We start from the raw sequence: 144,179 nt of genomic DNA, 5'->3' as shown, positions 1-144,179 counted from the left end.
GAATGATATGCTGAAAATAAACATTTTATTGCCCATTTAGAAAAGGAATTAAATCATTTGCATCATTTAATGTTTATCTAAGATTCTTTAAGTGGTTAAATGAAAAATCTGCAAAATGTGTAAATATTTTATCTGATCTTAATCGTCAAAATAGTCGATAGGTCACTAAAATCACTAAAATAATTATTAGTTGCAGCCATGTATACATTAACATATGAAAATAATATCTGAAAGTGCTGTAAACACGAATGTTTAACCTCTTTTCAAAATCCTCTCCACTGCACTGGGACAACATAAATGTGGGTTTTTGTTGATTTTTGGTTTCAGCTCTTACTGTAGAAACGGACATATTTGGAAGAGCAACAAATATCTGCTTCTATAATGCCATGCTCTCCAGTTTTTCCAGTTTTGAGGAGTGGCTCAGAAAAACATTACTGAGTCACGTCATAATTATAACCTGGGAAAACAGGAAGTGGATTGCTAATAAGCATGGGTCAGTATGAGTTTCTCTCTGTGTGATGTTGAGTAAAAACACCACAGAAATATCACAATGTAACAATTGATCCTACTCTGTTTGAAAGAGTTGAACATACTATTATGTGCATTATAATGTTATTTATTTTATCTGTGCCATTTCTAATCAGATGCAACTATTCATTACCTATTTTGTATTTTTCTATTACAGATGTGCACAGTAATGGAAAACTTAATATGTTCAATTATAACAGATTTTTTAAAGAAAGTTTTCCAGTAAACTTTATTTTTGCGTTTTTTACACAAAGAAATACTGAAATAATGTCTCCTTTTAACCTCTCATTGAGAAATGTTACTTTTTAAATGCTAGTTTTTATATGTGCATGTATAATAAAAAGGTACATGTACATACGTTGATAATGTGCTTTGCACATTTAAGGATTTATCCAATATGTCGGTAGCAAAATAAAGTAGCAACAATTTTATCATAAAATACTGACCATGTTTGATGCTTTAAAGAAATGTAAAAGTTATGTTTTCAGTAAAATCTGATCATCTCACAGCTGCAGAGCTGAAGCATTAAATTATCTGGAGCATAAAAGACTTTTCTTACATAATGACTTTACCTTGTCACATCCCCAGTGAAGTGTTGGGCTGTCTGGTTCAAAGAGCATAAGAAAGGAAAAACTCCTAATTGGGAAGCGTTAGCTGGCATGAACCAGCCTAATTTTCAGCTGTGACAATTACAGCCATGGCTTTTGATTAGGCCTGTGTGGTGTTCTTTGTCAGTCTTCAATACACTTTGTATCTTCTTCCCGTCACTGCTCTCTCCTTCGCTGCTCCCAGAGTCAGAATTCCCTTCGCTATCAGGTCTAATCAAAGGACTCCATTGAAATGAAGAGAACAAAAGAGGATGGAGGTGATCTCTCCAGTCTTTGGTCGCTCCGTGGCATTATGACAAGCCTTCTAAGAAGCGCCTCGCAGGGTCTCTCAGAAGCTTGAGTGCATTGAGCTTTTGACAAGGGGTTAAAACTTTATTAAAAAGATGTGGCTAGCAGAAAAGTAATTCAGCAGCCTGCTTGGGGACATGCATGCAGAAGAAGAAGTTGATATTTAATAAACCAGACACACAAAGTGAGGCATTTCTCTTCCTACCAACGACATCTGCAGAGCAAAGATGACTTTTAATGTGAAAGTTAGAAGTAGGGATGCACCGATCCACTTTTTTTCACTTCAGATACCGATATCTGAGGTTTAATATCAGCCGATACTGATCCGATACAGAAAAGCACTGCCGAATTCACTTAAAACGCTTTTTTTAAGACACAGACTGAATTACAAAATTATTTGATAACTCTGCACACTAAAATAAATCAATCGCTTTGCAAGCTTGGCCAAACATCTAGAAACAACTTCAATTTGTTCAGTCAGCGCAAATAAAAAATAAATAATAAAGAAACAGAAACTGACAAAAACAGGTTGGCTGCCTTGGTCAAACTTGTAAAAATAAACTGCAACAAACCTCTTAAAATGGTTGATAAAATGCAATTATGAATTATAAATACAATGCAAAATAAATAATAAATCATAACGTCGCCCACAGCACAAAGCATAGAGTTAGACTGAATAGATCTGCCCTTGCGGATCGGGGACATCGTCACCGATACCTGATCTAGACCTCATCTCTAATATCGGTACAGATACGTATACAGAATATCGGATTGGTGCATCTCTATTATTTAGACAGTTCTGTGACCATGAACCAGCAGCTGAATGTGACACAAAGCATTACCAGCTGTAGTGTTAGTTTGATAAACAGCTCTATGAAGCAACAACATCCAGACGAAATCACAACTACGACTGCATGCACACAGGCTGAGGTCTCACCTTTACGATCAGGCTTGAGGTTTCGGTCTACAGGTGGGGGCTGGCACTCGGTGGGCACCGGCCGGCGGGGCGGGGTCTTCGGGCTGGAGCGGAAGCCCATGTGGGCGGGCGGGGGAACCTGCTTTCCCAGCGAGGAGAACTCCATGGTGCTGGGAGTCATGGGGACATAGTTCGTATCGTGCATCGGCTCGGACAAACTGCCCGAGTGGTGATGCGACGGCGAGTTGGCGCTCATGGGGACGTAGTTCTGCTCCACCTCCTCCATAGAGTGGCTGCTCAGCGGCATCATCCCTTTGCTCTTCTGAGGAGCGGAGAACAGATGTGGCTTTTGAGACAAAGATGTGTTTCTACGACTGGTTCACAGCTTGAGTCAGAGCAATCAGAAACCGGCTCAGAGACCCTGCTACCTCTGTGTAGGCCTGTCGCAATAAGCAACAAATCAGTTTTATTTGTTGTTTCTGTTGGTTTGTTTATTTATTTTGGATACTTAAAACGTCTTCCAGTTCCAGTGTTATTCCAGTGTTAAATTTAAAGTTTATTGTTTGAGTGTTCTTGCATTATTCTGCCATTGCCATTTGATTACATGAAAATGGTCTCAAAAGAACAATATTATCATTTATCACAATAACTTCTGTGACAATTTATCGTCCAGCAAAATGTATTGTGACAGGCCTACTCTGTGATTATAAAATAAGAGCTTTATTGGATGATTCTTTCAGAGATTTATAGAGTTGTGTTCAACCAATCAGACCAGTCACTGTCTTTAGTAGGAATTATATTTCTACCAAGCAAATATTTACTATCTGTAAGGTAGAAAACTAACAGATCCAACATGCTTTCTCCTGATTGTGTGTGATTGAATAATTTTTGTTTAAATTGTGACGCCCACACGTGAATTAAAGGACTCAAACAGTTTGATTTCCTCTGAAAATGGTTTGCTCCAGATATTATTCAGAAGAACAGAACAATGTGATCAAAACATTGGGGAAAACAAAACAAACAAAAAAAAAACGGTGAAAATGATCAACTGCTTGGAAAAATGATCGGAAATGCTTTAGGATGGAAACCAAAGCCAGAAGGATGTTGATGGAAACAGAAAACCCGGGGATCAAAGAAGAGCCAAAACGGCAAATACTTAGCCGATGATCAGCTCCAGGTGATAAAAGAAGATCTACAGTTACCTGTGAGTCCTGAAACAATTAGAAGAATCCCACAAAGTCACATTTTTAAAAAAAAATGCTGATGTTAAAGCTTGTCATGGCGGACATTAACTGGCCTAAAGAAAAAAGGTGCATCGCCTTATGGACTGATGAAAACAAAATTGACCTTTCTAGCTTTAGGCGCAGAGGATTCAAGCCACATTACTCCAACTGTCTTTCCATTAACCATAACATTGTACAAACTGAAATAACAAAAATCAAATTGGTTTATGGAAACAATGCAATGTTGAAAAAACTAAAGTTTTTTGTTAAAACGTTTTTGCGCTAAGATGTGTAGGATGTGGTGATTTTTCAGCAGTATTGAAGACATCTATTTCACAAAGGTGGAAGGAGAATGATGGTTTCTTTGTGTTGCTTGGACAATGTGGAGAAAATGTTATGTAAGCTGATGTAGGACAATGAAATGTGGAGCCTTGAATGCTTTGCTGTAAGCCACAACCTTTGTTTTCTATAATAGTCGAATAAACTAATATCTCTATGAGAAACACTTACAAAGTAGCTGTTGAAGCTTTCATTGAAGTCAAACGAACAGCTTTTGTCTGAGGAGAATGATCTGGGAATGTCATAGAAGTCCTGTGATCCAAAATCTGTTAAAAAAAAGGGTAAAACATGTGCTTTATTACTAATCTGCCAAGATGCTAAACACAGTATTAGCATTCTCATTCATGTTTTTAAGTAAGGAAATGCTTAAAAGACAATCAAGAGTTCCAGCTTCAAATAATGGTTACAGTAAGTGAAGAAGTGAACAAACATTTCAAGTGGTGTCTGAATTTATGGTTTCCAAAGGTGAAGATGTGTAAAAATCCATAAACACCATTTTATCGCAGCAGGAAATCTCATTGAAAATTTTAGTATCGCATTTAGTGAGAAGAAAATCTTTGTTATTTATTATTAACAGACTCACCACTGTCATAGTTACTGGCACACCTGCTGGGAATACTTTTTTTAAGGAAGCAGTTTTTATTTACTTTGGTTTCTTTGTCGGTAGACAAGGAAACAAACAGAAGAGAATCATTTTGGAAATAATGTCTTGGCTCAGTCACATGTAAGAAAACATGCTTGCAGCTCCAGTTACATAAAGTCAAAAACTTGACTAATCCAGGATATTTTTCTGCTTTCACCAAAGTTTCTTACAAGATTTTACTGAAACAACATTGGATTTAATTTTAGCATTAACTTTTTTCACCACTAGGGGAACATTGAGTGGTAAATGTGTTTCCTCTGTTTTAATCAAAGTTCCTTTCATTTGCTTCTACTTTAAAATAAATAAATAACTTTTCTCCATCAGTTGCTCATAACAAAACATTACCATATCCAATCCCAATCACCCATTTTGATGAACTTTTTTTTATTTTTATTTCTTTACTACTAAAACAACTGAAAGTAAAAAAGAGGATTGGTGCATCCCCATTGAAACCCCAGTAAAATATTACAAATTTTGTGGTTGTTGAATATCTAAATGTGTAAAAGGCCTGTAAACACTTTTTGTAAGACCTTGAGCACAAACCTTTGCGGAGCCGTGAACAGTCCATGGTGCCGATCGTGTTGCTGCGGAGAGCCTTGCTCCCGGCGCTCGTCGGCACGCAGTAATTTCCGTCCGTCTCCGAGGCCGAGCGAGGCACGCAGTAGGTGTCCGTAGGCGAGCGCTCAGCAGGGGGCGGCGGGAGCCCTGAGGTGGAGCTGAGTGAAGGTTTGGGCGGTCTGGGAGGGGGGACGACATCGCCCCCGCCCTCCGAGCCTCCGACACCCGTCGACGTCGACATCGTGCGGGGGACCTGGTAGGTGGAGTTAGCGCCGGGCGTGGGAGGGATGTCGTAGCTGACGGAAAGATTGCGCATGTGCGACTCCACGAATGACGTCTTCCTCATCGGTATGTTGAAGACGTAAAGTCCAGATTCGTCCCCGCCGTCCGGGTTGGCCGGCGGGGAGGTGGCCGACTTCGGGAGCAGCACCGTGTCCTGCGAGTAGCTGCGAGGGAGGTGATAGATGCCAGCGTCGGACGAGGTGGAGGTGCCGCGCGAGGGAGGCGAGTCGTAGAAGGAAGGAGCGGAAGCTGGAGGCTGGTGCTGCGGGAAGAAGCCGTTGTGCGAGGTGTGTTTGGGTAAGGAGGTGGCGGATGGGGGCGTGCGGTGGGATGGGAGGTTGTCATTCAGGTCCGTCTCTGAAGAGGTAGACTTGGAGCATTCTGCCTGGGCTCTGAGAACAGAACACACTTCACTTAGAGGAGCAGAAAACCCACACAGTCACAGAAAACCCCCACACCACTCCGGCAGGCAGTTAATGACAAAGCTATATTTAATCAGCCACTTTGGCAACTTGTATTATGTTAGCATTACTTTGTGCATCACACAGCAGGGTTTCTGCAACTCAAATGTAACTATTCTTAAGACCATTATAAATTAAATTTCATCACAACAGAAATGACATTCCTTTTAACAATTTAAATTAAGAACAAATCAGTCTTTTTTATCAACAAACTTCAAATTTTGGCTCATAGATGATCACATATGAAGGCACTGATGAAGTAATCCTTATTTTCATTCTGCTTTTTTAGTATTGTTTGTATTGTGGTAAACTTTTTACTCTGGTAAAGATTTTAGATAAAAAGTAATTTTTTATTAGCACTAAATTCTCTTCTCATTCATTTGTCTGTCATATACTGGCCCTTTAGAAATAATAAACAAGATGGAAACAAAACTTTGGTTGAAAACATCAATTGCCATTCTGGCAGTAAATTTGCACTTGACAGATGGGAAAAAGCTAACTAGCTAAAAGTATATTAGCAGCTAGTTAGCGGTAGCCTGAACTGCCTTCTGTCACAGAATTAAGTGACTCAAGGCTGATGATGGCGTTGCCTGATGAAAAGTCAAAACTATGTTTATTTTGTCCTTCCTTTACAAAATTTAAGGCCTTAATTTTACATTCATGAATTTAAGACTTTTTCAGCCGCTCGCTCGACGCTTTTTCGTGCATCGTGAACAAAAGCAAAGGAAAAAACCCTGGGTAGTTTAATATGCAGGCAAAAACACGTTGAGAACATTTTAATCTCAGAGTGGGTTATAAAAACACAATAAGAAAATCCATCCGTCTCAAATCCAGCATTAATATCACCCATTTACATTTAGAGTGACGAACAAAGTGATTTGCATTCCTGTGATTCACAAGCGTTCAGCACTCCACACAGGCAGGCAGGTCCAGTCGGGTTCTGGCCACTCACACACTAGTCTGTGGAGGTAGAGTCCTGCTCTCACACTCCTCCAGGAGCAAATATTCCTGATAGCCCTCCAGTGGGGCCTGGCAGTCCACTGAGCTACAACCACCAGAGCAGCAGTGAAGTTAGAAAACAGAAAGGGTCAAGGTGAACCTCACAGGGAATAATTCGGATGGATTTTTTTAAATATATTTCTAATATTTTCCAAATTTCTAGATTTTTTGTTCCAGTTTAAAAACATTCTAGACAAGACAAGGGACAGCTTCACAATTTCAAAAAGTTTTCGCTTTACTGTCGCCGTGCTTGAATGAGATGCCAGAAAAAGTGTAGGGTTATTTGTCTGACTTAAAGAAGGCAAATACATTTTCAGTTGCTTACAAGATCAACAAATGTAGCAAAAAGTTAAAGAGAAAACACAATCATCACTCTTATTTATGTAAGATTGTTTTAAAACAACTATCGTCAAGCTACAAGTGGGTGTTAAGCATAACAGTATCAAATAGTGGGAGTTTATTTGATACTTCTAGTTTATGTGTTAAAAATCTAAATACTTAAAAAGTATGAAGGGTCTTGTTACAACTGTAATAATCACTGTTATTTTAGCAGCAATACATTATTTTTTATTTTAAGTAAATCACATTCAAATTACATTTTCAATTATTTTAAAAAATTCAGAATCATATTGAAGTGTGGAAATTGTACGTTTCTTCTGTATGCTGATATTTTCTCTGTCCACCGGTCTACTTGTTTTCTTGTTTTTAAAAACCTGTTTGAAATAAATCAAAATCAATCATTTAGACAATTGGTGTCACCTGTAGGTTTCAGGCTTTTTGCTCTCACAGTTGGCGAGCCACAGGTAATCCTGCGGGTCCTCTGAGCTGGACTGAGAGTCTAGGTGTCGCACGCTGACCGGCTGGTACGGAGGAGGGACGACGCCCAGCAACGACGAAGTTGGGCCGACCATGTTACCTATAGATTGGTGCGGAGGGGTGTCCACGACAGCGCCTGACGGCTGAAGATTTTTTGAATTATCTGCAGGAGAAAAGAAAGATGGCTGTGGTCAACTATGGCTGGAAATTTATCTTATTCAGAACAACAATCTGAGAGAATGTGAAATTTATTGTGGCACAAACAGTAAGTGAGACAACAACAACAACAACAACAACAACAACAAAAAAGCCAGCATGAATAAATTGTGTATTTAATGCCAAGGATGTAAAAGTCAATGGAGAAAGATGCTTCTGCTAAACTAGCAGTAGGACTGTACGCAGCAAAATTCTGTATTTTCATGGTCGTAACACGTACTGTATAGTTAATGCATCCCAAATTATTCTGTCTACAACATGCTACAAAGCAAATAAATATTTGCTTTATTTGTAAAAGGGCGTGTTGTTTTAACGGGAAAATTATGAGCCTGACCATCAACATCAGGCATGTTTGAATGCAAAACTAACAAACTGGAGAGTTGGGTCACTTGATTCCTAATCGGTTTCTCCTGCACTCATAAAACTGAGCTACCAAAGGCTTTATCACAGCAGACAGGCCTGAGAGGACTACAGTTACTCATATAAATACAATTTCTTTACATCATCTTGATGACATTATTATTAACGACATATCCAGAAATAAAAATGTCAAATTTAATGACTTTTAAAACTCCCTAGAGGAGTCAGTAGGCTGAGACAGTAGCGGTGGAAATGGTATTTGTTTACAAGCTTATTGTAAAGCAATGATGTCATGAGGAAAAATGTTTTATTTATCCAAATAATTCAGCAACACCATGTACAAATTACCTCCAATTTGTTAAACATTTTTCGTAAACTATCCCTGTTAAATGGAAACTCTTGTTTCTACACATTTGCATTTCAGTGCTAGGATACAGAAGAGGAGCATTATTCAGTAACAGAAAGCATTTCCATTTCAAACGGATTATGTTGTGGTGATTATCATCATTCCAATAGGAACAGAGTTATGCCTTTTTCTTTTGATAAAGAGTTCAAATGAGTTGACTGTATTTATGACTGTATTTAGAGTTTAAAATCCTTCCTCTTACATGTAAACATCTGAATGTTTCAGTTTCATCATGTCTTTAGATGCACGTTTTAAAAAATTAATCGAATCATTTGTTTATTTTAATCTTTTGGTAGCTCCTACATAATTAGAATGACGCAGATTTACAATTTCAATATCTTAAAGGCTTCAGGGAGGTAATGGAGTTAAAGATTTCTGGAGAAAACTAATAGGTAGAAGAGGCTGAACAGACGGTGAGGACATTTCTCACAGAGACTCAACAGGTCATGCGGGTGAGTAATGAAGTTAGACATGAAGCAAAACAATCAGCTGGGATTAAATATACACTCAAGCTGTTTCCTAGCAACCTAATTTTAATACGACGCCGCAGTCAGAAACCTTTTGAGCTGAGCTGTATCAACTTTTAATCTGAATGCTGTCTGAACATGAAGGCCACATGTACTGAACGCAAGCCGAGCCTGGAGAAAAACAACCCAAGGACAGGTCATGTGTTTCTTTACATTCTCATCAAATGTAAGCTCTGAACCGAAGCTCTGGTCAAAGGTGGTAAACAGTAACTCACACCTTCTCGATCAATGTGAGAAAGCCCCGAAGCGCATCATTTCACGACTTGCACCTAAATGAAAACTCTTGGAAACTCATAATTAAAATCGATCGTGAGGCGAAGAACATGGATGCAAACAGCTGCTACCAGACGTAAGCCAAGTGTGGCGGTTCTGTGAATTTACATTCAGAGGGTCTCATCAATAAGCATTCACACCTTTTGTTTCATTTACAGCATGAACATAAAGGGACAAATCAAAAGCTTTATTCATGCAAGTTCAGCTTGAATATATTCTGAGACGCCATTTCATCAAGGTCTTTGCTTTGTCGCGCCGCGATTTATCAAATTCTTCCTTTCAAAGCCTCCTGCTGCAGCTCACTGCTGAGCTGCACTGAAAGACAACATATGCTGATAAATATTTTGCCATTCTTCGTTTTTTCTATTTGTTTGTGTTTTTGTTCACACAAACAAGGTCCCAGAGTTCATTTCTACAGCGCCTCGCAAAGAATACACACCCTTCAAAATGTTTCCGCATTTTGTCAGCGAGAAACTCTAATGCATTTTATTTGACAAACCGGCACAAAGCAGAACATTACTGTAAAGTGAATGGTTTCACTTTTTTACAAATAAAAAGAAAAAGCGTGGAATCATTTGGATTCAAAGTGCTTTACTAAGGTGAGTAAAGTAACAGGGTAATTTATAGAAAAATGTACAAGATGCATGGAAAACTGTGAGATGTTTTCTGTACAGGAATGTTCAGGTCAGGTTTTATGATATAAACTCGCTGATTAATTATTGTTGACTAACTAACCAGTATAGTACAATTACTATTTACTATATTTTAAACCATATTCAGTTACTGTGCAACTAAAAACTCATCTCAGAAGTGTTGCTGCAGACACAAGCAGTGAGAGGTGACAGTGAAGCAGGATAATTATTTTTAGTAAACCTATCAATCTTTCAATTATTTTCACAATTAATTGGGTAAAATTTTCACATTCTGTAGATTTTTCGTTAAACACCAAAGCCTCTTTTATAAATCCAATATTAGAAATGTACTGAAATGAGAAAATAATGACATTTATTTTTTAAATAAGAAAATACAAATTTTCCTTGCCTAAAATGAAATATCATTCCTTTAGTGAACCCTTTATCATTTGTGTCAAAGAATGCATTTGCAGCTAAACATCAACATATGAAAAGCTCAATGCTTTCAACTTGACTTCACATCGATTAATCAATTACTAAATTAGTTATTTCAATTCACCAAGACTAATCAGATTAATCGTTTCAGCCCAATTATAACCGTCAAGCATTTACTGTGTCTCAGATACTGGAAGATTTGATTAAATGTGACAATATAGGAAAAAGTTAAAAGGGGTGTGGATACTTTTACAAGGTATGTACATATAAAATCATTTAAAGTCTGAACATCTGCCATTGCTGCAATCTTCTTCTGCTTTCTGCCACGTACGGTTTTAAGTTTTGAGTCTTTAGAGGAAAATCGGAAACATCCTTGTTGTACATTAATTTACAACTTCTACAGTAAGCCTGCATTCCCCGAGCCCAGAAAATGTTATTTTCTGCCAATATTTGTTCAGCTACACAACCCTTTACAAGTAGGTTGGCCACGTTCGAGTGGGAGTTGGGTCACACATGCAGAGAAAAGCAAGCAGAAAGACAGCCAAGGACGCTTTTTCATGAGCGCCGCGAAGGCCTAGCTGCAAGAATATCTATCTGTGCAGCAGGTTTCTCCTTGAAAAGTCTGTTAGTTTTCTCATCTACAGTTAAAAGTGAGCTCTAACATTCTGTAAAACAGAAATGATAAACGCCACTATCAGCGTTTCCCTGCAACACGAGCCATGAAAAAGAACTGGCAGCATGGTTTCAAGGATGACCTTGCAGCAGCCTAATCAGTAACTCATTTGTAAAAATTCAAAAGGAAAATGAAGCTTAATGGTCTGAACTACTGGACTCGTTTTCAGTGGCAATCACACTAAAATTTGCACCAGTTTAATAGCGGGGGAGGAGAAATGAGAGACGGCTAAGTGCACGGTGCAAATAGCACAGATTGCAATTTGGCTCCGAGACAAGAGAGAGAAAAAGGAGTCGGCAAACAGGAGAGAATGAAAGCCAGATAAAAGGCCGGGAGCGAAAGAAAGTCGGCAAGACCTGCAGGCACACAATGCTTTGATTATCCAGTACTGGGAACAAGAGTAACATGAGCCTGGACTGGATGCACACATGGATCAGCACATGGATCATTAGACCTTGGCTAAGAACTGTGCTGAATAGAGACTTTCCTGCACATTCAGCTCACTCACCTAACTCTGTCGCAGAGAACAAGACATCTGGAGAGCAAAATGTGACCGCAAGCAAATAGATACAGACATAAAGGCCGAATCAAAACTAATCAATAATGGCAATATATTGACTCAACCTAATCCAGGACAAATCAACTGAAGTTTTATGAGTCTTAAAGGCTTGTCAAACCAATGATGTTGCGAAATGAATGTCTGGATGAAAGGCTGCAAATTCATAACGCTGGCATGACTAAAATAAAAAATAAACACACTGCTCTGTCGGCCATCCTTACCCTCGTCGGTAGGGTTAAAACCACAGATGTCGCAGATGTTGCGCACCCACTTATTCATGTCTTCTTCGGTGTCGGCCACCAGGTAGAAAACGCGGTCGATCGTCTTGATGTCGAATATGAAGCTGTTCTCCAAGTCTTTCTTCCTGAACGACAGCCCAGCATCCACCTGAAACGATAAGTTTAGTTGCTTTTTATCGGGGCATTTATCGTTAGCTACAGCCCTACTGGATGCCTGACTTGAACTCTAATCTCTGGCGTGATTTAAAAAAAAAAAAAAAGGTGGCTGATCATAAACCCAAGATTCCTCAGGAACGCTGTTAGAACATGTTTACAGCATGTTATAAGATATTTCCAGCTTTTATTTTTGGCAATCTAATAATAATTATTTGGATTATTAAGTGAGGCTTAATATGGATCGAAATAGATCAGATACAGTGCTGAACTGACTTATTTATTTGATAACGCGGCACATTAAGATACACTCAAAAGCTTCACAAGTAACTCTCAAATTTGTGCATTAAATAATTGAATGAATAATTTCAGGTGCAACTGTTTCTATTCTCTGGCATTCTCCAATCAAACATCCCAGAGATAAAATACTGCTTGTTGCTTTGAAAATGCCAAACGTGAATAAATCTAAATATTACATTTTTGGGGGGAAAATCTTAATGTTTGAAAAGTTTGAAAAAGAAACTAATACTTACTTGTTGACATAAGTTCAGGTCGATCACTCGAATGGGCTTCTTGGCAGTGTCATTCTTGTAGTACTCCAGCACATCTGGGTCGCCCGTCATTCGGCCACTGCGAAGAATAAACCACCGCTTCTTCCATGCCTGTAGGGCGAGAACAGAAACGAGGTCAAAGGTTATATGCATGTTCTCACCATGACCGTGCCATTCCAAGATCACCGCAGTATGACCAAATGCCTTATTAATGCCTTATTCTGGGCCGCATAGCTTGTGGGCCCTTTCCACCAGCTAAAATGCTCTCACTGGAGAACAGCGAGTGCCGGAGGGAAGAGGCCCGCAACCAGAACTATGCGTCTGGGTTATCCAGAACAAAAGCTACATAGTTGGCTGTCGCACTTTGACTTAAGTGAATAACCAAATCTATAAAGAGAAACGGGCAATTGACTCATTTTGTTCAAATGCATTTTGCAGCCTCTGCAGAACTAAAGAGCAGCACACAGTTCACAAAAGTTTAAATTTAGAATCAGCAGACAGAGGAAAAGCAGACGAAAGGAGAACAGATATATGACTTCACAGGCTGTGCGCCATAAAAAAGGTTTTATGGACAACAGCGGACACTCAATTCATACTAGCAAAAAAAATCAAGCACTACAACAAAATTAAAAACACTGTAATGAATTCAAAGCTACTACTTATTCGAAAGGGAGATTAAAAGTTGTCGTAACTCAAATCAGTGTATCTTCAGAGTTGTGTATGGTGATGCTGTGAGCAGGAAGGATCTTCGGCAGCAGTCAATTTTGCAACAAATCTGTAGAGACCTCTGACTTAAGAATGACTGCCCAATTTCTGACAGCAGAGACAATATTCTACAGTAACATGTCCTGGGTGAGACAATCAGTTGTTGGCAAGCTCTGCTAATCCACCTCATTTGCTTTTGCAGCTCCCCTTTAAATGTCTGGCTGGCTGGAAAGTCAGGCAGGCAGACATCGGATTTGGCGAAAAGATTGTTGCCCGTTATGACTGACTGAAGAGATGATTTGAATTTCCTCCTTCTCTCTGCTCTGCAAAATGATTAAAAGTCAAATTTTCAGGTATGTAATAGTATCAGAAACTAAAAGTAAATCTTACATTGGCTTTTTGCTTTTTCCTTTTCATCCATGAAAAAAATGTTAAGAATGAAAATGTTTGCATCCATGAAACCTTTTCAACTCCTCTGGGATTTGGGGTCGTAATTCAGGTATAATTTAAGCTTCATATTAGCTTCTCCTAGTTGTTGAAGAAAAAAAACCCACCTTGCTGCTATAGATGTCATAATAACCATCTGACAACAAAAAAAAGAACAAAAATACTTCCAGCTGCACAGCATCCAAAACCAGAGAGAATAACGGTCCAAAAAAGAAACGCCTCAAAGTCTGAAGAAGAACAAATCAGAAGTAGCATAACAGAGCTGCTCTGACCCTGCCGCTGTGAGCGGCGATATTCTTGAAACAAACTGCACAAATTGATGCCTGTGACAGATTAAAAAGCACTGGGATCATTTTGGTCTCAGCTACTCTGACTACAAAACAAATCACTGGCATCAGATTAAAAATATCACAGCGCATCTGTAGTTTAACTGCACGAAGAGCTACAGCTGCACAATATTAGGAACAAACACAATCTCAGTATGATTGTTATTGTATTAATGAGTTGCAACCTAGCCACATTTTTCTCACCCTCTTTTTTTTCCTGCACAATCTCTCTCTGGTAGGGGAAACATATTTTTTGAACAAATTAAACTGTGATGAAACTTATTGATTTCTTTTTTTAAATGTGTTATCAGAAGGCTTTTCACAATAACAAATTTTGCTGGACAAGAAATTGTCCCAGAAATTATTGTACTAAACAACAATATTGTTGCTTTCAGACCATTTTCAAATAATATGTTGATAATGGCATAATAATGCACGTTTTCCCTCTCAAAGACTAATAAACTTGAATCTCGTACAAAACACTCCACAATGGAACTGGAAGATATTTTAAATGTCCAAAATAAACACATAACCAAAAACAACAAATAATAAGGAAATAAAAACTTCACTCAACTAAAGCAATATATAAAATGGATTATGACGTCTCTAAACAAATTTGCCCTTCAAAATAGAAATTACTGAGCTCATTTTAACTTTATCTTGCAATGAACTGATTGATCGGATCATGCTTAGACATCGGCTGAAGTATGCCGAATAACATGAAATACAGATACAGTCAAGATCCAGCTGATAAGCAACTTCTATAAAGCTTAGACAAAAGACCAGAATAACCACAGATTAAACAAATCAAACTGAAAGCTTTGTGTCCGTGTTGGTTTGTTTTTGTCATTTTTCAGCTGTTTGCTGTCCACAGGGCGTCTCTTTGTTACTGGGCCCAGTCCCACACCGAGACGCATCATCCGCCTTTTCCACTTCACAAACAAAACCAAGACAGTTGCGAAGATGTGAAGGACTTGGATATTAAACTGTAAGCTGTAATTCACATCACTCTCACATGCAGCTCATGTTTTAAACATTCCACTTCAAAAAGCCTGTGTTGTATAATCACAAATACAACCACAGAGTCCAAACGAGGCCTAAACTTATTAAAGCCAGAGCCTCGGAGGCACGGCCACCTCAATGTTGAATTTAATTGCAAAAGCTAAACTGACGGCCAGTGTTGTGTTGGACAAAGGCAGTGCGAGTGTGGGGAGGGAACCTCTCTCTCCAGCATGTGACAAAGCAATCCTGGGTCATGTTACCCTGAGGGGAACAAGAGGACCAGGAGCTTAGGTTACAGCCTGGCTAAGCCTGTCCAGGCTATGATTGTTGACAACGGGGAAAGTCGTACAACCCCAAAACGAGAAGCATGGGGTTTGCTAAATAAAACAAAACAAAAATGCTGTGGAGTGAAACAATTTTCCTTTTCAAATTACTAGAAAAAAAATCTAAATGTTTACACTTTGCTGTGGAAAAGGGAACAAACTGATATTTGAACACATTCTTTATTGCTATATAGCTGAAGCTAGATCGGGGTGGGTGATCCTGATCCTCGAGGGTCGGTGTCCTGCAACTCTTAGATGTCTCCCTGGTCCAACACACTTGAAACCAACAGCTGAATCACCTCCTAATTGCAGTCAAGTTCTCCAGAGTCCTGCTAACGACCTCATTATTTGACTCAGGAGTGTTGAAGAAGAGATGCATCTAAAAGTTGCAGGACACCGGCCCTCGAGGACCTGGATTGCCCACCCCTGAGCTAGATCCTTAATTAGGTTAAGGTCTGGTCTTTGACTAGAACTTTCCAACAAACTAATGCATTTTCATGTATTTTAGTTTACCTTGAACCTAAATTAACTAGTCAAAACAATATATATAAAATTAGAAAACATTTACTCCCTCTTTAATCCAGCTTCTCTATTCCACAGCATAATACCACGACTAGCAAGTTTAATTCCCTGTTTGGGGACAAATCCCACAGTTTGGGATGTGACTCTTGATCTTTTTGTTCACTAAAGAGGTATTCACAGATCAGCTGCATTTATACTGAGGTTAAATTACACACAGACTTCTGAAAGCAACAGGTTGTGCAGGATTTCATTTGGGGACATCATAGTGTAGAGGGGGTTGAATACAAATGCACACCACAAAATGCTGCACAGCATATCATTAATAATGAATGTCATTGTAGTGTGTGCAATATTCATATCACAAAAGACTGCGTGCAAACATTGTTGTCCAATATAATCCAAGTGTTGCATTAAGATAATGTAATATTTAGCCACACAAATGACTAAATGCTAAAAATGACAGAGTGATGAAAGCACAGATGGCAAAGACAGAAAAGATGATAATAGGCAGATATACCATAACTGATATCATCATTACAGTATTGTTTAAAAGAGAGCAAATGTTGAGATCCTACATAAAAAAACTGTCTGAAATATTCTAAATCATAATCATCATGAAAAAAGGGATTCTAAAAAAATTATTAAATTAATTTAGCACAGAATGATTGACAGATTAAATAAAAAAAGAAAAGAAAATGAAAAAGGAATCCAGGGTAGTAGGTGAGCTCCTTTCTCACTTCACACTGTTTTATTGTTTACTAGATCCATTCAGTCAATATATTGTATGCATGCAGGTTATCAGAAAAGCTGCAGAAGTTGCATCAAGTCAAGTAACATAACAGCACATTTGTATATAATGCAATTACCTATTGCAAGGCCAGTAATCCGATTTATTCTTAAAAGCTAAACTAAACCAGATTAAAAAACAAACACAACAAAGTGTTTCCTTTTGTTGTCGGTTTTATTTTGGCAACCGCCGTCTCTGGATACAGAAAGTGAGAACATGCTGCTACCAGCAGCGCCGCAATTCAGCTGTGATTAGTTGTTTGGATTCATACAGACCAGAACAGATAGCAGAAAAAATATGAACTTCTCTACTAAAAGGTTATTTGATTATACGGTTAAGCAAGATGAACATTAAAAAAAATACCAGCGATGCACCGATATGATATTAATATCTGTATCTTTACCAATATTATATATAAAACTTGTAGATCCAGTATAGGTGACAATGAGCCTGATCTATAAGTACAGATCTATTCAACCTGATTCTATGCCTCGTTTTTGTCAGTTTCAGCTTCTTTATTATTTACTCTACATTGGCTGTTCTACTCTTAATTGTGTTGACTAAAGAAATTAGTTGTTTTGATTTTACTTACTTAACCAAGCTTGTGATGCTACTGGTGTATTTAAATGTGCTTTACTGGTGCAGAGTTATTAAATAAATGTGCAATTTAGTACATTTATGTTTGTGTTTAAAAATAGGAACATCTTAAGTCAGCACCGTTTTTCTGCAACAGATCGGTAACGGCCGATATTATACCACTGATATCGGTATTGGGATGACAAAAGTGGATTGATGCAACTCTATAAAAGACCTATGAAAGAAGTTGGAGCGGTTTTTAGCAGCAATTCAGCTTTATAGCAAAGACTTTTCAGGTAAGTTTAAATCATTCTGACATTTTTTTTTTAACTTAAAGGGAGGTAAAACATCAAAAACACTGGATACAGCATCATAGTTTAAGTTTCTCAAGTATTTACACACCAAGTATTTCTGTCTCGTCACATACCTCACAAACAATCTCAGGGATGTAATAAAGCGTGCAGTCCTGATTCAAGATATGCTCATTCCATTGCAACCAATCCAAATTGTTCTGAGACAGAAAGGAGTCCTAAATACCATAGAACAAATTCACATCCTGTCCAAATGGGCTGTCAAAATTACAGAAGTCCTTTTAGCTTTGAGGACTCCAGCATTCGTGGCTCCCAGTCTGGGACTGGGACAGAATGGGACGATACTGGACTGGCATAACCGCAGAGTCTGACGACCCTTCCTAAACATCTGCCCGCCACCCCTGTTCTTCTAAGCTTCACATCTGATTGGATGAAACACAGGAAGATGTCCCACTATGTAATCCCTCCCATATCCCACAGCCAAAAAGGGGGACAGACAGAGAGAGCATTGAGGGGCTCACCAACATGATGACAGAGGAGAAAGCAGAGGGGCTTAAGAGGAGATGCCAACCCAGTGGAGTCATGCTGCTGTCAGAGGAGGCCTGACCCAAGATCACTGGAGCATGAAAAAGGCAAAGGTGGAGCGGAGGCGTGTACGTCAATAAGAAACGGCAGAATATGCATGAAGGAAAATCCTGAGCAGCTCCAGATAGTGGGAAATGTGTGGATAAATATAGAGAGCAGGAATTAATGGACTCATTCACCAAATCCACAGTATTACAACGTACTCGTATTTTAAAATGTATTCATATTCATTGATGCTTTAATGGATGCAACAGTGAAGAAAATGGTCAAAGTAGCAACACTGTTGTGAATAACTGGAAGGACGGGTGGTACGCAGTACGACAAGTGCCCACCATTAACTGCATTATATTGTTGGTATCATACAACTATATTCTGATCAACAATAAACAGTGCCATAAATGTCTATTGTCCAAATGCAATCTGATCCAGAGATGCCAAACGAGGACTTCGGGAAGGACATGGAGAAAACTCATGCAGAATCCAAACTGTGCAAGTCGGGAAACATAAATCTGCCATGAGCAAAAGCGGAAGGAGGATGAAAACTAAGCCGCTAATCAACACAGCTGATTCACTTCAACAAGCAATTTGGTAAAAATAATAAATAATTCATTTAAAGATGTTCTCTCCATCATCTGTAAAATCTCTCGCCTTAATTTAGCTGATACAGAGAGTTGGTATTCATCTAAACATCCCTGTCAAATATACAAATTCAACTCATCGTTCTGATCAACAATTAACTTGTTCAGAATCTGGATGTTCTTCTCTGTTTCGTTCATATCAGTCATGCCTTGGATAAAAACATTTTACATGCGACAACTAGCTTTCACAATTTTATCTACAGGAGTTCCTAAAATGCCAGACGATGAGGCTATGTTGTCAGCACACCACCACAGTCTTTACTGCAATGAAACATCAATTTAGGCTTTAAGATAAGGAACCATTAGGGAATCTATAGTGGGTGAGCTCGTAAAGACTACCTGGAAAACATTAAAGGTCAGAGAAAATGATTGAGAAATAACGATGAGTCAGAAGTAAGGATGGCAAACTGCAGCCTTCCTGCAGTTTACCATTTTAAAATGCCAATAGAGCAGCGAAGGTTTTCAGAAACCAAGAAGAAATACAAAAGAAAAAAAAAAAACTCAATTCTTTAGTCATCGAGTCGCCAAATGTAATCTTTCACAGAAGCTCAACGGATGGTAAATTCTTAGCTCTGATTTTATCTTTTTCTAGACTGGTGTCCTAAAGAAGCATATTACAAATGGGCATGTTTTTCAAGAGCATCATCTGTGTATGTGGGGCTGTAATTGCTGTGACACACAGTAATAGTCATACAGTTGCCTAAAAAAGTTGCAATAAATAGTTCTTAGCACTTTTATCATTATCAAAATGGTACAGCAAAGTATTGCAATAAAACTTTACGTCTGAATTGCCCGCCCCTACTCACTGGAGCAAGCAAAGAAAGCATATAGGAGTTGTTTGAGTAGAATATGTGTTCAAAGCAAGAACCAACAAAGTGTGAAGGAATTCAAAACTTGCCCATTTCTTTAAACATGCAACTGCTTAAAGACAAAGAAATTACAAACCAATCTAATCAATCAATCACCAGTGGCAATGAAAAATGTAAAAATAAATAAATAAAACCAGTAGCTAATTAACCACTCTACACTAATTAGGGTTCTCAGTCTCTGGTTTTACAGCTCTTAAAAGCTGAATTGTAATTCATACGTTGGACAGCTTAATGCAGCATAAAAGGTCTTTAAGTGCATTAATGCCAACATGCAGTCATCACAGACAACTTCACAACTACACAACTTCATCTTTAGTGACCTCGTGACTAAATGACGAAATGTCAGAAGTAGTAAGGAGTCATGACTCGAGTCACTGAAATAAGGAGGCGTGTTGGCTCTGTAACAAGCAATAAAACATGGCTTCAGTGGCTTTTGCCTCCCAGTAAATGTTTTAAAAACCACTGCTGAATGCTGACCCTCCATCTGCTGCCGTTTTTTCAAGGCTGTGCACAATTGCAAACCATTTAAATTGCTTTGGAGACGATAAAAAGCTATACGATTCAGTTGCTCTGCAATTAATGTTTTACAAAACAATTAAAATTAAATATTTTTAGCAGCCAGCTTGATTTCTTTATTTTATTTATAAATATTTTATACAAAATAACCGCAAAAAACATTACACTAAATTTAAGACACCTAAAACTCCCCACATTCCTGTCCTGCATCGCCATCGTCGTCACATGACCAAACAAATACCACATGGCCAACCTCCTGAAACACAAACAGCAACAAGATTAAAAATGTAAAAAAAGCAAAACATTAGTTATTAATTTTGGCCTGGTTTATATTGGACTGATAGCTATATGTTAAAAATAACTAAAATCGGCCAATACCGATGCTAACATGGCCGTATTGGGAATTTCTAGTTTTGGCTGATGCATTTAGAGATGGAAGGTTATAGTTTTGATGCAGTTTATGAATATGGAATAATCAGATTTTTTCATATTTAAATATTTGAATAGAAGCCCCATAAACTGCTCTACTTCCTGGCAAAAGGTTCCTGAAGTGGAAAAACATTTTTGGTCACACATGGTGAAAAGCAAAGAATGAGTGAACCCTCAGTGGAAGGGCTCAAGTGAAAATTTACATTTAAATTAGAAATAAACAATCTGAGATTAACATTGTGTTTTGAAACAATGGCAGCCATGTTGGATTTTGAACAAACTAGGAGAGGCCTCCAACTTCCTACAAATCGATTACAACTTCAGGGAACTAGTGTCGTATTTTTGGCAGACAAGTGGAATTACAAACTGAATGCACAAATATGCTGTTGTGGCTGTTGTAGTGCACCCTGGGATTTGTAGTTTTAGCAATAAATATTATCTATGTGGCAGTTATAACTCAGACGGTGATTTTCTGGACCAGATAAAACTGCAGCAAGTTTTGGGTGCAACATTGTGTTCAATATCTAGCTTTCTGATGTGCAAAAACGAATCAAAAATGTATTACTTCCCACCAATCAATCCCAGAAGACATTAAAAGGTCAGAGCAAAGGTCAGACGGCTTTCCACTCATGGGTGTGAACAGATTATTTTCTCTACTAGAACTAACAGCACTAAGGAACTTTTCATGAGTCACAAAGCACCACTTCCTACCAACTCCAGGTTCAAGAGAATTTAACTGATTTAAATTAAAGTAACCTTTTTTGAAGGGGGCTTGGCTTCATTTTTAACATTTTCAGATGTTTTTTTGATGAACTAATACCTCTCTTCTCTTCAAAAACAAAGACCTGAATGTACAGTTAAGATGTATCAGCATGCGACTGGCTGAGCCATCTGTCCCATATGAGTGGGTTGTGGTTAAGTGACCTGCACCCCAGCTGTACTGACTCATCTTTGACTAGGACAGCTTCTCTGTTTGTTCCTCAGGAAAACACACACACGCGCACACACACAGGGAACGAAGAGACTGGGTGCAATATGCGTGGGGTGAAGTTGATGCAGAGAAGGTCAAGATTTAGATGATAAAGAATATGTGTTACTTTTATCAGGCAAAAAACATCATACAGAATACATTAGGTACAGAAATAAACAAGACTATGTGCTGTTTGGATGACAGGTCCTTTTATTTCTACGGCATTATGACACAGTGCTGTAAAAACGTATTTGCTTCCTCAAAGATTACTTTTGATTTTTGGTACACTAGAATGTTTTACATCACAATAAAAATGACAAAGATAAGCTGAGCAAAGGACAAAAAGGTGATTTTTAGTGATGCACCATTTGCAGTTTTCTGGCCGATCAGCAATCTTAAAAAGGGTTAGCCGATTCAGTTATATATATTTTTTTTTATATATATAAACATATAAAACTTACACTGTCAGAGGGGGTGGGCATTTATCTATGAATTGTTGTGAAGGATTTCTTATGATATGAATCTTGGTTTATTGTCTTAATAAACTGACAATTCAGTGTTAATTTTAATATTTTCTCTGATCTGCAAGAGCGCCAATAAGTATCAACTCTGGCCACTGTTCTGCGACATTCCAACGTTGTCCTGAGAATTTTACCATTTTACACAAAAACAGACCGCTGGCTTACTGCCCGAACCGCCGGGCTCAGCAAGCTATTCTGGGGGGAAACCATGTATACAAACAAATAATGGCTCTTATAAGTATGTTTCAGCAGAAAGGTTATGCTACAGCAACAGTAAGGCAGCAATAATCCACCCTTTTACTTGATATACAGTAAAAGAATAAAATACCTTCTACATGAGTTTGACATTTTAAGATATTCGGCTAAATACCAGAATATTATATAATTCCATTTGTTGATGCAGAAGGCTGCAAAAAAATTATTTGACATAAATGTGGTGAAAACTAATTTTTAAATCTACTTTCATTCAATTCAGCTCAACTTGACGTTCCTGAGCCAGAACTGTAGAAAGGCTGTTTTAAGAGAGGCATTGGAACGTCAGAAATTTTAGCACCCATGGCCTATATGACGAGATCTGCAGCGAGAAAAGAAGGGGAAGGACAAAAGCTCCTCTATGTTTTGTGTCACAACTTGAATAAATCAGTCTTTGTTAGCAGGGCAGGATTGGGATTCTTGCTAAGTTGCTATTTTTATATCCACGAGCACAAGAAAGGGCGGTTAACAAGTAAGGACGCATGGCCTTTGGCTAAGCAATACGTCATCAAATGCCTCCTGCTGGAAGCCAAAGGGATTTACATAAAATATCTCCGTATCTTACACTAACATTTAGCAAGCAGAAAGCTAATGCTACCATCAGTCTGTGGCCTCAAGGTAAAAACAAGATTATTCTGTTTGTGGAAAACATTTTTAAATTAATCCAAATCACAAAAACACACCAAATGAAGTTCGGAAGGCTAATTCTGATCCAGTTTTATACAATTTTTGTTTCTTTCTACACATTATAAAACAGTCATACAGCAAATAACGGGTCATCACCATATCTTTATCTGCAATATTTAAACTGCAAAGGGATGTGTGGGATGCAATGTGTGTTCGTAATTATTCACATGTGTTATGAAGTCATGCCTGCCAATCCACATGATGGATGGAGTCTCACTGCAATAGATACACTACAAATAAACTCTTTCAATCTAAAAACCCTCTGCATGTGTTTTTCTTCAGTTTTTCTTTCAACATTCATCGTAAACCATCAACTTCAACTACAAGAGTCATTGTGTTACCTTAAAATTTACAATAAATCTTCAACTATCGAGACAAAAGCAGCATTTAGAAGATTATACATGAAATAATTATTTTAGAGAGTGACTAAAGTACAATGAGCTCACCCTGTAAATGTCATTCTCAGAGCAGACGCTGTCTGTTTTGACGTAATTCAGTTATTGGCAGTGAGTAGGAACGTGTGCCGTTTTGTTGTTGTTTGCGCCTTTTGGCTTTTATCAAGTATTGCAGTGTGTTGTGGGTTCTGCAGTTCGTGACCTCTCCCACTTCTGACTTCCTGTTTAACGTAATCAGGGACGGCCCAGACCCTCCGAGAGCCGTCACAGCCAAATCATCAGGGTTGAGCCTCAGAATGACACAGTTTAGACGTGGTAGAAAAGTCTATTTCAAAGTCTATTCCAGTTTCCTATTTATTTCATATTAAAGTCTTGGGATATTTTGAATTGCTTAAATTGTGTTTTTAGACTAATTTATCAGAAACAAAACTGTGTGACAAAGCCTTAGAGCGAATGGCAGACAGACCAAAAATGTTCATCTTTCAAATATCTAAGCTAACTAACACTGAAATACAAGCAAACCCCTTCTCTTGTGTTGCTCCTTGTAGTTTAGAATCTTGCTTCTCTTTTCATTTCTTTTCCCTGCATCCACAATTCAGTTTCCTGTCCACACTGTCAATAGAAAGATGTCAGACACCCCAACATGAAAAGCTTTCAAAAAAGCTCTTCCTCTGCAACCCATCTCCCAAAGCTGAAGTCATGGCTGTTCAAAGGAGGTCATTTAGGTCAACAAGCAGCCATAACAAGAAGTGACAGAGCATGTTAAAAACTAATAGACCCAGACAGTGCAGACGGACAAAAATTCACTGGCCCTTCTTCTGAGAGAGAGATCGGTCAGGACATATTAGCTTGAAGACAGCAAGTCCTCTGCCTTATCAACTTTGCAGGAGTTTGTGTGTCCAGTCAACTTGAAATGGGCTGTGAAAGTGACCTCCTTTTTTCAGTGAATACTGATTATTCACCAGAAACAAAAACATAAATTTAATAAAATAATCCAACTAGAAAAACATGCCGTTTGGCTGCAGTGAGATTAAACTCACCAGTAAAGATAAATGACTTCTAAATGTTCAGCGAACTACTTTAATTTTTTTCATTCTGCTGAAGCAGACTCTCCCCACACTTACACTTTTCTCAGTGCAAAGACGTATGTGGTAAATTAACTTTTCATCATCCTGTTTAGCATGCAAGAACTACATAATCATATTAGAACAAGTTTTTCTATCCCCCCAAAACAGAACTCCAGATGATAAATTCCCAGAATTAAGGCAAAACACAAATAATTTAGAAAGATTTGTTTATCTTAAGACAATTTTAGAAACTCAGGCAGCAGCATTGGTGTTAGCTGGAATGAGTTTCTGAAGGTATAATAACTAGAGATGTGCTTTTTCCTGCCGATACCGATCACCCATGAGGGCCGATCACCGATACCGATCACATAATAATTTCTTTTTTTAATCATAAACACTACCAGTTACATTATGTGGAAAAAGGAACCATGAATTCACCTTGATTTAGACAAAAATTTGTTTTTGATAACTTTTTCCAAGAAGAAAACTAAACAAAACAGGCATTCTGCAAATTGCACTGCTATCGGTAATAATATCTTTAACAGACTGATAACATATGAAGGCTCTGAAGAGGCTAAATAATACAGAGCCAAAATAAAACCTCTCAACATTTCCCAAAAAATTCAAGTATAAAACTTAACATTCAAAGGCAAATACAGGTTACATTACAATAAACAATCCAGAGTTACTGAATGAAAACTTCCTGATAGCATGGCGGCTAGCTGATTACTGCTAGTTCTGAGTGGCTGTTTCTGACTGAGCGGAGTAATTATGCAGAGCAGGGAGGAGATCGATTACTTTTTCAGAGATTATCTGTTTTATGTTAGGACAGCGAAAGTTTTAATACGTATGTAAAATGTATTTTTTTTTAAGTTAGATGCTGTGGCTTTAAACAGAGGTTCGGTGTGAGAGTCACTACCCGCGGAGCAGAAACGAAGCTCCGTCTGTGAAATATTACTACCTGTAGCATAGCAGCGGTTCAACAGCGAGAGCAGAACCAGCGTCTTACATCGCAGCTCGAAGACTTAAATAATTTTGCAGGTTATTTGTTTAGGTTTCTGACCGTCATGCTAATCCGGGTGAGTGTTTGTAGCTGTGCGCTGCTTTACCTGCTATCTGATCCTCCATGTCTTTTTTACTGCAGTGAGCCTCGATGTAGCCAAACTCCGTCAAGTATGGCATTGTTTTTATGTCGTATTAGCTTCATTGTGTTGATGCATTTTGGTGCTTAAATTTTCTGCAGCAACACGCAAACTTCCCCATTCACTCAGTGCGTTTTGGTTCCACATCGCTTAGGATTTATTGCTGTGCGTTTGCGCAGTGTGAAGGAAAGAGGAGACCAGCTGCACAGGCAGGCTGATAAATGAGATGCCCGTGATCTGTATCGGCAACAAGAGCCAATGATCGCCGATCACCAATCATGCACTTTTTCACGAAAATCGGCCGATTATGATCGGTGACCGATCGATCGGCACACCTCTAATAATAACCCACAGTGAAATTAGATTGATTTAAGGATATTACTAATTATCCAATAGTTTCAAACAAACTGGCTGTATGGTGTTGCAGCTAGAAGTACTGGAACACCATGCAAGAAGGTCTTAGATTCAAATCCCAGCCTGGGGTCTTGTATATTCCATTTAAGCTCTGTGCATTACGATGTTGGGAAATTAACTCTGTAAAAGCAATTACTTCCATTTGTTTTCTTAGTTTCCACTGCAGTAATCCTCGCACGCTCCGCTTACAGATATGTGGAGTCAGGAACTGTCTTAAAATTAGACTGATTTATGCAGGGATCGGTACCACAGTTAATGGAAGCAAATTGTAAGGACGTTGTAAAGAAAACACGCAATTAGATTAAATTACATCAATTTCAATTAAACTTTTCCAATTCTGTCAAGAGCTAATAAAACATTCCCAACAACCAAGTGGTATTTGATAACTAAGTACACAAGAATGAAATTATACAATTTAAGAAGAAACACAAAGTCCATGCCTAAACAGAGAGGCAAAAGAAAGCAGAGAAAAAAAAATAGAGAAGAAGAAGAGTAGTGCTAAAGATAGGACCACCCAGGCAAACAATCAGAAGTAACCACAACACTGTGTGCGCCTCCGTGTCCAACTCAAGCATCTTCCTAAGTATTACCAGCAGAACCTTTAATTCCCAACTGGTTCTGAACATGTTAGTTATTATTCCCCCACAATGTAGCTGTGTTTCCAAATCAGTGTCAACCTCTTAATTTCATCCCTTTCTGGGAGAAAACAAGAACAAATCTTTGTTAAACTGGAACATCACATGGTCCCTTTGTGTGTAAGCAACCTTTCTCCCACACAGGTCAGAAGCACAGCTATTGAAGAGCTCAAGCCTTAATTTTCTCAGAAATGAAAGCTCGACGTGCAGAATTTCACCTAAAATGGGAATCAACCTTTGTTACACCCCAATAAATTTGAATAAAAAAGAAGCACCTTGCAGAGCCGAAAGATTTATGATGAGAAATTTTGCATTTAACTGTAATAAGAAGAAAACAGAAAAAAAAAACATGAGATAAGTTAGCTTGTCCTAGCAAGCTAGGACAAGATTTGTGACAACACAAATCTAGTGCATCGGGATGTTAATGCCATATGTAGCCTGGACAACAGAGTTAAAAAAGATCCAAAATAAATAGCAATTGGGAGTTTAAATCTGGCTGTTTCAAAAGCTGATGGAGTAAAAACTGGACATAAATTCCAGTAAAAAAAAACAAACAAAAAAAAAACAATATTAACCAACTGTGTACTGGTGATTTTTAGCACTATAAAATCTGAGGGAGCATTGCAGGCTTGTTTTAGAACCGCATTGCTCACAGTGGCAGCATGTTGATATTTACATTGAAAGCAATGTATACATTCCAATTTAGAAGAGATTTAGGAATCTTTTCTAAATTTGAGATTTAGAGAGTTTTTGATGGCTTCATCCAGGACGTGCTACTGTGAAATATCATCTCTGCTGATTAGTTGCAATACTGACTGCTACTGGAGATCCTTCCTCCCCACAGCGCCACCATTTTTTTTAAAAGTCTTCATTTTCTTTTGGGATAAATACCACAGGACTGAATCAAACAGTGAAAAAAAGAACAACAGAGGTTTAAATTATACCCAGTTTGATGGTGGTGACATCAACAAAGTAGCATTTACAGCTACATCTACAGGTGTGATCATAAGACCACCTACATCCTCCTGACTACCAGTAGTTCATTTTTGTCCTCTGTAGATGACATTTCTAAACTTGAATATCTCCCACCCCCTGCATTCTACTGAATTAATTCATTTTGGTATCTGGAGAGGACATTTAGGGCTTTTCAATGATACCACATGTGAAGGGGTGGGAATTTTGTACGTACCTTTTTCTAATTCATAAAAAAGGCATTTATTAGTAATACTTTTTTTTGTAAGAGACAAAGTAAGTGCATAAAACCCTTTATTGCCTTACAAATACTGTGGGATTTTTTTAAAAAAAATGGTGATTGGACAATATTTTTTTTCCTGGTAGTCAGGAGGATAGGACAGCTGTAAGAAGGATGAGATCATGTTAAAATGCATCCATCATCAAGAGCAAGCTCAGTGCAGAATCTTCTAATGGATGCTGAGTGAAACCTTGAATTAATGGAGGGTTCTCATGTTGTGTCTCTGCTTACCCAGCATTGCACACTGGCCTTGACAAACTTTGTCTCGAGTTTGCAGAAGTAGTTGGTAAATTAAAACAGAATTTCTTTAACAGATGATGATTTGTGTTATAGCACACGGGATAAAAATTGCCACAGTTGAAATCTGCAGGTCAGCCTTTATAGAAAAACAGACATGAATATCAGCTGGTAGAAGTCAGATCAGTGCCAGTGAGTGAAGTGATGAAGAACAAAGTCAAATTTCCTTTTTTGAAACTGCTAATCATGAATGACTGCAAGTCAAAAGAAGTCAGTGTAGTATTTTCTGATGTGATCTTTCAAATTAAGATATAGTTGGTGTGCAGTTTCATAGTGAATAGATTACAAAAAGCTTGCAGTAATAACCAGATTTTGGTTTCTTCATTCAAATGTAGCTCATTACTTTGCAACGTTGCGTTTGGATGCACAGAACAAACAGAACACTGCTGCGTGAAGAAACTGAGCCAGCATAAGCTAAAAGGGGCCAAGCAGGGCAGTTGTGTTGTGCAGCTGGGGCATGTAGTTTAAAGGTAACATTTGTGCATTCCTGTGTGGCCAGAAATAAACTGGTTAACCAACATCTGTTGTAGACACTGTAAAAAATATGCAAGCGTACGCCCACTCCTGTTAAGAGAGGTTATTAGAGGCTTTGAAGCTGCAGGGTTTCTGAAGACAAACTTTCAACAGATACACTCGCATAGAAAACACCTGATATAGTTAGAAATATCACCGTTTACTAGGTTCATACTGTATCTGTTCATGACATACAGACAATGTGCAGTGCTGTGTGAATGTATTCACCCCTTAGAGATTCCTTCTGCTTCTGTGTTTCACTTAAGTGTTTCAAATCAAACAAAGAAAGAGATTATTTCATTTATTAAGGAGGAAAAACTATCCAAACCTACATGACTGTATAAAAACAAGCCAATTCCTTTTTGTCACCGGTGAACCTCATATCTCATGTTGTCAGACAGGTTCTATTCAACCTATTTCTTGATTCGAAAAGATTGGCAGTAATCAGGCTTAGTAAGAACAGGCTGGGTAGTTTCTCTTTTCTTTTGAAAATTGAACATTATGTATTCACTCAGGCTTAAGAGGTATTAAAATCTGTTTGATCTGAAAGACCAAACTGAGACAAAAAACTCTAACACTTTATTTGACAGGGTCTACATAAAACTGACATGACACCTTGCACTAAAATGACATTGTTTGCAAAAAATCATGCAAAGTTGGGACTTTTAATGTGACTTTTAAAGCAACTTTGCATTAAAAGTGTCATTATTTACTGACTGACACTTCATGACAACAGTCAGACATTCATAAAGACTGGTATTATGTCAGTCTTATGCACACCCCGTCAAATAAAGTGTTACCAAAGTGCATGAACCCAAGCCAGTTTCTAGTCTTTTCCCTTTACAATCTTTTCTTCCCTTTCTATGTTTACCATCTCACAGTTACTCAGCTTTCATGTGCAGCTGTAAAATTCTCACCAGCCTAAGTTTACTCTGAAGCCCGGTCCTACAAATATACAACCTCCTCCATGAGTCATGCAGCCATCTTTCTTCTGCTCATGATGTGAAGGATTAGCAGGTGATAATCTCTAGCCTTTCACAGGTGACCTATAATTAGACAGGTCTGATTATTCAAAGTATTTCCCATTAAGACCACAATGTAAATTCTAGACCAACTCACAAGGTGGCTAGGATCTGTCATAAGCACAAACAATATTGTCTTAAAAAAATTTAAAATTAAATGAACAAAAGTCAATAAATCAAATATTGTTTACCAGATACTTCTGTAGAAACCATCAGATTATTCAGATATTTCCTGCTGAGGTCCTGTGGTCTCCCTTTAGTCAGCGAAGCTCAAGACAACAGTGTTGTTGTGTGAAAGCTGTAGACATAAACGAGGCACCAACTCTTCCTTGTGGTGTGAGAACAGAAACCGTCATCATTCTGTACCGCTGATAAGCTTCAGACAGCCAGTCTGACGCAGAGATGGATATTAAGAGGAAATATGTGGGGAAGGAGTAACAGATGAGTGCACAAGGAAGAGACAAGCCAATCAGTAGCACTGCGGCGGGTTAAACCAGCCTCACTACACAGATTCCCGGTGAAGCATTAACTTCAATGGAGCAGGTTTAAATATTAACATCCCATCGTGTATGACTGAAGGAGCACAGAAGCACCTATAACATCTGAAACCGGACTGGTTCACCGCGTTCCTTTGCCTTTCAAACCGTAACCAAACCAACAATCCCTCAACCAGAGGTTTCAACCAACTTGGTGCTTAATTATAAACACACAAAGAAGAAGAGAAAAACACACACAAAGCAAAATAACATCCCTGAGTGGAAGTTTCCACTTTGTTAGCGCTTTTTATCTTCCTGGTCATCTGTTCCCGACACGCATTCTGTGCAAAAAGGTTTCCTGTTTTGCCTCCTTTTGTCACCGTCATGTTGGGGGGGTTTGTCGGGTTCTAACTTTAGAAGCTCTGCTAACATTCAACAGTTACCTGGATCTGTCCTGGATCAGGATCGCTGACAGTACGCTGTGCAAAAAATGGGTTAAGATCTCGAATCAGGCAACATAAAACTTTGCATGTGGTCAAAAGCTCTAATCTGTTGGTTTGTTATTGTTATGCTGCACAGGTCCAAACCCTTCATTTATACTAAAGGTAGCCGTCATATCTTGACCTTGTTAAACAAAACATGTATCAATTCTAAACTACAGAAACCAAATCTCTTGTAGAGCTTTTTCTACAAATGCAATGATCAAAGTGCCTTTTCTTGTCAAAACAGAGAGAAATAACATCACCATTCCGTACTGGCATCCCAACAAAGCTGTTTGTAGAAATCTTAAAACTTATTTTTAAAATGCAATATCTCTCCTCGAAAGGAGTTGTTCCACTGACGATAGTCACAAAATTAGGCAAAAATCCCAATTTAAAAAATAAACTAATACCCAGCTTACATGTGAGCAATATGAAGATATTCTTTTACCTGATTCGGAAGAGTCCAAGCGTGGCTCGGCTAAAAGCAGAGCAGAAAAACAAGCAAAGAAACCAAGTTGCTGACCAGTCACTGTTGTCCAGTTGCTCTGACCACTTTCCTGCCTACTCCACTGACTCTCCCCCTCCTCCTCCTGTTCTCCAAAGTCTGCAACACCCAGCTCCAATAACCCATGACCCACAGGAAGTAGACACAATGGACTGAAAATAACACATCACCTCCCCTGGCAACAAATGCCCACCACAGCCCCCTGAAGCACACGGCCCTCTGCAATACAGAACACCTTGGAGAGGCCGGCTTAAGATAGGTGAGAAGAACCAAAAATATCTCCCGCTGCTCAACAGGCGGATCCGCATGCCACAGCAGGTTCTGTCCCACTGTCAGTTCACAGCTTGTTTCAACTTTTCTGCAATTTTCAGGACAATTTTTAAAGACAAATTTTAAAGACAAAAAGATCATTTTTTTTGAAAATAGGTCAACTTAAAAACAATGTATTTGACTTTACAGATGTGTTTCTTTTGACTGGAAGCATTAATAATGTTTTGGCGACTTCTGATAGAGAATTTTGAAGGAAGCTAAAGATTAGGGTGATTGAAATGAGGTCTTCCAGTCTCAAAAACTGGAGCTCATCACCAAAGATCAATCATCAAACAGGCAAAAAGCTGATAAGCTAAATCTGCCAGGGGTATGACTTTATTCATTTTACTTAACAGCCTAAAATACTTTGCAATTAAAGTTAAATATAAGTGTCAATTTACCTTGTTTTGCTTTTTGAGGTAATTGCTTTTTTACTGTAGAGTGAACCAAACCTTGAAATTTGACCTTTTCACCTCTGACACTCTTCTTTCCTACAGAACCTAAAAGACCTGTTAGAAATCATTATACTGTCATTATTAATAGTAAAAATGAACAAGAAATTCTACAAATTACAGCACTTTTATCTGACATTCCAAGCTGTTGCATCATTTTCTTTATACAACTGCCTATTTTACTAGATGAGACACCAAATACACCTTAATATGCATTAATAGGTCTTGGCACTACTACATAAGTAAACATCTAGTATTGCTCATCTCCACAGTTGGGAGAACAGCCAGTCAGCAACAAGGAAAATGAATGGAGATCCTCAATTGGCTCCTTTGCAAGCACCAGCGAATGGCATGTCAAACAGCACTGCTTCAAGGTATTTCAACTTCCCAAGCTGCATTTTCTTTCAGATACTTTAGATAACATCTATGAAAGAAGTCTGCAAACAGGCAAATTTTCCACAAATATTTCTGAGTAATGTTCCTCAGAAGAAAAACATCTGCCAATATTGAACTGCAAATATAAAGAGGTTCATTGTGGATCATGCAACAAGAATGATTTGATTTCTGTTGTCGAACCAAACAACAATCAGCCCAATTTAAAAACTCATTTCTGTAGTGAGTATGCAGGAAAACTTAATTATTTTAGAAGGGTCTGTTTACTGCCCTGCATCCTGAGCTTTGCCGCTTTGTTACGAGATAACACCTTAACCACCACGCAGAACAAATGAAGCACATTTTACAAAGAATCACATATTCTAGACTTCTAAATTTAATTTGAAGTCTAGAAGCCTGCAGTGAAAGGGCACACAGTTAAATTAATCTAAAATAGTTAATAAATAATAATAATGCATATGCTTTTGTTCCAGTTCACAAGCTGCAGATCCAACGTGGTCCTCTCTGCTTTCTGCAGGCGTGGATCACTGCATAGTGAGAAGGATGACTCTACAGTCAGGCGTAAAAACCATCTGTGGGAGAGTGTGGGTGCATGTGTGTTAATGTGTGAATGCTTTGCTTACTTGTTACACAGTATGTTAATATTCTTTTCTCTCTGACCAACCCACAGAAAGAGTGTTTTTCTTGCAGCGTTGTGCCGTACTGTGCTTCACTGCAGGTGCATCAAACCCCATCATGGTCCATGAAGTGAGCAACAGCAGTCTAATCCAATCACTCCAATGAAAATTATTCAAAATCACATTAAGTGGCCAGTGAGAGGTTGCTTTGGACATGATCTGATTAGCAGCTCTCTTGCAAGAGTCAGTCCGTGAGGAAATGGCTTGAGAGACTGAGCATATAATAAGGAAATGGACTCTGATAACATGTCTGTGCAGCAATAAAAAAGTGGTGCCTGGCTGCTCAGCAAAACATCAGCCTTCAGAAGCTTTCAGGTTCCTTGCAACATGATGAGGATTGACAATATTCAAAAAGTAGGGCTGGAATTCTTCTGCATTCATTTAGATTAATTATGAATATTTTGATGTGCTAAACATTTTCACTGAGTCACTTTTTTGTTGTCCAACATGCAAAAGTCCCAACCCAGAACCTTTGTATTCACATGTTTCCGGTACCCCCGTAAATCTGATGCACAAACGACATCCGCAAACAGGGAAGGACAACAAAGTCGCTCCATCTTGGCCCACTGGGATTTAATCTTTGCACAGCTCCTCCTCAGAGATGCAGTTTCTGAGCTTCTGCCTCACCGAGCAACCCTCCCTAACTCAGCTACTACAGACTAGCCAGAAGCAATTAGTAAACGTCTGGTGGAACTGGCGTCTTCTGAGCTCATTATACGAGCTACTTCTCAGTGAAATGCTGGTAAAAATGTCATTTGATATACATAGAGTTTTTGTAATAAGTCTGGATTGTGATTTCATACTATGTGCCTGTAAATTACATAATACTGCCTTTAGATACATTTTTTGTTGAGCTTGTAAGTGTGTTTTCAAAAAAATTTCAATTCCTAAAAACATTGTTTCTTAAAATGTTAATTTTATCAATATATGTTTTTCAGTTAAAATGCATTTAGTTAATTAAGTCGATTAAAAAAGTTAATACAATAGAATGGCTTAAATCAAAGCATAATGACTGAATGACCTAGTCAAAGTCCCAGCCTAAATCTGAATGAGAAGCAAACTGCTGTTCGTAGATGCTCGTCATATAATCGGACTGAACTTAAGCTATAAGGAGTTTCAGTCTGTAAATGTGCAAAGCTAATTGGAGCATAACCCAGAATAATGCTAAGTTGTTACGTCATTTCAAATTTCTATTAAAAAAAAACTTTAAAATGGGGCTTTAAAATGATCCGAGATTCCAGAAGTGTGATTACTTTTGCAGGGCTCTGCAGTGGTTCCCCTCTGTAAATGATTCTTCAACAAAGCAGCTGTATGTCCCATGCTAAGTGTTGTGTCTTAAGAGCAGAGCTGCCTGCATGCCTGGGCTCGTCTCCCGGCCAAATTAAACGGCACGCCTCCATTTAAAACCAGTCCCCTGAAACCGGCGCACACCTCCACTCTCTGGTGTCGCATTCAGATGATACTGCTTTACTTTCAGCTGAGAGTGAGTGTGTGTAGCGTCAACACATACTTTGGAAGTCATGCCCTGCATATGCGCTCCTGTGTTTGACCGTATGCCGATTCACAGCCACTGAGGAACTTGAGGAATTTCTCAAACGCATCACAAGCAGAAAGGAATGCTGAATTGTTTCTGCAGCTAAACTATTACTTCACATTGTCCCTACAGCGCCACGTCCTTACTTCTCAACTGGCTTCTGTGGGTGTGTGCCTGCACACCTGTGGATTCTGATGGCCCCATTTATTAAAATAAATATTAATTTACTCCTGTTTAAGTCTACATATAAACATCCCAAACATTAAAATGTGATTTTTTTCCCCCCCAGTTCTACTCAATCTTTTTATAGGTCTACTGCTGCAAGATTTTACATTTTTTTGAGAAAATCAAGAAACTTTAATTTGATTTCACGTGTTTAGTTTGGAATATTCAAAGTCTGGCTTCATTAATAAATCCAGCAGCTTTGATCATTTTATCAAAACACGGTGCTCCTTACGCCAAATAAAAGAACTAAAAATTGATATTTTTGCATTTCCACAGCCAGAACCAAAATCTCTAAACCGTAAGCTGCATCTTAAAGAGAACATTCATGCCCTGTAAAAAAATGTTAAATCATAAAATATAATACAGATATAAAGAGCCTGAATACACTGCATTTATAAGACTAGCAAGGTGATATTTGTTGCTTTTATTTTAAATATTTTTTTAGAAATATTTTTTATTGTGATAAGAAAGTCCAATAATAATACAGGCCAAAATCCACAAAATCCTGTTGTGGATTTTGGCCTGTCACCACTAACCTAACTTAATTAGGACTCAGTTTCATTAAAAAGTTTATAGAAATGCAGCATAATTTACTCCATCTTATGACCTCTTTTTTTTAAAACGATATAGAAAAGAAAACGTATTTATTGGTAGATGAAGACAGTTTCCTCTCAGGTGTTTTGGTAAACTTAAACATACAGAATAAATCTTTCATGCACTGTTTTCATATTTTCTGTCTTTCATCTTGATTTTACTGAAAATCTAATCAAATACAAACTATTAATCAGGATGTCTTCTGGTTTGATTGTTTCTTGGACAAAAGATAAAAACGGAGCGTCTCTCTAGCTAATGCGTTAGAAAAACATTATGATTCCTCCCTGACTATAACCGATGGGAACTGATGCTGAAAATCATTCCCAGACTCAATGCTCTCAATTAGGCTTTTTCATACAGTGCTCTATTCAATCAGCACACTCTGAGGACGGTTTGCATGTACAGATGGCAGCCTACACAGAGCCATGGGAACTAAAGCTGTGCTACAGATAAAAGAAGCTCAGCTGACTTCAAGACATGATCCTCCCTGAAACAAAGTTTATTACATTCCCACAGTTTCTCCTATTGCATTTCCAGCTATGTATCCAGCAGGTCACGCTTTGCTCCTCCACAACCTTGACATTTTCGTACAGAACCTTTTTTCTTTCCCTTTTGTCACATGCACTTGCAAAAGCTGCATCCTTTAAATGCAACACATTCCTCTGGCATGGCAGACTAGGTTCACATGATCACAAGGCCCCTTCACTGCTGACAAGATGAACTCGCACAATCTTCCTTCAAGTCATTTACACTGAAGGCAAAGTTTACATAAGGGGCAATAAAAAAGGAGCTATGAATAACCTGGAGCATAAAGGACAAAGAAGTTAAATATTTTCTCAAAACAATTTTCCTTTATTATGAAGAAATAAATTAAAAGTCACCAGTCATACTGGCAGACTAGGGAACAAAAACCCATGCACAGTAATGGTCTGAACTCCAAACACTTTCAAAATCTCGTTATAATCTACTTATAGCCATCAGTTATTAATGACATATTCAATTGGGTTTAATTTTCATCCAGTTTAATTAGTATTCAACAAGCTGCACAGAGGCCACATTAAGCTGCAACACATCAAGCAGATGAATACAAGTAACTTTTTCCCCACAGTGACAAAAACAAAAACGCTACGGCCCCAGTAGTTACATACAGCAATGAAATGAAACGTTTGCACTTGAATTATGAACAATTCACCTGCTGTGGCCTGAACGCACAAACTTCCTCCTGGTCTGCATGGACCTCAATTGCGCATCTGCTTGTGTGTAATCAAATATCTCAGGGTTTTGATGTTGATCTAGAGAATAAATCTGTGCTTTGCTTTCACACTGGACACTGGAATTACAAGCTATGCGTCAGGCAAAGTTTTTTAATCAGGGAATATTTTTGCAATTGAAAAGATGAGAGGTCAGCAAGACTTTCTGAACGAGGGCGTCTCCTGATACTATAAGCACTTCAGAGGTTCAGAAGGAGGAAATCCCATAGCATGCTCCTTCTGCACCAGATATACTTCAAGGGATACATCCTAATATGCATAAATACGATAGTGGGAAACATCTTGGCACTGCCGCAGAAGATAACATCCGAAGTCTTTCTTATCTCCGCTCTTGGAGGGACAGCCAATCAGTGCCAAGGAAAATGAATGTTGCTCCTGGATTGGCTGCTTTGCAAACCTCGACCAATAGACAATCAAGAAGGTTTGCATCTACAGTAGGTATTTTTGCTTCCCAGGCTGCATATCAATACGTTATACAGAGAAACCTGTGGATAGGGGAATTTTCTGCAAATATTTAGGAGTTATATTTCACAAAGAAATCTGTAAATATGCCATCATGCATAGGTTGTAAATATTATGACGATGTCAGTTGCAGGGTGTGCCTATTTTTTCTTTCTTCTTTTTTCATTCTGGTTCCATCACTCTGTGACCTTTAGCACTTTGGATGATGTAACCTGTGCTCCCTGGGAGCATCTGGTCCAAAAGGATAGATATATATTGGAATATAGTAGCTGACAATTATTGCACTCCAGCGTTTTACAATATGAATAGTGAACACACCGATATTGCAATATATGCAATATTTAAAGATACAACTAAAACCATCACAAGAAATCCCCAGTTACTCCATCAGTCGTCTTTGCTGTCTGACAACCTACAAAGCACTTGTACTCCAAAATATACTGAGAACAGAGACGTTTGTTCTCTCTCCAAGAGCTGCTACAACATGAACAGGGCATTTCAGACTTCAAGAATTCAATTTCCTTGGTAGTCCTCGTAGGTTTATCCACACAGCAGCACACAATCTTCCCATTTCTCAGACAAAAACACCAAATATGCCTCAAGAACAAGCTGTCAGAAGAGAACAAATGTTTGCCTGTTCTTCTGGGTTATTTATTGGCCTTTAGTTTAGTGTGGAAAAGGTCAAAGTTGAATATGACACAAGTTGGTCAAATTAGTTTCAGCATAGGCATGATGCCGTTAAATTTGTTTGTTCAGTTTTAGGAAATTTTACTAAGCGGTTAATCTTTGTGCTTAGGAACAATCTGTTACCAAGTTAGAAAAATAAGATATAATAATACAATCATTCATCAGCTTTCAGTTATGTTGACAGAAAAAAAGAGGATGTCTTGGTTTAGGATGTCTAATAGTTTCAAAAAACTCCCAGCTGTCAAGCTGACTGATAGTTTTAGCAAAACAAAACCAAAATAAATTATATCACAACCTTGACCTCTGCTAAAAATTAATGTGATCGTTTGTACGTTTTTATCCAGCCAGTGTGTTTGTAGAGTTTTAATAATAAAGAATACAATCTTTAAAAATTGCCTGTTATCTTCTTGCTTCGCTTACCACCTGTAACCTAATCCACTCATCAAAATGCCTCAGAACTCCCTTTAATACTTCAAACATCTGAAATGCAACACAGTAAAGGAACCACATTTTGCTATAATTCTTCACATGGTTAATTAAGTTCAGTCCTTTGAGATCAGAAGAAGAAAAAAATAGAGAGAAAGAGCGGTGTTTCATTAATTTACTGAACAGCGTTTCAATGCCAAGTAAACAAATCTAACCCACCTTTGAGTTTTACCACAAGTGGCTCCTCAAAGTCCCATTTGTTGAATGTTATGGAAAAATTAAGGAAGGTATTCCAGTTTTCCAGGACATGTCAAGAAAAAGAGCAAAACACAGGAAGAGGCGGACATGTGAAAGTTCCTTGGAATGCCGGCAAAAAGAGAGAGAGAGAGAGAGAGGTCCTCACAGCTTCCAGTCAGTCCCCAAAATGATTTGTCTCAGAGAGCAGGGGTCTCTGCTGCATCTCCTTGCTTTTCTCAGTGTGTGTGTGTTTGTCTGTACATGTCCTCTGGCTGATGGCCAGGACAAAGATATCTCACTGAGCCATAGTAGCTCTAATGCAATAAGGGACAGTGGCCAAAACATGACCAGAACCCCTTCTCTTTATCAGCCCGTTTCTTTCATCTTTATATCGGGCCTTTCAAAACAAAAAGACTTAAAAAACAAAAGGAGAAACAAATGGCTGTTAGACGGGAATGAATCTCATTTGACCGAAAGACCGTCTGCGTCACGATTACTTGGGAAATAACACAAGATGGTAACAATATTTCACAGCTAGTCGACACCCCCGAAACCCCCGGCCAGGTTGGGATAAACATGGACATGTACTGACGCTCACAGCAGAGCAGGTGAAGAGGGGCAAAAAGTACCATGACAGCAGTGGGCTATATTAAGGGGCTGTGGGCATAGCAGCTAGGGTCAGATCACATAGTACTACATGACAAGAATGCCTGCTGTGTGTGTGTGTGTTTAAAATGAGAGGTGACCTGTTAAATGTGGATATAGGTACCTCGCAAAAAATGTAATATCATGAAAAAGTTAAATGTCTTTCGTCACTCATTTCAGAAAGTGAAACTCAATTTGTTAGGCAATATGGATTTACGATATTTTGTGGACTATTGTGATAAAAGTAATAAAAATTACTTCTTTTTCAAGTAACTGTACGGTTCTCACTGTGTATTACAGCATTTATAGCCCCACAAACACAAATACATTCCCATTTGTAATAGTCTTCGTTACATAAAGTGTGATTTATATCACTAAGCTGCACACCGTAACAAAATTTAACCATATCTTCAATTTTATTGATCCTCTTGTTGAACACTGGAGAAAATGGTGAAATTGACAGTCCTGGCATGTTTTGGGGAATTTTAAAAATGAATTGGAAATTATCATGACAAGGATAAATCAAATTCTTATAAGAAATTTAGCCCAATAAATGATACAATAATAAATGTACACCCCTAACAGAATTAAATATTTCAAGTCTTTTTTTCTTGTCATTTTTTTGAATATTAGACTTACAGATAATAGGAACCTAAAGTTCTGTCCGTCGCATGTTTCTACGTTCAACGGCAGCCTGTTGCAACTATTTGGTAATTTTCCCATTTTAAACCTAACTGCAATATTTACAGCAGAAATATTTGGTTTTTTTTAATGAATTTTTACCAAAAAAATAACATATTAAGGACTCATTAAAAACCTTGAGGAAACACCATGATAACGCAAAGTTGTACTTTTTAATCCAACAGGAATCTCATTTCAGTCCATGCTGAAATATATCTTCAGATAGTCATCTAATTATGTAGCTTTGTTTTTGTTACACTTGACATTATTCTATCCCATTTCTATTTTTAAACAACTTGAGTTTAAAAATCAAAAACCGTGTTCTGGATTCTGGACTGGATTTAACCGCCGTCTCCGTGTTCAGAGCTCACACAGTAAAAAGATTTTCAGTCTGGAAGAACTGGTCCACCCTCTCACCTCCCATAAGTCTTTGCTGAAACTCCTGAATGACTACAAACAAGCTCTTCTGCCTGAGAGGAATGAGGAGAAAGCCTTCAGTAAAACGTTACATAGGTGAGACTTTCAAGGAGCATGCAGCTCTTCGGTGAGTCAGATATAACTGACACCTTTTTTGTTTCCAGGTAAAATAGCTTGGATGCCTACAAGAAAAGGCTTAAACTAACCCACTTACATTGCATAATGAGAATTAAACTATCTGGTGGAGCAGGTGATCGTTGCAAAAACTAAATCTTGAGACCATTTTCAAGTACAATAATGGTACTAGCAATAAACTTATTCAACACTGGAACTGGAAGGTATTTTAAATACAGAAAATAAACAAAACAACAGAAATAAATAAATAAAATGGACACAAAGGTCTCTTTAAACAAAATTGCCCTTCAAAAAAATGCTAACTGAGACCACTACACCAGATTTAAGACTTTTTGTTATCAAGTCTTTGGTACAATCATATGAGATAAACAATCACACAAGTGAAAATGATCTAGCATGTTTTATTTCATCATGTGATTAAACGATTTATTGCTTATTGTGAGAGGCTTGACCTTAGTACACTCGAAATAGGACAAAACTAATTTACAAGTAACTTTTTGTGAAGATATAAGCGCTTGTTTTAAGTCAGTAATTCTTTAAAATATAAAAAGTTCTATAGTTCCACTGGCAGATTATTTTACCTACAAGATCTTTTTCACGCTATAGGTGAAAAAAATCAGCCAGTGGAACTAGTAAACTATAGATATTCAAAAGTAACAAAAGTATATCTGTCTGAAAAATTACTTGTATGTTGGTGTTGTCTTTTTTCAAGTGTATTGAGATATTAGAACTAGGAACTAGACCAAAAATACCTGGTAATATTTTATGTTTTTGCACTGATGGAGGTAAACGTTAACACACAAAAAAAAAAAAAAAAGTATTCTGTAAAACCCCTACAGTGAACAGAAGACCACAACGGCAGAACTAATATAAGTGAAGGAGTCAGGGACCCCTCCTCTTTCTCTCTCCCTCTCTTCACTCGCCATCTGGTAGCCATCAGCGGCTCACACAGGAAGGGGCGGCCATGCCTTTCTGGGGCGCCAGGGAGCGGCTCCTCTTCCCTCTCGGTGTTAAAAGAATCAACAATTGCCAGAGGATTGCAATGCGGAGCAGTGCAGGGCAGGGCAGTGAAGTCCAGCCCATCGCAGCCTAAACTAAAACAGTCGGCGGCAGCGGCGGCAATGAGGGACCAGGCACTCACAACCCTGCAGCCCAGCAAAGAGCAGCACAGAGCAGCCTCACATTCCTGCCGCCTCAGCCTGCCAAGAAGCACTGGGAAGGGAGAGAACAGAGAGCTGTTCTCTGCAGGCCGCCTCATGGGGCTGCATTGAGAAGCACTCGTCTCTTTTGTCCACATTGCTTTTTGTTTGCACCTTCTTTAGTTATTAATTGCAGACCTGGCAGAGTCATCAGTAATTCCCACGCAATTATTTACTATTAATCTAAACTCTGCACGAATCAGTTAAAAGAATGTTATTACAGATCTGACAAGTGATTATTTTGCATTTGAAATAACATGGATGCCAATCTGATGGCAAGTCTTGCAGCGCGGTTAGTGCCCACCATCTTTGGCCATCTGTGTTCTCATACTGGACCCGTTTTAATTCCTCACCAGACTACAACTACACTCTGGAAATAGAAAGCACTCTTATGACACACACTATTTTTACTTCTTGTGTCATTAGTTGACAAGCTGGAACATGAAATAAGCTGAACCCTGCATGAAACCTTTGATCACATTAGTTCACAGTATGAGAGAATAATCCAGAGCAGTGAAACAGGAAAAAAAAAAAAAAAGACTGAACGTTGCAGAACAGTTCTGAGTTTCTGCTTTTAATTATACCTGCACTTCAAACTGTTCAACTTGGCAAAGTACCAAATACTGGTGGAGAGAGGAATTATTTTAGATGGTAACTGATTTCTAATAAAAGAGAAGGCTAGAGTCAGCTAGCCAAACATCCAGATGCAAAGGAACGCTGCAGCGGCAGCACTGTACACCGCTTTGTAGATTTGGCACACAGGACTGTAAACAGCTGCACCAGGAAGCAGAGTCAACTCTTCACAAACATCCCAAAGTTAGCCTTTACCTTCCAGTTCACTACAACGTCACTGGTCCACTAAGCAAACAAATTCCAACACAAGCAGCCCACAATACCCTGATTAAAAGAGAAATTCAGTTTAATGAGCGAAATCTAACTTGTCTGTTTACATATAAAATAAACAGACTCTGAAGCTTCAGGTTCAAAATGTAAAATGTCTAAATTGAGCTGCCAAATAGATTAGCTGTAAACAAATATATTAGAATAAATTATTTAAGTCACGTTTTTTTAAAGTCCTCAGAAAGTTGGAGAGATGATGAGAAAAAAATGTAAAAAGAAAAAAAAATGTAATCATGAATTTTTGATTGGAACGTTATAAAAATGTATTTATTTAGTTATTTATTGTAAAATATAAGTTAAACGGACAGTATTATGAATTTTTCAGGCATATAGTGGCATTTTATAGCACAATCAAGTAACTATGTAATGTTAAGTTGTTTTAAAATTGCTGTATATAGTAAATATGACTATTTCATATATATATATATATATATATATATATATATATATATATATATATATATATATATATATGATCATTTAGAAATTGGGCCTCTGTCTCTTTAAAAACTTCTGCTCTTTCTGAAACTCTGTCTTTAGGACATGACCACGTCGCACCTCTATTAATCCTGTAACAATGTCTTTACCAACTTTTCACTGAGAAACAGTTTGCATAATGAGCTCAGCAATTCCACTAGGTGTTTGCTAATTGCTGCTGGCTAGTCTGAAGGAGCTGAGAGGGGAAGTCGCATGGTAGGGATGCACATATGGAAAAGTTGACGGGAAAAGGACAGAAGAAACTGTCCGAGATCTATGCTCTGCCACAATAAATCCTAAGAACTGATGACCAACTAAAATTAGAAGGGATGAGGCAACATTTACACTAAACAAATGTAATAATTAGTCAATAGTGAATAAAAGAGGGGAAAAAAATCTAAAAGTTAATGGTTTCTTTACTTATTTTGTTTCAATAAGTCAAGAAACAGTGAATCATGCTGTGTGGATGCTTTTTTCAGCAGGAACATTAAATTTAGTCAAAGTTGATGGTAAGATTGATGTTACGCCCCCAAGGTCTAGGGGTCCAGGGACGATAACATAAAATGTGTCCAGAGGAACAAATGGTGTGTAAAATAATTTATTACAAGAAAGTTTTCCAAAACAATACAATTTAACCCAACTAATGCAAAACAAAAGGGGTCAACAAACTAAAGAATATTAAGTGCAAATTAAAGTTACAAAAGGGTCCAAACAAGTCACTTCAAAGTAAACTCAAAATAACCCAAAAATGGGAAAACAGGGAACACCCAAAGGGAATGTTAAGGGGAGCACAGAGCCTCCCAAACACGAGCTTCTAGCTTGTGAAGTGAAACTAAAGCAGTCAAACTACTTAGCAGAACAAGCAGAAACAAAACAGTTCAAAAATCGCCACAGCAGTTGTACAAAATAGTTCAAACAAACTGCCTAAAGCAATTGCTAACACCAAACAAGGGGGACAGCTTTACAAAACCTCTTCAAACTAGCTGCCCCTCTAGAGGAAGGATTCAGGAGCCCTTTATAGAGTGCAGGTGGGCCTCATCAACATCCGATTGATTTGAAAATCCTCTGCTGGTCCAATAGTGGAACTGTTCTCCGACAGCCTTCAGACCAGCCAATCAGGAAGGTGTGCTCCCACAGCGGAATCCGCATAACAAAAGGAGCCTGCACAGCCTCAAGAGGCCAAGGGCCGTAACAATTGAGTTAAATACATTACAATCCTGGAAGCCAACCTGTTGGAGGCTTTAAACTGGGGTGGAGGTTCACCTTCCAGCAGGACAACAATCCCAAACTTACAGCCACAGAATCTGTGTAAAAACGCAAGGAGTGTCATTTGTAAACGTGTTCCATGCAATCTGGGTGGGCTTGGGCTGTTTGGTAATTCAGTGTGCAGATGAGCTCAGCTGGTGGAGATTTAGCACAAAAGACCTGCAGCTCTAACTGCAGTGAATAGTTGTTTTAAAAAGTATTGAGTCAGAGAGGCTCTGCTTCTTAAAACAATCTCTCTCTGACCGATTTTCTAACCAAAAAGGCTAAACAGATTTAAAGAGGAGCGGCAAAAGCAAATGAGGTGGATTAGCAGTGCTCGCCAACAACTGGTGGAATATTGTCTCGGTTGCCTGGAAATTGAGCTGTTAACATGACATAACCATCAGATGGTCAGATAGCAACAATCTTCAGTCAGAGGCTCTTTTTTTTAGATTCACTGCAAAACTGACTGTTACTTGAGATTCTTGGATGATGTAAGCTACTTATAACATTTATTTTCTTTTTGGGATAAATATTGAACTGAATTTATGTGGATTTGTAGGAGTATCTAAGTAGAGGCATCTGAATATAGCGGTAAGCCACATTTTTCTGATTTGTTCTTTTCTTCAAGATTATGCATAACTTTGTGTTTCTCAAAACTGCAACAAAGTCTGTGGCTGAAAGTGGAAGGGTGTAAATACTTTTTGAAGAGTATAGCTATGAATACAAAATCTAATGCAACTTACCATTAGATGAACAAACTGTTTTTTTTTTTGTTTCACAAAGCAAAAGTGCACAAACGTCTTGCAATGCAATTTTAGAAACAGATCCTTGTGAGTTGATTTTTATCAAATTTAAGCTGTGATTAGCGAACCACTAATGCGATTACGTGCAACTCTCGTCTTGCAAAATATAAGCAAACATGGGTGTTATTATTCATCCATGTTTCGCCGCATGGCAACAAAAGACTGCTGTGACACCCTTCTATGTGCTACTGCTTTTCCTGAGGGCTTTTTCAAATTGAGTGTTTTGCTTTCACGGGTTTGTTTGTCTTTGGGAGGCAATGACATGATTTCTGGCTTACTCCACTATAAATATCCAAACAAGAATGCAGACGCGCCACAAACATGTTCACTTTTGTCCTGTTTTGAAACAAAGAGCACCTCAGGACAGAGAAAGCTTTGAAATGGGAGAAAACACATATTTCACTAACGCAGCCTTCAGAAATTTTTGTATTATTTTCAAAATTTCTTCTAAAAAAAGAAAAAGGGTACAACCTCACCTTCACATCTTCACCTTTGAACTGGTCTGTTTACCAGTGTGGCTGCTGTGAAACTGATCCACACACACAGGTGTAGCACAGCGACAATAGTCTGTTGTCAGGGATAAAAGTGGACGGGGGGAAGCAGCAGAACTAATATCAATTTTTAATGGTCATTTGTTTGTAATGGATAGTAAATTATTAATGCCATGTGCAATCCATTTTCAAGCTGTGGCAGATCACAGCAGCAATTTGAAAACAGAGTGCTGCCCACAATCCCGAGGACACTGTGCAATAATATTACCTCGTTAGCCTAAGAGGCTAATGCCGCACAAGTACCCCTCTGTTACAATCCGTCCGGGTTGCTTGTTTGTTTGTCTCCTGAAGCACGCGGGGTGCAGGGTGGTGGCGGCGGTGGAGGGGGGCGGGTTCAACAGAAACCGTTTGTTCTCTGTTCCACTTGCTAAGCAGATTTAATGAATCCTCTACTTAATCGAAGAGCTGGGCCTTTGTTTCGCTTTGGCCGTGCCGTCACATTTGTTGGGTACAGGTTTCTCTGGCCAATTGTCGGAAAACGGCCGCCGTTTCATCCGGAGTGTAGCATGCGCTGTAAATTTGCTTTCGCCCTGCCGAGAGGCCTCATGGAGTTTGGTCCCTTGTCTCCGTTTTACTGCCATCTGAGGAGGACCTCTGGGGTTCAATATTTTCCTTCATCCCCTCGACCCCGAAGCCTCGCTTTCTCCCACTGAGGCCCTTTTAAGGGAGGCAGAAACTCCACAACAAAGCCCGAACATGCTTCCAGTGGGGAAACATCAGGGAAATACAGATGTTCCACTGAATGAGTCAAGTTAGAAAGGAATTATTGAGAACATTTATGCTTTCCCTGCAATATTTATAAGCAATAAAGGGAGCAAAGTATGACAAACATAACCTTTGAGTGTGACTTTCCACAATAACTCTCAGTAATTTAACTTTAACAAACTGAGTTTTTAATTATTATTATTTGAGAATAATTGCCTATAAACCTCCACAACTAAATGACACAAAAGATTTTTTGTTAGAACCATTTCTTCCATTTTTGTTATTACGTAGAAACTTTGGTTTTTACATCATTATCCATCTTTTAGTAAAAGTTTCTTCTTTCATTTAAAAATAATAAATTTCCTTTTATAAATATGTTTTGAAAATTATAAGGTAACATTTGCAGCCCAAGATGAGCTTTATTTAGCTGGACTGAGAGCAAAAATGGCCTTTTGAATTGCTAAGGCCGCATTATTACTATATTATCATATCATAAAGCAACAATTGTTCTTATTTTGAAGAATATTACACTAATTATAATGCAATTAAAAACATATTTTTTAATAAATGACTTGGGTTGGCGCAGTTGGTAGAGCTGTTGCCTTGCAGCAAGAAGGTTCAGGGTTCGATTCCCGGCCTGGGGTCTTTCTGCATGGAGTTTGCATGTTCTCCCTGTGCATGCGTGGGTTTTCTCCGGGTACTCCGGTTTCCTCCCACAGTCCAAAAACATGACTGTCAGGTTAATTGGCCTCTCCAAATTGCCCCTAGGTATGAGTGTGTGTGTGCATGGTTGTGTGTCCTGTGTGTCTCTGTGTTGCCCTGCGACAGACTGGCGACCTGTCCAGGGTGACCCCGCCTCTCGCCCGAAACGTTGGCTGGAGATGGGCACCAGCACCCCTCCCGACCCCACTGAGGGAAAAAGGGTGCAAGAAAATGGATGGATGGATGGATGGACTTTCAAACTAACATAGAATATTACACTGTATTGCTGCCTTTTCCAAACAGTCAGGTTTGTGCTTTTATGAAAATGATACAAATGTTTAGCAACCGTCTTTCAGCCAGCTGACTACCACTATGCACTGTGCAGCAACAGGTTGGGGAGCGACTGGAAATTCTAGTCATTCCAGAAATGTATCTCTCATCAAAATGACTTTAAACCATAGGAAAAAAGGTATGCAGCTATATTTTTGTGATTTTGAAAGTGTAAATGTTTAAAATGCTAGTAATCCAGCACTGCTCACTGAACTGTGTGTGAGTGTGTGTACTTTTTCTGCAATTCAAAATTTGAATATTCTCCCAATCTGCCATTAATCTGGGGGCTGAAGAGCTGAAGAATCCTCACTATTGTGTTTTTATTTCCATTGATTTCAGCTTCAGTCATTCCTCTTCCTCTGAAAGAGGAAGTTGAAAAGCTTTCACATTTACTTTTTGTTTCAAGTAATCCCTCATCTCCAATTGGAAATAATTCAACTTAACTTATAGTTTTATTGTAGACATCAGACCTTCCATCAATGTGCACAAAATATATTTGATCAAAGCAAAAATGACTTTACATGTTCTCAGGGTAAGTAGTGAAAATGCTGAGTTAGCTCCCTCTCTTTGAGTCACAAGGTTTCTTTGATAGCCTCAATAAAGATGAACTAAAAGTGTTAGAAATAGCTCGTTTAGGGTTTCACAACAGAACATCTATAAAAAAAAATTCTGATTTCATGGTCGAAAAGAGGAAAAAGGAAAACCAGATAGAGAAGGCAGCTGCAACAAAATGGAAAAACCCAGGAGCATAAATTGTTGTGACAATCTGTGGCTGGGGAAAGACCAACATAACGCAGCTTCATGATAGATTTGAAAAAAAAAAAAAACACACAAATGATCAGTTTCATTCATTGATTCGGGTTTTTTCCACCTGACTTGTTCTCTGTGGGATCTGTACAAAAACGTGCAATGAAACCACTTGCAATAATGAAACCACTTGCAATATCAGCAGCATATTTCTGTCCAAAAACAACAATTCTTGTTGCCACTAAATGGAAAGTCTCACAGGCTTCAAAATGTTCTCACACTTTCAGAAAACCTCACTTAACTGCATCACTTTTACCTTATCAGATCACCTTATGGTGATCAGTTTATATAAAGAAAAATTGGCTGTAGAGATACATTTGACGCGTCATCACTGAACAGGACGCCGCCGCGGTTTGTGTTGAGAAGCTCTGACTCATCACCGCAATGAAAAAGGATGCAGAGTTATCATAAAAATGTTCACAATTAGGTAATAAACTGGGGTTTGGACTTTCTTCCTCATCTAGTCAGCCTTCGCTCAGCAGTGATTTAAAACCTCTTCTGCATGCACACACCTATTTGATTTCAGGGGCACAAAAAAATGAACAAAGCAAAGTCATGATGTCCTCAATGCTTATATTGGAGCTGGCAAAACATAGGAGGATCGTGTAAATAGTCTTAACATAAAACTGTAGTTTTTCCTTAGCAGCAGGTGGAAGTTACCCAAAAAAATAGAAATAAATCTGATGCATGCAGCCAAGAGCCTTATAAACACATATTGTACTAAAATAAATAAATAGTTTAGTTCTAGAAATCCACACATTAGGCTTTTCCTGGCCTGTTAAGGTCTGATCTGCTGATTCCATTTTTTCATTTTAATGACATAAAAGAACAAAGATGGCTGCAGTTTCTTTGACAGGGATATTAGCCTTACATCCCACATGAAGAAGCGACTACAAGATCACCAAGTGCAGAACATGCAGCTCAAAACAGACAACTCTACGTTATCTCACTTTCATTAAACTAAAGAAAACACAAAGTATCTGTTGTTGGCTGATGCGTTAATAGGCCAGAAATTATCAGTGTTTATACATGTAATAGATAGATCTTTATGTTATCTACTTGTAGATTGCCAATCAGAGAAGATCAGTTGAAATCTGACTGCCGTGCTGATTGACTGGTGCATCTCTAATTTCAATGTCCTTCACTTTACCTTTACAAATTTAAACAATCGTCCAAATATCTTTATTTTTGTTTACTTTGTAGAGCATTTGTCGACTTTTTTGGACCAAATACTACTCAAAGTCAAGGTAGCTCAAACCTCCACACAGGTATTAGCTGAAGTTATCTTATTAAGAAATAACCCAATTCAAAGCACATTTTAAAGATGTTAAAATACATAAAATCCAGTCAAGATTGCTGATTTTACACCAAACAAAAGGGATATGTCAGCTGAGCTTTCATATAGAAACCAATGTGAGCAAGGAAGACTGCTATAATGGTGCCAAACTGTACCAGTGACTTTGTGTATCAAAAGAAAAAAACAATCCCAACCAACATTGAAGCAGGTAAAAAGTACAACTTTCCTCCCTTGTTAAATCCTGAATTAGCTACTATTTTGCTTCTATACCCTGGACACGACCTGGTCTGACAAGAACATGAAAATCTCTCAAATGAGCTAAAAAATCTAAAGAGATGAATCATTGTCCCGATCAAAAAACATTTCTATGAGTTTGTGATTCCAGCAAACTACAGAGGGAAACACAACCAACTAAAAAACAGAGAAAACATGTGAGAGCGGCGAACATTCCCAGAGTGGCCTGCCAACAAAATTTCTTTAAGAGAACAACAAACACATCCAGGAGGTCACAAATAAATCCAGAACAACATCTAGTTCACTTGCCCCAAAGGTCACTATTCCTGACTCAATAAAACAACTGATGACCCAAAAGAAACAAAGGCCGATCTCACATTTCCAATAAAACATCTTGAGGGCTGAACCTCAACATTTTAATTAAAATATTCTGAGCTGGCCTATTTGGAAGATGTGCACCGCATTACATCTGGGGTAAAACTAAGACAGGATTTCAGAAAAACTAATTTATTCGTTAACAACACCAAAAGATTAAGGTAATGAAGTGTCTTAGTTAAAGCTGGTACAGGTAAAGCTGATCTCACACTTAATGGCAGTTGTTGCCACAAACCGTCTGTAGATTTAAGGAGCAACTTCTTTCCTCTTTTTCTTACTTTACATAGGGTTGCAGTAAATTGTTTCAGCATGATAAAAACTGAAACAGAATAAATCTGTAAGTAATATTTCAAGCCCTTGCTTATCATAATTTTAATGGCTGAGCTTACAGATAACTCCAAATTAAAGGTCTCAAGTTTTGGAACTTACATGTGTACATTTCGTATGTTACGCAGATGCCATATTGTGACTACACAATCAAGCGGAAGACTGCTGACTTGACAAATGTCTGTACGACAAGGAGGGGAAGTCACAGAATGTCAGCACAAAAAAAAAGCTGGTTTTAAAACAAATTGCTTTATCCAAGCATATTTAAGGAAGATTAAGTTCAAGGAAAAACTGTGGTATGAAAGGTTGCACCAGAAACAGGAATAACTGCAGCCTTGAGAGGATTGTTAAGCAAAATTCAATCAACCTGAGCTAAGGAGCAAAAGAACTGGAGGATCTAAAAATCCTCTTTTTAGATTAAAATTAAGTTTGTATTCAATTTGGAAATAAAGGTCTCAGAGTTTCAAGAAAGCGTTGAGAGGGTCAGAATCCATGTTGCCTGGAGGCCACTATATCCAAGCAATTAGGATTTCCATTAAATCTCAACAGAACCGCAGGCTGATGCCCTCCTGCCACTCCGCCCTGATGCAGAAAGCCATGCAGAAGAGCCCACAACCACACATTCAGTCAACAGAAATGAGGATTTCAGAAACTACACATTTCTGTTTAAAAAAATCTTTTTTTATTTATAAATTAGCACATAAGAAATAAAGGCTTTTAAGAAAAAAAATGTGTAATGAATCTATACAATAGGAGTTTCAATAACCAGAAACTAGAGGAGCACCGATTGCAGTTTTCTGGTCGATCACCAATCTTTAAAAAGCTCGACCTGCTTTGACTGACACATAACTTTTTTGCCTGAAAAACTGCTAAATATAGCAACAAAGTTTCTAAGTTGACAACAGTCTGTGTGTTTGTTAGTCAGCCCACATTCACAGCAAAGTAAAAGCGGACTGTAGTTGATTTCTAGACCTTTGCAGATAAAATCTGTGGAAAAGTATCAGACGGTGGCTGATTTTCCTAAACTAAGGAAATCTAAGTTGATTTATCACTGCGACCTTACAAAACATATTCAACTTTTTCATCATGGTACTTTCTTTAAATATACCCAAATATGGAGACGAAAACTTGGAACCTCATAAAGCCTTTTTGCAATTCTTGCAGCTCTAAACTATTCAGTTATTTCTCAGATTGTAAATATAGGTATGTTCAAGTGAATTGATATTTTATTGTGTCAATTTCCTGACTCAACAAGATCAACAAAAACCTGCCTTAGGTAACAACATGTTCTTTTATCTTTCCCATATTGAAGAGGAGCTATGCCATGCTTATGATATTAAGAAGTATGTTTCTATTTCTTTTTGATGTGGGAATGTTTTCCACTCTGAAAGAAATAATTATTGAATAATTTCTACATTTATGTGCAAGATTATGTAATCAAAAATAGATCTATTTGCAGGTTTCTTATGCAGCTTTATCAGCTCTGACAATACTGTGTATTTCAAAATATTGCCGTTTCTCCACAGTTTCAGTTCTTTGCAAACTCATGGATGTTGGGGATGGGAGGCAAACACAGTTTACGCAAGAAAGAAAAAAACAAAAGAAATAAAAATTAAAAAAAAAATCGAAATCAGGCTGTTGAATGTGCACAACGTGAGGCCTGCAAACATGTCTGTCATTTCGCTCCATAGTCTCCAGAGAAAAGCAGGCGAGATGCGGTCCCACAGGTTGATTTATCGCAACGTCACAAGTAGGATATAAAGTGCACTTACGTAACGTCTCAACTTTTTTTCAGGAGGAGACTTTCGCAGCCAGCCTGAACACACCACCTCTCCCCCACTCATCTCTGCTCCCTGCGCGCCGGACTCCCAGCGGTCGGTGGCCGTTTGGCTTCGCCTGATCTGGGGAGTGTCTCCGTCCGCCTGGAGTAAACAGAAAAAAAAAGGGAAGAAACACAGTGGTGTGATTAAAACAGGAGAGGAAAAAAATAAAGTTAAAAACGAAGCACTTTTCTTGTCTGTGGGAGCCACACAGACGCGGTCACTCCTTTCCAAAAAGTCGACTCACCGACAGAGAGCAGGGTAGTTTCTCAGAAATGAACACAACAGATTCCCACTAGTTGTAGTCAAATCCACGCACTATTTCCCACGCTTGGAGCGGGCGCAATCCTCCTCCGTGTCGCCTTTTAGACGAAGATAAACGCCAACTCGAGTACTTTGAAACGCTAAAGCGACAAACAACAAGGAGTCTAGTGAAGTTTTTCTGTTTGTTTTGTTTTCTTAAATATAACGTCCCATGCTAATTCCAGTCCAGAGTGGAGCGAGAAATCCCAGTTGGCGAGGTCGGCTGCAAACGTCCCACAGCGTACCGCTGCATAATGCTCGATTTAAAGCAACCTTTGGACGTAAACACAGCGATTACACCGAGCTTCTCTAGCAGTTTACTCCCATGGTTCCTTAATTGTGATTGACAGTCCGGCTAAAGTGTGTCTTTTCCCTAAACTCAGTCTCCACTAGAACATGACTGTTAAGCTAGCTAACACTAAAGCAAGAGAGCCCGGATGTTTGAATGTCGTGCTTTCAAAATAAAATCAGCATCAAAGAAAAAAACTATTCAATACACAAACAAAGTCAAAGCAAAAATAATCATAACAATAGTAATAGGTAGATATATTAAAATAGTATATGTACAGAAATATATATATGATAACCCGCTTTTCCGGTTTCATAATCAACATAAACAGGATATTAAAATTACTGTATGCTACAAACATTAGTGAAGTTTTATAATAGATCCATTTTAGAGCTCAAGTTGAACTACTCAAAGTGTGCGGTTCTTTCCCTGGTCTCTATTTAAATATACTGCCTTGATGTAATTATGTTTTAGCATTAAAAAAGAAAACTGAATGACTTCCTTAGAAGAATTTAACAGTAGAGACTCGTTTTATTTTGTACATTACTTCTTAACGTCTGGTACTATTATTATTTTGGAAATCCCAATCGGAAGTTGCATAAGTCAAGCACTTTAACTTGACCTCGCTTCTTCAGAGGACAAACTGGAGAGGCGGCAGCGTGCAAGGAAAACTGAAGATTTTAAAAACTATGGGACATGTAGTTCAGTGACTGCCTGTATTCTGCCACCCCCGCTTGAACCTATAACATGGGAAAACTGCCATTTGGTAATTAGGACACAAGGTAACAGAGACAGGTCAGCTTTGTGCGAAAACACAAAACGGGATACGGATAGTTTAAAAAGAAACAAAGAATGGCCCAACCTCTCTGGTACAGCCTCAGGTGTCCCAACAGAACCTCGCACGTCTAAACTACAATATCCACAATGCGGAGAGAAAAGCGCACGGTGATCCAGCGAGAACAATGCAATGATTGTTTTAGTTTTGCAACATCTCTGTTTAAGTAAACCGTTTTGAGCAATGCATTTTACAAAAACACAACAGTTTTCACAATGCACATGTAAAGTGGCTGACATGCAATTTCAAATAAACAAATTTATCGTATCTCTTATTCAAATAGCTACTTAAGAACTGCAAAGTCAACAGATAGGATACAGACTAAACATTTAACCAAATATTATTCCGTTTCAACCGAGTGAGCAAAATGACTTGACTCATCTATAAGTGATCCAGTCCACTGCCAAAAGCCTGGTCCCTTCCCCTCTGACTGGTATCCAAGGAATGTTACTGGAATGCTATTGTTACAAGAACATCCACTGAAAGGACACTTCACCTCTTTAAACATTGTTTATAATATTGTGGTAAGCCTGAATATTAAGCACTGTTTACACATCAGTCATGCTGGTGAAATAAATGTCTTCAGATAACACACATATAATATGTACAACATGGATGTATTTTTGTTGAATCAACAACAAATTAGTATAAAATATAAAAAAAATAAATGCAACTTTTTAACATCAAACATAAAAATTATTTAAAAGATTTTTATAGCAGAAAACTGGTCGTACAACATGATCACAAAGAAAAACAAAATAAATACTACATAGGAAAACCAGAGGGCCTGAACAGCACTACTGTCTGCAGAGATTTAAATCAGTCAAGTTTAATAAAGACAAAAGTGACACAAAACACCGAACAAGTTAAGAAAACTGACTGCAAACACAAACTGAATATTGAAATAAAGAAGAATTCAGCTGGGACGCAAATATTTGTTTCTTTATTTGTTCTGGGAACAAAGCCTTGTGTAGAAGCTGTTTCTACATGGTAAGGGGGGATATGTTCTTGTGATTTCCCAGTTCCTTTTTTCAGTCCCCGCTTTGTACCTACTTCCATTTGTGCAAAATAGCTTTTGCAGCCAAAGCAAAAAAAAAAAAAAAAAAAAAAAAAATGCAGAGAATCCAGCAGTGTTTTGACAAATCACACAAATCACAGTTCTGTTTTTCTTCTCTGATCGGATTAACACGTACGGTGGCTGATTAGAACCATTTCTAATCCATGTTTTTGACTCATCCTAAAATAAAAGCCAAAGTAAATCAAATTTAGGAAATTTTCTTTAGATCAGCAAGATGAGACTATAAACCTGCAGAGGCAACAGGAAATAATTAGTAATTGTTTAAAGGTAATTCCATTCATTTGGGAGATATTACAACATTTTGACAAGAGTTGAACAAAAAAAGGGCCAAAGAGAAAAACAAACAAAAAGTAATTAACTTAGCTAAAAAAAAAAATTGCCAAAGAGAAGTTGTTTTTATGGCTATAGATTTTTTTATGGTTGTTCTTACTGGCTTTGAGAATAAATCATTTGTCTGCAAATGTTTTAATTGATTTTTGAGTGTAAATTTTTTATGTTTTTGTTGTGAATGTTGCCACTCTTGACCAGAATTCTCTTGTAAAATCTCAGAGGAATTTTAATGGCAAAATAGAGATTCAATAAGTCAATGAAAATAAAATGTAAGAAATATTGAGCTGAATATTCATCTTTTCCTGCAATGTTTGTGGAGGAAGTCAGACACCAAGTTTTATATTGTTGACCATCTGTGTTGTAAAGCATGTAGAGGGAAGCATCATGCTGAGGGAAGGGTTGTCTGCTGTTAAGGCAGATTGGGTTTGGTTGAGATGGAAGAAAAAACAACAAAACTAATGAATTTCATGCCAAAAAACATGCTAGGTGACCTGAATGTAATCTTCCCACTATGCAAAGAAGCATCAGCTGGAGGTCTCAGAATCCCCTGGAGGGATCATATATCCGTCCTGGTTGCTGGGAACAGAGGGATGTCTGGATTAAATATATTGTTTCAAATTATTTTCAGGTAAATAATCTGAAATTATACAAAAATGCAGATTCATTCGTATATATACATTTTTATTGCATGAAACCTTTAAAACAACAACCGGCACACGCTGAAGAAATTCAAATTTCCTGAAAAACTTTCCATTCTGAGAAAAGGTTTACAGCTTGTGATGCATCATAGAAGTAAGCAAAGTCCCAAAGCTGTGTTTAGAAGTACAGGATAATAAAAACACTTTGTTACAGATCAGTTATTTTAGCTGTAGTTTTAATGCACAAACATGAACTATCATGTTTGTGTGAGGAAATATTAGGAACACTGATCCCCAAATCAGACATTTCAAAATGTTTACATATTTCAAAGTAAAAATGTGCATTTAAAAACAAGGAAGCCTTTTAAATTTGAACTATACAGGTACTTTGGCTATATTTTCTATTATTCATGGAGGACATATGTATAATTCAAACAAGATATTTACATGGACAGTATAAAAAGACAACTTCTTTTCTCACCAACATCAAATCTGACTAAACCGTTCCCGTTTTATTTTTGATATGTTTATATTATTTCCACTAGAATGATCAAAATTAAGGAATATTTTTTAAACACTTTTACTACTTTATTTAAAGTAATACATTTACAGCTACTACAACTGTTTTGCCTTTAAACAGTTTGTGAAAGTTCAACATTTAATTTAAAATTAGTGAAATGAGTCCTGTACAGACATTCAGATCAAAGCCTATACATGCACTCAAGGGAAAGGACTTTAAATCAGAAAAAAATGCTTTTTTGATCAAATTAAGATGAAAGTGTTAGCCATAATAAACATTACTAGATTTGAAGGGGAAAAAATGTCAGAAAAAGGAGCGTAGCAGTGGCAGCATCATGTCTGGTGGGACAGGTGCAATTTACAAAATAGACACAAAGTTAAAAATCTGGATGCAAACAGGTCTTCCAAATGCTTAATTAGTTTCAAAGTGACTAAAGGACAATGAATCAATGAACTGGAGATTGTATCTCTAAGTTACAAAGAAAATATGTAGATAGAATTGGAAATGAGGGTGCGAGAACAAAATTTACCAAACCGATTCAGACAATTTCTGACAGGAGAAATGGGCAAAAATTCCAGCAAACTTTGGTGAGACGTTTGTGGAAGGAAATCAAGAATGTTGGCACTAATCATATGGTTAAAAAAAATCACTTTTACCAATTACAGGTAATTTTTTACTTTCTTTGAAGAAAGTAAAAAAAAATATGTTACTCATTATTCTGCAATTTAGCAATTAGAAAAAATTAGTAATCCTGACTGACCTAGTAAAGAATTTATATAATTTAATGAAAATAAAGTTGTCTTTTTATACTGTATGTAAAGAGCTGGTTTTAACTGTATTTAAAAATGTATTCTCCAGGGTTTAAAAGTAAGAAATATAAATCATTAGATGAAAAAAAATGAAAAAAGAAAACATTTTTACCCATCTCTTTGGATGCAAGAAAACCAAAAATCAGAGCCAGTTTCCTGATATTCAGTGTGTGAAAACATTTAAATTATAGCAGAGCTCTTCTTTTCTGTACAGATGACTGTTGAGCCTCTCATATGATCAGTCAACCCCAGTTCATGTGGGTCTCCCTCTGCATTTTATTTCATTTTAGAAGACCAGTCTGCTAATGGTGTTGAAGCCTCCCCCTCCTCCTCCTCCTCCTCCTCCAGATGGGCCGCAGCTCCCTGGTGGGTTGTTGTCATCTGAACCGTTTGGCCTGAATGAGCAGGAAGACGAAGACGCCTGAAGAGCCTGGGTCCGAGCACTGAGCTCCTGCTCCTGTTGATCACCAAGGAGACAGACAAATATTTTACCAAGCTTGATTAAGTTTAAAACGCACCCTGGAAATACGGACAAATAAACTCTTTAAGAAACAGAGCAGGCGTTCCAATGGACATCACGATGTTATAGCTCCCTCTAGAGGAGATGCATCGAAGTTATTTACACGAACTCAGTGGAGTTTCAGTTTAACACACCACAGCTCAGTGAGTTGTGAAATTACACCTCACATCTTTGAGTAGAAGAGTCTGAATTTCACTCGAGGAGTACCAGAATACATAAATCAATCTAGTCTGCGGCTCAGTCTCTGTTTGCTACGTTCCACCTGGATTAATCCTCCACTTTAATGATAAAATCTTACTTGCGAAGAGAAACGGAAATGATGTTTTAAGTCGATTGTGTGTTGAAAATGAAAAGTAAGCAGTTGTTCCAAATACATGCCCGCAAACTTCTAAATCGGTGGTAAGCATAATTACAGCTCACTTCACACTTATACTTTCTTGCAAATGTAATCAAACTTGTTGAGCTTTTTTCCCTCCCCACATTTTCTCACTCTGCATCATAAAGCAGTGGAAGATAAATGACCCGTTTTCAGTTTCTTTTTTACAAATACAAGTCTGATGAGTGTGGGATGGATTCCAATTCAAACCACATTTTCACAGACTCCCCTTCAATCTCCAATATTTATTCTGGCTAAGCATGTGCTACCTCCTAAGAAAGGGCATGAACAAAAATGTAAGTGTGTACATGTGCAAAGATGAAACATTAAAAAATGTAAATATGTAGTGGCAGCATAGGAGGAGTGTTTATTTGGAGGCACCAAATACAAATACACGCAAATTCTGGAAAACGTGCAAAACTTCCCTTATCCTTCCAAAATCCCAGGGTTGGGCAATAAATCAATACCGTTATATATCGCGATGTATACATGTGATCAGTACCAATAGAAAATATGCCAGAGTGTTCAGTAATTTCACTAAACTCCGATCCAGAACTGCACAGCATTCTGGGAGATGTAGTTGTAGGAAAGGCTTTAGCTGCTAGCCATGCTAACCTCTCAGGGGTTGCTGACATCAACTGACTCACTCACTCTTTGGTTACATAGCAACTCACTCGCTCTGTTGTTACCTAGCAATAACTTGTTGAGTAACTTGCATAGGAGCACTTTCAGGTATCGCCACCGTGCCTCATAACCGCTTAAAAGAAAAAACAACGGCGTGCAGTGAAGGGAGAAAATGAGTCCGACAGCTCGAAAGGAAACTGTGGACAAAACAGGAAAGGTCACGTCACAGGTTTGGCAGCATTTCAGATACTTAAAACAACAAAACTAATTGACAATTATCGGTATCGGCTGATGTTGTGATCGGTTTTTCAGCCATGTTGCCCAACTCTACAAAATCCCTATAAAATACGTCAAAATGTGTGTTTGCAACTAGGGCAGTTGTAAATGATTATTGATGGTATTCTAATGGTTAATTGAGCTATTGAATTAAAAAAAATTCCTCTTCTGTAAGAGCTACTTAAGCTAGTAAAAGAAATATATGAAAGAGAACTGCTAGTAAAAAAACAGTACAATTAACTTTTAATAAGAAAACTTACTATGTAAAATTCCAAATGTTTCAAAAGTCATTTTAGTCTCAAGTTTGATGTATGAAAAAACTGTTTTATAAAGAGCAAAAACAGATGAGAAACAAAACATTTCAAATTAATCTTTAAACATTAAAAAACTAACTTAAACCGAGGAATTAGTAACAAATGCCTTGTATTTTACACTTCACTTTTCAAGTTTGAAGTATGAAAAAACTTTTATAAAACGGGTTTCTCTCTAGATCACTTTTGATCAGCAAGTAGCTACATGCATTTCCTTGAACATGTACCACATGCCAGATTCTACTAACAATCACAGATAAGGTAAGATAAGCTTGTTTTTGTCTTAGGGAACATAAATGTCACCAGTCAGCAGGCACAAGTGAGCTCAATGCATGTAATGGATGTTTCCTGCTGGGATGTTGGGGGATGGAGCATCGAGGCTCTGCTTCGTGAAACACCAATTCTGTTTTGCAGTAAACGTACTGAGCTGTGTGTTTATTCCTATTTAGTTTAAAGTGATCTGACATTTTGTGTCTCCGTTGGCGGCGCTTCTTTCTGACCCTCGCCTTCTCCCTCCATAGTTGCTATTAGCACTTAGGATTCGTCAACAGCTTATTGCGGAAGTGAGAGTGTTGCGCAACACAAACATTGGAATGCTTGAATGCAGCGCACTGAATAATAAAACATAATTTATAGCTGCAGTACATAACTTTTATGAATGTTTTTTATTAGTTTTTTTTTTTTTTACATATTTGTTAAAACTATCACCAGGTCGTGGCTGCATAAAATGAGATGGATAATCTGAAAAGGTCAAGCTCCTCCACTTCCTCCCTGTGCTGCTACTGCCATCTGAAGAAATGCACCACTTCCGATCAAAAACAACTAATCAGAGCCAGTGCTGTCAATCAACCACATGAACACGTTGCTAAATGCGCTGATAGAGGAGAAACAACTTAGGGTTACAAGAAAACTGTTTATCAGCCGTCATCGTAGGTCATGCTAACTAGGTCTTATCATTCATGACAGGGAGAAGCTAGACTGTAGCAGAGAGCAATGGTGCACAAATGGGTCTCATAAGACCTCCTCCTGGCTCTGATTGGCCGTTTCCAGTTAGTACTGGGAGAAGGCAGAGGAGCTCAATTATTTTCCACAGATTATCTGTCTCATTCCACACTTACAAATATGTCAAAAACACATTTTATAAAAGTTACATACTGCAGCTTTAACAAATCCTTGAGGTAGATAATTTGCCCTGAGGAATTTCAAAATTTCAATCATTTGATAAACCTAACAGCCCTAGTTGCAACTTTGCAAATGCACTGCATAGTAATGCAAATCTGTGAGAATTACCTGTAAATACAGCTTGTTGTCTTTGATGATAGCATCCAGCAGCTCTTTCTGCAGGGGAGGCTCGGCACTCAGTCTCATTCCATTTGCCATTTGTCCCTCGTTTCCATTCAACCCTGGCAGCTCCTGCTTCCTGTACATGAGCACATAGGCTGTGTCTTTGGGGAAGCGATTGGTGATGTTTTGTACTGACTGTAGAGAAGTGTACGTCACTCTGCTGTCATTGAACAGGAGCCAGTCCTTCGTCTCCAGGCTCGTGTTGGGTATTGAGTCGCCTTGTTCTGATGTGCAGAGGCTACAAGCGTCCTGGTCGCTCGCTGAATCCTGTTTGACAGGAGACAGACCCGCTGGGTGCTGTGTCCCATCCGCTCCGTTGATGTTTCGTCCGTAGGAGTAGTAGTGGCCGCTCTCCGAGGAAACCCCAGAATGCACCACGACAGAGCTGAGCATATAGGGCACTGATTGGACTGAAGTCTCTCTTCCTCTGGTCATCTTCTCAGCTTCATCTAACCTCATCTTCCTCTCTTCCTCCTCTTCTCCTTGTGATGGTTTGAGTTTCTTAGCCAGGTTCTCGCTGCTTTCCGGAGAATCAACTTGCAAAGGAGACGAGGAGGCAGAGGACCACTGCACTGGCGTCGCAGAGGCATGGACAGGAAGTCTCAGGGCTGGCGGGATGATGACGTTATCTAGGATCTTCTTGCGGATATGGCTTTTGGCATCGTAAGAGAATCGGAGCAACGTGAGGATGAGGTACTCTGGCGCGGAAACCACCTTCATGGTCCTCTCAGCTCGTTGGAGGGAAACACACTTCTCGCAAAAGTACGCATTGTCTTCATCCAGGATCTCAGGAGCCAGAAAATAGTTCACCAGGTCAGGCACAGACAGAGGAGGTTCGTTCGTCACTGGCTCATACTGAACGTTAGTAGCTACATTGCTTGTTTCAGGAGCTTCGCTGCCACCATTGACAGATCCCTGACAGAGCACCTTGCCTTCCTCTGTAGGTCTCTCTGCTTTGGGACTGCCCTGAGAGGAAGAAGACGGACAAAAGGCCAAAGACAAGTCTGTAAAAGGCTCTTCTTTCTCGGAGATGCTGTTACACTGCATGCACCGAATGCCTGTAATCAGCTTTCCACCAAACATCTGCTCTATCAAAGTCCTTCCATCGTTTGCACATCGGTTCTCCGCTTCAACCAAATGGGAGTCCTTGCGGTCTTCAGAAGTTGTTGGGTCTCTGCTGATCGGATCAACCAGGGAGGCTACTGTTGGCTTGGCTGATTGCAAAACGTGAAGCGTTTTCTCCTCTTCGTGCAACCTTAAAAATACGAGTACACTTGGCATTAGCAGAGGTGGGTCGAGTAGCCAAAGATTATAGACAAATGAGTAGCTGTACTTCAACATATTTTTACTCAAGTAAGACTAAAAAAGTATTTGGTAAAACTCAAGTACTGAGTAACTGATCAATAGGCCTGTTGTGCTATAAAATGGTTTTATCAAGACTACGTGTTACTGGAGATCCTTCCTGCTTGCAGCATCACCATCATCAACAAATCTTTTAAGATATTTGGATTACATGAGTTACATTTACTTTCCCTTTTGGAAAAAATAAAGCATTTTCGAATTGTATGAAATCACATAAACAAGGAGAAGTTTGTGGTTGTAATGCAGGACGAGTTCAAGGTGTATGAAAACAATGCATGTTTCCACAATCAGCGCAGCATTGTTGCTATTTTAATTGGCTTCAAGCAAAAATAAAAGTACAGGAATTGCAGAGCATAAGGAGGAGCGCTGGAGACTCACTGTACCTTTCTAGAAGGAATCTGAGATACTCTGAACAGTCCTGCTGTGAGCCCACGTTGAACCAGGGAGGACGAGACACTTCCAAGAAGTTTCTGGGAGCATATGCTGCCCTCTGTAGGCCAAAACACACAACTCATGTTGACATCCACCAACTTCACACATATTTCATTAGTCAAGACATAACAGACCTGTGTGTGTGCCAGGAAGGCAAAAAGGAGCTGCAGCCTCTTCATTACTGTGTTGGAGCCATTTAGATGTAAAGACAAAACGTGCCTCCTGAAACTGAGAGCAAAAACTCAGGTTTAATTCTTCACATTCTCAGCTTTGACATGTGTGTTGGTGTGACAGAGTGACTCACTCTGTTGCCATAAAAAGGGTCTGGATGATGCTGTTCATGTAGCAGGTGTTCCCCAGGTTGATCAGACCTGTCCTTCCTGTCTCAGACTTCCCAGCCGGCCTCAATAAACCAGAAGCAAACGAATTGGACTGGGATGTCCAGGCACTTTGATTCAACACCAACTTGATCTTCTCTTCTGAAGGTTTTGGGAAATCCTGGAAAGAGAATATGGAATAATTAATGCGGATGTGTCTGAAGCTGGCCTTATTTACAGAGCAGTCTTTTTTTATTTGAATTAACTCAGAAAATACCAACATAAACATCAGTTCTTCACCTTTATGACTTCTAATATGTGGTCGTAGAGGTCAGGAAAGCCAGAGTACTGGTACATCATGCAGTGTATAAGCTCAGTGAATTGGAGCAGGAAAGTTTGACTGGTGGGGAGACCATCTGTGTTTAGAGCCTGAACTAGACGGTGCACGAGTGGAACAACCTGAAAGGCAAAAAACAGGAAATTAGGAAATAAAAACAATAAATTCTGGACGATGAAGCTAAAATTTTCCCATCAAATGAGCAGAAGGAAGGAGATGAACATCAGGACCTCCACAGAGAGTTCAGCTGATCATTTCGTGTTTTTTAGGTTTTAATTAAATTGGTTCAAGGGCCACTGCTTGGCATTTAAGATGCTTTGCAGATCATTACTGAGGAGGGTCTGTGTGGCCTCGAAGTAATTTAAACAAGAACAGAAGGAAAATGAGAGAACAAACAATCTGGTCACATGAGGAGGAAATGAGCTGTGAGGAGACAGAGGACCTCTTACCAAATGGAAGGCCTCAGGAGAGTGCTGGAAGCTCAACAGCATGTGGGAAAGCACGGATAGCGCCCCCTGCCGCACAATAGGGTACCACAGACGGTTGAATACCTGCAGGTCAAAATAAACAGGTAAATATTTATAAGTTAAATTTAGGTCGAATCAAAGTCAATTTCTTTAACACATTTGTCATAAAAGGCCTAAAATATAAAATCAATGACATTAACCAGCAATAAATATGAACTACAGTAATTAATCTATTTCACACATTTGTAACATAATATTTAAATGCAACCTCCTCTACAAAGAACCATAAACCAGGGAAGTTTTACAAACCATTTCAATTTTCAGCAGAGTGACATCTATAAGGATGGTAAACTTCTGAACAGCAGCCAGTCCTTTCAGCAGAGCGATGACCCAGGTATCCACATGTTGGGCCAGCGGCCAGGACAACCAGTCAATCATTCTTTAAAACACACAACAAACAAGTGTTAACAAGCATAAACTGCATATTACAGACTGAAATTAGAACATGCTTTCATCCTACAGCTTACAAGTGTTGAATATAAGTGCAGAATAAAAAGGCATTGAACTACCGGCTGAGAGCTTTGGTCATGCTTGCATCTCTGACGTTCTGGTCTGTGGTGAGACTTTTGATGAGCACAGTGATCATCTGGACAGGGATGTGCTGGACCAGACTAGCCAGGGCAATAGATGGGTCAAAGGATGGGTCTGAAAGAACAACAACATCGAGTCATTTTTCTGTAGAAAATATTTTAATATGTTCCTTGAAGCTTGTGAGATGTTTCTATTTAGATACTTCTTAACATCTAGATAGAGACATTTAAAACAAATCTGCAGACACAATAAAAAGCCAACCTGTAAAAAAAAGCAAAAAAAAACAAACAGCTGTGGCAGCACAATTCATCATGTGTTTGTAGTCTACAAAAATCTCAGACATGTTATTTCCTGTTTTATTTTATGAATAATAACAATTTGTGAATATGTTTGCAGTTTCAGTTGGTAACACAAAAATAAAATATCCTATACACAATTTGTCCTGTATTAACTCAAGATTTTAGAGCATTTAAAGTCATACACTGCGAAAACATTAAATCTTACCAAGAATCTCTGTCTCACTTCTAGTGCAAATATTTTAGTAGACTTGAATTAAGACAAAAATATCTCAATAATTCTTGAATGTAGATACAAAAATACTAGTTCCACTGGCAGATTTTTCCCCACTTAACACATGAAAAAAGTACTAAAAGTGAAAAACATCTGCCAGAGGAACTAGTACTTTATATCAAAATAAGTATTGACTTAAAACAAGCTTATATATATTGCTGAAAAGTTACTTTTAAATTAATTTTGACTTTTGACTTATTTCATGTGAACCAATATATTTGCATTAGAAACTAGATGTTGTATTTTTGCAGTGTATTTGTTTTAAAATATCAGTTCATTTGTCAATTTTAACAAACAGAAAGTCTGTAACAATTCAAGCAGCTTTACCTGTGGAGGAGATAATAGCAAAGACTTCTTGCAGTGAGGGCAACAGTGTGGCTGGCTCTGCCTTCCAGATGTTCTGTAGAAGAGTGCTGACCTTCGTCACCTGGCCTACATACTCTCTCAGTTCCCGCTCTTCGTTGGCACAGCACTGAAAGCAGCTGATGGTCCTCACTAGCTGCTGGCAGAACAAGACGCCTGACTTTTCCCTCGGGATGCACTGCATAAAGTCTGACAGCAAAGTGCTTAGTCGGGCGCAGAGAGCTGGCTCAGGCCGTTCGCACACCATCCTCAAAACCTCCACTTGGATGGCACTGAAGGTCTCCAGGACGGAGGGGCAGCTGATGAGCAGCCGCAGGCAGCAGTGGATGTAATCGATTATGGCAGCGTCTCTGTGTTCCAGCTGCCCGTAGCCCTGCTGGAGTAAACCGAGCACAAAGTCTTTGCAGAAGAAGAGCTCAAACTCGGGCCGGTGGTAGCGAGCGTAGGCCCCCAGAACCTGCAGGCCGATCTGCTTCTGGAAAGCATCGTCACCGAGTAAGATGAGGCGGGTGGTGAGTGTGAACAGGGCTCGACACTGCTCCTGCGTCACGTCGTTCTCTGCTGCTTCAACCACCTTCTTCACTATGGCCCTCTTCACCGGGACAGAGTGATCTGAGCTGATCAGGCCCTCCAGAATCTTGTCCATGTCGTCGAGCTGCAGAGGGCAGAATAAAGTGATTAATTGGTAAAAAATGATTATATTTGGAAAAATCTGGCCGGATAATAAATTAGTCATTAGACTTGTTTTTTTTTAATGAACACATTCAATAACCAAGGAGCCACATCAGTGAGCACAGAGAGCAGCACATAGTTTCTATGAATTAGTAGATCGTTCAAGTCTCAAACAACCAAACTACAGCCTTCTTTAAATCAAACACACAACACCAGTCCATGAAGTCACAAGTCTTGAATCAACCGTAACTTAGTGAGATCTGAGTAATAACCAGGCAACAGGTTCCAGAACAGATCGCTTCGCTTTGATTTATATTAGAAAATCCCTAATCTCTAAGAGACAGAGATAAATGGAATAGATTGGTAAAAACTTGATACTTCATTTCTTTTTGTTGTAGTCTTTAATACCAGCATGTTTTTTGTCTACCTGATGACAATTTATTATTTTTTACTGTCCCAGCTATAATGATCCACTTGATTTTTTAAGAAACCCAAAGCTAAGCATTAATTTGGGTTTGTTTCATAACTTCAACTATTAAATCAGATTATCAAATGTTATGTTCAATTAGTCAAATAAACTTTTCACCAAGTACGTTTTTACTGTTACAGCTTTAAAATATACTTTTAGCAAGCAGGTAGCTATTATTTGTAACGTTTTTTTTCTCATTTCCTTTTTTAAGTATTCCAATGTGAATATTTAATAATTATTTATATATTTAAAAGTCAATGTAACTATAGAAATGTAAATTATTTATTTGTTACTGAACAGTATTTTCTGCTTCATTTATCACACTGGAGGAGAAAGACAACAAAAATTGCTGTTTTGTTTCTGTTCTGTAGAAACTGGCAGCTAGCGTGCTAATGCTAGTTGCTTCTTTAAATGCAACAAATGCCTATAGACGAGTAGGAGCTATAGTAGATTATCAACAAAATATAACCACGACGCTTTAATAATTATTATAAAACCTGCAGTACTCCATATTCCAACCAAATAGATAAAGTAATCACACCATAATAACAACAAAGCAACGAAACAGGCCGAGTAACCGTCAGGTACCACTCTGACTTAGCATAAATACCACCACAATACATCCGCAATTCATAAGCGTATCAACCTGAACTTACCTGAATTCAGCATGTCAACACATTCCAAACTAAATGTAAAAGCTCTCAGGCCGAGTCAAACATCTCCTGACAGATGAAACTGTTTTATTCAGGATTCATTTGAGCGTTCAGAATCAGCTGATTAACCTTCCACTACCGTCATTCCAACTGCCGACAACCGGTGTTGTGCTGAAAAACGCACCCCTGCCGTAAAACGTAACTGTTGTTTTTAAAGGGAGATACTTTTTCTTAATACTGTTTTGATGTTTTTTAAAAATAAGTAGGGCATTTCTATATAGTAACTAAGAAAGCTTTAGATTTACTTTGCATTTATACTTACATATTTAGTCTACATAAAGATAATTAGTTATTTTTGCATCAGGGGTTCTTTTGTCGCCAGAACAAATTATTTCAAGTACTCAATTTTTTTTCACAAAAAATCTCTATAAAAAACATTTAAATTGTTCTCCTTCAGTCCAAGTTGTATGTAAGTGTCAACCAATACAACGAATGTTGTTACAAGATGTAGTCATTTTGTGGTTGTTAGAAAATTTAGGAAATATCTACTCCTAAAGTTATTCACATTTTTTAAATAACCAGACTTACTAGTCAGAATATCCCTTTTGTCATTCTGCTCTTCATAGAGCAACACTGGGCCTCTAACAAAGTGATACTAGCAGCGTGTGTGTGCATATAAGCATGTATAGCCTAATGTATATTATTCATTATTAATATTTATTTCTGTTTATATATTTATTAGAGATGTGCCGATCAAGTTTTTTTCCTGCCGATACCGATACCGATCACCCATGAGGGTCGATCACCGATACCGATCACCAATACCGATCACATAATTTTTTTTATTTTTTTTATCACAAACACTACCGGTTACATTATGTGGAAAAAGGAACCATGAATTCACCTTAATTTAGACAAAATAACTTTTTCCAAGAAGAAAACTAAACAAAACAGGCATTCTGCAAATTGTACTACTATTGATAATACTATCTTTAACAGACTGATAACATATGGAGGCTCTGAAGAGGCTAAATAATGCAAAGAGCCAAAATAAAACCTCTCAACATTGCCAAAAAGATTCAAGTATAAAACTTAACATTCAAAGGCAAATACAGGATACATTAAACAATCCTGAGTTACTGAATGAAAACTTCCTGATAGTATGGCGGCTAGCTGATTACTGCTAGTTCTGATTGGCTGTTTCTGACTGAGCGGAGTAATTATGCAGAACTGGGAGGAAGCAAAGGAGATCGATTATTTTTTTTAGAGATTATCTGTCTCATGTTAGGACAGCGAACGTTTTAATACGTATGTAAAATGTATTTTTTTTTAATTAGATGCTGCAGCTTTAAGCAGAGGTTCTGCTCCCTGCCATTCTAACACACCTGCGTATAGCTCTGCACAGCAGCAGGTCTCCTTCACTGCCGCACAGGTGTAAACCCAGCGCGAGCGTAGTGGTCGTAGCGCTCATTTGCGTTTAAAGGCTGCTCGGAAAAACAGATTACGACATGTTAACGAATTAAACAGTTTTAACTGCTGATATAAGTGACAGAAGGCACATATATGGGAAGTGCGGAAGCCCTTACTCTATCAAATTGACAGAGGAATAACAGAGAGTTGGCCATTCTAAGATAAAAAACCCAGCGCATACAGCGTTTATGTTTTTTGTTGTTGTTTTTTTTCATCCATACCTCTTCCCGTGCCCCCTGCAATGCCCCACAGTTTGGGAACCTCTGACGTAGCCTGATGCATAGACTTATTCATTAATAATTTTTCGTATTCATGTCTATGTCCCCTTCATCGTAAGGACCTTTAGACGAAGAAGCTGTTTTACTGATACTTGTTTTAGTACAGATGTGCTTCATTATAATATTAATTTGAATAAATCCTTATTCCTTATTAATGGTTAAACGTCATAAAAAAAATTTGTACGGATTATACAAAAAAAAAATTAAAATGCATTCCACTCATACGCTCTCGTCCATTTAATGTTTGAATATCTACGGAAGCTTGTCAGTTGCTATTTCAGAAATTAATATACATGAGGTCAGAACATATTTTTAATTATTTTAAAATATGGAAATTATATTTAATCTTTAAAAAAATCTATAGAGAATATGACAAAGTTAATATGACTAACACAATGTTATTTTGAAATGACAAATCTCATGTATTTACATGTATTTACATGTAAATTGTCATTATTACGTATTAGCGAACAAAAAATGAACTTTAACATTTGTCTAAAACCGACTTGTTACAAACTCGTTGATTCATACAAAGAATTGTCTTTAATTGGCTTATATTTATTTATTTATTTATGTATTTATTTATTTATTTATTTATAACTTTATTTCTTGTAAACAACAATATAGAACTGTGCTGTGTACATATTAGAAAAAACAAACAAAAACAAAACAAATATAATTGCCAGGGGGAACATAAAGTACAATAGTGACAAGAAAATTACAATCAAAGTAATCTTGCATATAGAAAATAATACAAATTGTGGTATATGTGCCAGTGAATTAACATAAGAAATAATCCAAAATTCCAAGTTGATTGCAAGTCCATATTGTTGGTTTTGCTTTTTGATTAGTTGAAGGTTGAATTGTAAATATATAATGTTTATAATGTTTAAGTTCAATCAAAAAAACTGAAAAGTCTGTTTTTTCCTCAAAAATTTACATGTATGTAGGTGAAATTTAGCCTTAAGAAGTAATATAATTGGTTTATAGGTTGTTTATAGGTTCTGTTCAGGAATTACGTCACACTAAACGCATGGTGCGTTCCATTTCCGTCGTCGCAAGCCGGAATTTCCGAGTGCAAAGTTAGGAACCGTAATTTTCTATGTGATAATTTTACTTCCTTAATTTTTATTTATTTGCTAATTTTATTTAATTTAGTTTAATTTGTTTTGTGTAGCTTATAAATATACTATGCACTGTGATATACAAACAGATGTTACAAAAACAAAACACACCAGACGTGCAAATAAACACTTTATTTCTATAGAATTCAAAATGTTTTCTATAGCTTTCCTTCCACGTTCAAAACCCAAATTTAAGGGGCATTCAAGCTATTGGGTTTAATAAGCAATTGCTTTTTCTAGGACCGGTTGGCTTGAACAATTGTTTTTTTGTTTGTTTGTTTTTTCCACTGAATAATTAAATCATAATTTGAAAACAGTTTTTTATTGCATCTTTTTTTGCTTCTTTATACAGGATGTTTTGATAATGTGAAATATTTAAGTGACATTTTTTTCAGCACTGTAAGGCGTGTATGCCATACCAGGTCAGCCGAAGTGAAATTTTCAAAGGTCCGCGAAAGCAGCACTTTACAAGTCTCGCGAGAGAGCACGTTTACCGGGTAGCTTTGTAGCGCGAGAAAAATCTTGCTAGCGTGCTGGCTGTTCAACCGGCGCGTCTTTCATTATCAACAATAGTTCAGACAAAACCCGTTAAGGTTCAGGAAAAACATTAACGGCCGTTTCAACAAAATATATTAAGGCACTAATTAACCGACCATATCTCTGAACCGAAGAGAGATTTTCGTCAAAATGTCCGAAGGCGAAAACTGCGTTGAACAGCGGGAAGAACCAACTGAACTTGAAGAAGCCGGAGGAGCGGAGGTAACACGGTTTAAACTATTCCCATCACTGACTAAATGTTTTTCAGACACACCACCTTCATCGTCAATGCACCCTCTCTTCGCTTCGAAAGTTATTCCGTCCTCTTTGTGTTAAATGCTGACTGTGCGAGTGTTAATGTGAGGTATCCAGGCTAGTTAGCTCTCCGCGACGGGTGCTACAGTTAGCTAACAGCAGCAGCATCAGAGGCGTCCAGCGGCTGCGCAAGCTAACGTTCCCCGTCCCCATAAGCAGTGTTTATACTCCAAAGGTTATTGCACCAAAATTATTCCCTCGTTTATTGTTCACTGGTAAAATACACGCGGTCATCTTGGTACTTGTGAATGTAAACATTTTAACTGGACCAGTGAGGAGGATAACTTCTCAACTTTCCCATCAGTCTCTTTGTTTTCAATGAGTCTGGTCAGAAAAAGCATGCTAACTGTTTGGGATCTGCAGCACCTTCTGTTGTGTTTCAAAAAAACCAAACCAAAACAAACAAAATGGCATCCTACTAACTTCATTTGGCCTTTCAGAAAAACTACATTATGCCTGTGAGAAGTTGACCTGTGCTATGTTACCAAATAAGATATTTTTATGTAACAAAATACGATATATTTAGACGAGCACAAACAACTAAAAATGTATGTTTCTATGTTCTAATTAATTCACCGTTAAAGCTGAAATCTGCACATAAGTCGCCACAGTAATCCACATTTTATTGTTAGATTAAATGCACATAAAATAGAAGAAATAGGAATATTCTTTATTGTCATGTAGTGGGGAAATTAGTGTATCAGCAGCAAGTTAAAGGTAAGTAAATAAGAAATATAAAAATAAGAATAACCTTTATAATTAAGGCAAATTTACAACGTAACAAAAACAGTACTGTGTAGTTATTGAAAATGGCACATTTGTATAAAATAGAAGTACAACTGAGTATGGTAATTTAATAAATGAACAACATATGCATTTGTATTATTATTTTTGCATAAAAGACAATAGACAATTTATAGCAAATGAGAACTGAAATAATGGCAGATATGTAAACACTTATTGCGGTGTTGAGAGCATTATAAATAAAATCTATTATTATTAAAATGAGTTAGTTTGAAGCTGCAGTAATGGCTAACTACCAAGCAATCTTGACGGTTAAATTGAACTTGATCTGAATAGATTTTTTTTTTTGTAAAATCCTTCGTGATTCAGCAAAATAATTCAACATTTTATGAATATATTTTGTTATTGCTTTATTGCCCAGACCTAGTTAAAACTTTTAGAATACCATTAAACTTAAGTAGGCCTATGTTGAGATTGTATTTTTATTACTAAATGTATCTATTTGAAGATAAATTATTTTTTGTTTTAACACAAAACAACCAATCAGTTCTACACAGAATTCACTAAAAATGTACAAAGAATAAATACAGCACCACATTTGCTGCTATTATATTATACAATAATATTATATTATTATAATATAATATAATATATTATATATTATAATATATGCAATTATATTATACATAATTATACAAGAATTATGCTCTTTGTGGACTGTCAATTGGATAGTTTAGCCCTGCTAAAACTAATATGAAATTATCTCATCAAAACGTATGGCTTGTGTTACACCAGCTGATTCAATTAATTAATTTTCAATTATGATGCCTTTTATTTAGGGCACTTAGTTTCTAATAAGCAGTTATTGGTTTTTAAAGCAATAACTCTTAAAACATGACATGACACCAGGTTGTTAGTGTAAATATAATATATTTTTACATCTATTTTCATTGAAAGCAGCTGAGGTCTTGTTCCTCATCAGTTTACTTGGAGTGTCGATCCTATGGAATTAGAAATATGAAACTAAATATTCCAAAGCAAATCTAATCTATAATCTTGTGCTTCAGGAAAAATCAGACTCTTCAGATGCTGGAAAAGAATCCTCATCAGAAGGTGGCGCTGATGCACAAGATGCATCCTCCTCTTCATCATCTAAGACTAAAGATTCCACTCCGGGTTATGAGGAGAAAGTGGTAAATAGATTATTTTGTGTAGTTGAAGTATCATATCCGACTGTTGTGATTCTGGGTAAACGAGTGAAGAGACTTCCTTCTGTTTGTTGCAGCAAACTGACCGAACCAACAGGTTTGAATATCTGTTAAAGCAAACGGAGCTGTTTGCACATTTCATCCAACCGGCTGCACAGAAGACCCCCACCTCCCCGCTGAAGATGAAGCCAGGCCGTCCCCGGATCAAGAAAGACGAGAAGCAGAACCTGCTCTCTGCCGGAGAGTGAGTACTCGGCCCAACAACTCGGCTTGTTTTTGACCTTCGGAAACTTAAACCCATTTCCTGTTCTGTGTTTCAGCAACCGGCACCGCCGCACCGAGCAAGAGGAGGACGAAGAGCTACTCAACGAGAGCACAAAGACCACCAACGTGTGCACTCGCTTTGATGAGTCTCCCTCCTGTAAGCGCAGACCGGCTTCCAGAGCTGAAGGGAATTTTAGAGCCGTTCTTCAGGTTGACCGCTCTCTTGTGTCTCATTTCAGATGTGAAAACAGGAAAAATGAGGGACTACCAGGTCCGTGGTCTGAACTGGCTCATTTCTCTGTATGAAAATGGAATCAACGGCATCCTGGCAGATGAGATGGTCAGTATTTCCCCGCTGATGAAAGCGTGTGGGTGAATTACAGTTAGGGCTGAAACTATTAATTGTAATGAATCGATTGTTGAAATAATCGTCAACTAATTTAGTCATTGATTAATCATTAACTGGAGTACACAGACTCAAAAAAAGAGGCAATTTTCTGATATGACACAGTCAGAGCAATCATTTAAGATAACAAATAAAAAAAGTTTATAAATATACTCTACCCAAAACTCAATTCTGTGAAAAAAAAACTTCCATTAATCACCGTTTATCATCCAGTTATTAATCAGCTAATAGAAAAAACAGCCAACTGTTTGTCCTCCATCGTATTGATGTCAAGTCGAGCAGAAAGGGCTGAGCTTTTCACATTTGTATGTTAAAAGTTTTTATTTTCCACTGTAGATCAAATGTTCACTAAAGTAAACATTTGCTTTAGTGAACATTTCTTGTTCACTAAAGTAAATTTAGTGAACATTTCTTGCAAAGACATAGCAAGAAGTGCTATGTCTTTGCAAATCATTGCAAAATGTGCCGTTTTTTTGTTTTTGTTTTTGTTTTTTTGCTGATTAGTCATCAAAAGTAATCAATTGATGACTAAAATAACGGTTAGTTGCTGCTGTAATTCCAGTTAGTTTCTGGCCTTCAACATGTTGTCTGAACCTGTTCAGGGACTGGGGAAGACCCTCCAGACCATCGCCCTGCTGGGCTACATGAAACACTACAGAAACATCCCAGGTCCTCACATGGTGCTGGTCCCCAAGTCCACTCTGTACAACTGGATGAACGAGTTCAAACGATGGGTCCCCTCTCTGCGCGCCGTCTGCCTGATCGGAGATCGGGATCAGCGTGTAAGCTGTGACGTAATGATTCATCTAAGGCTTTTGATTTAAAACTCTGTCATTTGAAACATTTGGGTTCTGATTGATTTCCTTCAGACCGCCCTGATCAGAGACGTCCTGCTGCCAGGAGAGTGGGACGTCTGCGTCACGTCTTACGAAATGCTCATCATAGAAAAGGCCGTGTTTAAGAAGTTCAACTGGAGGTACCTGGTCATCGACGAAGCTCACAGGATCAAGAACGAGAAGTCAAAGGTCAGGAGCTGCTGACATTTTGCCCTTTTCGAGGTTCATTAGGGGGCTTGAAAATGCTTGAATTTCATTTAGGTTTTTTAAAGGTTTGGAAAGTGTTTGATTTCTACATAAAGTTCATGAAAATGCTCAATATTCAAACTACACAGTTTTGTAACAAAGTGCAATCTAATGTTTGATTAAAAACTTAATTATTCAGTTAAAACCAGATACTTTCAAATACCTAATAACATTTTTTCTCACAGTCTAAAGTTAAATCAGACTAAACTTCTTTTTATTTCACTTAGAATTACCAAAATTATTTATAATTGTTGAAAGCCAGAAAACTTTTTTTGCAACTTCGAATTAGTACGTTTGAATGTGGAATGTTGTTAATAACAGTAATAATTTATGTCATGTCTTTCAGCTGTCAGAAATTGTGCGTGAATTTAAAACCACCAACCGGCTGCTCCTGACTGGAACGCCGCTTCAGAACAACCTGCATGAGCTCTGGGCTCTGCTCAACTTCCTGCTGCCTGACGTTTTCAACTCATCGGAGGTGTTTACTTCCATCCTGTTTTCCCCTGTCGCCTAACCGAGTTCATGCATCAGGTTACTTACCAAGTTTTCTTTTCTTTCTAGGATTTCGACTCATGGTTTGACACAAACAACTGCTTGGGTGACCAGAAGCTGGTTGAACGTCTTCACACTGTAAGTTCCAAACATTTAATGTAAATCTCATCCTTTTAAAGTGTGTATTTGGGTTGAGTATCCCTTTAAATGCCGTGTTGTTGTTGTTCAGGTGCTGCGTCCTTTCTTGCTTCGTCGTATCAAAGCGGACGTCGAGAAAACTTTGCTTCCCAAAAAAGAGATCAAGATTTACGTGGGTCTGAGTAAAATGCAGCGCGAGTGGTGAGCATCGAAGCTTCAAGATTCTTTGACATTAAATTTGATCTGAACTGGACGTCTAAAGACATCGGCTGTATCTCCACCCATCAGGTACACAAAGATTCTCATGAAGGACATCGACATCCTGAACTCTGCGGGCAAAATGGACAAAATGCGTCTGCTGAACGTCCTCATGCAGCTGAGGAAATGCTGCAACCATCCGTACCTGTTTGACGGGGCGGAGCCCGGCCCGCCCTACACCACCGACCTCCACCTGGTGGTGAACGGCGGCAAAATGGTGGTGCTGGACAAGCTGCTGCCCAAAATGAAGGAGCAGGGTGTGTAGGCTGTTTGACATCAAGCTAGCTTTTCATATCAGACTGACATGGTCTGGATGAGTAAATGGATTACAGAAATTATTTTTACTAAACATGGGAAAGGTTCAGTTTTCTTCCAAAGGTTTCAGAGCTTAACAATGTAGCGCGCCTCCTCTGGGTCAGAGAAGCCCAAGTGGCTGGGGAGAGGGAAGCCTGGGCCTCCTTACTTACCCAGCTCCGGATAAGCGGAAGAAGATGGATGGACAGATGGGTGACTTCCGAGCGTCCTGAGCTGTTGTTTTGTTTCTTTGTTTAGGCTCCCGTGTGCTCATCTTCAGTCAGATGACCAGGATGCTGGACATCTTGGAGGACTACTGCATGTGGAAGAACTACGAGTATTGCCGTCTGGACGGACAAACGCCACACGAAGAAAGACAGGTACATAATGTTCATGTGTATTGAACACTGAAAAATAATATTTTATTTTTTACATAGTTAAGATTAGGATTTAACTGAAGTTCAAAAAAAGAAATATTTTAACTGTAATTTTTGTGTTTGCCTGTTTTAAGACATTTTTATGAATTCCAAAAACACATAATCAAATTTCTTGTCAGCTTTTAACACAAAAACATGGTGGCCACTGTTGGGCTCCCCATACCACTGGTGGGCTCCCCCTCCCACCAGGCTTGTGCTTTTTTCAGGGGAAACCTTTACTGGTATCGTTTGACTCTTAACAAAGCGCTTTCTCTCTAATGTCACCAGGTCTCCATCAACGCCTACAACGAGCCAAACAGCACAAAGTTCATCTTCATGTTGAGCACCAGGGCCGGCGGTCTGGGCATCAACCTGGCTACCGCCGACGTAGTCATTCTCTACGACTCGGACTGGAACCCCCAAGTCGACCTGCAGGCGATGGTGAGCGCTCTGCCCCAGTGAATTAGTTTCTGTCTGAAGAAAGCAGAAGATGGAGAGCTGTCTGGTTTTCCTTTTAGGATCGAGCTCACAGAATCGGTCAGCAGAAGCAGGTGCGTGTTTACCGTTTCATCACGGAAAACACCGTGGAGGAGAGGATTGTGGAGAGGGCCGAGATGAAGCTGCGCCTGGACTCCATCGTCATCCAGCAGGGTGAGCCTCGTGTCCGCTCTGTGAGTGGATTTGGTGGAATGAGGAAGCAAAGCTAAAATATTGTTTTGTCTGCAGGAAGACTTGTGGATCCAAGTGCGAACAAGCTGGGTAAAGACGAGATGTTGTCCATCATCCGGCACGGTGCCACACACGTGTTTGCTTCCAAAGAGAGCGAGATCACAGACGATGACATTGATGCGATCCTGGAGCGCGGAGAAAGAAAGGTGAATCCTGCAGAGGATTTCAGATGAGCCGTTCCTAAAAGTTTTAAGCCGTGAATGTAAACCTTCGATTGTTTTCTGGCAGACCATGGAGATGAAAGAGAAGCTGTCATCTCTGGGTGAAAGCTCACTGAGGAACTTCACCATGGACACCGAGAACACCAGCGTGTACACATTCGAAGGAGAGGACTACAGAGAGAAGAAAAAGGTAAAAGTCCTGACCAGCAACAGCTGAGCTGTCGTTCTCCATGTGTCGTATTTTAAAACTTGGGTTTGTTTTTTCTTTGCAGGTTATCACCAACTGGATTGAGCCTCCCAAAAGAGAACGGAAAGCCAATTACGCCGTAGATGCGTATTTCAGGGAAGCTCTGCGAGTCAGTGAGCCCAAAGCACCCAAGGTAGGACCAGATCGCTCTGCTAACACCGAGACTTTATAATCTGGGGTCACAAAGGTGCTTTAAATGCTTGAGTTTCAATTTTCAAGGTCTGGAAAGTGCCTGATTTCTGCAGGAAGTCCTGGGAAATGCTTGACATTCAAACTGCAACCTTATGTTTTATTACAAACCTACATTTGGAAAGCATTACAGTTAAAACCACATATTTTCATGCACCTAATAAAAAGACAGATTTTTTTCTCAGTGTCTGAAGTTAAATTAGAGTAAGTTTTTATTTTAGATAAGTTAAATTACCTACATTATTTCAATTTGCTGAATTGAAATAATTCAGCAAATTGACATGTCAGAAAATGTTGCACAATTTTTTCTACGACTTATATTTAGTTTAAGCGTTTAATTTGAGCAGAAAGGTAATTTGCCTTAATATGAAAACATTTTGTTTACTAAACTTTTGTTTCAGTTGGAATTACCAAAATTATTTGTTTCTTAAATGCCAGAAAACCTTTTTTTTGACGATCTGTGAATTCAAAATCTTGAATGAAAAATACTGTCACAAGACATTATTAATAATAGTAAAAAATTATATATACACTAGTTAATTTAAACTTCTTTTTAGTTCATTTGTATTTTTTTTAAATCTCCAAATTGTTGTACTGGAAAAGTTTGGAAACCTGCCTTCAAAGTGCTTGAATGTTACTGTGGTAAAATGTGTGAATCCTGTATAAAGCATATAAAGCAGAAGGACAGCAGGATTGTTTTGTTCTTGGTGAAAACGTTTTCCCTGATTTTACAGGCTCCTCGTCCGCCGAAGCAGCCAAACGTCCAGGACTTCCAGTTCTTCCCTCCACGCCTGTTTGAGCTTCTGGAGAAGGAGATCCTGTTCTACAGAAAGACCATCGGATACAAGGTTTAAAAAAAGCTCAGATTTAGTGGATTAAATTCCTCAGGCGGTGCCTTTTGAGATGTTTTATTGTTTAACTTTGCCTCCTGGTCCAGGTTCCACGTAATCCCGACATCCCCAACTCGGCCCAGGTCCAAAAAGAAGAGCAGGCCAAGATCGACGAGGCCGAAGCTCTGACTGAGGAGGAGCTGGAGGAGAAGGAGAATCTACTGCAGCAGGTACAGATCATTCTCACCCAGATCGGCTGGTTTAACACGGAGTCGGTCTGTAAAGAACTGAGACTTTGATCTGTTATGTTCTGAAACCACAAGAGAGAAAGTCAGTCTGATGCTGCAGCTCTGAAAGGAAGGAGCATATTCTGTAAAACGGGGCGTTTGATTTATATTCCTATTCACTCAGAACAACCCTGATTATACCAAAACAAACTCGCATCTTATTCTGTCATCATTCTGCCAGGATTTTCAAAATAAAAGCACTGTGTTGTTGTTTTTTTCAGTCTTTTTTTCAAGTTAAAACATAAATGAATTAAAAACCCTCCATGATCAGACTTTAGACTCAGGTTAGATGGTATTTTACTCAAATTTAAAGAATTTGCTTTTGATACTTTTCAAGTTTTAGAAAATGCAAAACAAGGAGAATAAGCTATATTTAAATTAATGGTTTCACCAAACTGTATTTCCTGTTTCATTTATTACAAGATTAAGAATTTCACCAAGCAAATTAAGCAGAATCTTGGTTCAAAATAGTTTTGTCTTTCCAACCTTAATTCCTTGTTGGTTTTTTTTGCCATTAATGAAAACTTCTGTTTTATCTGCAGGCACTACTGTACGTTTTAATAAATACTTAAACCTTGACCTCCAATATTCACCACAAAGCTATTAAAAAAGTCTTTAAAACTAAATGTAATTGTATTCCTTTGATATAATTCTACAATGCACAGCACAGTTTTGTTTCTCAGGAGTAAATGAGGAGAAACGTCATGGATTTTTGCTACAGTCATCAGTTTTTGGGGGTTTTTTTCCGCAGGGATTCACAATTTGGAGTAAACGAGACTTCAACCAGTTCATTAAAGCCAACGAGAAATGGGGAAGAGACGATATCGAGAACATCGCCAGAGAAGTCGAGGGAAAAACACCTGAAGAAGTTATGGAATATTCTGGTAATTAATAAACATATGTACATCATTTAAATATGTATTTAGTTTTCTGTGGGGTGTTTTTCTAACTTTGTGCGTGTTCTTTATTTCTCTGCAGCCGTTTTCTGGGAGCGCTGCAACGAGTTACAGGATATCGAAAAGATCATGGCCCAGATCGAGAGAGGAGAAGCCAGAATTCAGAGAAGGATCAGCATCAAGAAAGCTCTGGACTCGAAGGTGAGCCGCCGTCCGAGGGTTTGAAGCAGCAGCTCGACATCAGGCTGGAGCTCCAAAATGCTCAAATTTCCAGGTTTTAAAAGGGCTTCATTTATGTATAAAGTTCTTGGAAATGCTTGATATTCTAACTGGACAAATTTGCAATAAAGTGCAAAGAGATATTTGATTAAAAAGCGAAATTTGGAAAGTGTTATTTTACAGTTGGAACCAGATGGTTTCATGCACCTAATCGAGACACAAAACCCTTTTCTTTCACTATTTGAAGATAAATCAAACTTTTTATTTTTATTTTTTAGATGTTAGAATTAAAGAAATTATTTCTAGTTGATAAATGCCAGAAAACGTATCAAGAATATTTCTAGACATTTCAAATTTTTCAATAACCTATTGAGCTGTGTAATTAAAATTAAGATTGGCTTATATTTAATACCTTTTTTTCAGTTTTGCAGTGTGTGTGTGTGTGTGTGTGTGTGTGTGTGTGTGTGTGTGTGTGTGTGTGTGTGTGTGTGTGTGTGTGTGTGTGTGTGTGTGTGAGACATTTCAAAACTTAAAATAGTTTTATTTAGGTTTACTTCGTTCCTTCTGTATAATATAGAATACTATAACAATATATTATTAACAGTAATAAACATTAGTGAATAAAAACAACCTTTTTTAGTTAATTTGTATAGTTTTTATCTCTGGTGTTGAAAAAGTTTAAAAACGTTGAAAATGCTTTAACTTTGCTGTGATGTGTCCCAACCTGCAACATGTGTGCAGATCGGACGCTACAAGGCTCCCTTCCATCAGCTCCGCATCTCCTACGGCACCAACAAGGGCAAGAACTACACGGAGGAGGAAGACCGCTTCCTCATCTGCATGCTGCACAAGCTGGGCTTCGACAAGGAGAGCGTCTACGACGAGCTCCGCCAGTGCATCCGCAACTCGCCTCAGTTCCGCTTTGACTGGTTCCTCAAATCCAGGACAGCCATGGTGAATTCAGTCTCCCTGGAGCTTTCTTGATCCGTTTTCCTCTCTTGTCTTGGTTGACATAAGTAAAACTTTAGGGGCTTGTTCTGTCGATGTAGGAGCTGCAGAGGCGATGCAACACTCTGATCACGCTGATAGAGAGAGAGAACATGGAGCTGGAGGAGAGAGAGAAGGCTGAGAAAAAGAAGAGGGGACCAAAGAGCGGCTCAGTAAGTCGGAGCTTGGAGAGATGGGATGTCTGTGCTAAGGCTGAAGCGATTATCAGAATAATTGCCAACTAATTTAGTCATAAATAGACTCAAATAAAATGCCATTTGGTGGAAAACAACAAATTCAGAGCTGTAACCAAGCCAGAATTACATTTTGTATTTAAGATAATTGTCTGTAAATATGCATTTTAGGCAAAACGCCTCGAGCGGCAGTTTAGCTTCACCTGGTTCAGACTTACTGAAGGAATACTGTGGTATACTTTTAAGGCAGCCTTATTTATTAAATAAGAATATTTAATTTCTTATTTAATAAAGGAATTCAATTATTTATTTGCACCTTTTAATGAAGTGGTTAAATGAGAAATCTGTAGAATTGTTAGAAAAATGTATTAATCGATTCCTGAAATCACCAGCAGTTTTACTGACATCAGTCTCACTGAAAGCGTTTCTCCATCTCGCTCTTCTCCAGGCGCAGAAACGTAAAGCAGAGGGGACCCCCGACGGCCGAGGACGCAGGAAGAAGCTCAAGTTGTGAGGCAGCTCACGAAATAAAAGATGACAATTTGACCACGTCAACCAGCTCCAGCGTCATTAGTCCTAGTCTCCGTCTGTCCTGCAGGCTGTGATGATGTACTGTGTTTAAAATCCACCACCACTGATCCGGTTGTTTTTGGGAAGTGTCACCTTACGGGCCTGCGTTGTCGTCACTGACCTGAACACTTCAGCTGTGCTGGTTTAGATTGTTTGTTTGGTAGCTTTGTTTGTTTTTTATTATTAGATGTTAACTGAAATAATTGTATTTATGCCATTTGGTTGCACTGCATTCCATTGCTCAAAATGTACCCTTTGTGGGGTTTTTTTTTTGGAAACATCTGTTCTTGCATCTCTTTGGAGTATAAAATGTCTTTTTGAGCATCACAAATAAATCTCCCCTTTTTATATTAAATCTATTAGCTAAGCTTTTCTATGAAATTAAGCTTTGGATCATATTTGCCCTCAGTAGAATAGGCCATGAACTTCTTTTTACTTTAGATTTATGTTATAATGTGATTCCCTCATCAAAAACAAACCCCATAGCAGCGTTTTGACTCATTCTGCTGCTAAGAACAAATAAGATCAATGGACGGACTGGAGAAGCGTTATGATGGCGTGTTGGAGGTTCTTAAAGAGACGGATACAGTTATGATCCGAAGTCAAATAGTTATTTTTTATATATAACAACTGAAGGGGATGTAGTTGATTTTGATATATGTACCTGCTAAATACATAACTCCTCTTTAAAATGTTTTTCAATGGGGCGTTATTATGTAAATTTGAGTTTTTAGAGTGGCGCAGTCGGTAGAGCTGTTGCCTTGCAGCAAGAAGGTTCTGGGTTCGATTCCCGGCCCCGGTCTCTCTGCATGGAGTTTGCATGTTCTCCCTGTGCATGGTGGGTTTTCTCCGGGTACTCCGGTTTCCTCCCACAGTCCAAAAACATGACTGTTGGGTTAATTGGCCTCTCCAAATTGTCCCTAGGTGTGAGTCTGTGTTGCCCTGCGACAGACTGGCGACCTGTCCAGAGTGACCCCGCCTCTCGCCCGGTACGCTAGCTGGAGATGGGCACCAGCAACCCTCCGGACCCCACTGAGGGATAAGAGTGTAAGAAGATGGATGGATGGACTTTTTAGAGCTTTATATCATGTTAAAATGTCACTCCATCAAAAACAAGCCCAGAGTTACTTTGACTGATTCTCCAGCTGGTTCTGGAACAGTCAAACCGGCCTGGAGAAGCACTCTGATGAGCTGAAGGCGTGAAGTCGAATCCAGTTATTTTTGGTCTATAATGAAGGTAATAGTTCAGATTGTGCTATAAAATGGCACCATGTGCCTGGAAAGTACATAATCATAAGTATTATGCTAAATAGACTTTGAATGCTATTATTCCCTCATTGAAAACACACCAGTGTTTCTTTTGGCTCATTCTGAAGCTGCTTCTAAGAACGATCAAAAACAGCATCAGCGGATGACAGACGTACTGAAGGGGGCGTGTTTTAAAGAGACGGGCCGAGTTGAATGCTTCACAATCTGTCTAAATAAACAGAAGTTGCTCGTCTGCCAAAGTGCCGGGTGTTCAGCTCTAGTGATGTCATCAATCCCATATGTACACAAAGCAGCACTGGATTACATCTTCAAAGCAGTTTTTAACATTATCACATTAATGTAGTTTTTATTTCTCCCTTCATTTGTGAAAAGGAACAATTCAGTAATAAACAAATACATCCCTCTTTAAATAAGACACTTCTTAAAGGAAAAAATGACATCACATTTGGCTGTAAAAATGTAGTTTATCCAAACATTGAATTTGTTACCAAGGACATTTTGCTTCTTTAATATCTTCCTTATGAAAATATTTTCTTTTTCTTCTTGAACTGATCAACAAAACAGACATTTTAAATTGAACCCTCCTTTAATATTTACACAGCTCAATCTGAACAAAGTTGTTTTATGGTGCATTTACAATCCCTTTAACAATGTAGTGCTATTAATCAGCTGACGTAACATTTTATCACATTCATTCAAACCTGCTTTGTCCATTCAGTCTTTTTTACTCTGCTTGTCACAAAACTCAATAATGAATTACAACAATAAAAAATAAAATAAAAGTTATGCATAGAAAAATTGGCTTTTGTGATGAAAGTTTCCATTTAGTTGTGAATTTGTTTCATCTAGGCTGAAAAAACAAAATATTACCAAATACTTTGGTCTAGTTTCTAGTTTAAATATCTTAACTCTTAAAATAAGACAAAACTAACCTGCTTGCAACTTTTTAGCTAAATAAAACAGCTTGTTTTCAGTAAATAATTCTTTAATAATGATTTAGATATTACTAATTCCACTGACAAACTGTTTCACTTATAATATGCTATAATTACAATTCATCTACCAGTGAAAATAGTACTTTTTATATCAACATTAGAGAATTATTCACTTAAAACAAGCGCCTACATATTTCAGGAAATACTAAGACGTTTGAACCAGAGACTAGACCAAAACCATTTAGTAAGATTTTGTGTTTTTTGCAGTGCACTGCATGCATCTGCAAACAGGATAAACTGCAGTATGTTACAGAACAACATTAGATAAACAAGGCCAGTATTTTAGGGTAGAATCCACATATTTCCATAATTCTGAAAAGGCTTCATCGAGGCATAACCAACTGGACACTAGTGTTAAAATGAGCCTCAAAGCTGGGGCGCTGTCTGCATGAGGGCCCTGAGCGCCGACAGCCTTCGCTGTCCACACGTTGCACTCGGCTTTATCCAGTGCTACAATCAAAGGCACAGTGGTGAGGAAGACTGTTGCAGTCTTTTCAAGAGGAGACTGAAGAGGAAGAGAATCGGAGCCCGCATTTAGACCTCAGAGCTGTCTGAACTGCTCCACATGCCTGCAGGCCTGTAGCCTGAGTAGGCAGATGAGGAGGAAGTGGCGTAAGGAGGGAACTGAGCTTCCTTTTCCTTCCTCTTACGCCTCAGCAGCAGAATGACAACGATGGCGATGAGGCAGATGAGCAAGATCAGACCTGCGATCCCCACCAGCATGGGCAGGAAGGTGGTGTCAGCCGGCTCTCTCCCCGAGCTCTCCAGCAGGGGGCGCTCCAGGAGGCGGTCACCGCTGGGCGACCATGGCTGCCGCTGGCTCACCACCATGCGGTCGGATCGGTCCAGAGCGATGTGCTGGATGTTGGTGCCCCGGTTGTTTTTGATGCCGATGTCCTGGACCAGAGCAGGACCGGAGAGCGCCGGGGCGGCCCTGCGTTGGCGACCGCCCGCGTTCGAGGCGCGAGGCTGCGCAACCGAAGAGACGCTGTGTTGGAGGTACTCCACGCTGCGTTTGCCAATGTGACGGTTCGCATTCTCTCTGGAGCGGAGGGTGTAGATGGTGTGGATGAACCATTCCCGACCAGCAGCCACCTGGAAAACAAATCAGGAATGTTTCTATTCTTCCCTCTTAAAGCTGCAGTAGCTTTTATAAAAATACGGTTTTCACATATTTGTTAAAATGATCATTTTGTTGTGACAGTATAATATAAGACATATAATCTGTGAAAAAAAATCAAGCTGACTTCCCCCAGTGCTCCCAGTATTGACTGCAGAAATTCACCACTCAGTCAGAAACAACCAATCAGAGCCAGGAGGCGGGTCTTAGTGCTGTTAATCACTCTCGTCACTCACCATTTATTTCTGTTGGAGCTGATTAGCTGAACCCTCAAGAAGACTGTAGACTGTTTTGGTAGTGCTAATGACATTTGGTTTTTATTTCCAATCTGTGAGGCACTAGTGCTTTTTTTCTTAAATCAACATTTAAGAATTAACTTCTATCTCTTGAAGTTACTTGTAAGCTGGTTTTGTCTTATTTCAAGTGTACTAAAATATTTCCACTAGAAAGTTGAGCAAAAATACTTGATAAAATATTGTATTTTTGAGGTGTGTTTTTAAAAAGCAGGAGGAAAACTGAACAAAGACCTGAGAGATGCATCATCTTCAAGTTTTCAGAAAAAAAACAATTTTTTTTCCCACTTCCTGTTGTCTGAGAGACACTGACCTGAAAAAGTGGTGAAGAAGACAGCATAAAACCGTCTGACCCTGGTTGCGTGACCAACGTTTGAGCTCCAGGTGCATCTTGGGCCAGTTTGGCCTTAAAAGCAACGTCCCCAAATGCTGAAGATTGAGTCTCTGGCTGGGCTTTGTCCTGAAGAACAACATGCATTAAAATTACAACAAGTAACAGCAACAAATCTTCTAAAATACCTAAAATTTTGCTGCATCCTACCAAGATCTTGAATCTGTAGAGCAGAGAGGGAGCGTCTGCCAGGCAGCCATACTCCCTGTTGGTAGGGTTGTACTTGGGGACGTATCCGTCCGCCCCAGTGCAGAGGAAGACCTTCTCAATGCTGCAGGAGAAGGAGTCGCCCAGGTTCTGGACGGGGTCTACCATAACACGGCCGTAAATCATGGAGCCTGAAACAAAACGACAGCAGATATGTGAGAGTCTGAAAGTCACAAAGGTTGTAGTATTCTGTGGCTCCACTAGAGGGCAGTGGTGTTCAACCTTCTGAAAAAGCAGCATCAGTTCCTTCTCCAAAGCCCATGGAGCCGTCAGACAGCCAGAGCTCTTTCTTAGACAGCAGGAACATCTGAGTGTTTAGACTAAATTCAGCCGCCACTGGGTCGCTCACCTACAAGAGAAGGATGACACGTCCAACAGGCCGTTACTCCAGAGGTGAATCAAGGTCACCAAGTCATTTTATGCACCACTAATCTGGAACAAACTTCAAGAAAACTGCAAAACAGCTGAAACTCTGAGTTCATTTAAACCACCCAGCTGTTAGGAGTCGCTTTTGGTGAAAAATAACTGGAAAAACGCTCATTATATTTGATGATGGCATTTGACAAAACGTGATGTTTAGTGTTTGTTTCATAATTGTTACGAGGCCTGTCGCAATAAACAATACATTTAATTGCATGATAAATTAAAACAAGCTCATTGTTTTTCTCTTTTCTCTTTTTTTAACCAAAAACTGGATGATAAAAGACTTTAGCCTGGTGCTTTGCTCTTAACCAACATCTTTTTTTAAGAACAATTTTGTCTACAGAGACTTCATAATTCATTTTATTTGTTGTTTTGTTTATTTATTTGGGGTATTTAAAATGTCTTCCAGTTAAATATTTGGTAGAATTTAAAGTTTATTGATACATGAATAAGAGTTCTTGCATTATTTGCTATTATCATTACAGTACTTAAAAATGGCCTCAAAACAACAATATTATCGTTTATCACAATAACTTCTCGGATAATTTATCATCCAGCAAAATTTACTATGGCGGCAGGTTATTGGTTAGTGTATTGTTTTTATGGTGTAAAACACTTTCAATGTCCTTGTTGCTGAAATGTGCTGATTAAATAACTTGACTTAAACTTTTAGATCAAGGATCTTCCACTTTTTAGAAACAACTTCTAATGTGTTTTTTTAAACCAGTTTTATGTAGGTAGGCTTTGGAGTTGTAAAGCATTCACACAGAAGTCTTATTGTTGTCATATTTAAGTAGTAGTATGAACGACCACTCAAAAAGAAAAAAATAAAATAAAATTTCACCAAAGAGCTGGAATTGAGCATCAAGGCCTCCTGTAGTGCCGATACTGTTCACAACACATTTCAATTTCCATTTGCTCAAAGAAAAACTTGTTCTGCTGAATTGTTCCCTGAGTAACTAGTGCGGTTGATGTACCTGCTGGAAGCGAATGTCCATGTCAAAAGTGAGCGCCTCTCTCGGGTGGCAGACAGGAGGGATGCTGAACTCTCCATTGGGCGACGCGATGCAGGGAACCAGCTTCACTGTGTAGGTCCCAGAGTAATCCCGCACCTACAAACCAGGCGCCCAGTGAATCGCTGGGAGCATTCAGCTGCTTCTCCTTTTAAGGGTGGAAGAAAATGACTCACTGCAAAATCTGAGACGAAACTCCACTGCTGCATGGGCTGGTTGTAGGTCGGTTCAGTTCTGACCAACGCCAGGGTAAAGGTCAGTCCGGGAATGTCGGCACACATTACCAAGGATGACACACTGGTTCCTGAAGACAAATACGAATGCGGGCAGCATTATACCTAATCTAAACAGCAAGTCTGTTAATATTTATAGGGGCATTCTTGGAGCCGCAGGCTTCCCGACTGTAGATGCTGCAGGGTCACTTCAACATTTGGTTGAATGACCTTTGGCAGTTTCACAAGAGAAAGACCCCAGAGGCGGAACTCCACAAATAGATGAAGAGAGGATGTTGGCCACAGAGTAACCCAATATGCTCCTGCTTGTACAGAATTATCCTTCGGGACAAGTTTAGGGTATGAATGTATGCATGAGGGCGCCAAGCTCATACCTGGATGAGACATAACAAACTGTCCCCTGAAGCGAGCCTCGGTCTTGAAGTTGACCACCAGGCGTCCCTCCTCGTTTATGCGCATGCTGGTGGGATACATGGCTCCTATAGCAACAGAAGATAACAATGTTCTCGACTTTACCACATTAGCTGAAATTACAAAAATAAATTTGCTTAATGGAAACGGGCCAAGTTTGAAAAAAACGTCACATTTTTCAATAAAAAGCTTTTTTGGTCTTATCAAATTGATGCAATTGGAAAAACTGCAATGGAAAGTTTTTTTCGCATCACAACAGTCACATGACCAACAACTGAATGTTGCTACAGGTGGAAACAGCGAAGATGAAAACAAGAAGTGGTAATCTGACAATTGCTTTTTCTGTCAATGTGCAGCTGGATCCATCAGAGCTCTCACAGCATCACAACATAAAAAGTTGTGTCATTTGAAAGTGTTGAATCCATCACTCTTCTGTAAAAATTGCCAACTACAAGTTCCCCAAAACGCTGCATATGCAGCTGCTCTTACATGACATCTCCTCTGATAGCTGAGATATATATAATGTAACTGTTTATATTTGTCGTTGCCACAATTTTTAATGACATATTGTGTGAACAAGATTACTCATGTGTGATCTTAATTAAATTTCTTATTTCACGGCAACACCACAATTGTGAAATGGTGTTTTTATGACATTTGCAGAATAGCGAGAAAGATTTGTAATGGAAACGCAGCTACAGTTTTCTTGGCAGGGACTAGCAGAGGAGAGTTGAAGTACCTTGTAGTTCAGCTTCAGGCGGGCTGCCGATGCCGTCCTGCCACAGAATGGCCGTGTCATAAACGAAGGTCAGCTTAAGCTCCGACTGCAGGTCAAAGTGCTGCCAGCCTCCGACAGCGACAGGGGAGTGGAAGACGTAGGACACAAACAGAGGAACCCGCAAAGTGACGAAGGACTGGACCAGGTTCAACACCTGGATGGTAAGAAAAAAGAACATCCTGGAAAGTTAATCAGTTCCTATCGAAAAGAAAGTACAGCTTCTTTCTTATCATACTTGATTTTGTAGAATCTCAACTGTACAAAACACACAAAATGTATTTATTCACAAAAATGAAGCCAAAGGGATTTGGCGTCTTGTAGAGCCACTTATAGCAGCAAAAACAGTAACCAGTAGTTTTCTGTAGGACTCCATCAATCTGTTACGTTGTTGTGAGAGCCATCGGACATTGTAACATCCTTTACTCTCTCATAACAAAATGTTAATCCTATTAGAATAATTCTGCAGATTTTTAATTTACCACTTCAGGTTACAAGATCAGAAATATACAAAATATGCAAATAAACTCAAATTCAATTCCATAAATTCAGTAACAAAGGATGGACCTGCAGCTTAACATTTAGAGGGCGTGGCCAGCTGCAGCTGTTTTGAACTTAAAGTGACAGAGGCATTAAAACAGCTCATTCTGAAATCTCATTATCTAAAAATAATTTGTGCAAAAACATAATCAGCATGTCTTATACAGCCCATATACCCGTTCTAACCTGATTAAGGAAGCATAATAATAAAGGTGGAACCAAAATGAAGATCATTGTTGCATGTGAAGAAAGAAAGGGAAGCTCTGCTAGTCTTAGAACATTATTCAAGCTGTGAATCACGGAAAGCAACCTAAAGCTAAACCACCAGTTACATCACAGGATTACTGTGGACCTTTAATAAAACAGAACCAGCTGACCTGTCCGTCAGTGCCGATGGAACCGCCGCAGTCGTTGAGCAGCTCGGACGTGTCGTAGTAGCTGGTGAACTCCCAGAGGCAGGCTTCCAGGTTCAGGTTCCTGTAGAAGCGCAGTGAGTTGGCTGAGCGCATGGCGGTGCTGTACTGGTACGGCGACGTCTCCCCGATGATTTCTGGGTTCTTTGTTGCGTCTGTGATGAAGCCGTAACCGGTTTGGATCTCATTAAAGTCCAGCAGGTTGGAGCAGCGGTGGTTCCCCACGCGTGTGCCGTCCGGGCTCAGCGTGAGCTCAAAGTTAGACAAAGGCCTGGTGGAGATGACCGGGAGCATTCCTGGGGAAGGAAAAGCAGCTCAGCATGGATTATTTTGATCAATATGACCAAGCAACAATAGTTGTGTACTGAGATAATTACCATCCATGTGCGGCATGTTGATGGTCAGTTTGATAAGGTTGGGGAAGTCTGGATCATCTGGACCCGTGTAGCGGATCTTCGCAGAGAAAGGTTCTGCTCCGACAGTTCCCGGGATGCGAGGCTGACACATTCCTGGCATTGAAATCAATTAACAATGAATTAACTCACAGCTGCAACTAACAATTATTTAAGTTATGGATTTCTCTACCATTTTCAACCATTATCATTATTTTGAAGATGAATTGATTAATCAGACAAAAAGCTGTCACATTTTATAGAATATTAAAAATACATTAAAGATTCAAGTCATTTGGTCTATTTTGTAAATGAGAAAATTATAATTTTATTGCCTAACAGATGGCGATAAAATGCCATATTCGCCTAATGTTGCATTCTTTTAGTGTACGCTTGATCATTTGTTGCAAAATCTGAGCCCTACTGCTTGACTGGTCATCAATACAGCATATGGCTAATCTGGCGACTATTTTATATTTGAACAAGGTGAAGCTAAAGCTGTGCCACTTCAGTTTTGGGTAAAACATATTCACAAATGTTTTTTTAGTCCATCTTAAATGCAAAATGTGTGTATTTTTGATACAGTTTTGGCTTAATTACTCTGAAAATGTTCTTCTTTCAGCAAATAACTTTTTAAAATCTGTATAAATCTGTAATTATTTATATTATTATCCGATTAATCGTTTCAGCCCCAACTCACAGAGGTATCCATTTGAACTGAGAGCTTCGTCTTCTAATACTCGCCTTCCTCCGTACTGATAACAAAGATGGGACTGGACAGTTCTAAACCAGCGTCTCCGTTGGTGTTGAAGGCTCTTGCTGCGCACTGAACTCTGGAACCAGCTTGAAAGTAGATGGAGTCCAAGGTGATGGATTTGGTGTTGGTGAAGAAGGTGTTGGTGTCCACCTCCCTCATGGGGCTGGTCACTCCGTCTGGTCCGGTTGGAGCGCTGATCAGCCAGCGGTACTGGGTCAAAGTGTCGTTGATGTTCTCTGCAGAGCAGATGGAACCCGTTTTATCAAAGTCGTGGTACTTTGGGTTGCAGGCCTGGAAGCAAAGAGGAAGAGATTAAAAATCAACTTTAATATAAGTTACATTTTGGACTTAAGTGGATGGACCAGAGGAAGCAGGACTGCACCCACCGTCACACACACGACAGGGTATCCGTTGGGTGGGCTGGGCCGGTCTCGGGTTCTGGCCGTGTCGTCGTACATGAGGAGAGACACCACATGAGGCACTGCAGGGAACGTGACGTCTGCGACGCTGTCCATCTCCTCAATGTACACTATGGCCTTGTTCATCTGGCAGGAAGAGGAAAACATTCGCTCCATGAACATGTGGGAACTGTAACTTCTCCGACAAATAATGGTGACGAAGAAATTTGCCTTCATTCATTCATTGAAAGCTCTTTCTGTTGCTTTTGTGGTTTAATTTCTCTCCAGTCGCCTCTTACAGGAAGTGAAGAGATTTAATCTGCAAGTTTTGATTTATTAAAACTTGCAGTTTCTGAGCTTCAGACTTTTTTTAATCATCTCAAATATTTTCATACAAATGTTATCTCTAATTTTGGTCATTCTAAATACATCTGTGATCCATATCTGTAATTCTGTCAGAAAGTTTTAAAATCTCTCACTCAGGCCAACACATGTCTCTGTTTTTCATTGGGTATGAAGATCATTTCTGCACCTAATTTTAATTCGTACACGTCTTTCAGACTCTAATTATAATCAGAGATCAAATGGGAGTGGGTGAGATTCCATAAGTGCAGATTTAAATCAGAGAACACTGTGCTCCTTTTGGGATTTACAGTTTTAATTACGATATAATGAAACGCAAAACAATTTTGGAAGTGATAACCTATTTCCAACCTGAATGGCATGTGGCTGCTGCAGAGCGGATGGGTAGAATGTCCCAGTTCTGTTTATAGGTTTGTCTTCTGTTGGGCTCTGCAGCATCTCATTCCAGAGGGAAAAGCTTTTTAAAGGCCTGAGCTTCGGCTGTGCTGACAGCACTGCCAGCTGCTGCCTGCCTATTTTAACACGGGCTGACACCAGGGGATGCGTGTTCTCGTGCGCAGCCGTGCAGAACGCTGCTGGTTTCTATTTGTTTTTGTGCGCCACGCGGTCTTTGGCTCACCTGTATTTCAGCCACCATGTTGTCGTCAGGCTTCATGTGAACCGTGAAGGCTTCTCTCATCTCTCTGTGACCGTCATACAGGATCTCGATTTCAACAAAATGTTCCTTCTCACCTTCCTTGAACTCCACATCTGAAACGCAGAGCGGGAGGTGAGCACCGGGCAGCTGAAAGGAGCAGAAAACAGAAACCCAAACCGGGGCCTCTTACCCTCAGACAGCGGGTTGTAATCCTCTCCAGACGTGGCAGAGCCGTCCTTCGTGTGCACCCGCACCACGGACAGTTTTGATGTGTCTCCAAAACGCAGGATGGGGATCTTCACTCTGGCCACCTCACCTTTGACCTGAGGTTCTCGCATGCTGTATTTGATCTCAGAAAAACGGATGATGGGCTCTAAAAATAGGGATATGCATACAGCAAAACTGTGAAAGAGCATATTTTTTCACACAAATAAACTTAAGTTTAGCTCATATCGACAGAAAGTACGACGAACTAGTACATTTACACCAAAAATATTTTAAAACAAACAAAAAGTGGAAATTTCTGAGTTTAAAGCGTCAAAAATTTGCAAGAAAAAGAACTTAGAAAATTTGACATTAATTTATGAAAACATTCCAGAAAAAAAAAAATGTAAATTTCTGAATTTTGGACTTCGAAACTCAGAAATAACCAAGATTTTTTTTAGAAGCTCAAGAATGATAAAAATATGTTTATTAATCTCCATATTTTTAATTATGTAAGATCACTTTCTTGTAATAGAAAATGTTAACTACAATACAAAGTATGAGTTTCTTTATAACTAAACGTTTATGCTAAGTAGAACCGCGCTTATCCAAAGACTTTTACTGAAAAGCTTCACCCAAATCAGCTTTTGTGTAATTTATTAAACTCTTCTAAATAAAAAAATGAGCCTGAATCCTGTTTCTATGACTGAGCATAGATTTGTTTCACCAATTCAAAATTATTTTGACAACTAGATGCATTTCATACTGTCTTTCTTGTCTGTGATGGTGACCAGCGCGTCCTTCTGCTCCCCGATCGAGGCTCCGTACGGGGATTTGCTCTTCGGACTCCCCAGCACCAAGCGGAACTCCTCATCTTCCTCATGGACCGAGTCGTCCATCAGGCCGACCACACACGGCTTCTCCGACTCGCCTAGCAAAGCAGAAACATTCAGATAACACAAGAGTTGACAACAGGGACAGTGAGGTTTAATGATTTCCCACCTGGCAGGAAGGTGATGATGGAGGCGTCGGTGTTGGGCCTCTCGCTGTAGTCCATCATAACCTGAGCGGATCCCTGCCGGGTGTAGCAGCGCACTGTGGATCTGAGGCTGATGTCTCCGCTGCGGTACACCACGGCGCTCACTTCGCCGTCAGATTCATCCACCTGGTAGCTCCCCTCCTTAAACTGAACCTTTGGCACTGAAACAAAACCGTTCTGTTACAAGACGATCACCGTACGTTCAGAAGAGACAGTAACTGAAAGTTTGGGTTGGTGTCCAGAGGTCCGGATCAGCAAGAACTCTGACCCAGTTAGTTTTCATTATCAAAACAAAAGCAAATCGAAGAGAAAATAGACAATCTGAAAATGCATTGAGTAAATGAAATGTCTGAATCTAAATCAATTTGAGAAAAAGATATAAATTCTGAAAAACAGTTTTATCAGATTTTTAAATGTAAACTTCATATAAATATGTCTACAATAAAATCATATGCTAATAACAATAAATATATTTATTTATTTATTTTGACCAAAAGACCTTTAAAGTAAACTCATAAAAAAATTTCAGAAAGCAAAAACTCTGAATCCACCATATTATTATAATATTATTAAATATCAGTGTGATATAAAATCAATCAACTCTATGACCTTTTCAGATCAATGGTAATAATTCCTGCACTCACAGTCAGTGACAGTGTCGTTGATGGTGATGGTCGTCTTGCTCGGCTCTCCTAATACAGAATTCATGGGCATCCTCAGCACGAGGTCAAAGGTCTCGGGCCCCTCCAGTTTTGGCTGACCCAGGTCATCCAAGATGGTCACCCTAAATGTCTGCATGGTGACTCCTGGAGCGAAGTCCAGGTTGCGACTAATGCCGACATAGTCGAGTCCAGCTAAAAGACAGAGAGGAAGAAGGTGGTTCATCAGAGTGACTGGGAGTCACGGATGTCGCCAAACCGGATGTCTGACCTTCTGCAGAAACAGCATCGCTCTTTCTGGAACGAACCGTAACCGTGGCGGCCTTGGACAGGTCAGTACCCGTCCTCCAGACCTTCACCTCCACATAGCCTGAACTCTCCTCCACAACATATTCAGGCTCCCCAAAGTACAGCGAAGGCTCTGTGAGAGAACAGACAAAAGGATTTCAACTAAAACAGCTAAACTTCTCAAAAGACACGGAAAAAACACACAATCTTACCAAATATTTTTAGTCTGGTTTCTGGTGAAAAATTGAAATATAGCCAAACTAACTTACAAATATATTTTAGCAAGATATAGAAGATTGTATTGAATAAATATATCCTTAATACTGATGAAAAATGACTGGTCCTGATAATGGATTATCAGGGTCATAACAAAAAAGTCATAATATTACAATTATTAGGTCAAAATACAAAATAAAGTTGTAGTACTAAGAGAATAATGTAATATTTTGAGAATAACGTCATAATATTACCACAATAGTTGCACGACTTTATTCTCATACAATTTTATTCTTGTAATATTATGACTATTTTTGTCATTTTTATTTTTTAGTTTTGTTATTTCATCATAAAAAGTAACTTACTAGTGAAATAATCTACCAGTGGAACTAGTACGTTTTTAATGAATAATAAGGGAATCATTGACGTAAAACAAGCTCCTATGTCTTGCTGAAAAGTTACCTGAAAGGTAGTTCTGTCTTAGTTCAAGTGCACTAAAATATATGCACAAGAAACAAGACTATAAATACTTGGTAAAAGTTTGTGTTTTTGTAGTGAATATTCTTTTTTGTCCATTCAAAGAGGAAGAAAAACAACGCTGGACACTGGGACGTTCTCTGAAGTACATTCCAGTAGTTTTGCTGTATAGTTTGACAAAACTATAGTTTAGCAAAAGCCATTATTTCTGTTTCGCCACAGGAAGAGAGCTGTCATTCTTATCCTCCTCTCCGTCAGCATTCCTCCCCCTGCTCCTATAAATCCAGACAGCGCTGTCTGAACTCCAGGCCAAAGGGCCGAGGATACACCTGAAGAATGAGGCGTGCGCTTGTACATGCATGCAGACTGACATGGAGGGATGTTCCAGCTTCGTGCCGATCCAGAGGCTGATAAGAAGCACGGGCAGGGAGACCAGGAGGCGACCGGCCACTTTGCAAAAAGAAACAGGCCAAGAATTCAGAGTGCTGGAACGAAAAGTCCATTAATCTCTCGTCGCTTTTGCATTAAGCGGCTTTTCGTCACCCTGTGTCCGGTGAGAGCTCTTTGAGATTAACTGAAAGATGGGCAGGTTTAGAGCTGCAGTCTTTAAACACTAAGGCTGCAGAAGAAAAAATAAACACATATATCATTATCCTTACTTGCAAGGAATTAACATGAACAAGATTTAGGCTGCCAGGTTGTACGACAACATTTTGATGTTTGTGGAAAAGAGCTCACTCCATAATTACCATCTCACCATCGTTCTCACTGCGCATGGTGGAAGAAAAACCTGCAGGATTCATCCAGCTTTGACAAAGACGTGTGCAAAACCTTTATCTTCCAAAGTGTGTAAAACAAATGATCACTTGCATGAAAGTCTCCTTAAAATGATCTGCTATTAGCTACACCAGTAGATTTTATTTGAGAAACATTTATTTCAATCGAACCAAGTGTTTCAGGTGTGAAAACACCACAGGGCAAAGAGCAGCAATGAATTTTTCTGCTACATTTGCTCTACATTTCTGGAGTGTGAACATAAATATAATCTCTAGCAGAGGCTGCAGCACTGCTGGCACATTTTCAGCTCCACTCTGCTTGTATTCACTGCAGAGGCAGGCGACAAAGCTGGAAATGAGCCTGGAGATCAATGGGATGAGGAGTCAGACAAATACAGTAACAATGGAGGCTAAATGCTGGCAAGAACCCAAACCTGAAGTTTACTCAGGCGGACAGATGCTTTAACACACTCACACACATATGGAGGCACTGAAGCAGATTTATGGCGTTATTTCAGGACCCACCAAGAAGTGGAGCCACAACAGAGGTTCAGACAGAGGTGTCCTCTCTTGTTTTTCACATGTCTGGAAATGTATGCGGTTTGTTTAGACAGTAACTTTAATTATACTTTGATGTAATGCAGTAAATTACTTGAAGTGAGTGGGAGGGAGAGGCAAATCTGAAGAGTCAGAAAACCTCAAAAGAAACAGACAGAGAGGTCTTGAATTCCAACAAGCAGATGGGACAGAAGGAAAACATGTCTGTCATGTGGACAACGGTCCCTGTTGCTCCACCACCTGTCTTCTAGGCTTTGTGAAGAAAAGGATACACCAACGATGACCTGGAGGTCACTTTTTATCTGGGTGCAGCATAACAGCGTCTGTTTAAGGTAACACCTGTCTGCCGTTACCCTGTAAAGATGCGGGCAGCCAGGCCAATGTATGGAAACGAGAACGCTGTGTTGTCTCATCATCTTTGTTAAAGTCGCCGTCCTCTCAGACACCAGAATCGACACATAAAGCGTCGAAGGCTTTCAGGGAGCAGGATTACTCACATCTGACCCTCATGCAGCTCTGAGCCTAAACATGGTCTGATTCCAGCCTTGGAAAAAAATGCAAGAATTTTATTTTGCAATGCTAAATTCCACAAAAGAGTATCGGCACCATATTAAATTATGAGAAAAAAGTAATAAGGAATTCTGCATTGCATAGAAACTGAAGAACTGATTTAGAAAAACATGTCCAGTTGAAAGAGCACCACCCATCACTCTTAAGATAATGCTGTTTTAAAACTACAATTCTCAAGCTATATGTAACCTCAACAAACTTGCTAATTGTCAAAAACAGCAACATTTGTCAATTAGCAGAAATTGCTATTTTGTGTATCTACGTAAAAAACTGTTTTTTCTGCCTCGTTTAATGAATTAGGGGTTTAGTATTTTAAACAAACTGAAAAACTCAATTCTCCACTCACCATCATCGCTGTCTGCCAAAATTGTGACTTTGGCGGATGGGAAACTGGCGCCCAGCTGGCCGCCCATCGGCATACTGAGGCTGACGTTGAAGCTCTCCTCTTCCTCGTAAAGGGAGTCATCGATGATGATGATTCGGCAAACTTTTTCTCTCTCGTCCTTGTCGAAGCGCAGCACGCTGGTGTGGTCCTCAGCACGGGTGATGTAGTCGGAGTAGGAGAGGACAGTGGTGGGTATGGTGCCGGTGGCGGTACCTGTGGATTAACAGGAACTTTATTTTCGTTGGTGGACAAAAGGAGGAAATGAAGTTTTTCGTCTTTTAAAAACAGGCTCTTCTCACCTTGCTGAGTGAAACAGACAACCATAAGTTCCTGGCTGGCATCGCCTGATCGCCTGACTGGCACTAGTAGCTCCCCAATATCCTCCTCTATCTTGAATTCTGCTTGTGGAATGAAAACTGTTGATTCTGTTTGGGAATAACGACACAGAAAAACCAATTAATTGTGGTTTTATTTTAAAAAACAAAAAAAATGAACCAGTCTTAGAGGAGAAAGGTTTTCTCCACCATGACATTCCTACCATCTCCAGGATCTACAATCTCCACCGTTGCAGTATCAGGGTACTCCAGCACCGCCATGACCGGGTCCGACAGCTGAATCTCAAAGGTCTCTGAGGTCTCAAACTCCTGGTCAGTGAAGATCTTCACCCTCCAGCTCGCTGTCGTCTGGCCTGGGTTGAACTGGACTTGCTTCTGAGCTTTGCCACGGAAATCTTTGTCTTTCTCAGCTGAGCCATCTTTTGTTCCAATACCTGAAAGAGAGAGAAACCCACTGAAGTGTGAAGTTAGGAACTCAGATTCATTTATTTAAAACAAATTAATGCAATGCAAACTGAGGCAGAGAAGACAGGCAGATGGGTTTTTTCCGACCAGCAGATTCTTGCAGGATTTGCTCACATTTTCTCCTATCTGGGATGTTTCTTATCCTTTTCAACAACCCTTAATTTAAAGTAATCTTAAACAATCTACTCGTATTAAAATTGTGATAAAAAAAACTACTACTTCTTTTGTAGGTAACCATATGGCACAGCATTTATAGCGCCACAAACTTAAATACTGTTCTTGAAAAACATTAGTATTGGAAATAAGCTTTTTCGGGATGCCACATATTCAAATAAGTGTGATTTATATAACTGAACTGTGCCTGGATACTTAATTTAGTCACAATATTTCAGCCTGAAGCTCACACTTTGTAGTTTTGTTACCCAATGGGATGAGAATTAACCAATCATTGTGGAGAAATTGAAATATTTGGCTCACAACTCCCCCGTCCCTGTAAACAAATAAAGAGCAAGTGTTTCCAAATGCGCAGGATTGGTTGTTCTTGTTGAAAGGAATAAACACAGTTAAGGAGTTTTAAAAAGAATAATAAGTGCATGTATTTGATGAGAATTTGCACTACATATATAAAGTGAATTAAACTGAATATTTACCTGAAAACAAAAAAGAAACCAAATATTTTTTACATTACATTGCAACACTTACTGACAAAAGAGGTTTCCCCCAGGAAGCCTCTGCGTTTCAGCGTCACCTCCAGGAATTTGGCGTCTTCATCCACTAAGTAGTATTCCCGCTCCAGAGAGATCCAGGCCCAGTTAAGACGGAACGGCTGCGGCTTGAGTTTGTTTCCACCTGCAGAGGGAGAAAAGGGCCTTCATTCAAAGATCCTTTACTGTGCCACAATCGACTTTGTTCTCATTACGAGCCAGTGAAGTGTGTAAACTGCAGTCTGCAGAGAGCTCAAAGATAAAAGACAGAAAAGAGACTTTTTCATTTCAGGAGGGAAACATGATAAGTTAATACCAAGATTTCCTGAAACCGATCTTAACGCCAGCTTAAGAAGTCTCACAAGTTTCCTCTATTTCCACATCTAGAGGATTTTAATAGTTTTCTTTCCAAACTTTACTGACGCAAGTGTAAATGACAAACTTATTCTACATTATGGAGCAGCAGCAGTTGACTCTTATGTAAATTGTTTAAAAGAGGTGTGTAATTTTCAACACTACTGAGGTGTATAAGATGAATATCAGAGGAATATTCAAGCTGTATGAAGGTTTTAGATTGGTAAGTGCTTTTACTATGCAGATATGTTACCCATTCGTTCCAGCTGCTAATTTAAAAAAATAAATAAGACATAAGAGAAAGATATGAAGCTGAACATAATACAGTAGCTTTATTTATCTTTTTAAAGAATATAATTCAGTCCTTCATCTGACATGCAGGGTCAAGAAATGTCTGCGTGAAATGTCTTTTGAAGTTTTTAGCAGTTAAAGAAAAGGTCTAGTTATTTTACAGGGAATACACTCAGAGACTGATGTTAACAATATTTAATAATACTAACTGTGCTAAAAGAGACAAGAGATCATTTACAAAACTGCAGAGTTGTTTTTGTACTGGAATATTAGTGTGATCCTGTCTAACTGCAGAGCTGCTCAACGTTGACTGCTCTCCTTCATAAACACACTTTGACATGTGCAAAATATGTAAAGGAAAAAAAAACTTTGGTGAGGTATAATCTATCTTTGAAAGAATAACCTGACTAATTTCACTGTATTTCTAAATTTTTCAGATATATATATAGAGTGAAAAAAAATTATTTTCAAGACCGAATTTCAACTTATGCAGAAAGTTGAAGAAATGACTTTTGATTGGAGTAAACTCAGTCCAAATGACGCTTTAACTTGCCTCTCCTCCAGTCAACACCAGAATCAACCACTTCCTTGAATAGATTAAGACAGTAAGCAAAAAAAAAGAAAGAATGGAAACGAGTTGAAAAAACAAAATGTTATGTTTAGTCATCCCCATTTAGGAGCTCAACAGCTTAGACAACAGTAGAATGACCAAAAAAAGAGATCAAAACTAATTTTAGGATATTTAAAGAAGACCAATGTTAAACTTTTTGAACAGCCTTCTCCGATCCCTGACTTCCCACTGAAAATCATGCTTACAACCAAAATCCATGCCAGGGAACCACCTACTTTAAATGAACACTAACAACTCCAGGAAAAAGTTAAATATCCAGTCAAATGTATGTCAGAAACTTATTGGTGGCTCCAAAATGCTGTGAAACATTCCACAGGACATTTAACCAACTCGTTCAAATGTAATGCAAAACAAATATCACACTCAATAAGAAGTATCTAAAGCTCAAGGGCCCATAACTCTGATCCAAAACCTTAACCTCCTTAATCCACACTATCTCATGACTCAAATAATCCCTCTAACTGTCAGATTAGTTTAGCTTGTAGGTTTGGAGTTCGATACTTTAGGAATAGTTAAGATCACAGGTTTCTCCGGTGTAATTGGAGCTGATCCTGCAGTAAGATGAGCCTGGTGTGGCGGCCCGTGACATGTGACGGGAAAAGGGTCAGACTTAGCAGATTCTTCTCTGAGTTCTGGTCAAGGAGGTTGGGAAATGAGTTTTGCACAGCTAGTCACACTGACTGCAGCCTCATTGACCTAAATCTCTTCAAGAAAGAGGAAAGTTGCTTGGCAATACGGTTAGAAAACCTAAAAGCTTTAAGAATGGCAGAGACCACTTCAACAAATCAGTAAACATAACTAAAAATTGAAAAACACAACATATTCCAAAACACAAAAACATTAACTAAGCACAACTACAAATTAAGAAAATAAAACGGAAGAAGCCTCAATGGGAAACTTGAGACATTGTTGATTGGATGGCGCCACTTTTGACTTTAGAACTGGAAATTATTCTGGGATTCACTCTCTCTTAGTTAGATAGGAGGATAGACATGTATTGCCCAAATTATATAAAAATAAAAAATAAAAAAAAGAAAAGCTGAGATTTGTAGTATGTCCTCATTCAGAATATTCCTGGATAGCTGTAGCTATGTTTGCATCACCGGTAGCATTTATATTTCCAACAAATGTCCCAAAATAGGGCTGGGCAATAATCAATAACACTATGGTGATAGAAACACAATGAATATCAATAGATAATATGTCTGATGGAATATTCAATAATTTCAGTGAACTCCGATCCAGAACCGCACAGCACTCTGGGGGATGTAGGCAAAGGAAAGGCTTTAGCTGTTCAACCTCTTACAGTTAAGGTTAGTTGGACTAACTCACTCACTCTGTGGTTACCTAGCAACAACCTGCTGAGTCACAAGAAGTTTCAAATTTGCCCAAACTTCGGTTACCTAGCAACAAACTGCTGGGTCACAAGAAGTTTCAAGTTTGCCCGAACTTCGGTTACCTAGCAACAACCTGCTGGGTCACAAGAAGTTTCAAGTTTGCCCAAACTTCGGTTACCTAGCAACAACCTGCTGGGTCACAAGAAGTTTCAAGTTTGCCCAAACTTCAGTTACCTAGCAACAACCTGCTGGGTCACAAGAAGTTTCAAGTTTGCCCAAACTTCAGTTACCTAGCAACAACCTGCTGGGTCACAAGAAGTTTCATGTGGCCCAACTTCGGTTACCTAGCAACAACCTGATGAGTCACAAGAAGTTTCAAGTTCGCCTTGGTTACCTAGCAACTGTCATGAGGCGGTGGTTTACGGTGAGTGAGAACGCAGGCAGGACCCAGGATGTAGCGAGAATAATAAGTATTTAATGAATAAACTTAACAAGGAACAGCGGGGAAACAGCACGAGGAAAACTGGCAACACGGAGACAGGTGACATCAATTGACAAGGACCCGACGAAGAACACAGACAACAGGGGAGACTAAATACACACGGGGCAATCAAGGGAACGAGACACACCTGGGAGACAATCAACGGGGAAAGACGCAGAGACAGGACTAACAGGGAACAGGATCACACAGAAACTCAAAAAATAAACACATAGAAACACGGATCATGACAGTACCCCCTCCTCAAGGGGCGACTACCAGGCGCCCAACAAGAAAAGTCCAAAAAACAAAAAACAACCCAACAGGGTGGGCGGAGGGGCGAAGGCAGGAGGGCCAGAGTCCAGAAAACAAAAACCAGATCCAAACAAAAAAAACCCTTCCGGGGGCCGTCCACGGCACAGGAGGTAGACCTCTCGTGGGAGGTCCGGCGGGCAGCGACGCAGGAGGCGGAGCTTGAGCCGCGGCGGGCGGCGACGCTGGAGGCGGAGCTTGAGCCGCGGCGGGCGGCGACGCAGGAGGCGGAGCTTGAGCCGCGGCGGGCGGCGACGCTGGAGGCGGAGCTTGAGCCGCGGCGGGCGGCGACGCTGGAGGCGGAGCTTGAGCCGCGGCGGGCGGCGACGCTGGAGGCGGAGCTTGAGCCGCGGCGGGCGGCGACGCTGGAGGCGGAGCTTGAGCCGCGGCGGGCGGCGACGCTGGAGGCGGAGCTTGAGCCGCGGCGGGCCGGTCGGAGCGCCGGCTGCTGCAGGTGCTGGAGACTGGGGCTCGGGCGGAGCAGAGGCCGGGGAACCGGCAGGACGGCCGGCTGGAGTCTCGGGAGGAGCACCGGGGAGCTGCGCACAGGCAGCGGACTCGGGGAGTTCTGGAGCTGGGAGCTCGGGCGGAGCGCCGGCTGCTTCTGGAGGGACACTAGGGGACTCTGGAGGGACACTAGGGGACTCTGGAGGGACACTAGGGGACTCTGGAGGGACACTAGGGGACTCTGGAGGGACACTAGGAAGCTCGGGGAGCTGCACGCCGGCAGCGGGCGCGGGAAACACCGGAGGCTGCACGCCGGCAGCGGGCGCGGGAAACACCGGAGGCTGCACGCCGGCAGCGGGCGCGGGAAACACCGGAGGCTGCACGCCGGCAGCGGGCGCGGGAAACACCGGAGGCCAGGCTGCGGCGGCTGGAGACGGGCAGGCTGTGGCAGTTGCAGGAGCTGGGTGGGCTGGCTTAGATCTTGCAGCCAGCACCGCCTTTACTGTCTGCAGTTCCAGTTCTACCTGCTTGAAGAACTCCACCAAGCCCAGCTGAGGGAGAAATGGGACTCACCGGTCCAACTGGATCGCCATGCGAGTGGCGGCATTGAGCCGGCTGAAAGGCGCATAGGGCTTGTCCATTTCATCGCCGTATCTCCTGATCTCCCTCATCAGGTAACGACGGTCCGCTGGGTCCATGGTGAAGGTGGCGTTCCTCACCGTTTAGCGGTCGGGTCCTTCTGTCATGAGGCGGTGGTTTACGGTGAGTGAGAACGCAGGCAGGACCCAGGATGTAGCGAGAATAATAAGTATTTAATGAATAAACTTAACAACAAGGAACAGCGGGGAAACAGCACGAGGAAAACTGGCAACACGGAGACAGGTGACATCAATTGACAAGGACCCGACGAAGAACACAGACAACAGGGGAGACTAAATACACACGGGGCAATCAAGGGAACGAGACACACCTGGGAGACAATCAACGGGGAAAGACGCAGAGACAGGACTAACAGGGAACAGGATCACACAGAAACTCAAAAAATAAACACATAGAAACACGGATCATGACAGCAACAACCTGATGAGTCACAAGAAGTTTCAAGTTCACCCAAACTTTGGTTACCTAGCAACAACCTGCTGAGTCACAAGAAGTTTCTACACTACTTCAAAGCTGTATTGTTAAAAGTTGTTGTTTTTTAATATGTAGTTGTAGTTAATGTTGTCTTTTGTTAATTTGTAGTTAGTCAATCTCGTGTTTTTGAATATGTTGTGTTCTTCGATTTGTAGTTCTGCTTAGTGATTTGTAAAAGTGGTTTGCACTTCAAGGCCACCGTATTTACATCACATGATACAGGTATCAAAAATCATAACGTGAACTTAAAATTAAATGTTTTAGTTTTTTTTTTGCAACAACAAGTTAACAACAAAAGAACATGGGGGTTAAGCTTCACTATAAACCAGCATTCAGCTCAGTTCTGCTTCAGCGACAAAGAAAGAGGCCACAGCCTTTATGCTATGTGACTGGAGAGAATGAAAACAGCGTGGGGGTGTTATTTAGGATAGGAAAGGGGGAACATTTCAACACTAGACCAGCCAGAGTAACAATAGATGCAGAACAACCGAGATGCAGTCAGAAGCATGACCAGATTCAACCTCTGCAAAGAGATTGATTTAAGTTTTAAGGTTATTTGGAGAGCACATTCAGGCAGGTCAAAGTGCAAAATTTACGTTAGAATATTTTGGATATGCTCCATGGAAAAAAAATCTGCAAATAATTTGGAATCACATTCTACAGGAAAAAGCTGCAAATAGGTGAATCAGTGAATAATGAACTGCTAATATGATGAGGCCTAATGGAGTGAATGCCAGAAAAATTGCAACAAATAAACACAATTTTCACTGTTATTAATGTTTGTTTTGGCTTGGCATAAATTATTCATGTTGTGTATTACAGTCATAAAATAACAAGAAGACTTGTTCTTTGTTACCTTGAGACTCACATTTGCTCTGTAATACTTGTAAACAGAATTTATTCAATACCTACTTTCCTGCTTTGTGCATTAAATAAGTCAAGACAGAAAGTCTTTGACTAGCTTCAGTTATCAGATTGTTTCTGTGCTGAGTTTCAGGGAACTGGCTGCAGCGCCCGTTTGAAGCTGATACGGAGGTGAAGCTTTGCCAGCGGCTATCAGAGAGGATTATCGAAAGAACACGGTGAAGACAAGAAGCTGCTTCAGGTTTGGCGTCAAGTAATCAGGAAGGTTTCGTTTTCAGATTTAAAATAGGGAGTGAAAAAACCCCCCCAAAAAACAAAGGAGTTTTTATGAATCAGCAGCAGGTATTTCATGAACTGCTGCACCTTAGACATCGTACTGCAGAGTCATCGGCTGCAGCTGATGGTGTACAGAAATGACTTGAAGTATCCAGACTTTTTAGTTCATCTTTATCAATAGTTTTCTAGATTTATTGAAAAAACAATTATTGAGGAAGTGGGAAGTGGGTCAGTTATGCTAGCTTGACTTTGACATGTAGCTGTGCTGCAGAATTTGTTGTGTTTCAGTTCACTGCTGTATGTAAATATGTTTTTACATATTTCTTAAAACTATTACCATGTTGTGACAGTATAATAGAAGGCATATAGTCTGTGTAAAAAATAAATCTCATCTATCGCCTTCCTGAGCTGCTAAAATTGCAACAAATGAATACAATTATCACTGTTATTAATGGTTGTTTTGGCTTGGCATAAATTATTCAAAAACAACCAATCAGGGCTAGGAGGAGGGCCTTAGTGCTGTCAATCAACCTAGTGAACTAGTTGCTAAATGTGTGGTGGAGAAACTGTTTACAGTTACAGGAGAACTGTTTATGTATCATCATCTGTGGTATGCTAGCTAACCTTAACATTCAAGACAGGCTCTAGTGTAACCATAACACACACCAAACATGCAGGCATGATGATTGGCAGTGATAAAACCCTCCTCCTGGCTCTGATTGGTTGATTCTAGTTACTACTGGGAGCACTGGGGAAGTCTCACCTATCATGACTTTAAAAAATATTTTTTTATGAAAGTTACATACTACAGCTTTAAAGATCTGGGAACTATGTTTTAAGAAAAAGTTTAAAATAATTATGGCTCTCTCAAAGCAAAATAATAAAAAATAGGGAATTTATCAAGCATTTTCTCTATCTAGTAGCCGATCTTTCAGAAACAGACTAACTTGGCTGCTATTAAGTTACAAACATGAAAACAAGTTCTCCCTTCGGCTTGATCTTCCAGTTTCTCACTCCTTTTCCTTATTTCCCGCCAGACTTTGAGGAGCAGATTGACAGCTGAGCTCAGATTCCTCCTCCCCCTCAATGTTGCCCTTCCTCCCTGTGCCGGCTTTGTTCGCCTGGGGGGGGAACGACCGGCCGAGGAGGACAGCAGGCCACAGTCTGGGTGGGCCAGAGCTACCACCATGGCATGCCTCCCTGCCTGCCTCCACATTGTTCAGAAACAGAGCCGGTGTGGGGAATCTCCCCACGCCGGCTGCTTTTGTACATCCTGTCAGACGGTGAGCTGAAAGCTGGCGTGGGCAATGACAAATCGAGAAATAATCAGGACACCAGACTTCCCACGGTGGCACAGACGGACGTAACAAAAAACACAAAATGAAAACTTGAAAGAGGCTGGGAAAAGCTGATGCAAACACAGCCCTTTTAAACATGAGAGACGTGGATTTACATCCCACTGATGGTCTGATTTATGACACTTTTTATGATGCTCTCTCTATATTAGACCGGCTATCAAATCCAATACTCACAGTAGCCGCTGGGCTCGACTCACATTTCCATTAGCTTTCAAACTGACCATCCTCATAATTTCTGCTGGGATGAAACGTTTTATAGGCTGCATGTATTTCTGAATGCCACAGTTAGGAGCTATTTCATAAATTACAATTATGGTTACATACACCTATCCTGAAATGCTGCATTGATTTTAGACTTTCAATAAGTTTTCAACCCCTCTTTTTCCTAAACAACTCAAAACAGAAGCGTTTTACACACAAATCTAAATTTATTGTGCATTTTCTCGAACTTAAAAACTTGATAGGACAAAAATAACTTGATTCATGTCCTCAGAGGACTGACCAATAATGTCCAAGGAACTCAGTAAAGATTGAAGATTTAAACCAGAAGGTCTTTTGGAGCCACAACCAGCTGCAGGATTAAACAACTCCAAGACTACCAGATTAAACAACTATACATAAGCATAATGTATAGTTGTCAAGGCCTGGAGAAAAAAAACTAAATTGTCAGTCTAATGTGAAGAGAAAATGGATGGATATTCAGAAAGAACCTGAAAACAGCCAAAGTTAAAGGTAGCCAAGAACTTTAGCTTTGAAAGAATCGGCTCCATTGGCATTAATATTTTCAAACTTAAAGCTAACCTTCTTCTAGAGGAAAGTTATACTATGAAACGAGACGAGGATTGAGCTACTTCTACTGAAAAAGACAAAGCAAAGTCTCCCATCCCAAAGATGAAGCGAATACTGTAGTGGAGAACTCCTTCAGTGACAGACTGCTGCATCCTAGTTGCACAAAGCGGCATTATCACAGATTCTTCCTCCCAGTACAAGTGAAACTCTGTATATCATCACTGCTCCCAGTGTTTACAGCCATGCTGTTATTTCTACACTTTTACTCATTTCTAATAAAATTTATACGTGAAATACGACAAAACTATTGTTCAACTAGCTTTTTAGCAAGATATAGCTTGTTTTAAGCAAATAATTCCTTCATATTGATATTCCATTGGCAGATTATTTCAGTTATTACATTGGAAACATGTCTTGTTATAAGTGAAATAATCTGCCAATGGAGCAATGACCAAAATACTTGGTCATTGCATTGGTCATTGTATTTTTGCAATGCACATAGCATAGTAGTAGCAGCATTGACAAAGTTGCTGAAATACAAAATAACTCACTTGAAATGAACTCTCACTAATTCTGAGAGTGGTTGAATGTCAAGACGTCACTTGTGCCGGAAGCTTGATGACCACAAAAAGCAAGTGATCAAGCTGCAAAGAGAAATTTAGGAACTGCTAATTTAGAAAAAAATAACATCTTGTGCATCTAATTATTGTATAAATTCATACTGTATAAATTTAATGAAGTTATGTGTTTTATTAATGGTTCAAATGAACTACTAAGAGCTTCACACTTGTCTTTGTAATGCAGGTTTGCATCTGAAGCTTTAAATACTGTATAATCCAGTAATACTATGGGAAGAGAAGGAAAATCAGAGATATCAACACATCAGCAACATAAGATTTTCCTTTTCAAAACACAAATTAACTAAAACGATAATTCCATGTAAATTGTACAGTGACTTTGCAAATAATAGTTGATGTAACCATAGAGACAACAAAGCAGGACCAAAACAGGTCCTCTCAGCTCTGCTGCCAGAGCCAAACATAGATACAGTAAGATATTGGGTCACGCCAGAGATATCACAGGAGAGGAAGGTCAACATGATGCTCTGACGTCCATCAGCATGATGCAAAGAGGAGCAATCTGCTAAGAATATCTTCATCAAGCAACCATCGCCCCTCTTCATTTCCTCATCAATCATCCTACAAGTATAAATAATGTGTGAGTTCCAGGCAGCTGAATGTCAGCGTCACACATTAAAGCTTCGGACTGGTTAATCAAAGAGCTGAAAGACGATGGCTAACAATGTTAACAATGTTAATCTCAAAAATGTTTAGTCAGAGTTTTTCTTTGTTAATGTTTGAATTATTGCTTCCATGAATGACAACCTAAACAAATCAGCAGGAGTCGCACACAGAAAGAACAAATAATTTGTCTTAGCACACTTGAAATAAGACAAAACTAACTTGCAAATAACTTTTCAGCAAGATATGGAAGCTACTTTTTTTTAACTAAATAATTTCATAATATGGGCTGCACAGTGGCGCAGTTGGTAGAACTGTTGCCTTGCAGCAAGAAGGTTCTGGGTTCGATTCCCGGCCCTGGTCTTTCTGCATGGAGTTTGCATGTTCTCCCTGTGCATGGTGGGTTTTCTCCAGGTACTCCGGTTTCCTCCCACAGTCCAAAAACATGACTGTCAGGTTAATTGGCCTCTCCAAATTGTCCCTAGGTGTGAGTGTGTGTGTGTGCATGGTTGTTTGTCCTGTGTGTCTCTGTGTTGCCCTGCGACAGACTGGTGACCTGTCCAGGGTGACCCCGCCTCTCACCCGGTACGCTAGCTGGAGATGGGCACCAGCAACCCTCCCGACCCCTCCAAGGGACAAGGGTGTCAAGAAAATGGATGGAATTTCATAATATTGTTTTTTTGTGTGTTTTTTTAAAGTACTGGTTCCATTGTCTCTTACAATGGAAGAGACAATAAGAGACAATGGTTTGTAATCAAGAACCAGTCTGTTCTTGATTACAAAAATATCCTCTAGCGAGAGTAGCATTACTTCAACATAATTTTACTCACGTAAAATAACAAATAAAAAGTTGCTGGCCAGAGCATTACTGAAGTAAGAGTAATAAAGGATGAGAGAGAAGAGAGACAGACAACCAACGGGGACCGGGGACCGACTACCGGGGATGTGACGTAATTACTACAAAACGGGAAATTTACAGGAAAATGCTGATACGGGAGAAGGGGTAAAATAAACATAAATAGTTTTCCGCCCAAAATGGGAAACTTGACAGGTATGCCAAAGACCGGACCCTAAACAGCAACTACTTACCGGACCAGAGAGGTGCGTGTCTTTCATTGTTTCCCCCGATAAGCTGAAGGTGACAGCAGCAGCACAAACACCAGCAGCTTCCTCTTCCTCCGTTTGGTCCACCTCATCTTCATTACTCCTTGTGATTTCTACATTCCCATCCATTTCAACGCGCTGCGGTTCAAATTGAAAAGGCTCGACTACGTTATTTATCGCTGTTTTAGCTAGTCGGAGCTAGCTCAATCAGACCTAGCACGCGCCATTTACCCAGAATGCATAGCAGCGTAAACAAACAAGCTCCTATGCCTTGCAGGAAAGCTAGAAAATTTCATTTTCATCAAGGTATAGTGAATTAGGGCCGTTGATAAAAAGATTTCAAGTCAGAACTCTGAGTTTAAAGTCAGATTGTATTTTTAGTATCTGAAATCCTCTTCTGTAGTATTTCTATATTTGCTCTAGAAACTAGACAAAAATACTTAGTAATATTGTGTATTTTTGCAGTCTACTTTACTATGATTCATAAATTTTAACTTAATAATGGAACAATTAAACACCTCTGAATATGATACTTAAAATGTTCACGGTTGGGCTGGTTATGATGGATGTTTCAGTGGCCTGGCAGTCAAACAAACTGGAATATGGCTCTGAAGAAAAGCAGAAGTAAGTCGATGAGAGCTTCGCTAGGCGCTGCAACAGCTTTGCCATATGAGAGCAGATAAGAATAACTGCTGAAGCCATACATCAAAACTCCACACCCTAAAAGCCCCGCAAGCACCATAAATCAAGGCTGGAGGAAAAAAAGGACAGAAACATAAAGAGTAAAGGGATTCCTTGTTTAAAAAAAAAAACAAAGAGAAGGGGAATTCCGACAAATATTAGGAGGGGAGAAATGGGAAATTAGCAAACGAACCAGATGGAACGAGAATGGTGGTGCCCTAAAGGGTCTCTGAAGGGAAAGTGAGAGCAGAGCGGAGTTTTGTGGAGGAGGACTGAGAGGCCAAGACTTCCAGGAGTCACGGGGGGCCCCGACTGTGGCACCATTAGTCACTAAATCTCCTGTGACTGTTGACATGACTGACACCCAAGATCTCCAAACACAGTTAGGAAGTATAACGCGGTCGTGTCAGTCAGCATGAAACACCCCAGCATAAAAAAATACCTGAGGAAAATGACAAAAATGGCCACTTAAAGTGATATTTTCTTCCTAATCTTCCTCTACCGGCTCGAAAACACGCAGAGGGGGTTATCAGGCTTTGTGAGACTGGGTTGGATTTCTGGGGGGCTAAGAGCAGAGTGACCACAGACTTTGAAAGGGGATCCCCCTTCTCACGTACACACCTGTCTGCTTGGGATGCCACTTCACTTCAAACCCGTTCTCTGTGGTTCTGGAGTCTGGAGCCTTGCAGGAAGTGCATTCCCTTGTCTGCCACTCAGTGATCATGTAACACTCAACACTCCAGAGTCTCCTGTTCCTCCAAACCAATTGTTACTAATAAAAAAGGCTATTTTACCTACTAAAATGGCGTAAAAGTTATTCCAAAGGGTTTAATTATCCTCAGTTTCTTTTAGAGTTTCACAGAAAAATTGGCTGGTGATCAGAAACCCGCCAGTCTAAGTGCACTGCAAAAATACAGAGCCTTACCAAGTCTTTTTGATCTAGTTTCTACTTCAAGTATTTTAGTTCAAAACTAACTTACAAGTAACATTTCAGCAAGATATTGGAGCTTGTTTTAAGTCAATAATTCCTAAACATTGATTTTTTTTTTTAAATTGCTGGTTCCACTGTCTTTTACTATCTTTCTTGAATACAAAAATGCCCTCAAGCGAAAGTAGCACTACTTTGGAAAATCATCATAAAAGGCTTGAAAATATGAGTTTGTGTAATTAATCTACGTAATGTGTTCACTTAGGGAATTACCTGAACTTGATTCACTTTTTAATAACATTCTTATTGATAACATTTTTGGCAACACATACACGCATTGAAAATTTGAATTCTTCTTCTTTTGTTATTTCTTAAAATATTAATTTAGCTTGTACAACAGTGTAATATTTCCTTCATCTGTGGTGAACATTTTTATTCCCCCAGCTGGACACGGATATTAACAAGTTGTGAATCCACTTGTAAACGAAGGTATTTATTGCTTGACAGTCCCACTGTTTGAAAGCCTGAAGGGAGATTCTGACCTGGTCATCTTTCAGGGAAGTTACCGCCTTTCCAGCAGACAGCGAGTCCAACCCAACAAGAACTACAGTTTGTGTTTGAGGTCACTGCCATTATTAGAGGAGGAGGGTGAAATTTACCATTCAAACTGCTTTACAAAAACTCATCATTTGCTCAAAACACTAAGCAATACATCAGCAGTTCTGTAACATCCTGTTTCAGCTATGATTGCTATATGAAAAGAAAAGAGAAATAATTCAGATGAACGGTAGTCACTTCCTGTCTCCCTGCAACCTTTGAAGCAAATTTGTTTGATCTGTGAGGACAGAGGTGTCACAGATCACCTAAAGCAATGTGTAGAAACTTCTCAAACAGTAAAAAGAGACATGTTGAATGCACAAAGGATAGGCAAACTAAGCTGGTAAATCAGTGGTAGACACTGCTAACCTAAAAGTTAGTTGCGCTAATCATAAACTTTAGTTCCATTAATGCTAAAGGACTACAACAACACAGTGTTTATGCTAAAGCGCTAACTCCAATTCAAATTATATTTGCCCTTAAAAAACTACAACTCTCAACCACCAATTTAGGTGTGACGTTATAATTTGCATGTTCTATGATTCCCTTTGATTATAGACGTTGTGTTTATTACTTAATTAAACTGTGAAATGGGTGAAATTAGTGCAGAGCTTCTAAAAGCATGTAGGTGTTCAACCCAAGTAGCATTTACAGCCATCATTGTTAATAATTATAACAAACATTTTAGAAATAATAAACAAGTAGCTTTTTAATATGAAGTTTTAGATTATTTATTTAAAGTTGTATGTTCTGTTTAAGAAAGAACATAGAACTTTAAAAGGAGATGATGGATTTCATTTTTATGACATATTAAGTGTAAGCTGCATTATGTGGTTGAGTAACTTCACAGTTCAAATGTGTTGGATGGAAAGTTTGTTACCTGAAGCCCAAACTGGGCGGATAATCTCAGGTGCAAATCTCTTCTGACCTCAAGTTTTACCCTCAAACACAAACAGCTCACCTGCTTAGATTTATCAGGAGACAGTCTGACCATTAGCATGCACTGCAGCGGCATGTTGCTGCATGTCCAGGATGCTGCCACATCCAGCAGCAGAGACTTTTAACACTTCCCAGGAGTAATCTACCAGCTTAATCTCCACAGGATGTTTTGGTGTCACTGTTGGTTCATGAGTCTTACTATGAACCAAGTGAAACCAAGTGAAATACTTGTTTTATGGCTGGATTTTTAGCATTTGAGTAGCCTGTCACTAAAACGTTTTTGTTGTTTAATGAGTCCACTGTCAGAATCATAACCAACACAAATCGTTTTAAAGGAAGAGCTTCTTATAATCATGTTAAATTGTACAGATTTAAGCATTTTTGAGAGGAATTATTTACAGATTGTATCTGTAAGCAATACAGATAAAATCTTAACTGCAAACTGTTAACTGCGAACAAAAATACAATCATATGCATGTTGAACATAAGCATAAAGTACCAAATAAAATGCTTTGAATTGCTCCTGGTCAGTTTTCTGTAAACAGTTTGTCCCCAATTTTGGACATGCTATTTGGGTTTATAGCTAGCATTATTTTATGCAGACAGTAAAACAGCAACTCTGTTGTGTAAAGCTCCAAATATTATATTCTAGAACCATGAGTATCTATCTGATTGATGACCATTCAGCAGTCATGCTTAATGTTGGTTCCCCAACATTGAACACTTTTCATAAGTGTTCAATGTTCAATTACTCCTGAGAAGTGTTAAAAGTCTCTGCTGCTGGATGTGGCAGCATCCTGGACATGCAGCAACATGCCGCTGCAGTGCTTGCTAATGGTCAGACTGTCTCCTGACGAAAAATAGATTTTTAAACTGTACATCTTCTTCCAGAAACGCACTGTTACTTCTGTCTCTCTCGTGGTATAAAAAGTTTGGAAGAAATCACCTTCAATTGTTGCACCTGCCTTAGAGATTTACTTTATTAGTTTGTGATACCATTTATTTTTATTGTTGTTTTCATGCACACAGCCAAAACAAAAAAGCTCTCATTCTTAAAACAGACTGCTGAGCTCTGGGTGTAAATGTTTTGCAGGCATTTTAAACGTGACATTTAAAAGCTTTGAGAATTTCCCTGAGGAAACAAGCTTTTTGTTCATGGACATTGAAGCAAATGGGAGTCCTTCACTTTTACAAACCCACAATAAGAGCTAGCTTTAGGTCTCCTCTGACCCCTGTCCTTTGAACCTGAAACCCTCTCCATTGCTGCGAACAGAGGCGGCACCGTGTCCCTGGTGTCGGTCATGGCCAGCTGCTCTAAGTCTTTGTGATGCAAACAGTTGTGACTGACAGAGAGCAGAACTTGTATATTTTTAGTGGCTATTAGGTAAAAGGCTTTGGGATTCTTACCGTTGTCCTCGACTGTGAAATAGAAGATATCACTTGTGGCGTTGCTCCCATCCAACAGCACATAACAGATCTTCATGTCGTTTATTTCAGCTGTTATGATGAACAGAGAGGAACAAAAACATAGATGAAATGACAGCATTTCTTTTGCAAACTTTTAGTTACTGATTTGGTAATGTAAACTGAAAAAACGTACGTCTGTGTGACATCACATTATCTTATCTATCCTCATTGTTTAACCATTCTGATTTTTAAGTCACTAATGAATAAAGGTAATACGTATGAATAAAATCAATAAAAGAAAGAAAAGCTAAAAATAAAAAAGCAATACTAAAGAAAAGTGAGCATGTAATTAGCTTTGATAATTTTCCAAGTCAAGGTAATCAAGGAAAAGAGTACAGAAAAGCAATTGTACTTCAAGAATATTTTCATTTTTTAATTTTCTGAATAAAATTAGAACTTTTAAACCAAAATTTTCAACAATCATGTTTTTGCATGTATTCAGCTTCTCCCTGCTCCAACACTGATACAAATGACTGAATAACCTTCTCATCACATCACCAAAAGCCCTGGTAATAACTCTTTTGTTTTACTTGGATGTGTTGAACCAGGGAAACATCTAACATGTGCAGGAAACATGCAGACACTGATGTAATTGAACATCAGAGTGTGAAATAATTTCACGGTGTGCTGCTTGCTTACCTTGTGTGAAGGTGTTGATGCTATGATTGCCCAGCTCCACGTTCATGATGAAACCATGCAGCGGCTCCTCAGACACGCTATACTTCAGGACCTTCTGGGGGCTGTCTCTGTCCTCTGATCTAAGGACCTTGCTGGTAAAAACGAAGCCCAGGTGTCCCGTTTGGAGGACTCTCAATGAAGCCGCAGCTTTGTTGACCACAATCTGGGGCACGCCATTATCCACCGTGTTGATGTGGATGGTCATCATTTGAGGCTTGCGAGTCTCATACACCGTATCAGGAAAGACGTAAAAGTCTGTGTGAGTGCCGTCCGTGACTATGAAGGAAAAGCTGTCCTCGTTGGTCTCTGTGCCGTCATGTTTGTAGCTGATAAGGTTCTCATTCAGGTCCTGCTTGGTGAAGGATGTAATTGGCCGGCTGTTGTTGAAGAGCAGCTGGCCGTGCACGGGTACCTGCGTGACTGTGAAGTGGAGCAGGTTGTCAGGCGTGTCCCGATCCTCAGCCGTCAGCTCAAATGGTGTAATGAGTTTGGTTTCTCCCTCCTCCACAACCAGCTTGTGCACAGTGACAACAGGTTTTTTGTTGTCTACATCAGTGATGGACACTCTGAAGGTTCGGAAGACGGGATTGTAACCATCTGTCACCTCAAACTCAAAGCTATCCATTTTGACCTCGTCATCTGAGGTGTGGATGTAGTAGATCTTGTTGCCAGCCAGCTGCAGTTGGGTGAAGGTGGAAATGGGAACACCTGGGAGGTCAGTGCACTCTAAATGCCCCCGGCTGGGTGCTCTTGTGATGCTAAAGCTGAGATACTCATCAGGACTGTTGATGTCAGATGTGCTAAGGAGGTCGGTGGTGAGTGTTACTTTCCCCCCTTCTTTGAGTGTCACACCTTTGTTGATTACATCTGGGAAAACCATGTCAATGCTGCCAATGTTGATGTAAAAGTAGCGATCAATAAGAGGATTGATGCCATCTGTGACGTCAAATTTCAGCAGGTCTCGGATGCCCTCCTGACCTGTGTGTACGTACAGAATGCGTTGCTTGTCTATTTCATCCTGTGTGAAGTTCATCCCCAGGGTTATGTTTCCCAAAACACTACCAAATTTGTTTATACGCTGAAGGTAGCCTTGCCCAGGACCATATCGTAGAACATACGTTAGTTCTTTATCTTCAGAGTCAAGGTCTGTTGCTTTTAAAGCCCTGTTACTGATGACCTTTGTCTCCCCAATCTCAACATCAAGGCCGTCATTTATAGCCATTCTTGGTGTCTCATCATCAACAGGAATAACAATGATGAGAACTGTTTTCTCTACTGCATGTTTTCCGTCGGAAAGCCTGATGTCAAAGCTGTCCTCTTTGGTCTCGGAGTCATCATGTTCATAGACGATGTTGGCTGCTTCTTTGATCTGTTCTAAGCTGAACCTTTCTACAGGGACAGTGCCTGTGCTTAGCTGTTGGATTATCGCCCCATGCTTGGGGTTTTTGATGATCTCAAAAAACAGCTCGTCCTCGGGGATGTCAGTGTCAGCTGCGTTCAAAACCGGAGTGTCAATCACTAAGTTCATGCCTTCCATTACTACAAACTCACGTGTGAAGATCTCCGGTTTCTCGTCATTGGCCGGAAGGATGACAATGTTGAGGAAGTGGCGTTCAGAGAAGTTGATGCCATCGGAGCAGCGGAACGTGAACTGATCCTCCACAGGTTCAACTCCTTTGTGGATGCTTTGGACGTAGTATATGTGACCAAGCAAAATGTCTTTAATGGTAAAGGCAGTGATGGCAGTACCAGCTCTTGATTTCTCAGATCCTGTGGCTGGGGAGATGTTTTCTACATAACCAGATGTTGGTTGGACAATAATGGTGCATAGGATGTCATCATTGTTGGTGTCAACATCCTCAGCTTGAATGTGATTTATGGTAATGACGTTCTTCTCTCCTTCCACCACAACAAATTGTCCCCCAACTCTGACAACAGGTGGGATGCTATCAACAGGAAGGATGGTCACATGAACTGTCACACCCTGGACTTTGTTGCCACCTACAACCCACTGTTCAGACATATCAGAAAGAGTTAGGTTGAAGGAATCGTGTACTTTGACTGGACCGATTTCACCAGAGGTGTGAGCATACACCACCACTCCGTTGATGATGTCCTCCTGGGTGAACCTCTCGGCTGGAGCTCCGTTAACTAGAATTTCACCCAGCCTTGGAGGTTCCTCAACAATGAAAGCCAGCATGAGGTCATCCGTGTCCTTATCACGTCCTTGAATTACGTTACTTGTGATCTCCGTCGCTCCGTTCTCCAACACATCGATGGCGGCCCCCAACACGCCAGCTGGAAGCATGATAGTCGGGGTTTCGTCATCTACTGGCTCTATAATGACCCTAAGAGTAATGGGGACCTCATGGAAACCATCACTCACAGAAAGTTTGATTACATCGCTGAGAGATTCCTCTCCACCATGGAGGTAAGTCAAGAGGCCGTTTGCAATATCTTCGAGAGTGAACGTTTCACCATTTGACATATAAATGCCTAAATATTGCAGCTGTCCATATTTAGGAGCTTGGGTCAAAGTGAAGATAATATTTCCATCATCTGTATCTGTGTCAGTGGCGTACAACTCCTTGCTGCTAATTATAAAAATACTTGTTTCCTTGACAGTAAATCCTGTGTTGATAATTTCTGGGGGTTTGTTGTCAACTGGCTGGAGGAAAATTGTGAATAAGCCATCTGCTGAGTTACCAGCTGTGTCCTCCACAATGAATGTGAACTGAGCGACTTTTGGAGTGATGCCCAGTTCCTGGTTTGGAGGCTTGTAAGCTACTTTGTGGTGATTAACCTGGGCTTGTGTAAACTCTGTAATTACAGTGTCAGGGCTGTCAGTCAGTACAATCTTACCCAAGGGGGCTAGATTGTTCTCATCAGTATCGGTTGGTACTTTAGTGATTGTGTATTTCAGGTCTCTGTCGTCTGAATCCAGATCAGTATAACATAAGAAATTCTTCCTGAAGAAAGTGAGCTCATATTCCTGGACGGTCATATGAAGCGTGGTGCCTGGGAACAGCACTGGGGGAAGGTCATCGACAGGGAAGATTTTAATGGTGAACGTGTGCTCACCTGACTGATTAGGGGGGTCGTTGTCATCCTGTACACGAAATACAAACAAATCTGTCACTGTGGTGGTGCTGTGAGGTCCGACGTGTCGATAGAACAGCTTTCCATCGAGAATATCCTTCTGAGACCACTCAGTAACCACCTGCTCAAACATCTCATCTGTCTCACTGAACTTCCACTGAGAGGGGTCAGCGGGTGGCTCGACTTGCCTGAGTAAGAGCTCCCCCACGGTGGAGTATGGTGCTTCCAGAATGAACCTTATAAATGAGTCTTCTGAGTCAATATCTGTGGCACTCAGGATGAAGGGAGAGATCTGCATCATTTCTTTCTTAAACAGCACCAGACCGGTGTTGGCGTTGATTATTGGGGGCTCGTCATCAGTGGGAACAATAGTGATGGGAAACAAAAATTCCACTTCATTCCTTCTATCTGTCATTCTTAAAATAATGTTATCGCTGTAGGTGTCGCTGCCGTCATGCTGGTACACAACAATGCCAGCGTCCAGATCAGATGGCGTAAAAAATTTCCTGCGCACGCCGAGCACAGTCAGGTCTCCATGCTTCAGACCATCAACAACGGTAATCCTTACATCTTCCAGGTTATCCTCATCACTGATTTCCAAATTCTGGGAGCTGGACAGAGCTCGGGATTGGCCTTCAAACAGTAGCTGACCTGTATTTTTGGTTGCAACAGGAGCTAAGGTGTTCATAGGTTTCACCACTATCATAAAAGCAAATGGATCAGACACTCCGCCATCAGTATCTACAATTTCAAACTCTAATTGGAAAATCCTCTCTTGATCTGAATCCTCTGAGGGAGGTTTGTATGCTATTTTCAAATCTCTGATGTCCCTCTGGTTGAAGGAAGTGATGGGGAGATTCTGATCATCTGTGCTGATTATATAACCCTGCTGAGGGCTCAGAGGTGAAGTAATATTGAAAATCAAATTGTTTGGGTCAGATTCAACATCTTCAGCTGCCAGCATGTCGCTTGTAATAGCCGTCATCACAAACTGATCAACCTCCATCATCATCATGGCTACAAAGCTGGGTTTAGGAGCCGTGTTTTCTGCACCTTCTCTGATTCTGACCATTGTTTGGAAGTGCTCTTGCATTATTGTGCTGCCCTCATTATCCTGCAGCTCTACCATCATTGGAATATAGTCTCTGTTTGGTGATTTGGTTTTAGCAGTGTGTTTGTAGTGAATTCCCAGATTTACAAACTCATCACAATCAACCAGTTGGCCATTGGGGGGGCTATTGAAAAGCGTGCCATACCTGGGGAGACCTCCGGCGCCGACCAGCATGGTGATCTTACACTGCGTGACCCCATCCTCAAAGGAAAACTCCAGAGCCTTTTTGTCAATCGGGCTGCTGTCCCCATTGAGTTTCTCCACATTAAGAGGCATATTCCTGAGGAGGATCTCGAGCTGCTGGAAAACCACCTCCACTTCCAACATGAACGGGACGATAACCGTGTCTGTGTGGGAATCATAGCGAAGTTGCATCTTTATACGGTCCCTGCTGGGGCTCCGAGATCCAAAGTGAGTGTATTTCACTTCGTTTGCTCCAAATGAACAGGGAAACCTTTTCGGGGTCAGCATCCCAGGTTTCTGGGTCAGCGGGTCATTGTCCAAAACTGTTATGTGGCAGCGGTCGCCGGGCTGCACTTCTGTAATAAGGTCTTTCACAGGGTCCAAAAACACTGACCTCCCGAAAGGCACCCTGATCCCATTATTAGCGATGATGATGTCGTCTTCATTAGGTCCAGACTTGTGATAATAGAGGTGACTGGGATCAAAGGGCTCAGAAAATACTGAAACAAAACATGAACTGAGACACAGAGTCAAGAGCAGGCATCTAAGAAATGCCCACTTTTTGCAAAGTTGGGAACTTTGCAGACAACCAGCCATGTCCTCTGCTAGATGTCCTGGAGATTATATATATCACAGATTCTGCCTCTGGATGAAATAGTAATAAGAAATGATGAAAAAGGAGACGTCTTCCTGCTGGTTTGTGCCTTTGAATCGGTCCCTGTGTGTCTGTGTGGCCACACAGAGACACGAGTGTGTGAAGGCTGCAGGGCTGTGCAGGTAAGAATGAAACAGTAGACAGTGACAGGCTCTGACTCCTCCTTCTGTCAGCACAGAGGGGGGAGCCTCCAGCCCCCATGGCTAATTTAAGAAAGACCATTGGACAAGTCTGAAAAAGAGCTGCTCCAACCAACATTTACCCCCCTTCTCTTTCTTCATTAAAATTGCAACGGGAGAATAAAATAAACAAATAAACCAACTTTATTGGCATCTGTACAGTACGATTGTTGATTGTGTAAAATCGACAATCAAAATATAATTTGAAATTGAGAAAAAAATGTATACTTGACAAATGGTTCCTGTGTTTCATAATCTAATCAAACTATTGCCTATACATTAGAAATCATTTGTTTTTTTGCATTATCTTGCAAAGGTTTTATCTTGCAAACTTAAGTAAACATAAAAATGTACTTGCATATAACGTGTTTTGTTGAGGTGGAAAGCATAATTTATTGATAAACACTTGCAAATAAATAATCAGGCGTTATGTATCATGACGATCAGACGTAACGTCTACCTTCATAAGAAGCCTATTTATGCCACTCTGATGAAAAAAACAAACTTAAATCTGATAATTATGACTTAGCAATCTCATAAGTACTATCAGAGTCAGCCTGTAACTCTCTTTGTAATCCTAATGATTTATTTATCAAAAAGGTAAAGTTCGACAACTTAAATGAGGCAGTTTTACTTAGTATAAGCCTAGACAAAATATGTTGCTCCAAATCAGGACTACAAATAGACTTACTGCTGACTTATCTCTAAATGACGTTTACATGTAGATTTAATGTTAAAATCGGATGTACAGGACATTTAATGCAGAAGGCTCAGGTGCCTTCTAATGGCTTGATACATTTAAACTTAATTAATTAAACATAAAAAACAACAAAAAAAAGATTTGTATGTATTATGGCAAAAATCACATGGGCTCAATTTCTGATGAAAAAAAAAATCAAGTCTGAAATTTCTTATGGGGCCAAATGTATTTACTTTTTGTAAATATGTATTCTGCCTTCAAAATAGTTTCTGTGGAATAGATGAAAACTATAAATGTAGAAATAAACTGCATTTCTATAATAGACAAAGGATCAGGATTCTGAAAAAAATATTTGAAGCTATATAAATAACTGATGATAAGCCATCATTCCAGTGAGAACATGAGGATCTGAACTCCTGGCGCAAAGTTGTGAGAAGATAAAAATACAGAGGAACCTTTAGGAACAGATTGTCCTCCCAGTTGATCCTAATTTTAATGCTTTAGTCTCCAGCATTTACCATTTCTTCATCATACTGAACATTAATGAAATATTAGTTTTAATTTACCAAACTTGCAAATAAAAAAAAAGGTGTTATATTCTCATATGTCTGCTGGCTGGACCTCTTGTCAATGGACATTTTAATTTAAAAGCACTCCTCAGAATGTCTGAATAATTCAGATTGTAAATGAGGAATAAACCCTTAATTGATTGAGGATAGAGATGTTTTAGGGCAACCTTCCTTGATGCGTGGGCCAGATAGCAGAGATGCCGTTTGCATTCAGGCATTCTGTATCACACTTTTCATTGCATCCTCTAAATAAATCCTGGCCTCCTTACTTGTCCAAAAATACACGTGGGACACATACCAAATGGTGTAACTACAGAAACAAACCAATACTCTCCAGCGTTTATCTTACATTTCTTCCTTTAAAAAGAAGAAGCAGTAAACAAGGAGCTGTGGGCTCAGCCAGCAACTTATTTATCTGAAACTGAGTGATAAATAAAACAAAGTACAATCGTTTATGTAGGCTAGCTGCTAACTGCGCCTGTTGTTGGGATAAGTGCAACATTAATGCAGCCATTAGCTTTCCTTTTAATTCAGACTTGAAAGACATGACATGCATTTAATGGGAGTCCAAGGTAAACAGACAGAGATGCTGGTTGGAAGCCAGGCTCAGACGCCCAGGATCAACTCCTCATCCTGGGGAAAGCTCTTGATGACAGCAGTCGCTAATGATCCGATGATGGATGAAACACAAAGTCTGAGTAGATCCTGTCCCTTCATCCTGAGCAGCCACAAAGACAGAAGACACAGTCTGTCCTTTCAATCCAGACCATAGTTTCCTCTGTTAGCTTGAACCTGTGGGGAGCTGTAATTGGTAAATAAGCTAAACTTAGATAACCCCTGGTATTCGCCCTAAAATCAGGGAATAGAATAGAAGCTGTCTTAACATTACTGCAGAAGCTATAAATAGGCAGTTTTGCAACAGTACGTTAGTGCCATTGTAGATACAAAAAAAGAAGTACATTTTTGCTAAAAACAACTCAGAAACTGAGAATCTCAGAAAAGGTCTAGAAAAACAAGGACATTTCTGAGCTCCAAAAGTAATAAAAAAGGCAAGAAAACAATCTGGAATTTTGAGAATAATCTCCGATGTTTTGTTGACAAAACTTAAAATTTTCAGAGCTTGAAAAGTTGAATGTCTGCAGGAAATGAACTCAGAAATCTTTGGATAAATTACACATACTTTTTATAGAAGAAACATTGTGAAGTTGAAACTCTTTCAGAGATTTTCAGTGTTTTAAAAGTTAAAAATGTTCAACTTTTGAGCTCACAAATGGCAATTCATGATGATGCATAAACAATTTCAACAATTCTGATTCTGAGATTAAAGTCAGGCTCCTGTAATCAAAGTCTGCCTTCTGATATTGTCAATATCCTGTTTTATTTTGATCTTTTTAAGTGGGCCCTAATCCTCTTCCAAACTCACACACGCATCCCTACGGACAATTTTACGAGACAACTGTCATGATAAAGTCGGAGAACCTGGAGAACATGAAAACTCCAAGCAGAAAGAACCCAGGCAGGGATTTGAACTGAAATGCATCATTGCTACCAGCAGCACAGCTTGAGCAGTTATGCTGAGATGTTTATCCATCAAGAGCCAACAGGTTTTGATTGAAGGTTGCAAAGTTGGATAAATAAGAAGCTCAAACAGATTCTATAAAAACTCGTTTTGACGTCAGAGCAGGAGGCTCACCCATGATGAACTTCGTGCCTCCTTAGAATAGCCGAATAAGATTCCCCCCGACATTCTCTTTGCGCCACTTTCTAGCATTCAAATCATCCAGGCCGATGTAAATATACTCTGCATAAATATAGAAGATACTGAGACCTCTGGATCCAGTTTCGAGGAAGAAGAGGTTTGTGTTCTGCTGCACTGAGGGGTTTGTTGCAGCGCATTCATGACTGCGGTCAGGTCCAAGCGCGCTCCTGCCGTCACCGCTGCACCGCAGGCTCAGTGCAACGTTTCACCTGCTTAATGGTGGATTAAAGCCTTCTGTGGACACACTGATATATGCCATCGCTTGGTTTTAAACCGGAGCAGAAGTCCGTGGAAACAGGCTTTATATAGCAGCTGGACGACTCCCAAAAACCGGGGTTAGTCATCACCGTTTATACGACTCGTGAAATTAAACAGGAAATGTATGTTAACTGAGCTTTATGGTGTGATAAATTGTGAAGTAGTGTCCATGACTACACATATAGCATAAATAAAACAGAGCAGTTATGACAGCTAGAAACCATTGACCAGGCCCGACGTTTCATTGGACTGGAAATGGTAGAATCTGATAAGTTCTACCAGCTTTGAACATTTAAAAGTAAAACAAATGCCTAAAGGAGAAAAGTCATTTCGGCCGCTTGTATCCATGACCTCGTTCTTTCGGTCATGACCAATCGAGAGCTTTGCCCAATCTCCTTTACAAAATTGCTCAATCTCAATCCATCGGACTGGTCATTTTAATGCATGATTATATTTTAATCTAAATCTTCGTAGCTGTATGTTTGGGGTTATCTTCCCATCAAAACATCTGCCTCTATGTTGATGTTACAGGTGATGTTAGCTGTAGAGTTTGAAATGTTGACTGACATACACCTCCTCCTGGCCTATGGCAAAATGTGGCTTTACACTTCATCATGTAGCATTTTTGTTTTGTATGAAAAAAAGAAAAAGTGAACATGCAAATTTAACAGAAACATTTATTAGTTACAATAAACTCCAATCACAACTTTTTAAAAAAAATCTAAAGATTGCAAACAGTTTTTAAACTTCAGTTACAACTTTTTCACAACGTTTATAAATAGACCCTAAATGGCTTTGGCACACATCTCAAATCTATAAATGCATCTCAAAAACACTAGTAAATAAACTCTAAATTCTGGAAAACATGAATAGTTTATGAATAAGAACTTTTTAAAGATGTAAATCTTATAAAATCACTATAGAGTTAAAAGTAAGATCGAGTAAATCATGAAATAATTGACTTCAGAAAGTTTTAAGAACTCAATTCAGTAAAGGACTGTGCAGATTTTTTCAACTTCAACTGGGAGAATCTGAAGTTTTTAGCAAGATGTATTAGCTTGCTTTAAGTCAATAATTCCTTAATATTGATTTTTTTTTTAAAGTACTAGTTCCATGTAACAAGACATTTTTCTAATGTTATAAGTAAAATTATTTGCCAGTGGGATCAATAGTTTTTATAAATGTTCAAAAATTATTGACTTAAAGCAACACTTACATGTTGTTAAAAAGTAAGTGGTTTTGTCTTATTTCAAGATATCTGCAATAGAAACAAGACGAAAGTACCTGGTAAGAGTTCTTATTTTTGCAGGTCATGCATTCTTTGTGCTTTTAGGGGAAAAACATTATTTATTAGTCATTACATACACGGTTTACTTTGTACATCAGACACTGAGTTGGAGCAGAAGCCATGTAAAAATGATGTACAATATTTCACAAAAATACACTTTTTGCAACAAGAGATCAAGCTTCAAACCCAGAGAATGAACTGAAGTGAGTTAATCCTCTGCAGTGGATCTGGCTTCTCCTGCGTCCTGAAAAAGGAAGAGCAAAAAGACAGAACAATGAAAACAAAGCATCCTCTGCCACAGCCACATATCCTCCAGTCACTTGCTCTTACTGCTTTAACTTCTGGTTTGACTAAGTCTATGAAATGACCTTTAACCTCAAAAGGTGAGACATCTGTCAGAGGAAGAGGATAACTGATATAATCCCAGCTGAAAAGCGGTCTAGTTCCTGAAGTTTAGCATGAATCATTTGTCTAAATTTGCCCAAATTACTCTGTGGTCTTTGCACAATCATGACTTCAAGATGATTATGTCCAACAACTTTCACTAATGTCTTTAACTTTTATAGCATTTGATTCATTGAGGTAGTTTTGCTCCTCCTTGTCTCCAGTTTTAAGTTTGTCGGTGCAAATCAGTTACAAATTGAGTTTAGAGTTGCTTTTGAACAACTTTTGGAGCTCAGAAATGTCTTTGTTTTTTATAGAAAATATTAAACTCAAAATATTTTAGTTTTTTTTTGGTGGAAATTTACTAAATTTTTTTGTCTATTTAGGCCCTAAAATCACAGAAAGCAGGTTGCTGAAAGACCTTTGGAAGGAAATGCCCAACTAAACTGGCTGAACTGCTCAACTTTCAAATTTACCTGCAGCAGATTAATCTCACACTCTAAAACTGTTTACTTGAGTTTATTCATGCAGTTAAGAAAAGCTAATCAAAAAAGAAATTCTAAAAAAAAAAAAGTTATAGTTGGAACTTTTTAAAAGTTTTTCAGAAGCATTTAAATATCAAATGCTTCTAAATCTTAACTTTTTGCACTTTAAGGAAAACTGATGATTTGTAAAAATTGTTGGTAGCTTTTTTTTTAGCTCCATACTTGACCTCATCTAAGCTCACTTTAACCATGATAATGAGAGACAAAGATCTAACGAAGCCGCTGTGTGAATGTGGAGCTGCTGTAGCAGCAGGTGGATGAAAGTCCATCCATCCGACCGTCAGCAGGACTCCAGGCTGCCAACTCCTAAAAGCTCCAGACCTTTAAACCATCCAGAGAGGACAACCAGGGAAGACCAAGTCGCACAGTTCATTTCCATCTGATCTTCTTCACACTCCACATTGAGGTGGTTTGGTTAAGATGCAAACTTTCCACCTTGTTTTGTAAAATTGTGTCCAGTCTGTCTTTAGAACCGCCTCAACCCCATCGTAGATGTTCAAGCTCTGAGGCAGTGGTCCGCAAACTTTTTCCTGTGAGGGCCACATAACTTTTCCCTTGGTGGGGGGCCGGAGTCAGTTTGTAACAGAAAAAGTGTTACACGTTTATCACCTGCGCTGCCGGAAATTGTTGGGGGTGGGGGGTTTGAAGGTTGAAACTGTTCAAGGGTGGGGGAGGCGTTTCTCATTGATTTTTACCCAGAAACCACATGGGCAAAAACCGTTAGTGAAACGGTCACTGGGACTGACTAGTATATATTCCATTGAGGGAAAGTAACTTTAACATATGAATTCCTGATATTAACATAAAGGCTCGTTTTGAAGTATAAGTTGCTACTTACAGGCATTGCTTCAAAGAATTCGCCCTGGAATGCGGCGTTCATAACAGACACGTGTGTTCATCTGCTTTACCGCTAGCAAACAACCGTACTGATTAAATAACATAAAAGTCAAGCAGTTCCCTAAAAGTCCAACAATTGGCAGCAATGCGCCATGCAAAACAAAAACACCCACAGTTTACAGCTGGGTGTTTTTTCTTAAATGCTTGGGCTGTTTTTAGACTCAAATGGAAATACAAAAATGTGAATTTTGCATATAGATCCTCTTTAAGCATCTAGAGGTGAGTTATGTAAACTGTTTAAACCTACAACGATTACTCCAGCTCTTGTTCAGAAATATAAAGAGTCAATGGCTGTAGGCTTTACTTAAAAGTATTAAAAACCTTTGCCATGTTTATGTAAATTGTAAAGCAACTAAAAAGCTTATTAGACCAACATGTGTAAACATTTCTTGGATCTTTTTTGTACCCAAGATTGGGACAAAAATCTAACGCTTTGTAGTCCAAATCCTTGTTTTGAAACCCCAGTAAAGCTTCAGTATCCAGGCAAGGCAGAGTTGAAACTACACAGTGGGGTTGTTAACAACCAACCCACGTAAAGTTATTTCTGTGTTCCTTGCAAACTGTTGTCACTATGTCAGCCCCTCCCTCCCTCATTAAGAGCCGGTTGGCTTGGAACGTACTCTACTAAATTAGGACGGGCTATAAAAATGTTACAGGCCACTTGAAGAAGTAAGAATCTAGATATTGTCACCATGTTAAATAGTTCTGGTGTAATTCACACCTGTTAAAATAAAAAGTAGCTCCCTGACAAAATGAAAAGTAGGTTTGAGCTATTAATAGCCAACTCGCTTTTTATTTCCCAGTTTTAGGACAGCCGTTCAGCTTAAATACAAATTCTTATCACTGATTTTAAATAATTCAATGATACTTTCATATCTATATTTTAAATTTCCTCTCTTTTGTCAAGATGTCCTCGTTTGGACATTACGTCTCAATAGCCTCTCTAACTGCAAGTCAGATGACTGACACTAAAACAACAGTATTTTTCCATCGTCATGGTGAACCGTTTCATTAAAACTGTCTCACCTGTGACCTTTGGAAAGGCTCAACCTTGAACCTCTGCAGGCACAGAAGTGAGGAAACTTTAGCAGAAATATCAAAGCTTTAATTTGAACAATCTGAGGTAGCTGTGAGATTACCTCAGATTGAGGTAGATTAGGTACTTACTCTGTACTTAGATGACTCTTTTATGCCTTTTTATATTAACCTGGACAGATGTGGCTCAACACAAGTGAAATCATTGGTGATTTAAGACTTTTGCACCATATTGTGTCAGCCGAAACCAATGGGTTGGGTATAGATAAGATTCCCCAAACTTTATCCAAACTGAAATTACAAACTAGTAAGCATTTTTCTTAAATAGCTGCAGTTTTTTATTGTTTATTTTTTTGTTTACATACTGGGTGTTTGGCGAGGTTATCATAATTTCACATAATTCATCAATGTCATCTTGATTTGCAGGTTGTTTTCTTCTTCAAACTAAAATCTGAGGTACAAATTTAGGGGAAAAGGGGCGGAGTCAGTTCTACCAGCTGTTTTAACCTGGCGGTGTAGCGGAAGAGTCAGTCTGTGATTCCCAACAGTCCCTCCCTTCTGTAGAGCTGCCCAGTTTAAACCACATCAAAGTTTCTCTTCACTGTCATTAGTGACATACAGATCATTTTCCCAACCCGACCCCTGAGCTATTATGCTTACATTATCCTTCAAATGCTCCTACTTTATTTTTTTGCTCTTACCAGCACTAACCAGTTCCTTCCAGTAACGACTTCTCCAATAAAACAAATGAATTTTTATTGTGAAAGGCGTTTGTTTGTCTGTGAGACACTAACAAACCCAACTTTGTCAGTTTCTCACCTCCAGCTTCAGCTTGCTGTGAAATGCTCATCTCAGACCACAGAGACTGTTTGCTCATACATTAACCATCGAGCATGAAAGCTGCGCTCTAACTGGAAAACAGCACAGCAGAGTAAAGAACAGGTCTAATTATGCAGCTTGAGTTTATGAGCCGTCAGCTCATGTCCATCATCTCTGGCTACAGCCTTTTAACTCCGACTTACTCGTCTCATCGCAAACCAGGTGGGAATGAGGGTTCATGTTTTCATTTTCAGACTGTTAGACTGGTTTTACATTCATACTGGGCTAAGACTTGAGTCTGTATTTTCTTAAATCTATAATTTCTTGCCATTTATAACACTGCAAAGTCTGATTTTCAGTCCTTGGCAACATGATGCAAAGCACATTGAGAGAGTGAGAGAGTGAGAGAGTGAGGAAGTGAAAAGCGGAGGACGTAAGTATTAAAAATTATGTCAACATCAGATCAAAAGCATCTAAAGTTATGTCTTAAGCCATTTTCTGTTTGATATTGCGTCACCCTTTGTAGTTTTTTTAAAGGTTCAACATCTCTGAATATCAATTACGCAATTATAGAGACTTTTAAGCTCCAGCTATAGTAATCTGACAGGATCTAAGATATAATCAGAGGATTTAAGCAACAATCTAAGACACAACAGACGTCTGGGAACTGCTTCACCATGCAATAACAGTTTGCAAAGAATCTTTACCTGTGCAAAAACTTTGAGGCGGCCAACAGGTTTTACTGATAGAATTAATGAGAGTAGAACTTAGATACATTTTTCCACATTTTTTCTTAAAGTATCACAGTTTTAGATGTTGGAGATCACATAAATAACCAGAATATGAAAACCACATCCATTTACTGCTTCACTAGACCAGACGTGACAGTAGTGGCGATATTAAAAGTGTGTTTTTCCTTTTGTGAGCCCGTCCTCTCAGGTGTGAGCTTATCACCAGTTGTGAGGAGCAGTGTGAATTCCTTCGCCCCGGGCTGCTGCAGCCCAACGTGTTGATGAGCAGAAGGAAGAGGAAACTGGTGCAGGTGTGGACCTCACATCCTGGAGCATTTGATGATTAGATTGAGAAGGGCCAGGTCTCTACTCGCGCTACGAGACACTCATCCATCTGCAGCCGCCAGTTAAAGGAACGAAAGATTAAAGTCAACGGTTTAATATTTCCAGAACAAGAGAAATTTAGTTATAAACATGTTGTTTTTTTTTTAGATGTTATCATTGTATTGGGTTTACAAACCCCATTTTCAACTGCAATTTTATTTTGCCCTTCAAAATCAATCAATCGGAGTAAAAATATTCAAATATACAGCCCCATCTTATGTGATTTAAAGGAAAAGGAAATAGTGTATGCTTGTTTTATCTCACTTCAATAATTTTAATAACAAAGGCTAATTAATAAAAATGTATCAAAAACATCAACTAAATTTTAATAATCTTTGTCTGTGTGTTTTAATAAGACAATATGTTTATGCCTCCTTGTGAAACTGTTTTATTTATGGAGTTTGCTTGAACTCAACATTCTCATTACTGTGAAATATATACAGAAACAAAACCACTATAAAGATGTGAAACCCTCTTCAATTCCTTTTCTTTGCACGTTTGCCACACTTCAGTGTTTCAGAACCGCAGAACATCAGTGACATGACCTTAAAAACGCCATCGATGCTGGAAAACGTGGCAGAATTACAGCAATTCTGCAAAGATGAGGTCAAAATTCCTGCACAGCTGTGAAAGACTCACTGCAAGTTATTGCAAATGCTTGTTTGCAGTTGTTACTGCTATGGGTGGAACAACCAGTCATTAATGTCAGGGAGAAATCAGTTTTTCACACAGGGCCGTGAAGGTTTGGATGTTTTTCTCCCAGGAAATCAGGAAACACTTTTCGAACTCACTGCACAGTTTAAGTGTAGTTTCCTTCTTTTATAGGAATCATGGTTATTAAATTTTTTTTTTTTTGCTCTGAACTAAATTTGGTCCATTTGAAATTTCACCAACTTCAATATTGCGTGCAATGAAAGCAGAGAATTCATTAGGTCACTGTGAAAGAAACTAACGGCATTTATGATAATTAAATTGTCTCAGACCTTTTGCATAACAGTTGAATATGAAATGATGCACAACCCAATACCTGCTGACTTGGAAAAAAAAAACTTTAAAAATGAAAATGGAAAAATAAGAAAGCAAAATGTTACATGTTTTTATGCTGTTTTATTTTAGAGTAGTTTTTACAGTGTGTATTTTTAACCACCAGCTGACAGGGTATATACAATTTAGGGAAAAGCACAGGTCATAATTAGAGTTAATGGTTATGAGTTTTCTATTTATAACAGATTAAAATCAGGACAGGAAGCTGTAACTCCAGCCGATTGAATGCGGTGTGTTGACTTGTAGCCTATAATATGTGGAGAAGGGGGTGCCGCCATTTTACGAGCACCTTAAGAGGCTGAGCAGCTGAAGCTCAACACGCATCAGCTGCCGTCTTACCTCGTCTCTGAGGGACAGCAGGAATCCAAGGTGGACGCCGCACCTCACACCGGACAGTCCACACCGACTTCCCAGATTGTGCTGCTCCTCTGCCAGTCTGCGAACCAGTGGGATAAGTTTGCAAAGTGATTATTGTGTTTTGAGGATGTAAGGGGAAATGAGAAAGAGGGAGGACAGTGCACACAAATAAACACGCTGCTGCCAGACTGCCATGATGTGGAAAAAAAAATGTTTATATTGCAGCTTATCTAAATAAACAAATTTTGATACATCTGAAAAATCACTTCATCCTAATGCAAAAACATTTTTAGCAAAAATATGAGTTTTTTTCTAATTTGGTGTGTTTTTGTTAAACACATTTATTTTTGTAATTCAAATTTGTGCAATTTTATAGTTAATAAAATAAAAATGCAGCTGTGGGGCTTGTACTGACCACATTGCTTAAAGCTGTAGTATTTAACCTTATTTTTTTTATGTCAGAATGTCGTGACAGTATTATATGAGACAGATAATCTATGAAAAAAAAAAAAGCTAATCTGATTTGTTCCAGTACCAACTACAGAAATACACCACTCAGCCAGAAACAGCCAATCAGGGCCAGGAGGAGGGTTTTAGCACTGTCAATCATACTGTTGTAAGCGCTGCTTACACCCTCCATTTTGCCCTCTGCTACGCTACAGCTACATCATGAATGCTAAGGCTAGCTAGCATAACCACTGATGATGGAATGGCAGGTTGTTTTTCTACCATTAACACATTAAGTAGCATAAAAGAGGTTGATTGACAGCACTAAGACCCTCCTCCTGGCTCTGACTGGACAGGACAGGGTTTCTCTGCTCCAGGGCGACGAATCTCTGGTCCAGGGCGGCGTTTCTCTGCTTCATGGCGACGCATTTCTGGTCCAGGGTGGCGTTTTTCTGCCCCAGGGCGGAGTTTCTCTTCTCCAGGGTGTTGTAATCCTGCTCCACTACAGTGATTCTCTGCTCCAGAGAATTGTTTATCTGCACCAGGTTGGCATTTATCTCCCCCAGATAAGTTGTCTATCTGCTCCTGGGTGATGTTTGTCTGCTGCAGGGCGATCATTTCTATTTCCAGGGCCATGTATTTCTGCTCCACTGTGGTGAGTCTGTTCTCCAGGGTGATGTTTCTATGGTTCAGCTTGTTGTGTGTATCCTGCAGAGTAGTCTTTTCCTGCTCCAGGGTGATGTTTCTCTGCTCCAGGTCGTAGTTCTTCTGCTCCAGGGTGTCGTTTATCTGCTCCAGGTTGTCGTTTATCTCCTCCAGAGTTTGGCCTATTTGCTCCTGGGCGGTGTTCGTCTGCTCCAGGGCAGTGTTTTTCTGCTCAAGAGCGTCGTTTCTCTGCTCCAGCGCGGTCTTTATCTTCTCCAGGGCGGTGTGTCTCTGCTCCAGGGTGGTCTTTTGCGCACGAGAGACATAGTCCCTCCAGCGTGTCCTGGGTTTTACCCGAGGCCTCCTCCCGGTGGGACATGCCCGGAACACCTCACCAGGGAGGCGTCAAGAAGGCATCCTGACCAGATGCCCGAGCCTCAACTGGCTCCTCTCGACATGGAGGAGCAGCAGCTCTACTCCGAGTCCCTCCCGGATGACCGAGCTTCTCACCCTATGTCTAAGGGAGAGGCCAGCCACCCTGCAGAGGAAACCCATTTCGGCCGCTTGTATCCGTGATCTCGTTCTTTAAAGAGAATGCAACGTTGTGTTAATCCATTTGAGGAGCCGGCAGTTTATCTTGAGGAAATAAATGACGATGCAGAAGTTATTTATGACAACTCAGCCTCATACAAACTCTTGATAGGACCAGAATTAAAATCAGTCTCAATCCTTCAGACACTTTTGATTGAAAGTTGGACAACGATGAATGATTTTGAACTCGTGCCCATTTTAAGACCTTCGTAAATTAAAACATTTATGAAAACAGACTATGACTAGTGAGTGGATATATGATCTGAACACCAACCTCTCCTCTGGCTGCAGCCAGAGTTGTTGCTGTTGTTCTCATTCGTCTCCTTCAGTGACTCCACCGAAGTCTTGTTGGAGACGGCACCTTCATCATCGGTTTTCTCTTCAGCAGGAGGGCCCACGGGTGCAGAGGAACTCTGCTTGGCGTCATCCGTTTTTGGTTTTTCCTCTGAGCTGTCTGGAGATAGAGCTGCAGCTGGAGCTACAGGTGCAGCTTCTGGTGGAGCTGCAGGTGCAGCTTCAGGTGGAGCTGCAGGAGAAGCTTCAGGTGGAGCAGCAGCCTCAGCGCTGGGTGCAGCAGCAGATATAGCAGCCTCTTCTGAACAAAATCAAATATTGACATTGATTAACACATACTTTCATTTTTATTACAGTTACTGCAAGACAGGGGTGTCCAAACGCTTTGCAACGTGAGCCAAAACTGTAGACTCAAAGTAGTAAAAAAACAGAAACAACCGAAAATCAAGCAGATAAAGTGGCCTGATCTTTATTGTAGATTCAAACCATGAAAAAGATTTTTACAACCATGTATTAGGGACATTGTTGACAGAAAAAAGGAGTACATTTCCACCAATAACTCCAAAATTTTGTAGAAAGTTTGACATTTGAATTTCTGAACATTTTTGATATTTAATTTTTTTTCTAGCAAATTTCCTCTTTTTTTTTTTAAAAGAAAATTTCTGAGATTACAACATTTTTGGCAGCAGTTTTTTTTTTTGTCAGAATGTACTACTTTTTTTCTACATATTTTGCATGTTTGCTGTACTAAATAGTAGTAAAGTAATGGTACTGTAGTTTTCCTTTTCTCTTGGGCTCAAATACATTATTTTCAGGAATAAGAGCAGGATTTGGGTCACTTTGTTTCAAAATGCTTGATATTTATAGCCAAGATTAAGGAAGAATAAAAGCTCACTTGGGTTCAGTAAAAGTCTGGATAAACTTGGTTTCACCTTTTGTTAAAACTTGGCTACAATAAGACGAATACTTTGTGGTGTAGTTTACATTTTGCTGTGCAAGAAGATTATGTTGGTAACAGTTTTTACCCTGATCACAAATTAAAAGCTTCCATCTGCATCTATGGGCCAAATTAAGAAAGAAAACACTTGTTCTGAGTTTTCATGCAACGTAACCGTTGCAGCTCAGGTTGCGTTAAGTTTTCAGGTAATTTCTTCATCATTCACATGTTTTATGCAGAACCGCTAAGCAGTAGAAACCTTTTCACCCATCCTGCCTGAGGCATTTTTGTACACAGGCAGCAATTCTCCTGTGCGACGCCGTTGTTAGGGGGCCAGCGAGTTTATAATGAGGCGACTGATTACTGGGCAGCTCCTAACAAGCCAGAGACATGCAGCTGTTTGGAGTCTGTGGGAAAGTCGGGTTGCCCCATCATTACCTGACCCAGTTTTCACAGCAGGGAAAGGCAAGACGAGGGGAATAGGAAGACGTTTGATGATCAAAGCATAAATCTACCACTACCATAACCTATAATATCACTTTCTGCTCATTATTCTCCTTTTAAATGCTGGGAATTTGGTTCTTGTCTCACATACAACAGCAACATAGAACCACAGCAGGAGCTGTAGTCTGCTGGTGGAGTCAATTGTCTTCAGGCAATTTTCAGAGGAGGACTGGCCAAATTCTCTGAATGCCAATCGTTTCCCTGGTTTTCTTCTTTTAAAAATAGCTTGGCTAATTCTGCCATGTTGGCACCCAGGAAGGTTTTTACTTACAAAGTGGGTGTTACTTCATTTCATGCCCTCATTGTGATTTCCCTGCGGCTCAGTTTTCAACATAGACTGAAGATCCTTTCACTAACTTTGTGGTGCATTTCAGAAATATCTGCAAGGAATTTTGCAAGTTTTTCCCTCTTTGAATCCCTTCCAAAGGAAAAAGATTAGAAAAGGTAGCAAGCACACCGATGAGGCACACAAACATTTTTATCCCTTACCAAACTTGGAGCTCAAAAATGGTTTCTCGCCTCATGGATCAAGCACTACTTGACATCAAGTAAGGTTGAGACAGGTGTGTAGTAGCAGTAAGAAATACTGCCACCTACAGGTGAAACCCAATGTTTTGATAATTTTTGTAGAAAATGCATGCACATGGAGTACATAAAGCTTCATGCAAACTTAATTCGATTACATGTGACAAATTAATATTTGCACCAAGTTGGATCGCCATTCTTTTTTTTCCAATGAAAGCAGGATCAGGGGTCCTTTTAAAGGTAATCGGAGGGGGGGGGGGGGGGGTGCATTCAGTCGTATAAGTTTCCGAGTGTTGTCATTGACAAGAAGCCGATTCAGTCAAGATTCTGATGAGCAACAAAAATCTAATCAAAGATTCCACTTCATCTGCAAATTAAATACATTTGGAGTGTGCTGATGCTCATTTTATCTAATTGTCAATCAATAGAAGACTAAAACAAATTGTAAAAGTGGCCAGCAAAATTATTGGTGTTAAATTATTTGATTTTAAAACATTTTAAAGAGACTCAAACAAAAAAAAAAAACTGAAAATATTCCCCTCTCTCCAAATTATCCACTTTGTAGTAAATTTATCCTCAGAGTCTAAATCAAGAACCAATAGACATAAGAACTCTTTCATTATTCTGATATATTAAAAATAAAACTGGGCGTGACTTTTATGCAGTCCATTAGGTTTATATTGCACAGACTTCTTTCTGGTTTTAGTTACAAAAAACGGACAAAACCTGTTTTTGTCAGTTTTTCCGTCTGTGTTTTTAAGTTTTTTTCCCCATCCAGCTGTAAGTAAGATTTTCCTAATAAAGTGCCACTGATACAAATCGAGCATCAGAAAGGTGAAAAAAAAAAAAAAGTGGGTTTCAGCCTGGATGGGCAGGTCTGGGTATTTCAGAAACTGCACATCGTAGCTAAAGGCATCGGTCCTTGAAGTTCCACCCACACAGGCTTTCACTTACTGCACCTGGTTAGACCCTTCCTCATGTCAGTGGATCCTGGGCAGACTGAGCTCGGGTCCACGAAACACCTGTAGGTATGCTGCTGAATGTATTAATTCTTCTGATTCCCTTCAAAGCTGAGATAATAAAAAACTCCAAGTTCTTGAAATAAAACTGCGTCATCATCTTACATTCAGTGGTCATGTAATACGACAAAGTTTCCTGTCATTTAACTTTCCAAATTAGCTCAGGAAAAAAAAAAAAGTTGCTTTTTTTCCTGCCAGCAGGCCTTTTATGCAAATGTTGTGGGTTCGTTTTTCTGGATGGAAAAATGTTGCAAGCACTGAAGTAATCATTTTGAGGAAGAAGCACTTCTCCTGATGACAAGAAACATTTTACAGTTGTTGCAAGAAGATGATTCAAAGGAGTAAATCTGGGAGTTTTTTTTATTTTTAATTGCAGCACATCCTTATAGCAAACAAACAAACAAACGCACCATCTGACAGCTGTTTGCAGCAATTACCACTGGGAAATGAAAGGTAAAGGAAAACTTGTACTGTTTTTTTTTTTGGTTGTGGGTTATTTCTTTTCACAGGAAGTAAATCTTATGGGATTAAACCGTCTCTAAAATCAGCAGCCTCCATTTAACTCCAGTATGGCTCAAGATAGAATGACGAGTCCAGACATGATGACGCCATTTACCTGTAACCCACCAACTCCCCAGAACAAAGCAGAAACACTTTGTACATTTACAAGCAAATGGTCTCAAATGAGGATTCTGCCTAATAAAATAGCCCAACTAATGAACACAGGGAGTTGCACGATTAAATACTTGCATTTTTACTTTTTAAATTTCAAAAACAACTTTCAAAATTTCTCCAACTGGCCACTTAAACTGTACAGAAAACCACAGAGTGTTAAAAGGCACCGGCCGCATAAAAAGCTTCATCTGAGCTTCTGTTTCCACCCTGTGGTCAATCAGAGTACTGCAGCTCCGACCAGGAAGTCGTTCCGTCACCAACATTTCAAAACATTTTTTGGGTGGGATCGGAAACAATGATGAAACTTGTGTTCTACCAGAAGCCAACAGTAACCGAAAAACAACAAAACCAAACTTCCTTTCATATCAGAGGACGTGTTACAAAGATCTGCATCCGTTTTCTACAGACAAACCCAGAAGCTTTATAAAAACTTACGCACTTTGTGGCTTCACCATCTTTTGCCTCTTTTCCACGCAAATTCCCGTGGTATGCCAAAGAAAATTAAAAAATGTTTTCAGACGTTTTAAAGTGATTCACCATCCTGGTGTTCTTGGTGCTTGACGTTGATCAGTTTATTGTCTTCCGTTTCTTTACCTTTTTTTTTTTTAAACTGGCCGCATGTTCTCACTGTGGTGATGCGGAGTTTCATGACCACAGGTCCAAAATGTCATTATGTTGCCATTTAAGCTTCTTTGTTACCACATTGTAATGCAATGTTCCATCGTAGGGGAAGATTCACAGATCATCCCCAAATTGCCCCTGAATTACTAGAAGAAGTTGTTTTTGTGGGACATTTTGATTGCACTCTTTATTTATGACAGTATTTGACAGACTGTGAGGAACAGAAGCAAATCAACACATTTAGATTTCTAACATGTTGGACTTGTTTTCTTTTCCTGGTAAATGCTTTCCTTGATGCATCAGAATGAAGGTTCCTAAGAGAATAATACTGTGCTAGTCCTTTGCTGCTCATAATTATTCTTTCTGCAGAATTTCAGTCTCTCCTTAATGTTTGTTCATCTTGGAATAAACAAATCCTCCTGCTGCCAGTAAGAGTCAAGCTGTGCATTGGTGGCAGTATAAATTGGTCTAATGCTTGTTGGACTCTCTTGACTTTCCTGAAACATCTTCAACTTCTTACTTCTGCACAGGTTTTTTTCTTAAACATTCTGATCTTTTAGTTGCAATCTTGTTAGCAGCATCTTTTCTAGTGCATGTTTGTCCCATTTTAATGAAAAACAATAATGAATGAATACGTTTGCTAATGCAAGACATCAAAAGAAATCATTGAGTACATTTGTTCATCTTTTATTGCAATGAGTTTACCAATTAGATTGATTATTAGATTTCAGATGGATCCTTTCACAAAATGAAATCAGATTACCATGTTTAACAAAATGAATAAATTCAGTAAAACATGATTTAGTTTGTTTTAAAGTAAACTTTCTAAGCTAACAAATCTTTTAATAATGCATTATTTTAAATGTGAACATAATGCTACTGCTTTTAAGATAATAAGGTAAGATTGTTGCCACATCAAGAACTTGTAGTCATGAGTACCAGCCTGTAGATCTGAACAGGAAGACGTTGGTCAGTTTTAGGTTTCTGGGAATCAGTGTCTTCAGCTGTCACAACCCATATTTGTTGTAAAATAATATTGACGCGTTTTTGCATTAAAAAAAAAAAACTCCATAGAAGTTGTAAATGCACTCTCACACTTACATCATGAAACTTAGATGGTTAAAAGATAGTTAGCCAAATGTGTGAACCAAACTTCCTCTTCATTTATGTTATTAGGAAAGAGGAAGGAAAACGGCACACAATTAGCCTGCAACTCATGCCTACACGACTTATTACAAATGTAGTATGTAATTTACACACTACATTTGTTTGCTTTTTATTATTATTATATAACAAAACAATAAAACTCACCTTTTTTCTCTTCCTGTGTTTCAGGTGCTGCTTCTGGTCCTTTTGGCTCAGTAGCTGCCGTTTCTGGACTATCAAATGTTTTCAGACCTGAAAAGTGTAAAACATTTTTTTAAATTAAACAAACAAGGCTTGTTTGATCTAAATTATGTTTCCTTTGAGGCTCTAGTTTTTTGGATTTGTTGGCCGGACCGTTTTGAGGCGCAGACTCAGCACGGACTTCCGGGTCTATGGTGCCGAGTGGGACGTTTTCACCGGGGCTGGCTGCAAAATCAACAGAGTAGCGCTGCAAAAGAAGCCAGTCAGAGTCAGTGTTTTAGTCATTTTTCAGTCAGTCTTTAGACAGAGCCTTTTATTTTGCACTGAATAATAAGCCGCACAACATCCAACATGTTGGCTGGCTGAATGAAAGGCCTGCTCCTCTTACCCTTCCTCTTCTCCGTGACACGACGCAAGCGACAGCAAAGACGACGATTACAAGGGCGATCACGACCACGACGATGATTCCTGAAGACAAAACAGCAGCGATTGTGAATAAAGAGAACACGTTTCATTGTGTTCACCTGTCAATAGCTCCTTCTCAACGGGCGGGGCTTGGTCAGCTTCAGACAGATTCGCTTCCATTTGCAGATCGGAAACAATGTGGGTTTTTATGGAACCATGTGCCTTTGAGCCGGGTATTACGCGCAAATGTTTGATCGGCAGCAGACCGTGTTTGTTGATTGGCCTGTGGATTTACTGGATGAGCGAAGACAACGCTTGCGGAAAAGCGCAAGTTGCAACTATATATATATATATATATATATATATATATATATATATTTTTTTTTTTTTTTATTTATTTATTTTATTTATCTTATGTGTTTATTTAATTAATTTACAGTTTAAAGTGATCATGTCACATGCGGACAAAAATAACATTTTGATGGAGCAGTTTTAATAAAAAACCTTGGATTGTTTACCTTTTCTCTCAAGTCAATCCATTATAAGTAACTAAATATCAATCAACTGTCCATACAGATACATATTAATACACAAAGCAGGCAACGTGCAGAAATAATAAAGAATTTCTTTTTATCTTTGCAATAATACAGCACTGTACTGAATCTACTGAATGTGTAATATTTTTCTTAATTTATCTGTTTTTGGTTTCTTTAGACACAGATTGTTCCACATATTTGTTCCATAAACACAAATTTAACTTTCCATTTGTTTAATTGTGATTTTTTTCCCCTTTTATCTTGGATCTCCTTAAATTATAAATGCTATCTCATTTAATACATCTTTTAATATACTGAGAGATTTTGGATAAATTGGCTTGTGTCCACACTGATCACACTCTCCCATTCTCTCTGCTATGCTACAGCTGGTTCATCATAACATAGCCTGCTACAAATGCTAAGGCTAGTTAGCATGGTCACTGAATGAAATAGGAAGTTGCTTGTTTGTCATTAGCACATTGCGCAGAGTACACATGGTTGATTGACAGCGCTAAGACCCTCCTCCTGGCTCTGATTGGTTGTTTTTGTCTTCAGAGGGGATAGTGGAGTTAGATGGGTTTTTTAACAGCTTATCTTTCTCATGCTGTACTGTCATGACCCAGGGACAGTTTTCACAAATATGTAAAGAACACATTTTCCTCCAAATGTAACTTGAAAAGATACAGTTGAAATTAAAATGTTCCTCATCAAACTGACAAAGAGATCAATATATTTATAATCAGGCAGTAAATGGAGTCGTATTTAGGTTTGATGGAATCATATACAGATTTTGGATGTAAATTCTGTCTTTCTGTGCTTGTTGAGAGGTTGGCACACATGGCACAGTCTGCAGTACTAAACTCTGTGTAAAAAAAATAAACCTTCATCTGGATCTTCTCATCCTCCTGATAAACTAATGAAACCCATGGAAATACTGAAAGATCTCCACAGATTGATGATAGAGGTGCAGAAATCTCTCATTTAGGAGGAAAATCCTACTGTGAAGAAATATTTTACTCCAGATGTGACATCTGGTAGTGTTGTGTTATGACTCAGAGGATACGGATGCCATGATTGCCTTCATGTAATGAAGGTTTTCGACTGGGTTTTGAATTCCAGGAACCCACAGGGCAGTCTTTAACTGGTGAGAAGGGGCCCAAATATCTGTCTGAAGAAACATTTTTACCTTCAAAATCACTCTTTGGCTTTATTTTGACCTCAAAAGTAGAAACAAAACTCACCGGTCGTCTCGCTTGACCCTCCTTCTGTAAGAAATGCAAAATGTTGATTTTCAAAGAGGAAATATTTCACAAACACACCAAACAAAATTAGGAACCTACTGTTGTCACATTTTACTTCATAAGTGATGCATTTGAAATGAAACTTCCAGGTGCAAAGTTTTCTATTCACATTTACCTATTTATTCACATTAAAATAATGATATGATAATTAAAGACATTTCTTTCCAAAAAAAATACTATGCTGTGTGGATCAATTTTCTCCATGGGAATGCTCAGTACTGGATGAGGGGAGTCATAAATCTGTCCAACAAATCCTGATCCACTTCCTGTTTTATTGTGGGAGTAATTTGCTCCGGAAAAAAATAATAACTGTGAATTAACTATCATATCATGTTTTAGGGATTCTTTTTATAGAAATTTCATGTCTTTACAGCGATTGCTCTGTAGCCGCTGCAGCTTACGTTTTTTGGGAATTGCTTTGGTTGTTGGTCTTGTTGTTGTTGTCTTTGTTGTCAGTAAAACTTTTTTAGTTGTGGGAGTGGGAGTAGACATAGATGAAGGCTTCATGGGGGTGGTGCTGTTGGCGACACCTCCACCACTGGTCTGGGTTTCTAAAAATCATAAACATATTAGGAATTCTTAAAGATGTTAAGAAAAGGAATAAATGTGACTTGAAGGAGAAAACGTTTACTGGATGGTGTTCATGGCACTCACCATTCCTGTCTCCTGGAGTAGCTGTGGTGTTGGCGTTACTATCAGATGCATTCATGCTTCCGTTGGTCTTCGGGGTTTTCAAGGTCTCTGTGGTGATGTTGGCGGTCATGGTAGAGGCGCTACTGGTGTTTACTGGGCCAGTGGTTGTGGAGATAATGGGTTCTGGACTACTGGAATCCTGGGTTGTGCTCATCTGAACGGAGGCCAAAGCCAGTCCTACAGAACAACAGTTAAGTGGTAGATATGTTATTAGCATTACATTCAAGCCGTCTTGACAACTCAAATTGCTTTTGGGCCCTTTGTTTCAGCTCTTTTTTAGGGAACCACCACCACAGTGGATCATCTACCTCCATCTCACCAAACCACAACTTCTGAAATGCTGCTTTATCTTGTCAGAAAAAACAAACAAACAAACTTGTGACCCAGTTTATGGGGCTTGAAAAGGGACTGGAGCCTCATCATTTCTCACTGACTGCCATTCTGATCAGATTTGACCAATCATACATTATGTTTGTAAGTTTTGTGAATGCTAGGAAACAAGTTTGCTCAGTTAGCATTGGAATTATCTGTTCAAAAGTTAGCGCAAGCTAGGGCTAGCAAAGATTAGCATTTTGAGGAAAGAACTGGCCACAAAGTCTTGATAAGTGAGTAATATTTCACACATAGTTATATTTTATTGTAATGTTTTTTTTTGTCATTGACTCTCTATGCTGCACTTTATCCTACTGGCAAGAAATGTGGGTTCTCTCCTGGTACTCAAGCAAGTGATCGGGATGACCTCTCACTGATAACGTCAATTCCTTCAATGCCAATTTACTTTTAAAGCACATTATTTGGACCAAAATCAGTGGATTGCCACCTAATCATGGTTCAGTATTCACACATATTTCTGCAGGACCATGACTCCAAATTAGTTGCAGAAATTTAATCTATTTATTGATTTATTCAAAAGAAAATGAAACTTGCATGTCAAATATGCTACTTGACATGCTATTGGCTGGAAGCCAATGCAGGAACACCGTTTATTTTTCTTGGTGCTGATTTGATGCTCCCCTTAAGGCGTTAGCTTCCGTAGTAGAGCTAAGGCTGAAACACTGTGCATATTAGTGAATATGAAGGTATATTTAGAGTTTGAACCGTTAAAATAGGCAGTTCTAAAGGTTTTAAAAGAGGGTTCATTTTACTCCATTCTAAGAAACACCAAAAATGATGACAAAAGTAATAACATATTAAAATAAAACACAAAGTTGAGATAAATATTTACCTGCAGGGGTAATTTGTTCAAAGAGTGGGTCCTGCAGCTGCAAAGGACCGCAGTTTTTTTAAAATTTTGGTTAATGGAAAATGCAACATTATTTAAATAGTAGACCTTCTACAAACTGCTGAACACTGGATGCTTTTTGGATATTAAGTCCCAGTACATCAGTGAACAACCTCTTTTCTTCCTTTGTTCTAATTCTCAGTTGAGCCACACTAAGTCGTCTTCACTGCGTACGGAGCAACATTCTGTCAAAACTTAGCATAGTGAAGTCGAGGCATGCAGTCTCTCAGCTTCAAGTAAGAATTTTGATTTTGTTAATTAATCAATGCAAACTGATGCCAGGAAGCTAAAGACGAGGGAACGACTGTGACTTTGAAAACCCCCCAAAAATCCTAAGTAACATCCATTATAGTGGATGAGAGCAGTATGATGACTCCTGTCTTGTATGTGTCGTATATCATGTGCTGCCTCTTAGACAGGACTTCCTTGAAAAAGAGGTTTTTAATCTCAATGGGACGTTCCGGGCTAAACAAAATATTAATACTACAGATCATTTAATGGTTGAAAATTCAAGTTATTGCTCTATTTTGCAATCATATTTAGCAATTTGGGAACAAAAGAGAACACCAATGCACATACTCATGTACATCACATTAAAATATTTTTGAAAAGGGTACAATTGTACATTTAAGACAAAAAATATATACGTAATTTAAATTTTTGTATAAGACATCTCCAGTTCTGATGACGGACATTACCTCTATTTATTCATTTGCAAATAATCAGAACATGTTTCTATGATAAAATATAGATTAAAATGTTCTCTTACCAAGGGAAAACAAATAAATTGATGGCATTTTGAGTTTGTTTGATGACACCTGTCCAAAAGTCCAGAAAGATTGTAAGAGTACAGCTCCGCATTTAAAGGTGATGCATTCATATGGTGAGGTACTTCCTTAATTCTTCAACATATTGCACGCATCTGAAGAAACAAAAAGAGGATCAACGCCTGCCTGTGACCACAGCAGGATGCTAAAAAAAAAACAAAACAAAAAAAACACTGTTGCTCAAACAGGTTAGAGGAGAGGAAACTGCTGCTCTGCCACTTCAGTTTTTCTTAAACGAGTAAAGAGAAAAACCTTTTTATTATTTTAAAAATGTGCTTTTTAATATAAAACAAAGGATTTCTTGTCCTGTTCCTGAGACACTGAGAATGTTGCATAATGGTTCTGTCTGTAGCAGGTAGCTATTTGGGTTTACGCTCACTAGATGTCACTGTGACTAAGGAAAAACACATTTTGTGCACTAACTGCAAATGACCTGAACACTTGTCATTAAGATTACAGCACAACAAAATCCATCCATATATAATCAATGTGCTTTCCTCTTAGGTGCAAAATCTGCTTTAATTAATTAAACATTAATGAGGTGCTTTGTTTTTGTCACTTGAATTGAGATATTACCAGAGGTGGGCAAAGTTGTACTCAAGCAAGAGAAGAACTACTTCAACATATTTTTACTCAAGCAAAAGTAAAAAGCAGCCATCTAAGGAATTACTCAAGTCAGGATAAAAAACATTTGGTAAAAAAATCTACTCAACTACTGAGTAACTGATCAAATATTCAATCATTTCATATTTAAAGATTACATAATCAGACAGACCAAAATATAATGACGGGAATTCATAAACGTAGCAAAAAATAGCAGAAGCAGGCATAATAATATTTTTTCTAAATCAGTTTTGTTCAATAAAAAGCCTTTGAAACTTTAACAAAAACTGCAGGTGTGTGTCTTTATCAGGTGGATTTTTGGTTAAAACATGTTTGTTCTTCATTCAGTGGGTAGAGAATCCAGAAATTTTACTCACATAAAAGGAAAATGTACAGCATAGTAAAAGTTATTTCTTTCAAAAAAGCTGTTTAAGTAAATGTAATGGAGAAAATGTAACCGGCTACTAACAAACTTTGAATATGAGAACTTTTATTTTGATATCAGCATCTTTATGGACCAAATCATCCATTTATCAGGTGGTAAAATAAGAGATTAGAGGCTATTTTTGCTTCTCAATTGTTCTGGTTGTCCCCGTGTGAGTGCACTATGCTACAAGTGTGTCAAT

General features: G+C 39.2%; 5 protein-coding genes across 17 annotated transcripts in view; 1 reads left to right on the top strand and 4 right to left on the bottom strand.

Annotated features, from left to right (window-relative positions):
• gab1 (GRB2-associated binding protein 1) overlaps positions 1-53,071 on the bottom strand; it is a 63,043-nt gene extending 9,972 nt beyond the window's left edge. For 2 of the 11 annotated variants that reach the window (XM_008419994.3, XM_008420040.3), the window contains exons 1-8: positions 52,519-53,034; positions 52,224-52,373; positions 12,668-12,796; positions 11,964-12,129; positions 7,605-7,824; positions 5,089-5,777; positions 4,074-4,168; positions 2,362-2,662 (exon numbers count right to left, since the gene is read on the bottom strand). In XM_008419994.3, coding sequence (XP_008418216.2) covers positions 2,362-2,662; positions 4,074-4,168; positions 5,089-5,777; positions 7,605-7,824; positions 11,964-12,129; positions 12,668-12,796; positions 52,224-52,295 — 1,672 coding nt within the window. In that variant the 5' untranslated portion in view covers positions 52,296-52,373; positions 52,519-53,034. Of the gene's footprint in view, positions 1-2,361; positions 2,663-4,073; positions 4,169-5,088; positions 5,778-6,798; positions 6,892-7,604; positions 7,825-11,963; positions 12,130-12,667; positions 12,797-30,079; positions 30,207-31,294; positions 31,408-38,600; positions 38,972-52,223; positions 52,374-52,518 lie in introns of those variants that run through there. The other 9 variants (XM_081611225.1, XM_081611219.1, XM_081611205.1 and 6 more) reach the window with 9 other exon arrangements.
• A 2,695-nt stretch (positions 53,072-55,766) lies between these two features.
• usp38 (ubiquitin specific peptidase 38) lies at positions 55,767-66,939 on the bottom strand. 2 transcript variants are annotated; one of them, XR_534608.2, is made up of 12 exons: positions 66,761-66,939; positions 64,928-65,618; positions 64,009-64,144; positions 63,749-63,878; positions 63,422-63,523; positions 62,936-63,094; positions 62,623-62,816; positions 62,453-62,546; positions 62,270-62,376; positions 60,471-61,779; positions 58,659-58,790; positions 57,440-57,530 (listed from the first exon to the last, which is right to left on the bottom strand). XR_534608.2 is itself a non-coding variant. In XM_008420056.2 (11 exons), the coding sequence occupies exons 2-11, from the start codon at positions 65,607-65,609 to the stop codon at positions 57,360-57,362; spliced, it is 3,084 nt and encodes a 1,027-aa protein (XP_008418278.2). In that variant the 5' UTR covers positions 65,610-65,618; positions 66,761-66,939; the 3' UTR covers positions 55,767-57,359. The 2 variants fall into 2 exon arrangements, 1 of the variants encoding a protein (XP_008418278.2); XM_008420056.2 differs by lacking the exon at positions 58,659-58,790 and having other exon boundaries at positions 55,767-57,530.
• A 3,175-nt stretch (positions 66,940-70,114) lies between these two features.
• On the top strand, positions 70,115-81,077 carry smarca5 (SNF2 related chromatin remodeling ATPase 5). Its single transcript, XM_008420070.3, has 24 exons — positions 70,115-70,388; positions 72,293-72,418; positions 72,511-72,677; positions 72,754-72,854; positions 72,937-73,037; positions 73,706-73,885; positions 73,973-74,128; positions 74,532-74,663; positions 74,747-74,815; positions 74,907-75,016; positions 75,104-75,330; positions 75,626-75,747; positions 76,072-76,224; positions 76,302-76,434; positions 76,510-76,658; positions 76,741-76,863; positions 76,946-77,053; positions 77,844-77,957; positions 78,047-78,169; positions 78,978-79,110; positions 79,205-79,323; positions 80,083-80,295; positions 80,391-80,501; positions 80,971-81,077. Exons 1-24 carry the CDS (start codon positions 70,317-70,319, stop codon positions 81,034-81,036), a joined length of 3,108 nt encoding a protein of 1,035 aa, XP_008418292.1. The 5' UTR covers positions 70,115-70,316; the 3' UTR covers positions 81,037-81,077.
• Positions 81,078-82,805: 1,728 nt separating this feature from the next.
• On the bottom strand, positions 82,806-119,474 carry frem3 (Fras1 related extracellular matrix 3). The gene is made up of 24 exons (XM_008420082.3): positions 114,266-119,474; positions 113,567-113,656; positions 98,397-98,543; positions 97,433-97,663; positions 97,194-97,319; positions 96,856-97,107; positions 93,896-94,045; positions 93,610-93,819; positions 92,929-93,126; positions 92,693-92,857; positions 91,913-92,095; positions 91,705-91,835; positions 90,711-90,869; positions 90,312-90,615; positions 89,553-89,684; positions 89,140-89,471; positions 88,187-88,379; positions 87,411-87,515; positions 86,980-87,107; positions 86,768-86,902; positions 85,590-85,716; positions 85,311-85,498; positions 85,083-85,229; positions 82,806-84,451 (listed from the first exon to the last, which is right to left on the bottom strand). The coding sequence occupies exons 1-24, from the start codon at positions 119,292-119,294 to the stop codon at positions 83,891-83,893; spliced, it is 9,423 nt and encodes a 3,140-aa protein (XP_008418304.2). The 5' UTR covers positions 119,295-119,474; the 3' UTR covers positions 82,806-83,890.
• Positions 119,475-123,480: 4,006 nt separating this feature from the next.
• LOC103471235 (uncharacterized) lies at positions 123,481-143,048 on the bottom strand. Of its 2 annotated transcripts, none has more exons than XM_008420091.3 (10): positions 142,893-143,048; positions 140,803-141,018; positions 140,550-140,699; positions 140,089-140,112; positions 138,295-138,374; positions 138,060-138,153; positions 137,871-137,957; positions 132,259-132,579; positions 130,284-130,380; positions 123,481-124,349 (listed from the first exon to the last, which is right to left on the bottom strand). In XM_008420091.3, the coding sequence occupies exons 1-9, from the start codon at positions 142,918-142,920 to the stop codon at positions 130,328-130,330; spliced, it is 1,053 nt and encodes a 350-aa protein (XP_008418313.1). In that variant the 5' UTR covers positions 142,921-143,048; the 3' UTR covers positions 123,481-124,349; positions 130,284-130,327. The 2 variants fall into 2 exon arrangements, with proteins under 2 accessions (XP_008418313.1, XP_008418323.1); XM_008420101.3 differs by having other exon boundaries at positions 140,089-140,109.
• Between the last annotated feature and the right edge of the window lie 1,131 nt (positions 143,049-144,179).

This window comes from Poecilia reticulata, chromosome 1 (genome assembly GCF_904066995.2).
Source record: "Poecilia reticulata chromosome 1, P_reticulata-male-v2, whole genome shotgun sequence".
In the NCBI taxonomy this organism is placed as follows: Eukaryota; Metazoa; Chordata; class Actinopteri; order Cyprinodontiformes; family Poeciliidae; genus Poecilia; species Poecilia reticulata.
The sequence above is the reverse complement of the archived record's forward strand: the minus strand, read 5'-3'. Positions and strand labels throughout refer to the sequence as shown.

Excerpts from the sequence above, each read along its gene's own strand:
- smarca5 (XM_008420070.3), top strand. The coding sequence starts at position 70,317 with ATGTCCGAAGGCGAAAACTGCGTTGAACAGCGGGAAGAACCAACTGAA. Across the intron at positions 74,664-74,746 it reads ACGTTTTCAACTCATCGGAG|GATTTCGACTCATGGTTTGA; the intron begins GTGTTTACTTCC and ends TTTTCTTTCTAG. Across the intron at positions 80,296-80,390 it reads TCAAATCCAGGACAGCCATG|GAGCTGCAGAGGCGATGCAA; the intron begins GTGAATTCAGTC and ends CTGTCGATGTAG.
- frem3 (XM_008420082.3), bottom strand. The coding sequence starts at position 119,294 with ATGGCTGGTTGTCTGCAAAGTTCCCAACTTTGCAAAAAGTGGGCATTT. Across the intron at positions 90,870-91,704 it reads ACATGGTGGCTGAAATACAG|ATGAACAAGGCCATAGTGTA; the intron begins GTGAGCCAAAGA and ends TCTTCCTGCCAG. Across the intron at positions 89,685-90,311 it reads TGTTATCAGTACGGAGGAAG|GAATGTGTCAGCCTCGCATC; the intron begins GCGAGTATTAGA and ends TTTCAATGCCAG.
- usp38 (XM_008420056.2), bottom strand. The coding sequence starts at position 65,609 with ATGGACAAGATTCTGGAGGGCCTGATCAGCTCAGATCACTCTGTCCCG. Across the intron at positions 63,524-63,748 it reads CTCTGCTGAAAATTGAAATG|GTATTCAACCGTCTGTGGTA; the intron begins GTTTGTAAAACT and ends TTTGACCTGCAG. Across the intron at positions 61,780-62,269 it reads CTCAGATTCCTTCTAGAAAG|GTTGCACGAAGAGGAGAAAA; the intron begins GTACAGTGAGTC and ends CGTATTTTTAAG.
- LOC103471235 (XM_008420091.3), bottom strand. The coding sequence starts at position 142,920 with ATGCCATCAATTTATTTGTTTTCCCTTG. Across the intron at positions 141,019-142,892 it reads AATTTATTTGTTTTCCCTTG|GACTGGCTTTGGCCTCCGTT; the intron begins GTAAGAGAACAT and ends GTTGTTCTGTAG. Across the intron at positions 130,381-132,258 it reads TGGCTGCAGCCAGAGGAGAG|ACTGGCAGAGGAGCAGCACA; the intron begins GTTGGTGTTCAG and ends ACTGGTTCGCAG.